At 40.5% G+C, this 116,114-nt stretch overlaps 2 protein-coding genes and 2 long non-coding RNA genes across 12 annotated transcripts in view; 1 reads left to right on the top strand and 3 right to left on the bottom strand.

The window, feature by feature from the left end:
- Positions 1 to 22,542: 22,542 nt before the first annotated feature.
- SP3 (Sp3 transcription factor) lies at positions 22,543 to 64,131 on the bottom strand. Of its 3 annotated transcripts, none has more exons than XM_065560791.1 (8): positions 63,633 to 64,131; positions 56,110 to 56,233; positions 54,503 to 54,627; positions 54,221 to 54,328; positions 41,802 to 43,164; positions 31,611 to 31,803; positions 25,131 to 25,327; positions 22,543 to 24,290 (listed from the first exon to the last, which is right to left on the bottom strand). In XM_065560791.1, the coding sequence occupies exons 3-8, from the start codon at positions 54,596 to 54,598 to the stop codon at positions 23,974 to 23,976; spliced, it is 2,274 nt and encodes a 757-aa protein (XP_065416863.1). In that variant the 5' UTR covers positions 54,599 to 54,627; positions 56,110 to 56,233; positions 63,633 to 64,131; the 3' UTR covers positions 22,543 to 23,973. The 3 variants fall into 3 exon arrangements, with proteins under 3 accessions (XP_065416863.1, XP_065416862.1, XP_065416864.1); XM_065560790.1 differs by having other exon boundaries at positions 54,924 to 56,233; XM_065560792.1 differs by lacking the exon at positions 63,633 to 64,131 and having other exon boundaries at positions 56,110 to 56,242.
- LOC135974132 (uncharacterized) lies at positions 58,873 to 61,973 on the top strand. The gene is made up of 2 exons (XR_010591313.1): positions 58,873 to 59,004; positions 61,658 to 61,973. It is a non-coding gene; the product is annotated as an uncharacterized LOC135974132 (long non-coding RNA).
- Positions 64,132 to 89,357: 25,226 nt separating the features above from the next.
- Positions 89,358 to 105,578, bottom strand: LOC135974133 (uncharacterized). 2 transcript variants are annotated; one of them, XR_010591315.1, is made up of 3 exons: positions 105,338 to 105,578; positions 93,753 to 93,847; positions 89,358 to 93,482 (listed from the first exon to the last, which is right to left on the bottom strand). It is a non-coding gene; the product is annotated as an uncharacterized LOC135974133 (long non-coding RNA). The 2 variants fall into 2 exon arrangements; XR_010591314.1 differs by having other exon boundaries at positions 89,358 to 93,187; positions 105,338 to 105,574.
- A 6,497-nt stretch (positions 105,579 to 112,075) lies between these two features.
- Positions 112,076 to 116,114, bottom strand: part of OLA1 (Obg like ATPase 1) — a 203,813-nt gene continuing 199,774 nt past the window's right edge. For all 6 annotated transcript variants that reach the window (XM_005300419.3, XM_065560793.1, XM_005300417.5 and 3 more), the window contains one exon: positions 112,076 to 112,225. In XM_005300419.3, coding sequence (XP_005300476.1) covers positions 112,124 to 112,225 — 102 coding nt within the window. In that variant the 3' untranslated portion in view covers positions 112,076 to 112,123. The remainder of the gene's footprint in view (positions 112,226 to 116,114) is intronic.

The raw sequence follows: 116,114 nt of genomic DNA on the forward strand, positions 1-116,114 counted from the left end.
TTAATAGGTAATTTAATGCCTTAACATAGGTTTTCAGTTTCAAATTTAATTTTAAATAGTTTTATTTTTTGAAAAATAAACCTATACTTAATTTAAATTTAAAAAAATAAAATGTAATAAAAACAATTTTTTAAAAAACTGGAATCAATTTTTATCCACCCTGGTTCCAGAGTACTGTCTCAGCAGTCCCTCAGTGCTAAAGAGAGAGAAACTCCATTCCACCCTTGCTCCCCACACTTGCTTGTCTTCCTGAGACTGTTTCCTCTTCCTCAGCAAAGCAAATCTTCTGCTTCACTTACTCTCTTTGGGACTGAGTGAGAACTAAAGCCTTCAAATGGGCCTAACGCCCCACAGTCCTTTTCCTCTTCAGAGCAAGGAGAAAGTAAAGCTTGTAAACAAAAGCAGTTTCAAAAGAACCACAGGGGCTGATCCAGAACTTCTAGTCAATGGAAAGACTCCTGTTCACTTCAGTAGGCTTTGGATTAGGCCCTCAGTTTTAAAGGAAAACAAAGTTATGCTGAAGTTAGTAGTGTTACCCCACCAGGAAGCACAGTTCTCCAGTCCCACCACTGAGTTACTTAGCCATTCCCAGACCCCTGCTGCTAGTTTGCACTGTCTCTCCAGGCTGGGTTTCCTCTAAAGCTAACACACTGCAGCTGTTTCAGGCTGACTGGTTAACCCTTGCCTCCCCATATAGAACTGAACCCTGGGGCTTTCTAAACCCAATTACTCTCCTGCCTGCACCATCCAGGATGCATACAGCCAAAATATCCCTATCATACAGCCACATGAGAAAAAGGTGAATCATTTAGATGGCTAAGTTATAAAGAACGAACAACAACTGGGCCTAATTTGGGATCCTGTTTCTCTAGCTTGCACATAGGAAGTCTGATGAGATGAACAAGATAAAAATAATGAGGGCTGATCTGAGTTTTAATAGTTTATAACCATCAGGTATTTTAATTCCAGTTGTAAAATAAAACTAGATCATAAACAGTTTAACATCTATTTTAAATTTATCTTTGAAGAAAGAGGTTAGCATTCATTATTCAAAATAAAGAAATCATTAGCCCCTTATTACTACTTTATATTAAAAATACCCACTTAGCATAATTCTAATATCTATTTATACTGAAATAGCAGCAGCAGCATTGTCATTGCAATCTTGAAACATGGTTTTTGCGTCATTAAGAGACTAAATCCAGGAAAAAGAACTACAGTTTCTTTATTTAAAAAAATCGTCTTTGGTTTCTTTAAAAAAAAGTTAGTATAATGAGAATTTTGCACCTATAGTCTTGTCATATGCTTGTTTTATTATGTGAATCTGCAATTTATACAAATTATCATACACACAAAGCATACTTACACATCAGTTTCATCAAGGTTTTCTGTATACGTGTGCAGGGAGAAGTAAGTTTTCCTTCTACAAGTCCTCTCAGAACAAAAACTTTGCTTATCAGCCATTCAACATGCTTCCTTACATCCTCCAACATTATTCTTACCCAACCATCGGAATTGTTTGGGTTGGAAAGAATGGTAACCAGGACCTGCCAACAAGTTTAAGTGAATCAAAGATGAGGTGCTGAAATTAGAATCTGAGGAGAAAAAAAATCATTTTCAGTATGGAAAAAAAATCAAATAAGTCAGTAATGACAGTATATAGAAAATGATAATGCATTTATTAAAACCTCTAATTTAGGTATTTACATAATTATGAATTTGTTGAAATCTTTATATTCTTTATGTTCTGATTGTTTTGTGATAGCATATATGCTCAATATCTCACAAATCTATTAGCTGCTGTATTTTACCACGGAGTGCTTTTTTTTTTTTTTTATTACTATCTTAAGTTCTTGTCAAAAGTAAAGAGTTAGTTTTCACTGTCAGTAAAATATTTGCTTAGTGATGACATCCATTTGCTCAGACGTAGTTAATTTTGGCAAGATACCCATTACAAGAGATTGCTGACTCAACATTCTTTATAACAACCTATTTTTATTTAACGAACGACAATTCCCAGGGATTTGAGAAACTCCACTATATGGATTGGAGCACCCAACCCTTTGCCAATGACTTCACTAAGAGGAGGGCCTAACACATTTGGATCCACCCCTGAATTCCTTGAACCACATTAAAGTCAATGGGAAAGGAATGGAAAAAGAAGGGATATTGGATACCTAAGGAACAGAACAGCAGGCCCAAGAGCAATCATTATCATTCCAATTTTGAGTGTTACACTGTTTGTGTAAAGTAATATCTATTTTTAAAAAAATCTGCTAAGAACTTATTCTGTTATTTACATATTACTTCTAAGAGCAGCCTCAATGATCTTGGAACATGGAAAAATATGATTAGCATATATTTGTAACAAAAGAATGTACTTCAATACAGATAGAAGACAAGTTGCCCAAAATATGCAGCAGTTGCTTTTGACTTCAGAAAGTTAGACATTTTGTAATTGTGAAACAAGCAGCAGTACAGGCTGGTGATAAAAACCTAAAATTGAAATATATAAAATCCTATACAATATACAAAAGTACTGCAAACGAGGACAAGCATATCGGATGGGGACTTGCTCCACTGAATGAAGATCATAAGCCTGGCTTTCCCCTAACTATGCAGAAACAAATCAATGGGGCCTGAGATATGATGTTGGTGTTTATTTTTAGGCAATTATAGCTTAGTTTTTATCAATGACAGTTTTATTTAAATGGTGTTTTAAAATTCGTTTTCTTGAGTTCTCCACATGCTGAGCCCATCTGAAGCCCTGCACTCTGGGGATCAGCGTCCAGCGAATGCAAGAAATCTTTAGGGCCTATCAACCCCATACCATGTACAATTTTCAAGACTAGTAGTTGCTTCAGTGAATATTTTAGCTGAATAGTCTGAACTTAAATGTTTGTGATGGGAGAGGATGGGTTTTAACCACAAACTAGAAACGCTTCAAGTTTATTTTTCTGCATGACTCTCCAGGCTTTAGGGATACTAATAGAATACGCTTTCTTTTCAGAATTCATTTGGGGGCTCTATTTGCTCATTGAAATTTCTATACCAGTAAAACATTTGCTCAATAGAACAAGGGTTGGAACCACCATGTTGCGCGATGGACACTTGACAAAATTACTGTAATTAGTGATGGACATTGGGGAGGTGGGGGTTATGTCATTCAGTCATTCACGTTTTTGAGAAATTACCACGGACCTCAACATTTTTACCACAGACACTTTGTCTGTATAATTTGGACATGTTGCTGACCTCTGCAATAGAACATATTGCCAGACTTTTGCTGCCCAGGCTGGATGCTCAGCTAATGAGGATGGTGAGCTGAAGGCACTGGGTCCCTCTTTTCCACCTACTCTTGTGCACCTTCTGGGAGGCTTGCACTCCCAGAACATGAGGCATGGTAGAGTGAGAATGTTACCATCAGTGCTAGTGTAATGCTGTCAGCAAACAGAATTGAACTAGGGACCGCTGGAGCTTAGTGCATGAGCCTCTACTACTGCCTCTAAATGCCAACTGGCTGTTAGCTAAGGCTGTAAAGCAGACGCATTTAACTCTCTCTAAGTGGTCTTGGTGCCACTAGATGGGACAGAACACCACACACCCAGAAGGTGTGTGGGTTACACTAGGCACCTCAGAGAGGGTGAGCAAGGGGAACTTCTGTACACAATAGCACTTGCGCTCCTCCCTGGAAGTGTGTGGTTTCAGATACATGCAAGGGGGATGCCTGAAAACCTAGAAAATTGTGTCTGAAGGACTTGGACGGTCCTGGTTCTGTTTTCCGCTGTAAGAGGCATAGGCTAGAGTTTGGTAAATTGATGACATTATAGCTGTTTAAGGAGGAAGGATTGTATAATTTCTTCTATTGCCATAGTTCCATTATTAGATCCATTGCCTCAGATCTTGCACAAATGACCTCAAACCTGGTGATCACACCAAATTTTTTATCTTCTGCTTAAGAAAGGAATCAGAAACCATTAATAAGACTGATATATAGGGTAACTTTTTTCAAAAGCATCAAAGTGACTTAGGAGCCTATGGTCTTGTCCAAAGTGGCCTAAGCTAAACTGAGAAAAGGCACGGGCAGTACAGAAGAAGAGTGTCCACCTGGGGAGTTAGTGGGGATAGCTATTGCACTTTACATTCACACCTTAGCTTATGCCACACTAACTTCCCAGTGTAGACAAGTCCTTTGTCCCAGTTTCAAAAGTGACTTAGGCACTTCTGAAAATTTTACCCTATATGCCAGTCATATTAATGGTTCCTGATCCTCCATCCCTTTTTTATGCAGGAGAAAAGGCATTTTGCAAGATCACTGGTTTTAAGGCCAATTGAGAAAAATCTGAGGCAGTACTGTTATGACTGGATCTATGGGAAGATCACTTGGTCTCTGACCAATCTTTAGGCTCCTAAGTGCCTGAAGTCCCTTTTGAAAATGGGACATAAGCTCCTAAATCACATAAGTGCTTTTTGATAATTTTACCCACCTTGTCAATTGATGTGAGCTATGTATTTCCACGTTGCTCCTAACTCTCTAAGTGAAATAAGAGGGAAGAGGAGAGCTAATGCAGAATCCTTGCCTACTCTATCTTCGGAAATAAACACATCTGCTCTCCCTATTGGTTTGTAATTTACATGCTGTAGTGTACATCTATCCAGCGGATTGTTTTGCTCCTAAGCCTACCTCCTATCATGCCTTCTCAGATAATCCCACTTGATACAGTCAAAAACTTCTCTGCACTTAAGGAGGACCACATGCTAGACTAGCCTCGTGACTGGAATAAATGGATCATGTCCAGGAATCTCAGTGTTGTCAGTCATCTGTCACCCCTACGGAAAGCCAGTCTGATCCCGGTTTACAATCTGCAGTAACAGATACCCTAGCCTACAAGCTAGGACCTTTTACTTACAGTACGTTAAGAAAAAATTGGGTCTGTGAGTGTCACGTTCCACTTCATCTTTGTCAAGTTTATAAATGTTTGATGCATTAGTTTCCCCAATATGGGAGCCATTTGCTATCTAATATACTAGAGAATAATGCACATTTTCAGGTAGGGTATCTATGGGTACTCACAGAAAACGCAGATTGAGCTAAATTCTTTTCCCACTGGCATCTTTTAGATGATTTCTGATTTCTTCTGATTCAAATGGCTAAAAATGGTGATTTGGGTAGCTGGAAGCTTGGGCATTTTTGCTTCATTATATGTACTTTGTCAACGAGAACAGGGCTTTTTTTGTTTGTTTTGATATACAGATGGACATAGAAGACTTCAAAAATACCTTACAAATATATTTTCTTCTAAATGTAACTATCACTCATTGTATCCCTAATAACCAAGATAGCCTGTTTCTCTTAGAATTCTAAATTTATATGCCAATGATCTGGGGGCTTTATTTCCCTCTCATATAAATTTTCATTAGGCCTGAGGGGGGGGCTCTATCTTTCCTGACGGACTGACGTTTAATTGGCCTTTAAGGGTAATATGCTGCTTGAGGGTTCTTTCAGAATCTGTTTCTCTGCTGTTTTGCCAAGTTTTTTTTTATTTCATCTAATAATTTGTGTCGATCAGCTTTCCCTTCCCTTTCACTGCCAAAGACAAAGCTGATAAGTTTGTCTTTCATTATATCTTTATAAGCATCTCACAAACAATGTCGTCTTTAGAATCTCCATTTTCCAGGTAGTGTAACCTCTTCTTTCACAGGCTAATACGATATCTTAACATATCATGTAGTAACAAGATTTTCTGAACTTCACCATAAGCCCAGACTGACAGTCATCATAACAGGTTCATGGGCTGACCAAACTATTTAATCTAGATAAGGGATGAAAGTTCTCTCCAGGAATTCCCTATCTCTTGTAATATTCCCGTTCAGTATGAATAACCACCTAAGCATCTCTCAGGGTTATCTTATGTAGGGTTCAGTAGAGGATTTGAACCACTTTCTCCATAATTTTTTTACTCTTGGTAAAAGCTTTTCTCTTTCATTGTCTCCCTACTGCCAATGGAGCAAGCAGCCCCATATTTATTATTATAATAATCACAAAATAAACCTTTTTCTTCCTTCAGTCTTTCAGGGAAGACTACAAATCTAAAATTATTTCCTTTAAGACAGTCACCATCATACAAGAGTCTTGTTGACATTATGCCAATTTGTGTTTTATTTCTGTCTTCATGATGTACTGTGTAATCACTGCACCATCCAATTGAGAGAAGCATTCCTCCCCTGATTCTACTCACTTCTTGATCTAGTATTTGTCATCAGAATATAAACATATGTCTGCAATCTCTGTAGATATGCTTTTAAAGTATTAGAAATAGCCTTATTAGCAGAAGTGCCAGACGGGTAGTTTTCTTTGCAGAGGGTGGGATTACGTGACTTAGTATTTTTTTTTGTCACATTTCCGACACTTAATTTTAATGACGGCTAAAAGTCAGATGTCTTTCAGCATGGATCACAATATTTGAAGAAATTAATATTTCACATAGTTGAATAATGTGGGACATGAGCTTCCCCTGGGCCAGATTCTGATCTGCCACTGATGTTGCCGCTGTAAATCAGAAGTATCAGTCAGCTCAGAAGGCTAAACTACCTTAATCTTGTGATGCTCCAGCATTCAAAATCCATTTTAAAAGAAATAAACTAGCCCGGATTACAATGAATAACTTTTTTTCTACAATATCTAATACATCATGAAGTGGTAGGGGCTGTGTTGAGGGGAGTCTATAATAAATCAGTGTATTACTGTACAACATTCCTGCAGACTTGAGGAATTAAAACTTGCACTGAAAGGCTTAATACAGTATATTTTGCATCTTCTATTTTTGGTGGGGCAAAAGATAAGAATGAGTACAGCACCTAGTACAACGGGGACCCGGTCTTAAGAAAACCTCACAACACACAAGCCTCACCCTCAGTGAAATAACACCCCATCCCTGTTTTTAAAACTGCAGAAATTGACAGAAATTGTAACTCTCCTGTAACCATGTGAAAATCCACACAAACAAAAGGAGAACTCATTAATTAATAGACTGTGCAGAGGAAACAGTTAAACTGTGCACATGTTCTCAAATGCATAATGTAAACAAACTAACAACAATAGAAATGTTTGTTCTCTCTGGCCTTTTTTAGTTATAGTTATCTCAAATGTATCTTATACTGATAGCTGGTTTAAAAAATTTCAGAGAGAGGTATCACTTTTTAAGCTGAAGGTGTCTCTAATACACTGAAACCTATGCACTTTTATAAAGAAAGGTATGAATGCACAGACAAGCTAACTCTGATTTTGTAATGTTTTACATTGCATAAGTTCCGTATGCAATTTGCAAGCTTTCATAACTAATTTCTAACCCTTTTCTTTTTTAACTCGGTCAAAATCCTCAAGAACTATTTCCATGCTAGTGCGCCAATCCTGCAATTTGCAGTCCACACTTTGCAGAATTGGAGGCGGAGTTTCAAAGTTCAGCTTTTTCAGAGTTGTGTGAAAACTAGTGTCTTTTTTGAAAGAAAAATTATTAATTGCACAAAATAAATATCATTTCCCCTTTTTATGCTTTCAGTAAAACAGTGCCCCATTACTATTGCCATGTAGTAAAGTTGTGCATCATGACTCTGAACTAAACCCATGAAAAGCTTGTTTTATAAAAATATCTTGATTTTTATGAGAAAATGTAGTATAAGAGAATGGGAACTTTTCCTAATTGTATGGGTGTGCGTGTATATATATATGCTTTATATATGCTTTCGTGTATGGATTGGCTAAATATTCCAGTTGTACATGTATTAAAGATACTTACATAGGAATGTCATCAAGGTTTTCTGTATATGCGGGGAAGAATAAGCATGGTTTTCCTGCTATCAATCCATGCAGCACATTTTTTTTTTTTTTTTTTTTTTTACTTTTTAGCTTTCAACATCCTTTCATACATCCCCCAACACTCGCCTCGGCCAACCATTGTAATTGCAATGTAATTGTGTGGGAAAGAATGATACCTACAAACAAGCCAGGGACACACTCTCTCTAGCAAACTAAACACTTTTCTTCATATTTTTCACAAAGAAATTCACATTTGACACAAAGAAAGCATCATGAGATTCAGCCCAAGGGAATATTTTTCAGAAAGCGATGAGTGAGTGAAAATAGGGATTACAAAAATGGACCCCATTTTGTGTTTAACTGTAGCATTATTTTGTTAAATTGGGAATAGGATACAACCTCATTGAAGCTGGTGGGTGTAATAGGTGCCCTTCTTTCCAGATAAATGTAAGAAGCAGTTAAGCGCCAGTTGGATAGCTGAAACAGTGGGAGCTACTGCCCAAAACACAGGCCACATGCAAGGTCAGTCAGGACTCAGGAGCTGAGCTGTGTAGGTGAAGGATTTCCACTGTGGGCTGAATGCAAACACAAAGGGGATGGTATTGTTTTGGCAGAGGTGCATTGGGTACATGTGCAGAAGCAGACAGAGGAGGCAGCAGAAAGCCAAAGACAGCGAGAGAAGCTCTTGTAGTATGATTTAGAGAAAAAGCTGACAGAGGGAGCTTTTTGGGTAGAGTGCACGCTGGAAAAAGAGACTTGGAATCTTGAGCGAAGAAACTCCCTCCTGTCTGAGTCCTACTTCGTGTAAGAACCCAGGATTTTGTACATTCTTTGTAAATAAATAGGATTGCATTAAAGAAATTCCTGACTTTATCATCCATCTCTTAACGCAAACAATCCACAAGACCCCAAATATTGGCTAACAGCTTGGGTCAAAAAGAGTAACGTGTGCCTAATAAATGCCAAAATGAGCACACAAACCCCTCCCTTATCTGACCTGTGAAATCCTGCCTCCCCTGAAGTCAATGAAAGAGGGTCAGGATTTCACCCTCCGATGCCTATTGCACAGCATTGGTATCTGCCCATCACCTGCATACAGGTTGCCCCAGCTCCAGTGACAATGATTAGCTGCTGTTGTTGGCCATTATCCAGGAAGAGCATTTAGTTTTCTTCAGCCGAAATAAAGCAATTCCATTTTTCCACCTTCAGTCTCAGGGCCTTCAAGGCTTGCTCCTGTCCTGTAAATAGTCTGTGCACTTGAGTTAGCGTTGGTGGTGGGAGCACTGGCTTTTGAAAGGTGTATCTGGGTAGTATTTGAACGGTGTTTGGGCCACTGTGCCCTGCGGAGCCCCCTATGCTGCACTGTTGTAGCTGGTGCCTGCGGCGAATGGGAGCGGAGAACATTCATACGATGCAGTACGACTCCACTCTCGTTGCTTTTCAGGGTCAGCCAAAGCAGCAGGCACTCTGACTTCCGTGCAATGCACAGTGGCTACACTAGCATTTGGAGAAGGGGTGGCTGCAAGCATTTTGCTGAAAGGTGAAAGAGACACAGGGAGGACTGCTGGCTGGCAAGACTTCGCTGCAGTAACTACAGCTCTGATGCTGGTGTTCAAGCTTCCCGAAAAAGGATTGAACACCTCCCTCACTGTGCCATCAGTGTCACCTGCTCCTAGGAACTGACAGCAGTAAATTGAGCTACCTGTGTCTGAGCAAACAATGGCAGTCGAGTAACGTGACACCTGTCTCTAGCTGCATCCAAAGAAAGGCAGTCGCCTTAGGTTGCACTGCATTTTCTTTCATTATTATTACTGCAAATGACACCTACGTTTGTGCAAGTCAGGGAGAGACCTTATGAACAGTAATGGTGTTCAGGGGTGTGATTTTTTTTTTTTTTACATTGACAAAGGCCTTGGTGTAGACAGTCATACCAGCAAAAAGTGCTTTTGTTGGCATAGCTTTCCCCCCCCCCCCCCCGGGAATTGCTATGAGCTATACCAGCAAAAGAACTCTCTTGCCAGCATAAACTGCAACTGTGTTAGGAGCGTTTGCTGGTATAGCAATACGAGTATAGCAAACCCTTTCTAGTGTAGACGAGGCCTGATCAGTAATTGTTGTCACAGCCCAAAGGAAAACCAGGGTGTGGAGTAAAGGCGTTGTCTTACCAGAGGACAATTATATCAATTATAGAGCAATATTAAGTACTAAAAATCACATTAAATTACATTTTCTGACACAAACTTTAGTGAGTGATAGTCTTGAAGCTTAGGAGAAAACCCAGGCAATACAGGAAGCAGTTACCATAAGGCTTGTACAACAAGGAATGTCTGGCTAATTAGCTCAGTGCTGTCATCTTAAATCCAACAAAGAACCCCACGAAACTCAAGCTGGGACAGACATTGTTCCCTTAACTCCTGCTGTTAAGAAATAAGAGGGAAAAGAGTAGAGAGTAGATAAGGATACACTGTTAGCTGGAAAGGCCATTCAATATCACAGGGTTGAGCACAGCATAAGAACTTAAATAGAATACAATAGACAGCTGTGAAAGAAATAATCTCTCCAAGAAATACTCATAGTTAGCTCTGATATAGCACTTTGTGTGTGTTAATAGATCTCAAAGCAATTTACAAAGAAAGTATCATTTCCACTTTACAGATGGGGAAACTGAGGCAGAGGCACAGAGATTTGTCTAAGGTCACACAAACAGGGTGGATAAAAATAGATTTAAAAAAATCAGTTTTATTTAAATCAGATTTTTTTTGATAAAATGCTTTTTGAGGAAAAAACCTATCTAAAGAGAGTTTAATTAAGATACATTATAGCTCAAAGATATCTCATCATGGAATAAGAATTAGAATTTATAATCCCATAGTATGAGACAATATATTCATGTAATGTTTAAGAAAAGTTTTGTAATTGAGTTCCAATAGTTCATGAATTAGGGACCTATTCTGATGAGGTTCCAGGGGCTTCTGTATAGATTATTTAGGTTAATCTTTCTAACTATGCAATGGGACTCAGTGCTCAGTCTAGAAGATACCATCAGAGATGCTTAATTTTGAAGGTCTCAAACTGTGGATGTGTCTCCCCAGAGATAACGTGCTTGTTAACAGCAAAAATATTTTTAAATAAATAAATAAATAAATATGTAGAGGTGAGAAATAGCAGACCTCAACCCTATTGTCCCTCTGCAAATTTGTGTACACAGAGTCAATTCCTTACCTCTCTCTAAAGTGCAAAGTTTCAAAAAGTTCAATGAATAGAAGATTGTTGGGGGCAGAATAGATCTGGACAAGGAGAAGCAGTCTGGAGATATATGTGAGAAGGGAGGGACAGGCAGTAGAAACAAAAGTGAAACTGTTTGAGCAGCATATTCCAGAAGTCTTGAGTCCTTCTGAGTGTAGCCTTCATTGATTTGATATCTACCATACCATTCTCACTAGAAGGGAAAACCTATAATGGCAGCAGGCCGTAAAAGAGACCCAGTTTGGGAATATTCCTCTACCTATGGGTAAGACAGGCATGTGTGCAAAATGCAAACAGTGCAATGCAGAAATGCAAGGCCTGGTTGCCCGAATGAAACAACGTCATGAGAAGTGTTTCTTCTCAGGAGGAAGCGGCATTGAAGATGATGAAAGGAACATGACTGAACATACAGGGTCTTCGGGTTGGCAAACTTTTTTATTTCATACTTCTTTCTTAAGGACTGCCTGTCTTCTTTCTGGACTATTCTTGAATTCTCATGTTTGAGCAAAAAATATAGTTGTTACTCTATGTTACTATCACTTTAGATGCAGGCGTGACAAAAAATAAATAGCTGAAATAGGCAGATCTTCCTTTCACAAATTCACCTTTAAAGTAGTTCTGAGTGTCAGTGAATGCAATGAGTAATACTAAATGAGCAGTTTGGTGGTAATAATTAAATAACTGCATTGCCTTATTTTGTTTAGGAGAATCCATCCTCAACATACAGGATTCTGAAGAATATCGAGCTTCAAGATCACCATCATTTTCTATAGTTTCACAGTTCTCTGCAAATGGTAGTGTTTCAGTCACATCATGTATGTCACATAGCTACAGTACATCACCTGTAGCAAAAAAAAAAAAAAAAAAAAAAAAAAAAACCTCCGTCATCCAGAAACAACCATAGATAAGTTTGTGATTAGAACCAACAGATTACAAAAAGAGGTAATTGATGAAAAAATTGCCCGGTTTGTTTATGCAACAAACTCTCCTTTCCATATGATTGAGATCCCACACTTCATTAACTGGTTCAGTCATTAAGACCAAGATACAGTCCACCCAACAGAGCAGATGTCACAGGCAAATTGCTGGATAAAGTGTATGAAAGAGAAATTGAGCAGTGTGCAAAAGGTCTACAGGATGACATTGTTAACCCGAGTCTTGATGGGTGGAGCAATGTCCACAATAATATGGTTGTATGTGCTTGCGTGACAACAGAAGATAATAGCTCATCTTAATGAATTAGCCTCTTACAGTTGGTATGGCTACTTCCACTTTTTCATGTTCTCTGTATGTATATATATCTTCTTACTATATGTTCCCTTCTATGCATCTGATGAAGTGGGCTGTAGCCCACGAAAGCTTATGCTCAAATAAATTTGTTAGTCTCTAAGGTGCCACAAGTACTCCTGTTCTTTTTTCATGTATTTACTGGCTCTCAAGGATGAGTAAATATATAATTGGGTATTTTGAAAGAATAAAATTGGCATTAATTTCCTGACTGAAAATCGGGCCATTTCAATCCCTCAGGTAAATAGTTAAGTAATCTTTTAAAAAGAAATGTAGCCGAGAACAGCCTACTAACTCCAGCACATTCCAGCACAGACTGAGAATTTCAGGTCTAAAATATAGAGGGGCAAGGCTGAACATCAGAATATAAAGCATCCAGCATAAGCAGACAAGTGAACTGTTTAAAAAATGGAGATACCACATTGTGGCCTGTGGGATAGAAGTGATACTGCTGGTTGGAGTGTATAGTACACAGAGAATGAACCATGTCCATGAGGCTGTTGTTAATTACATTCTTATTGAATAGAACTAGTCACTTAGGAAAGCAACTGAGTAGGGAAATAAGGAGCAATTTAACACCTTCCCGTCTCCAAAAAACAACCCAGTTCATTCTATACCATGTGTAACTGCTACTTCCTATGTGGGATATTAAGGCAACAACATGTAAATAGAATGAAAGATGGAGACAGTCATGGGAAACACTGTATAAATGAAAATTATTTTGAAGTATAATGCTTTAGAAAACCTCAGGAGAATGTTTTGGTAAAGATCAACCTTTTGGAAAGAGAGAGAATATCATGAAAGTTTATAAAATGCCTTCAATTTATATGGGACAGGAGGGGACAAAAGCAGAAATCAGGAGGTTGATGTGAAAGGATCTCCCTGTGGGTGACTACGTGACTTGTAAAAAGAAGAACAGGAGGACTTGTGGCACCTTAGAGACTAACAAATTTATTAGAGCATAAGCTTTCGTGGACTACAGCCCACTTCTTCGGATGCATATAGAATGGAACATATATTGAGGAGATATATATACACACATACAGAGAGCATAAACAGGTGGGAGTTGTCTTACCACCTCTGAGAGGCCAATTAATTAAGAGAAAAAAAAACTTTTGAAGTGATAATCAAGCTAGCCGAGTACAGACAGACAGTTAGATAACAAGTGTGAGAGATTCAATGTTTGTAATGGCTCAACCATTCCCAGTCCTTATTCAAACCGGAGTTGATTGTGTCTAGTTTGCATATCAATTCTAGCTCAGCAGTTTCTCGTTGGAGTCTGTTTTTGAAGTTTTTCTGTTGTAATATAGCCACCCGCAGGTCTGTCACTGAATGACCAGACAGGTTAAAGTGTTCTCCCACTGGTTTTTGAGTATTTTGATTCCTGATGTCAGATTTGTGTCCATTAATTCTTTTGCGTAGAGACTGTCCGGTTTGGCCAATGTACATGGCAGAGGGGCATTGCTGGCACATGATGGCATATATCACATTGGTAGATGTGCAGGTGAACGAGCCCCTGATGGTATGGCTGATGTGATTAGGTCCTATGATGATGTCACTGGAATAGATATGTGGACAGAGTTGACATCGGGGTTTGTTACAAGGATAGGTTCCTGGGTTAGTGGTTTTGTTCAGTGATGTGTGGTTGCTGGTGAGTATTTGCTTTAGGTTGGGGGGTGTCGTGCGGTCATTTAGATGCATTCCCCACAATTGGGGGTCCCTTTATAAATGTTGTCTGTGTCTTTCCACCAGTCTAAGGAGTTTTTGGTCCTGCTACGCAGTGACAGGGGTTTGTCTAGTCGGTCCCTGTTTGGTCTGTACGCTGAGCTGAACCAATCTGGAGGCATCGCATGTGAAGCCTGGCATGAGGTATTATCGCTGTGCCTGCTGCCATATGCCGCAAGAGTTGGAAGTAGCATCTGGTTGATATTTGCAGACTGCTTGAACAATCTTTATGAGTGTGGCCAGGGAAGACTAATCTGCGCTGAGGTAGGAGAGCTCTGGCTTGTAAAGAGTCGAGGTCAGTGCTTATGAATTCTGGGTGTTGCATCGGAATAAGGGTTGATTTCTGGGCATTGATCAGTAGGCCCAGTTCTATGAACAAGTGCATTGCAGCTTTGGTGACTTGGCAAGCCTCTTGGAGAGACTGGGCTCTGAAGATGCAATAGTCGAGATAAGGGTAAATCACGATCCCCTGGGAGCATAAGAGTGCAGTCACTACTGAGAGCACCTTGGAAAATACTCTCAGGGCTGATGATTGCCCAAAGGGGAGTACCCTGTCCTGGTAATGGTCTCGTCATGGAGTGAATCTGAGGAATTGTCTGAGTCGGTAGGATTGAGATATGAAAGTAGGCATTCTGAAGGTCAAGGGCCAAAAACCAGTCTTCTTGTTCCAATGCTGGAATGATCATTGCTAGAGTGACCATCTTGAATTTTTGAGCTTTGACGTCTAGTATGGGTCTCCAACCTCCCTTCCCCATGGGATAGCAGTGGTCAGCTGTAGCGGTTGTGGGGAGTGGTCTATTGACGCCTTGACCAACACATCAAAATTGGTACTTGGACATGGATGGCTGAAACAAGGAAGATTGCAGGCCAGAAGGTTTACACCTGTGTGGCTTGTAGTAATGCTGAGCCAGGTATTGGGAGGTGCATGGTTTGTGCTGGGGCTGTGGACTAAATTTTCTCTTTTGTCCTCGCATGTAGATTTAGAGTTGTTATGGCAACTCCCATTTTTTCATGGTGTGTGTGTGTGTGTGTGTGTGTGTGTGTGTGTGTGTGTATTATATATATTTTCCGACTGTATTTTCCACTGCATGCATCTGATGAAGTGGGTTTTAGCCCACGAAAGCTTATGCCCAAATAAATTTGTTAGTCTCAAAGATGCCACAAGTACTCCTCATTCTTTTTTCATGAATGGAGAGCAGCCCTGGAATCCTTCAGGGTGTGAAGAGAGGCATCAGTCTTCTCCGCAAAGAGCTTAGTGCCTTCAAAGGAAAGGTCTTCAATGGTCGACTGTACCTCCTTCTGGAAGCCTGACATATGGAGCCATGACGCACGTCGCATTACCACAGCCATGGAGATGGACCTGACTGCTGTGTCAGCTGAATCACTGGCAGACTGTAGTGTTGTCTTGGCAACTAACTGTCCCTCTTGGATGATGGCCTTAAATTGGTTGTGATGCTACTCAGGCAGCTGCTCAATAAAATAATTCAGTTTTTAATAGTTTACGTAGTTGTATTTCGCCATCAGGACTTGGTAATTGGTGATTCGAAACTGAAGAGTGGCTGAGGAGTATGCCTTCCTCCTGAAAAGGACCAAACACTTCCAGTCGCTATCATAGGAAGTGGACCTCATCTGGGTGTTGACAGCTGTGGGAATTTACCACATCCATCACAATGGAGTTGGGTGGAGGTTTGGAGAAGAGGCATTCAGTCTCCCTTGCTAGGTAGGTGCCACCAATGCTGGGGTCTGCCAAATGATTTTTGCAGGGGCCAGAATGGCCTTATTAATGTGTAGCAAGATTTTTGAGGATGCAGATGAATGGTGTAAGTCAAGGAGATGATGGTGGGTGTCTTTGACTTCTTCTAGTGGTATTTGGAGAGTGTCTGACACTTTCTACGTTAGGTCCTGGAAGAGGCGAAAGTAATCAGCCAGAGATGGTGGAGGAGGAGAATATGGTCCTTAGGTTCACCTCTTTCTGAGCACCGCCCTCCTGTTTCTCCACAATTTTTTCTGGAGGTTCCGAAGCTCTGGATGCCACAAAGAGGTGTGCCTCGAGGGGTCTTGGGAGGGTGGGGAGCACTAGATGCTCAAGAGATATGGTGGCAATATGCAGCCCAAGGATCGCAGTATGGCCACTGGGATGGTGTTGGCATAGAGCTCGTTGGTGGTGCCCATGGGTGGCTGTACCAAGGTGGTGGTGGTGGAGCCATCTGAGGGTATGCTTAGGGCCCCTGTTGATACTGGGCACCATAAGGAGCTAGGGAGGAGTAATGTGATGCCACTTCCTCCAGTTCACTATCTGAGCCCTCACTAGAGAATGGGGGAGCATGGGAGGGCAGCGGGGAAGACTCCCAGGCTGGGCAATGACTCAGTGCAGGTGTCCTCGTGCCGAGAAGAGGAACTCCGGTATGTTGGATACATGGAGGTCTTTCAAGTGCTGGAATTCAGACAGTACCAACCAACGTGGTGCCATTGGCGGTACCGGGAGGGATGGAGATCCTGCCCATACCAGTCGTTCTGGTGCCGGATGACGTGTTGATGGCAATACCGATAGAGAATTGCATACTGGCAATGCCTTTTTAGTGGAGTGCTTACTCCTGTCCTGGTCCCTCAGTGCCGTTGACTTGGTGCCCATGCCCATCAAGTCTGTAGGCTCGTCAATGGTATCTGCCTCTGTAGATTTCCGTGAGCCATAGGTACCGGGGTGGGATTGTCCCAGTGCCAATGATATCAAGGATCCGAGTATGCCAGAGATCGTTTGCAGTCATCTCAGGGCTCCCTGTGAGGACTTCCTGCTATTTTTTCCGATGATTTATTAGGAGTCAGCAGCTTGTTTCTTTGACGCACAGCCTTTAGATGTTGAGGGCTGCAGAGAAGACTCATGTCTGCCAGGTGACTCATAGCGCATGTCCAGAGAGAGTCGGAGAACGGCCTCAATTATGATCCGTCTGAGCTCTCTATCCTTACGAGACCTGGGCTTGAGGTGCTGGCAGAGATCACACATTTGTTGAATGTGGTCTTCCCTGAGGCAGCGTATGCACTGGCAGTGCTGGTCTACGACGGGGATCGCCTCTTGGTGAGAGAGGCACTTCTGAAGCCCAGTGAACCGGTCATACCCATTATGGAAAGGGTCCCCAGTGAAGAAAAAGCAGGAAAAATAAAGTCTTTTATTTAATTTATTTATTGAGAGAGAACGAAAATAAAAATAAAAAAAACTACGAATAGCTCCATTTCTAGCCAGGGGCACTTGAGAAGGAACTGATGTGGGGGGGGGGGGGAGGAGAGGGTTTAGCCCACCCACGCTGACTAGCCTCAGGTGCAGGCCTAACAGACACTGCTACCCAAGTTCTCTGATCAGCGGCGCAAGCACACCTACAGAGGAGCACCCATAGGGACACTACTCAAAGAATAATTAGCTAACACTGACTTCTAAATGCCCTGAGCGAAAGATTGATAACTTGCTCAGATGAGCTCTCTCTAGCTCCTTTCCCAGAGGAAAGTCTGAACCTTCATCCCCCCATCAGAGATCCTCCATATGAGTGTTACAGTGATTACTTCATTATCTTTGTGATCACATTTCCTCTCTGCTAGGCAAGCAGCTAACAGAAATGGCTAGAACCTGTTTTTCTCTGAGATAATCACAAGAAGCCTGTAATCTGACAGGCTTCCACGTATCATTAGTACATTCAGGAATGCCAAGGTCCAAGCACATGGACATATAGGTCTTGTATTTATTGTAAATAAGCACCCTGAGTGTTGAAGCTTAGTCACATAAGTCTCTTTCATCTCTTAAGTATAGACCTGCTCTCCAGCCCAGCCAGTTTTAAGGGCAGTCTCAGAGAACCTTACTAATTAGAAATTATTCTGAACTGCAGCCCAGATACGAAATCCAGGTCACCTTTATATCCCTGTGAGTGACAATGGAAGAATCTTGTGACTTCCATCCTCCACTGGGAACTCAGTTGAGGAAGCATAATATGATAATATACTATGGTAAGTACCAACACATTAGCAACAAAAGGAAGTCCTGGTAAGCAGGACCAAACAACTATCCATTTCACTCTTCAATAACATTTTCAGCAACTTGTGGTGACCTGAGATAAGAGGACCATAGATGGGCAGCCTCAGGCAGGCTTTCTATAGTGTCCAAACCAATTGCCCACCAGGGGCAAGTTGTGACTCAGGCTAACTAGGGCCTGCAACACTCAGCTTGATAAGGACTGTGCATCAGATCTCAAAGTGATGTTATTTATTCAATAAACAGTCCAACTGAAGAACAGATGCACTGCAAGTTTGTGCAGGTAGGATAGGCCTACTGCCACACTATTTAGGAGAATACTGTAGTGATGCCAGTTGAAGAGGCAAAACACAAAAATAATCTTGCCATTTCCCTCCATGGGAGGTGTCCAATATTTGGCAAGTATCCTAAGAGCCAGAAATTACTTTAAAGTACAGCGAGATACAGATGGATACTAGTAAGTAGAGGTGGCAATATGAATCTAAAGATGATTGATTCTGGGATGACAGAGAAAACAAAAAGAAGCTTGCATACCTGGACCATCACCACCCAGTCATGCTGTGGAGGAAGAAAAGCTGCTTTCGAGCAAAAGGAAGGTTTTGTGCACCTTTTCCTGTCCATAGAATCGTAAACTATTAGGGTTAGAAGAGACCTCACGAGTCATCTAGTCTAATCCCCTGCTCAAAGCAGGATCACACCAACTGAATCACCCCAGCCAAGGCTGTGTCAAGCTGGGCCTTAAAAACCTCTAAGGATGGAGATTCCACCACCTCCCTACGTAACCCATTCCAGTGCTTCACCACCCTCCTAGTGAAATAGTGTTTCCCAATATCCAACCTAGACTTCCCCCACTGCAACTTGAGACCATTGCTTCTTGTTCTGTCATTTGCCACCACAGAGAACAGCCTAGCTCCATCCTCCTTGGATCCCCCCTTCAGGTAGTTGAAGGCTGCTATCAAATCCCCCCTCATTCTTCTCTTCTGCAGACTAAATGACCCCAGTTCCCTCAGCCTCTCCTTGTAAGTCATGTGCCCCAGCTCCCTAATCATTTTCGTTGCCCTCCGCTGGACTCTCTCCAATTTGTCCACATCCCTTCTGTAGTTGGGAGACCAAAACTGGACGCAATGCTCCACGTGTGGCCTCACCAGTGTCGAATAGAGGGGAATAATCACTTCCTCGATCTGCTGGCAATGCTCCTACTAATACAGCCCAATATGCCAGAAGGCCTTCTGTTGCCTTCCCATCTCTCAACAGGCATAACATCATCATCATGCTTCCCTGTTCCTGCATCCTACACTGTTTCCAGCAACACATCTTGAGAGGCAAAGGGTTTTTAACGCCATTCTGTGGTAGTAGGCAAGTGGGCCCACGTTTGCAGAATATTGACATGTTGTGAATGCTAGTGTCCAGAAGAACTTATATATTACAGGACTTTATGCTCTCTCTGTGGCCAGGTGCCAAGACACCAAAAATACTCCAAGTCACTCAGACACTGGCTATGGTGATGAGGCGGACAGGGTTCAGAGCCATCTGTGTGCAGCCTCAAGGTGTTGATATATCAAAATATCAAAGTTTTCAGCTACAAGATGTGAAGTTTTCAGATACCAAAATTCTCCACAAGATACAAATGTCCCCAGGCTGAAATGGATTCTGTGATACTGATCCTCACAGTACCTTCTAAGAGAAGCCTAATATAATATCGAACGAATCTGGAGATCCAGTCTTCAGTGGACACAGGTCTGTCAACAGCCCTTTCTGCCAGGATCCCAAATAATTAGACCTGGTCAGAAAACAGGGATTCTTCTCACCAGAAAATTTTGACTCCTGGCTAAATGTTTTGGCCAACCCCCCAAATATTTTGATTCAAACTCATGCTGCAGTGCTTCTTGGGAGTTGTAGTTCTAGTGCCTTATGCTCCCATTCTTCTCTGTGGGCCTGCCTCTCTGACCAAACCACATTTCCTATGATGCACCAATTTCTCCACTCTTGGTGAGTAGAGGGGGTGCACCATAGGAGTCCCTGGCCATGGTGCGTCATGGGAATCTAGCCAGAGAGCACTGTCCATGGAGGAGAATGGGAGTGCTATTTTGAATCAAAATATTTTAATTGTTGGTCAACATATTTCAGTTTTTCAATTAAATATTGAAATTTTCACTGAAAATTTATTTAGATAAAAATTCTTGTTTAGCTGAAAACCCAATTTTCCACCAAAAAACAGTTTTGATGGAAAATTTTAATCCAGTTCTGCAAATAATGATACATGAACAGTCTCCCAATGGGTTTCTGCTGGGAGCTCAAGTCATATCCAGGCAATCTTTGGCTATGGTGATGACACCTCAAGCGGATCTGCAGAGGAAACAGAAGAAAACATAAAAAAATATGTGCTGAAAAAAGCCAGATTACCAGGCTCAGTGAACTAGAACACTGGTTAGAAATTGGAAAGGAAAACCCCAACTCCTTTAGCTGCTAAGCCAGATAGAACCAAAACTACACAAGTCAGCTTCTCTGGGAAATGCCTGTGCTGACTGCAGTCTCAAAAAAAGTACCTAGAATTTTCTTGGGATTTAATAGTGCATACTCCAAAAGGCAGAACCCCTCACACAGGGCTACGGATGTATCAGAGCCAAAAATCTTACAAGCTAGGGGAGATTCCTGCATGATTTGCAGTGGAGACACAGAGCCCAAGAATGAGAATCCTGCACAGATGGCGTCTTTAGAGAATATAAATTGCAGCCTCAGATAAAAGAGCTTGGCTGTGCATAACTCTTTACTGTACTGCTCATAGAAGTTTTCATTTTACATTACGTGAAATTCAGCAGGAATTAGTCACTGAACAGCCATTGAGATGTCTTCTGATTCACAATCCTCCTTCCATCTGCCAGAAACGTTCTACCGCCATCCTGAGCGCACAAATGAACTGATCCCTCTTCAGGTTTGGGCGATCAGGAAGCATTAACAATGGTAAAAGCAAAATTACAGTGCAAACTATGACATTAATATCAATATTGTTTGGCAGGAAAAGTCCCCCTTCCCCCCCCACTCATAAAAATGAGCTTTTGAAAATTCTGATATGCACTTTGACTGGCTGTCATACAAACATACTGAAGAACCTTCTACAAAGATTTACTATGACCTGCATCACCACTGATCATACTGCTTTGGGTTCAATTTACTTCTTTTTTAGGAGAACAGAAAGGACACATGAATAGTTCCTCAAAGATGTTTGTTCTAATTATAGACTAGAAAGTCACATTTTAATGTGCAGTTCTGCTCTGAAAAATGGTTATGTAAATATGGCACCTTCTTACTCAGCAGATCTGTTCCATGTATGCAATAAGTCATACCTGTTCAATAATTAAAATACATTTTTGTTACAAAGCCAATACAGCTATTGGAGAACTAGTTTCTGTTCTGACTCAAGCATCATCAACAGATTAATATTAATTACGCCCCAACTGCAGAATCTTTATTGCTGTTCAAGTGCAAGGTAGAAAGAATCCAGAATGACCTGTAGATTCCAGGTTGACTTTACAGGCCAGACAGAAAACATCTTTTTACTTGTAAACTAAAACAAATTTGATGTGCAAGTCACAGACTAAGTAACCCAAAACATCATTTTTAAGAACGCTTTTCAGTGTTGAGCTGCAATTCATTCATCTGAGAAAACAGGGGCTGGCTCCTGAACTCTCTTAAGGGCGACCCAATTAAACGCTTGGACTGTTCCTGTCACTCACAGCACTTCGACTTTTGCCCAACTTTACTCCACCAAAGCTGCCTTAAAAAGTCACAAATGACCTATTCCTGGCCAAATCCAAGGATTCTTCATGATCATCCTCTGATTTTTCTGCTACATTTGACATCACCATTCTTGTGCTGAACCCCATCCCCTCTGTTGGGTTCCTGGACTCTATACTCTATTACCTTCTCCACCGCCTTTTTCGGTATCTCTACCACCTAACATCTCCCACGCTCTGTAGGTCTCACTCTTCTATCCATCTCTTCTTCTACACTCTCCTCCGGATCAGCATCCCAAATCTATCTTGGCACCCCAACCTCTCCCCAGTCTAGTCATGCACTACTGATTGAGACATCTTCCTGCATGTCCTGCCACCAACTTTCACAACATAGTTAAAAAACTGCTCTTTCCTATGAGCCCTCCACCTCCTTGCTGCAGCTGAAAACACCATCCTCTCTGTTACTCAGAACTCATAAGCTCAGTATTCTTCTGCAACTCCTCTCCCTCTTCACCGAGGCCACTGTCACATCCTCTTTCCATTGTTGACCCTTTCCTTGCCCAACAGGAATTTAAAGGGTCAACTATATCAGAGCAAGGTCAGAAAAAAATACAACTATTTTCATTATGAAGTTTGTTGAAGAAAAACTGGAGCTATTAAACATGTGTTAGCATATCACACCTTGTTACGTAGCACAAAGGAATGCAGTAAACGCCAAGTCAAAAGAAAAAAAATAGTGTTTTATTAACTACCACACTGTTATAATACACTTTAAACGTACAATAAGGTAGCCTTTAAATTTGAGGTGGTTTTAAGGATAACGAACAGATTTCCAAATGTTTGTAAATAGGTGAACTGCTGTAATTATTGTTGTACATTTCTGGAAAATGGTATAGAACTTACAGACTGGCTAAGTAACTTTATTTTGTACATTTTTCTATAATTGAAAATATAAACAGTAATTAAAAATAAAAAGAAAATTCAGCATAATAAAAAACATATATGTTTATCAGTTAAACGTACTGGATACATACAATTTAAGGGAAGAAGCGAAAAAGGAAAGATGGTTGATATTTAAATGCAGATTGACTAACCAAAAGCTAAACAACAAATTAAAAAAAACCTTGTAAAACCCCTAGTTCACTATGACTAATATCCATATGGTTGGGAGTATTGTCACTATGGAAGTGATTTTCTGTTATATTTGCATATGTTATATTTTTACTGGTAAATTACATGATGGCTTTTAAGGCCCTGGCAGACAGATGTTTTTGGAAACAAGATTTGATAAAAATCACTGCTGAGACGCAATACACCTAATTTTTGGTCCTCCAGTGTTCAAGGAAAGGGATATATTTCACTATAACATTTGCCTTACCACCCAAATGCCTCAACCTATACATTTTTTTAAACATTTTAAACTTTTTTTTTTTAACATTGGTTATATTGCCCAACTTGGTTATTGAAAGAATATTAACAAGACATCATTTTGGCAAATTAAATCTTAAACATGGCTTTTCAACAGGATTTAAAAGGTGACTATCCCTAGAGTTCCATGTTAAAATGTAGTTTTCAAAATCTTACAAGAGTAATGCTTAAAATATTGTACATAGTTAACCTAATTAAAATAATTAGCTTCAAAATGACAAGCTGATGAGCTAAGTAAAGCCTACACTATGTAACATTTGCTTGGAAACTTGATTTGTCAGTTATGCATAATAAAAATTCCAGTCATCAAGAAAATTACAAAATTTCTTTTATCATAACATGATTTCTTTTCACCCATCAACTTCTTTTTATCTTACAATAGATAAATACCAACATGTTCTCATTTTTACACTAAACCACACAGGATTGATGCATTTGGTTAGACTACCATTCCCATCATTAAATTCATTTTTTAATATAACTTGGTAAAATTTCATCTCTTCTAGATTCCAAAAGTACCTACAAAACCCATGCAATTTTACCATTTTAATATACTATGGAATATCATACAAAGTAAGGCATTTCAGTGTCATGTATAACCAAGTTACTGTCAATCCAAAAATTTTTGCACATCAATAAAAAGATATCTAAGAACTTAGGAACAATATTTTTCTCACTACTGTATAAAAATAACCACAATTAATAGGTATCTTGTGTAATATTTATTCCATTGTCTCATTTCCAGAAACTGTGACAAGCTGTAAAGGTATTTCAGTGTTGGTAAGAATATCTTGATTGCTGGTGCCAGATGTATTAACAGTCCCTATTCCCGAAACAGAACCTTGTTGAATATTTGCAAGGATAAGTGTTGTTCCTCCTGCAGTAATCAAAGTATCATCAGGTGTTGCTTCTACTGATGCCAACACTGTACTGCTAGAGTGAATACCTTTTTTATTCTGATGTGTTTTAATGTGTTTGGCAAGGTGGTCACTCCTCATAAAGCGTTTTGAACATTCCGGACAGACAAACTTCTTCTCTCCTGTCACGCAAGATAACAAAGAGAAATTATTTTTATGAACAATAAACCATATATCCATAGATCACGTTGATGAGAAAGGTGCACTAGTGGGACACTGTCAACTTATTTTTTGTTAAAAGGACATGGTTTTCTCTCTTTCACACACAAACACACCCTTCTCCTCCACACACACTTTAAAAAGATTTTTTTTAAAGCATTTTTCTGTTCCTTTGGTGAGGTTACAAAGGGTTTTTTGACATCAACCAACATGCTTGGACCTATTTGCTGCCTCTTCAGTTTCAATGCTGCTGTAACCTCTTGCCAGGTATGGAGAACAGAGTGCAGATGAGTTCCCCCAGAGTGGGGCTTGAGACTGATGCACATGACTAGTAGGTACATTAATTATACAGAAAACTATCAAAAGCATAAAATAAGCTATTTTAAAAATAGATTTTTTTAAATTGCTTTCAGTTATCGTAATCCAGGGGTCACTTGTAACAATAGTATGTGCACAATTTTCAAATGGTACTGTGATTTTTACGTTCTCAGTGTCCCTTTAAGCTCTAGAGTTCTGAAGCCCCTACCACTTCATGATGTATTAGATATTGTAGAAAAAAAGTTATTTTTAATAGAAACAACAGATTTCAAAATTAAATATTTGGTATTTAATATGGGGAGGGGGACATCTCATTATTATTACAAAATAAACAGATCACAGACCAACTTTGCTCTCAGATACACTAGCACAACTTTCATGAAGTCAGTGGAAGAATAATCAGAGGAAAAATTTGGTCGATTTTAAGAAATTTTTATCATTCACATTCCTCCAATCAAATTTGCCAAAAATCAAACATTGATAACCTGTATGTGTTCTTCTGTGTCGCTGTAACTCATCACTGCGAGTGAACCTTTTACCACAGAACATCCAAGTACAAACAAATGGGCGCTCTCCAGAATGCCAGCGGAGATGAGCTCTCAAATGTGAAGTCTTCCCATAAACTTTCCCACACCCTGGGATGTGACAGATGTGTTGTTTCTTTTTTCCCAAATTAGAGCCTCTGTTTAAAAAAAACAAATACTAAAATTATTCAGCAAATCTAAGTTATTTCTCCTAAACAATAGATATTTTGTACCATTTGGAAAAATGTATCCAAATAGTTCTGTATGTTAATCTGAGTGGATTTTCAGAGTAACTACACATTTAATGAAAGCCCTGTGTACTCCACAGGAAGCTGGATCTAAATTCTGCAGCACAGTTCCTGGATTCTGCAGCACTTTAATGCAGTAGACTGAAAATTCAGCAGTAACTTCATTGAAATGACAAAGTGCAGGCTTTTAAAGAAATATGAAATTGAAAAATACAATCATTCATGTAGCCCAATATATAAATAGATAGCAGAAAGTCCATTTATAATCCCCATATTTTCAGGATTTTAATATTGCAAAGACTTGAGTATTCACAAAGAACAACTGCACTGTTGAAGTTGTGAAAGGGGAAGCTGGAGATTTTGGCAGCTGGGAAGGGGACAGATAGGGCTTTGGCACCTTAGGGAGGCACAGAATGCTATTTCAGATTGTAAAATAAAAAAATTAGCTGAATGTTTCTGCTATGTGTTTGGCAAGGTGGTCACTCCTCAAAGCGTTTTGAACATTCCGGACAGACAGACAAACTTCTTCTCTCCTGTCACACAAGTTTCTGCTAAAATGAGCAGAAGTGAAATGGTTAATGATTTTGACATTTAAATTGTCAGACTTAAAGTCAGATGAGATCAATGGATCAATCTATCTATACCTAAGTTATCATTTCAGGCTGTCCATGACTTTGGGGGGGGGGGGGAGGAACGGAATTGTTTTGCACTTTGTTAGAGTTTTCAAGATTTCCTCACAAAAAGGAAGGCAGAATTGCACCCCCTTTTCCCCTTCCCCGTTGTTTTAAATGAATGCTTCAATTCCAGAGAACAATTCTGTAAAAGTGGTTTGACACCACAAGAAATCCAATAGCTGTAAAACTACGAATACACAGGGCTCAGAATATAATGCATTGCAGCAATTCAATCAAAGAGAAAATGGCATAACAATATTCCTGAATCAATTCCATAGCCATATGGGCCTATTTGGTTCCCAGTCACATGTCTACTCCCATCCATCAAATCACTCTTGCTGGTGACACCTCTAACCCTTACAGCATCATACAAAGTTAGGTTCTCTGCCTTGTACTTTTTTTCTTCCTTGTCCCTCTTAGATCAACTTACTTGTTACTTTTATGCTTATGATACCAAGTTGTACATATCTTTTGACAGAATTAACTCTTCCATCTCCACCAGTCTTGACCAAGAACACTTCTTGCTTCATCTTCATTTTTCAATTAAATATCCAAAGTGAAATGTAGTTTTTCTGGCGAACAGGAACATCTCAAACATCTCTCTCTTCTACTTCAAATCTCAACTGAGTCCTTCCATTTGCCCCTAACTTTAGTTTCAACTTTGGCTGCTAGGATATGTCTACACAGCAAAAAAAGACCGGCAGCAGCAAGTCGAAGAGTGCAGGTCACCTGACTTGGGTTCACAATGAGGGGCTAAAAAGATCAGGGCAGACGTTCAGGTTCAGGCTGGAGTCCAGGCTCAGACTCCAGCACCTCCTGTGCAGGGTTTCAGAGCCTGGGTTCCAGTCTGAGCCGGAACATCTACACTACTATTTTTAGCCCTGCAGCGTGAAGTCCCATGAGCCCGTGTCAGTTAACCCAGGCTCTGAGACTTGCTGCCATGGGGTAATGGTGCGGTGTAGATATATCCTTAGCTCACCACCTTCTCCTGCATCTCTGCGGGTTAAGATTTTTTTTAAAGTGTCTAAAGTTAGGCTTCTAAACCTGTATTAAGTCACCCAAATAAACAGACCAATTTTCAATAGAGCCGAGTATTCAGCTGATTCCAAAGGGATTTAGAAACCTAACTTTAGAAAAAAAAAATTAATTGCCCAGATCCTGAAGATGGCTGGGAACCACAGTAGCTCATAGTGTAAGTAACTTATGCTGCCTGCAACAATTACATATTGACTCATCCATCAGCTGAGAGTAGCCTGACTTCAAGAAAGAGACCTACCTAATCTATTCCTTGTCACCTTTTAATATGACCATGCTCCCTCAATCCTCAACTCAATGGATCCTCCTTCATTTCAGGATCCAGTTCAAGACCGTCTTTGTTTTGAAAACCCCTTATTCTTTACTTGTTCCAGTCTGTCTCTCTTTTCTCCCCTAAGTGCTGGTTCGCTGAGTGTCTAGCGCTTGCCTTTTGTATGTATTCCTCCTCCTCCTCCCCCACACCCTACCCCGAGTATTGTCATGGCAGGTGGAAGTATTCTCTGAAAGCTCTTGCCATCTCTGATCATTATCCTTATTTCATATAATCAGAAGACATGTTCATCCCTTGCTTATGCCTTCCACACTACTTACTGATCTTACAATCCAATAGTTTGATATGTTTTGTATACTTTATCTTTACACCACTGTTCAGCAACATATGCCACATTCTATCTCCCTATCTTGTAATTAACACTAAAACATTTTGGGAGAGTGTCTGTGTAAGACATACAATTATATTCAAAAAGATTTCATTAGAAGAATGTTAAGGCTGCGTAGTCAAACACTCAGAAGCATATGAGGAAGAATGGTCCAGTGGTTAGAGCACTAACCTGGACTGTGGAAACATGGGTTCAATTCCTGCTGTGCCAAACATCTTGTGTGACCCATGGTAAGTCACATAGGCCCAGAGCCTCACAGGTATTTAGGCATATAAATCCTATTTGATTTCAATGAAATTGATTTGAAATGGGGATAAATAGTGCTTCATTAAATACAATAAAGATTGTGAGACAATTGGATACTATGTGATGGGGACCAGATAAGTACCTAACGTAGAAAATGCCAGCGTTAAGATTGCCTATACAACCTTAACAAATACGCACAAAAATCTGGATTATGATACAGACTGTAACTACAGAGTCACAGTCTACCTTTTCCACAGGATACCTGTCTTATTCAGTGTAGAGGATGGACAGCATTCACTGAATGGGAAGCTATTCAATACTTTTTCTACATATGTACCATTCAAGGTATGGTTCCACACCTTATTTAGTCCCTAACCATTTAAAACCTATATTAAATATAGAATTATTAAATTCCTAATGGGCTTTGCTCATCATGCACATTCATCACTGTATTATCTGAGCTCTTCAAACAAGTAAATTGATATTAAATGACCCCATTGTACAGATAGGGAGATTAAAGCCAAAACTGTCAAGCATTCACCGATTATGAATGCCTAGCTTGAGATACCAAAGACCTTATTTTTCAGAGTACTTTATAAGTTCAAAGCACAGCTCCAATTGATTTCAGTTGCAGTTGTGAGTTTGAGTGCTCCACACTTGTGAAAATTAGGCCTCAGATGTCTCAAATTGGGCAGAGACAATTAATGGCTACCTGTGAAAAGTTTGGTTTTAGTGGCTTGCCCAGCATCACAGAGGAACTTTGTGGCAGAGACAGGAACAGAATCCAATTCTAAGGCATTCAATTGCCTTAACCATGACACCATCTTTTCTTATTCACTAGGCGCCTTCCAACTTCTGCCACAAGTGGAGCAGGGGTCCCACAGACAATAACACCATTCACTACACAAACCCAATTAATTCCCTGAGCATAGGCCATCCTATGCTCTGAATAAGGCAAGGGTCCTGTGGAAAAAATAGTATGTGATCATGTATTGAACACTTTATGATAATGCATGCACATAAGGGGCCAAATTAAGGTTGCACAGACAACCTTAATTCTGGCATTTCTAACTTTTGAGCACTTGACTTTGCAACGCTAACATTCTTTTAAAAATGTATTTTCCTAAGTTTTTACAAAAGCAAACTCCATAATGTAGAACAGGGGTGGCCAACCTGAGTCTGAGAAGGAGCCAGAATTTACCAATGTACATTGCCAAAGAGCCCCCCACCCCAGCTCCACTCCCCGCTCCCAGAGCCTCCTGATCAGCTGTTTCGTGGGGGGAGGGGGAGGAGCGGGGGCAGGGCCTGGGGCAGAGCCAGGGGTTGAACAGTGAGCACCCCTTGGCACATTGGAAAGTTGGCGCCTGTAGCTCCAGCCCCGGAGTCGGTGCCTATACAAGGAGCCGCATATTAACTTCTGAAGAGCCGCATGTGGCTCTGGAGCCACAGATTGGCCACCCCGATGTAGAACTATGCTGGTCCCCTATGAGTCATCAGTGAGGTTGGGACTTTAGACCATCAGTACAGACCTTGACCACTGGAGCTAACTGAAGAATTGGTAGCAGTAGTAGGCTGTTTTAAATGGTCACGAGTCATTAGAGGTGGAACAGACATACATTTTGTCAGTAGATATGCAGTTATTTACTAGACAGCATACGACTACTGAAACTCAAAAATCCTGCGTGTAACTCCAGGCTCTGGAGGAGAGTGCACTCTATTGGTTAGACAGCTCAACTCTCAAACCAGTCCTCCTCACACCCCTGGTTCCTGTCCCAGTGTTCCTCTTACCTACCCTTTCCTCCCCCTTGTCTCAGTCTTCCCCTTTCCCTCCCCCCAAACCAGTACCACTCTGTTTATTCTCACCTCTCCCTGAGCTCCTGTCTCGGACTCTCCCACCTACCACCCTCTAAAGTCCAGCCAGGCTACTTTTTCCATGCTGACTGGGCTGGTGCAGATTGCAGAAGGAACACTAGAAGCACAGGAGAGATGGTATTCCTGCTCTCAGTTTTGATGCCTGGTGCCAGAGCAACCCACCACTGGGAGGAGCATTTGCAGGGAAAGTCCTTCTTAGCCCCTGCAGCACTCAGATGAAGCAAGCTCAGTCACACTGTGAGGATGGTGCATGCAATATCTAGCTGGCATACGGGAGCATGACCATTGCAGAAGAAACCTTCAGAGAATTTAGCTGCCAGCCTATAGCAAACCTTTACTGAGCATGTGCTAAATCTGATTTTTCAGAAGCTTATTTGTCCAAATCTGAGATTTTCACAGGGGGGGTGGAGGGGGAGAGACTCAAAAAGGCACATCACTGGCAACAAGGCAACCCCCTTGCCAAATTTCAAGTCCCAACTCCAAAGCGTGAAGGTGATAAAGTTTCTCAGTGAAACAGATATAAGTTTAAGGTGGGCAAATCAACATATATTTTAACTTAACTATGTTATCAGAAACTACTGAACCAGTTTTTCTGAAACATTAAAAATAAAAAAAATAAAAAAAAAAGAAGGTCAGCCTGAGGCAGACACCAGGGATAGAAAACTTCAGCCCAAATGGTTAGAGTCCAGCAAAGTTATAAGCAACTGAAAAGAGGGTTTTATAATACAAAGTGTTGAAGCTAATTTAACTATAAACACTGCTAACAGGTCTGCCCATAATTAAGTTCTACTGTATCATTTTGCCAGGAAATACTTTAGCTGTTTTAGGTACTTTCCTGGCAAGCACATCAACAAACCAACAGAGAAGACGTGGAAGCAACAGGGGCAGCCAGACTTAGCTAGCCTCTTACAATCCTTAGACAGTAACAGGTTTGTAGAACCTTAGGATGTCAATACGTCCTCAAAACAGAATAAAAAAAAGTTTATATTTGATTTTCAAATAAACTAGGTGCCCATTTAAAATGGTTACCTACATAAGATTGCCAAAATGGACACGAAAATTCTAGTACAAAGGCTATTTTCCAACATACAATAGTTTCAAATACAATAATGCTATCCTAGATATTCCCATTTCAGAAAGCCAACAATTTCTTCCCTCCTCCTCCAGTTTCTGACGCCCATAACAAAATCCTTTACTGAAAATATGTCAAAACACAATAGGTCTCTAAAGAGTAAAAATGTTACAAGTAGAAAAAAATCCAGGCTGTCTCAGGTTTTCATACCATTCCCTTCACTATAGGGGACAAAGCCTTTGTTTAATCAATCATGAAATACACAAACACAGGACTTAATCAAATCCTTGAAAATTGAGATATGGTAGAAAGTCAATCTTAGATCTGCATATATAGAAATTCAACACTTTCATATTATTTAGGGCCTTGTTCTGCCAACCTATACTCATGTTGAATAGTCCCATTCATTTCAGTAGGACAATTCAACAAGCATGGAGTAAAATTTGTCTCACTAGACTGCAGATTCTGACCCTTCCCCATAAACACAAAACAAGAGCTGGAGACGTTTTACTGCATAAGCTCAGTGCCCGAAGATCTCCAATAGCTACAGTCAAGAAGTTCATAATTGAGTTTCTTATTTTTTCTCATTATTTTCCACATAACAAGTATTATATGGACCCTAAATAGTAGCATACCTCCCACCACCTTCTTTACAGTTGGGACAGGTGCAAGCAACTCGTCGCAATCTTTTTCCTTCTTGATGTGCTTGGTCCCCTTCCTCATCTACCACCTGTACTCTCAAATGTGATAGATCATTGGTATTTAGTGTAGAATCGCCACTGAGCTGCCACTCTTCTGGATCAGGCTCCTCTTCTTTAATCCTAATATCTAAGGAAAAGAACAAAACATAGATCCGTAATAGCCCATTAAACAGAGAGAAGCAAACCATAATGATGAAATCTCTACTGCAAAGAGCACTGTGTGTCATTCTGAAGTCAACAGTTTTTAGTGCATACTGACATTGCTGCTGTGCCCTTGTAGCCTATTCCATATTTAAAAAGTGTATTTAACTTTACCTTTCAAAGAGCAAGCCAAAACTAGAATACGTCTAAAACAAAGTTTGAACTGTTCTTGGTAGAGACGGCCACCAAGACCATTTCTTTTGGTTGGGGCTCAGCGAGTGGAGTCCTTACAGGGGTTTGCACAGCCTTAAATCTGTTTTTAAACTGATATAGTTAAAGTTAAACTGGTACAACTTTCCATGCAGACAAAGCCTAAAGTTAAAAAATGTTAATACTACATTTATTCAGAAACTTAGTGAATGGTAAAAGGTAAATTAAAATGCTTGAAAAATAAATACAAAACTACTAAAGATGTTACATTATCTGAATGCATGTATTTGCAATTTTAAAACGACACATTTTAAAGGTAAACAAAGATTCAGTGTTTGTTTTATAAACCGTGAGAACCAAGTTCAGAGCTTCTGCAAGACAGACCACCACCCTGAACAAGTACATCAGAAAATGGAGTTTAAAGCAGTATTAGGAATGTGTTTGTAATTTCAATATGTGCAAGAAAGAAACTGCACAAACCTGAACCTGAGTAGCGGCAGGTGAGTGAGAAACGGGGGAAAACTTTTTCAGGATAACAATTTTCTGCATTTGAAGACCTTTTCAGTTAGGTTTTATTAAAAATAAATCTGTAAACACAGCAAAGTTCTTGTTTCTTTAAATTAACAGCTATCTTTAAGCAGTGTCTTGCACGTCTCCCCACAAAGGGCAGTTCGGAAAGCGCTAAAGACACAGGGGAAAAAATAAAATAGTTCCCATGAACCTGCAATAATTTACTGTATCATCTTGGGGTTTAAATTTACACAAGTATCTAAAACAAAACCCCTAGAAACTGAAGTCAAAACAAGTATTTCAGTATTGTTTGCATTTTTGTATTGTTTCTAAATTATAACCATTTCTTTAGATTTTTTTAAGAATGAGACCATCCTAAGTTCTGAGCACATACGCAAACATAATAAAAAGTATAATATACAAATAGGACTATGCAAAAAAACTCCACAGCTCAAAATAAAGGGTTTTTCAAAAGAAAACTCCCTACCACAAACTGATCATCATTCTCGTCCTCAAATGCGTGTGAGAAGAGCCAAGGGCAAGGGCTAAAATTTAGGAATATAACCTTCATTCAGTTTTTTGTTCAGTTAATTGTGCTTCAAGGACTAGGAAGAAAACCAAGGGGAAACCAGGCAGGAAAGAGTCAGACATATAGAAACTAATCAAAATGCCCTCACATACGTTTTAGTATGCCACAACACTGAATGTTGGTATTGCATTTCCATAGTTGCCTTTTGGTGCTCCAACGAATTACAGTTCTGAGGCCTGACTCGTGGACATGGCCCTTTTGTACTCTGTGACAAGCTGGACCTAAATTCTGTTGCGAGGTCCCTAGATTCTATGGCAAACTGGTGGAAATTCTGTGGCAGCTTCAAATACATTTTTTTAAATATACAGGTTTTTATTAAGCATGAAACGAGTAGTGCCAGCAATCATATCCACTGCATTTTTATGCTTCTATTCTATTTCACACTGTCCGCTTGCTTTCAGTTTCAACATGCCATATACACCTCTACCCCAATACAACGCTGTCCTTGGGAGCCAAAAAAAAAAAAAAACAAAAAAAAACAAAACTTACTGCGTTATAGGTGAAACCGCGTTATATCGAACTTGCTTTGATCCACCGGAGTGCGCAGCCCCGCTCCTCCGGAGCACTGCTTTACCGCGTTATATCCGAATTCATGTTATATCGGGGTAAAGGAGTATATCTTATTAAAATGAAATGAGCAGTTCACAAACTCAAAAGCTAATTGTTTCTGGTTTCTAAAAGTGCACTGGAAGGGACCTCGAGAGTTCATCTAGTCCAGTAATGGGGTGAAAATGAGCAGATGTAAATGCCATGTTTGAAAACTGTCCTTAAGCATGGTTTGCTATTGCAGCTACCATGACTGGGTAATCTAATATGGAGAGGATTTTTCTAAAGTTTCAGATCTCTCAGTCTGGTACCACTGGGCCATTTGCTTCTCAGATCACATGACAAAAGCGTCAGTCAAACTGGACCAGAATTAAAGCAAAAGGCTCTGGCCCTTCTCTCTTAAATTCCCATTCCTGTTCTGCCTCAACTGGATTTAAAGTAGTATACTCCTGCATTATTTTTTTTAAAATGAGAAATTGAGAGTTTCATTCAACTAATTTTTGGTTTATCTACCTTTCCTGCCTGCAGGACTGTCAACTGATACTATTGCAAAGATATCTGTGGTTTTCAAAGTCTGGTGAACCTGTCCAGCGGTACAGAAAAATATATTAATGAAATTCTGCTCACTTACTAATTTCTTGGCAATTCTGCCTAAAAGTAGTTTGTCTCAGAACCCAGGCTTTTATAAAAGCATGAGTACAAGCTAGCTCCTCAAACCAGCCTCCTCACTGTTAAGATGAGCAAATCAGCAATCTACTTTCCAGAATGCAGCTACATTAGACCGTTTAATACAACCATCAAGATCAGGACTTTTAGCACAGCTGAAAGGTTAACAATGATAATCGGTCTGTAGAAGTCTATGAAGAGTTGTTAAAGAGTTTGATTAGAATTCAAATGTTTATCTTCTAGTCCACTAGTAAGACAGTTGCTACTTCCGATCCTGTCAATATCTGGGACACTGTGGCAGGGGCGTGCTCCATTCCTGCCTCTTTCCAGACAAACTATGCAGAGACTTTCTTCAGGTAAAACATCCAGTGATTTATTTTAAAAGTTTGTTCCTACCACTTTTACAGATTGTGCAACACCTTTAACGGTATCCTGGGGCTCTAAGGCTCCCGAGCCCAGCAAGGGAAAGACTTGGCTCTACTGGCCCACAGTTCTTTCACTTTCTCTCTCCTCCCTTCATTTTCTTCCTATGGCTTCATGCCTTCTGAGTTAATGAAGTGATAGGCTGGAGAGAGTCAAAGGCTATCAAAATTGGCACAGTTCCCATATGTAAGTGTGCCTGTGGCATTTACCTGAAATTACTGTGACCAGAGTGGTGGATCTGCTGCTTTTCCCCAGTACTGTCACAGACACGATCTTAAACCCCAGAAGGTACTGAGAGAAAGAATCTGTCTACTTCATGGTTTCTGCTTGAGTACTTCTATTTATGCAGAATTATTATTAAACTACTTAAGAATTAATCTGGTCACTTTAGTCCTTACTTCAGGTGATCTCCCCATTACTGTAGGGAAGGGGGGGATGCCCCCACACCGTTGATGCAATCCATCCATCCACAAATACTTTCAGGAAGCATCACTGGATCTGATGAGCTGTATAATTGCAAATATTAACACAAATGCAGTCTCTTCCCCTGGACACCAAAATCATCCAGTCTACCTACTCAGTTAAGCTTTACATGTCTCCCATCAGAGAGGTAGAATTATGGTTCTAACAGACACCATATAGATTCTGCAATGGCCCTCTGGTATACCTAAGTCAACTTCCTCATGAATATCACAGTTAAGTCATAGAGAGGTCTTAAGAGTGCAGACATTCAACTTGCATTTCCCATTAACTCATTCTATATAGCTGGGTCCCTTTGAAAGTCTGAGAACTTTTTTAATAAGCGAGACAAAAGGCACCACCTTGTCCTCTTATAGGATGTCAGGTCTCTGTGATTCAGTCTCTCTCTTTTTCTGCAATGCAGCAATGTCCTCCACATCTCTATGTGCAATACAGCTCCTCTCAACGTCATAGCTTTCCTTACTTATACTTCTGGATGGGAAGAAACTCTGCTGAATCATATTAGGCAAGAGTCAGATTTCTTGGGTGAGATTTTTGTTTGTGCTAATCTAAACTAACTTTCTCCTCCAAGTCTCCCAATAGCAGTAGTCTTCTGTGTCTCAGACTAAACTCTTCAGAACAGGAACTCTTTATGATTTTCCTGCCAAGACCTCTGTTCAAGGTTATGTATTTCTCCTACAACATTAAATCCTAAACCGATGGAAGGAATTTTAGGGTATATCACTCCTGCAATACTTCGGGGCCTGATCCAATGCCCACTGAACTCAATGGAAAGTCTACCACTCTAACTGGCTTTAAATCAAGCCTTAATTTATTAAAATCATCAGTTGTTGCATGGAGAATAGAAACCCAAAATGCTAAACTCAGGTCTTGGTAGGCAGTCTTTCATTTCACAATTAAAGTAATGAGTATTAAAGTACTGTATCAATCATCAAGATCAGCAAAAATGCAGTTAAAACCATTCTTGCAAAGTGTGCCACGGAATACCTGTTTTAAAGGACCACATGTATTGCTTCAGTCAGTCAGTCATTTAAAAATAGTCTTAATAGAGCTTAAGTCAGTATCACAATACATATTATGTGGCAAAGAATACTTACCATATAGTAATTATGGTTCTTCGAGATAGGTTATCCATGCAGATTCCACTCTTGGTGCGCATGTGAGATCAGATTTTTTTTTTTAATAGCGGTGTCCACTGAGCCCTATCTATGCCATGTATGCACACTCATGCCCCAAAACTGAAGGCATAAAAAGTGGGATGGCCACAACTCTCACTCAGTTTGTTCCCCATAAAAATTCCATACGAGAAGGGCTCTGATCAGCAGAGATGGAGGACAGGTCATAGAATCTGTATGGACAACACACCTCAAAGAACCAGTAAGCCACTCTCTCATCCTCAAGTGATTGTCTTGGTGACCATCAAACAGTGCTATCTGTGCTAGGATGTGAGTGAATGGAGGCCTGCTTGAAAAGTAGTATACAACTGTCCTACAAAACGAACATCCAACCTGGAGGCTTACACCAAGGAATAAGTGAGTGGTAAAGGTGAGGATCAAGCTTCACATCGCTGTTTTAAGTATCTCTGATGTGGGGAAGTTACCCAAGACAACCAGAGGCCCCTGGAACAAGCTCTAACTTGTCAAGGTGGCTCTTAGTAATAGAAGCAGCAAAGCTGAAAGTAAAACTTATTAGGCAGCAAGCAGGAGCATAAACAGAAAGGCCTAAGCATGTTTGGCGTTTCTGATCTGAGGCCCATACACAAATTTTTTCTAAATAACATGGGAGCAGAAAACTGCTGATGTGAAATGAGTCAAGTTCAAAAATTCATACGGACAGTTCCTTTATAAACAATGGTTCACAGTATTTCACCAGAAATACTAAAGTTTTCTGAGAATTAACCTGAGGGCTACAAATGTGTGTATTCTGTTCTTTGGTCATTACCAAGATGTTAAAATGTTTGGTTTTTTGAAAACCACATTTCATATGTTAGCCCTCAACCTCTTATTTGTTTCAGCCAGTTTACGCAAGAAAGATGCCAGAAAAGTTTTATATTAATGTGGTGTAGTTCTCTTGGAGGTGAAAGATACCTGGCAAGATATTAAAGTTTGTCACTTGGGCAAGTATTTATCCAGAAAACTATTTGGCCCTTTTAAGGCCAAATTTAAAATTACTACATTATGCTACATTTATGTCAGTGTGATAAGGACCTAAGGCTCTGGCATGGATAGGATTAAATCTCCTTCATGAACAGACCACCTCTCCTGCTCTCTAATAACCAGCATGAGTTGATTATCAGGTATGAATGATGATGAGCTTCACTGGCAGCAGGTACCTAATTCTCTGAGCAGCTGTTTATATAGCTCTACAGGAAGACACTGTTGGGAGAAAAAAAAGGACTGGGACTGAGAGAACTCCTTCCTCAAGAGATCTTAAATTAAACAAGCTTTACATTATATAATTTACTTTGGAATTATAGCTGGAATTATATTTGGATATAGTCAGCAAAATGTTTATAGACCTTCACTTCTGGGTTTTTTTTTTTTAAATATAAGCTGAACCTGACAGATGTGCAATATCAACCCAGATGTGCACATTCCCTTGGCTAGAGCCACTACTATTCCAACTGCTTTATCAGTTTTCTACACATTACTTTTGGGAACCAAAAGTACTGTACCATCATAAAACTAAATCCAGCTTCTAATGAAGAAACCCTGATCAGAACTAATCAAGTTATATTTGTTATGGGGAGTAACCACCCTTAAGTGGGATTCAATAATTAACAAACTAATTTGAGAAGCCTTTAAAATTAGATTCTATGCAGCTTATCAATTATCTAGAGAAATGTCTTCAGAGGAGCTAACGTACATTGTCTTTTTTTTTTTTTTAAGTTTAAGTTTTAAGTGTCTCCAAAAGCAATGCAACAACTAAAGTCTACGTTTGGATAAGGAGAAATTATATTATGTAACTGAAACTGAATATTTTTGGGGGACAGCTAAGCAGTAATGTAGCCTTCAAATACGAGTCATGTGCACCTAGCCTCTTGTTTTTACAGCAGGCATGCAATATGTCATTGATAAGTGCAGGGTCGGCACAACCCATTAGGCGACCTAGGCGGTTGCCTAGGGCGCTATAATTTGGGGGGCAGCGACCGCAGTGGTATTTTGGCGGTGGGACCTTCCGCCGACTCTGCGGGGGGGTGGCATTTTGGGGCGGGACCTTCCGCCACCTAGGGCGGTAGAAAAGCTGGCGGCGCTCCTGGATAAGTGCAGGTAAAAGGAGAAAGCTGCTAGAGATCTTTCCTTATGGTTAACTTCTAGTAAGAGTATCAGGATCTGAACCCAGAACCTAGGTGAGCAAACTACCTTTTTGACAGTATTTGACATTTTGGAAATTTGCTGTACTTTGTTCTGCACTCATCAGATCTAGATAGCTTCAGACCTGACTGTCTACTAATTGCTTTTCCCCACTCCGGACAATAACAAGCATAGAAGGGGGTAACATGAGCTCTTGTAAACATCCCAAAACAGAATGTTAACTAATTTAAGATGAAGACTTTCCTTCAGAATTGATTCAGTATAATGGAAGGTTCTGCATATATGCAAGGTATTGTACACACAGTTTGAACTAAAAGCAGTAACAACCCATTTTTCAAGTAAAGTGACAAATGGTCCCTTTCTCACTAGACTTAACTTATTTTGCAGTACCTGACTGTTTTTCCTTTTGATTCACCACTTTGTTTACTCATGAGGCATTTTTGTCTCATGCTGACTAAATCTCTCAGCAGTAAAGATGTCCTCTTCAGATTACCTTGAAACCAAGGTAGAGAAGAGCACCTCTTAACAGTAAATCAAGGTTGAAGGACCAAGTTCTAATTGACCTACATACTTCACAACTGCGTGACAGCTCACATGATTTTATTCAAACTTCACACACACCAATCAGTTCCGGCCTGAGACAAAGCATAAGCAGTTTTTATTTTTCCTAGGGCTATCAACCCCAAAGGGAAAACTTTAAAGAGTATAAGCGGAATACAACCTAATTATGCCTTCTGTGAAAGGAGGAGCTTTAGTGCTTCAGTTTGTCTAGTAAAATAAAGAAATGCAAAGAAAACATTTCCCCTCACCTCACCTTAAAATTTTGCAATCCTCCTCATATGTGGTGAAGAGGGATCCTTCCTACTGCCCAAAATAAAATAACCTGTCACATGTATCTTATTGATTTACCCTCTCTTGTTCTATTATTCGCTCCTCATCTCTTCCCCTTTCATTAAAAAAAAAAAAACTAAGCTTTTTTTCTCCCTTTTTTAGGCCTGATAAGCATAATTTCTTCTCCAATCCTAGTGATTATTCCCCATATCTATTTTTTATGCATATCCTCTAAAATAGAGGAAATCTATGATATTGCAAAAGCTACAAAGAGTTATAAATAAAAAGGGAGGAATGGAACACTATATTACAGCAGTAGAAGGCTGTGGTGAATGGAGACGGAGTTTAGCCATTTTAATACACAATATCAGATCTGTGCGGTAAATCTGAAATATTGGAGGTGAATATTCAATCTGATTCTACTGGTTTGAAGAAACTCTATGTTGAAAGTTTCTGTGGAGACATGCACCAAATAAAATGGATTTAAATTTTTTTATTTGTGATTTTGGGGGAAAGGAGTGGTGTGATATGTGCAGGAGGGACAGATTAAGTTCCCAAAAAGTGTAGGGAAGGGACTTGGGAAAAAAACTACTAGCCCATTTACCATTATCAGAAAGACAGCGAAAACCTCAACTATTATCTCCACTCAGTCTCAATTATAATCAAATTTTGCTGATCCACCGGTTTACATACAATTTCCTTCTCCAGTAATCCATTATTTAACTTTGTCCACATTGCCCCCTTTACTTATCTCCCTTCCCTGGCCATAGCAGAAATTCTGTCAGGGAAGGCTTGATGGGTTATCCCTGTACCCATTCAGACGGCATTCAAACTTTGTGATGCAAGCCATTCCCCTCCTGAAATGGCCCAGAAAGCAAGGGGCTAAACTAACTGATACTGGCACTATAACATGACAGTCTTCATTTTTCACTCCTTGTGTGCATACTTTTCTCTTTTGGTTTCTGTATGCTTTCCCTTCTCATCTCTTCTCTCTCACCCAGGATCATGTTTCTAGTACTATTCCAGAAGCATCAGCAGAGACTACATGATCCTGTACCAAATGTAAAACTTTACAGAAATAAAGCAGTTCTGATCCCTGTTAGAAATTTATATTTCTATGTAATATAAGATCATGGATGGAGGCTATATTTTACTCGGCTATTGTTGGTCTAGACAATTTTCCTTAATAATTTAATGGTGCAACAGCACATGAATCTGAGGCCATCTTCACAAGGACAAGAATTAGAAGAAAGCATTATGGTTTATTTTAGAATGAAATTTTGGATTCTGAATGGAAAGCAAAATTGCTGGATACACAATAGTAATAACCATTCAAGCCCAAAACTACCAAGTCTTTGACACTTGGGCCCTGATTCAGCATAGAACTTAAGCACACATTTATCTTTAAGCCCATGAGAAGTCCAACTGATTTAATTGGACGTACTCATGCACTTAAAGTTAACATGTGTGCTTAAGTACCATGCTGAATCAGAGCCTTAATTAACATGATTATCTTAAATCACATAGGCTAAGAGTAAATGGTCTTCAAGTTTGGATTTTTAATTCATTGTTGGAAAGACATTTTTCTGAAATAATTACAATTCTTATCTTACCTATGGAGATAAATGTCAAACATTCTAACTTTTGATATCTACAAGGATCATCTTACAAGCCGTTAGCAGTTTATAACTTACAAGCGGTAAGTTATAATAAACTTATAAGCGGTATGTATAATAAACATTGTGCAAACAAACTGTACTAGAAAGTAAAGTCACTCATTCTTAAACATAGCTACCATTTAGATGTTTGTGCATTTGTTTCACTTCTACTTATACAAGTTCTGTAACCATAGTTTTGTTCAAATTAAATTGGTAGGAAACAAGATTAACAAAATGGTAGATCAATAATGGCAGAGGCTCTCAACCTCTGATACATGACACATTGGGGTCCATGAACATTTTCAGAGAAGTAGGAGTGGTATCCTCAGAAGCATTTGGATTTTTCCTATAAAACTTGATAGACTATATGATGAGGGTCCCTGCTAGGAGGGAGATAAGGTAACGGCACTGCTGCCCTGTAAATCTGATGGTCAGATTCACAGCAATTTAGAAGAGAGGTCCTCTGCTTCAGAAAACTTAGAAGCATAGAGACACCATTTTAGAAGGTGCTAATGTTGACTACTTTAAATTTGAATAGTTGAAAATTCACAGTAACTTACATTTTAGAGAGTATATTTACTGCAATAGTTTCTTGCGAATCAGTTGTTCAAAGTACTAGTATAGCTTGATCAGCTAACTGTATTTTGTATGCATCCTCAACAAAACAATGTAGTTATGATTATCACTGTTCAACAAACTACATACAGAAAAAAAAAAAAAAGCCATTTTTCACAAAGAGTTAGAGTAAGATAAATACCTGCAGGACTGTCAGCATTTTCTCCTGGGTGCAGCTGAATACCAGCAGAATCTATAGAGTTTACTGTAACTGTCTGCAGATTTGGCAATTGAGCAGTACTCAGACTAACTGGAGTTGAAGTCAAGGCCCCACCTGCTGCAACTTGACCAAGAGTAAGAGTCTGCACAGGTGTTAGAGTTATTTGTTGACCAGGTGCATTCTGAATCTGCAAGTTTTGCAAGTTTTGGACACCTTGCACCTGAAATGTCTGCCAAGTGATCTGCCCAGAAGGGGTCACTGTTTGTGCCTGAATTAAAAAAGTTCCAGGATTGAGCTGCAGCTGAAGATTTTGTAGAGCCTGTTGCGATATACCTTGACTTGCTTGCACACCATGGATTGTCTGTTGCGCAATACCTTGTACAATTTGGGCTTGACTGGTTGGTTGCTGAGACTCCTGAAGTTGTATGTGTTGTACAATAGGCTGTGCTGTGGAGACCTGAATATTCTGAGCCTGTGTGTCATCAGAGACTGATGTCTGGATGTAATTTCCCTGAAGGTCAGAACTATGTACTTGCCCACTATTTGTGGTCAAGCTGTTTGCATTTTGTTCCAATATACTTGTACTGTCTATGGTAACAGGCAGTTGTGATGAAGATGATGTTGGCACAAATAAGTCATTATCAGTGGTAGTTTCTGTAATTTCAGGAGAAACTTGTTCACCAGTCCTTTCAGAAGTGTCTGAACTATCCATGGCCTGTCCAGTATTTATCAAATGTCCATCTGCATTAATGCCTGCAGTCATGGTTTGAGAACCACTGTTGAGTCCCAGAGAATCTAGATCAACACTATTGATGGGTACAAAAGTAATATTTCCTGGTAGTCCAAGAGGGACATTAGCAACTACTTGTGCTTGGCCAGGAAAGGAAGAACCACCAATTGCAACTCCCTGAACCTGAACTTGACCAGTCTGTGATAAGAGATTCTGAATATTTGCTGAAGGTGTTCCAGAGGCAATTATGGTTTGATTAGAGCCAGGAATGATCTGAATTTGACCAGTTTCTTGATTTATACCACCATTATCAGAAGAGGTTGCAAAGCCAAGCTGAACCTGCTGACCATCGGCCGTCTGGATCTGGGGTATTACTTGATATTGTACGTTAGACACTGTACCATTTGATGAATCTGATCCTGGTGCTACAGAAAATATTTGTTGATTTTGCAAACTCTGAATGGGAAGGACATACTGTCCACTTGAAGTTACTGTGGCAGCACCTGGAATCTGTACTATATTACCAGCTTCATCCTTTATAGTGGTAGGAGCTGCAGACAAAACCTCCCATCTATTTGGAGTTCCTGCTAATTGTACAGAAGACAAATCCCCTGTCTGAGCAAAAACAAAAAAAGGAAAAACATTTGAAATACGATATACAGATCATATATGCTAAAACAAGCATGCATTACATTCAATACTATATTGTACCAGAGGCTGGTATGCTACTGACATACATGCAACATAACCCACATGAACAGCAGTAGCTGATTCAGAACTTCAAGATATACACCGTTGTAAGTCAGCGAGTGCCTAAATATATCACAAAGTCAAGTCCTACAAATGAAAAGACTACATAAATTACTTTATCATTAGAAACAAAATAATAGAGCTTTTTCAAAATGCAATATTAAGAATTCAGGTTAACATTCATAATGCTTACGTGTGTGTATTCATTTGAATTCCTGATAGTTAAAACATCTTATCAGTTTAAAAATCATACACTCAAATTCCTCCTTACCTGTGCTATTACCACTACTGTAGATTAACGTAATTACTTAAATGCTAGTTTACTTTTCATTATTTATGCTGTTGATGTTTTCCAGCTTGCTCATCTAGAATAATGAAACTATTCTAATCTCCTTTAGTCAGTTTCACTTTCTGATTCCCATACCAGCAGCAACAACACTGTTTGGATGCAAGCACTGCAGGGCAATGCTCATCTTTTCACGTAATTTTTTTTTTTTAATAGAAAACAGGGCTGTCAAATGATTAAAAAAATTAATTGCACTGTTAAACAATAATAGAACACCACTTATTTAAATATTTTTGATGTTTTCTACATTTTCAAATACATTGTATTGTGTTGTAATTGAAATCAAAGTATACAGTGCTCACCTTATATTTTTTATTACAAATATTTGCACTTTAAAAATATAAACAAAAGAAATAGTATTTTTCAATTCACCTCATACAAGTACTATAATGCAATCTCTATCATGAAAGTTCAAGTTACAAATGTAGAATTTTTTTTTTCCGAAACTGCACTCAAAAATAAAACAACGTAAAACGTCAGAGCCTACTTCTTGTTCAGCCAATCGCCAAGACAAATTAAATTTAAATAAATTTACCGGCAATAATGCTGCCTACTTCTTATTTACGTGAAAGTGAGAACAGGTGTTTGCATGGCACTGTTATAGCTAGCATTGCAAGGAATTTACGTGCCAGATATGCTAAACATTTGTATGCCACTTCATGTTTCGACCATGTTTCCAGAGGACATGCGTCCATGCTGATGATGGATTCTGTTCGATAACATCCAAAGCAGTGCGGACTGACATGTTCATTTTCATCATCTCAGTCAGATGCCACCAACAGAAGGTTGATTTTCTTTTTTGGTGGTTCAAGTTCTACAGTTTCTGAATTGGAGTGTTGCTCTTTTAAAACTTCTGACCGCATGTTCTACATTTCATCCCTCTCAGATTTTGTAAAGCACTTCAGATTCTTAAACCTTGGGTTGAGAGCTGTAGCTATTTAGACATCTCATATGGTACCTTCTTCGGGTTTTGTCAAATCTGCAATGAAAGTGTTCTTAAATCGAACAAGATATGCTGGGTCATCACCCAAGACTACCATAATATGAAATATATGGCAGAATGAGGGTAAAACCATGGAGCAGGAGACATACAATTCTCCCCAAGGAGTTCAGTCACAAATTTAATCAACACATTTTTTTTTAAAATGAGTATCATTAGCATGGAAGCATGTCCTCTGGAACGGTGGCTGAAGCATGAAGGGGCGTACGAATGTTTAGCATATCTGACATGTAAATACCTTGCAATGCCAGCTACAAAAGTGCCACGTGAACGCCTGTTCTCACTTTCAGGTGACACTGTTAATAAGAAGAGGGCAGCATTATCTCCTGTAAATAACAAAAATACTTGTTTGTCTTAGCAATTGGCTGAACAAGAAATAGTACTGAGTGGACTTGTAGGCTCTAAAGTTTTACATTGTTTTATTTTTGAGTGCAGTTATGTAACAAAAAAATTTCTATATTTGTATGTTGCACTTTCACAATAAAGAGACCGTACTACAGTACTTGTATGAGGTGAATTGAAAAATGCTATTTCTTTTATTTTTACAGTGCAAAGATTTGTAATAAAAATAATATAAAGTGAGCACTGTACATTTTGTATTGCGTTGTAATGGCGATCAACATATTTGAAAATGTAGAAAAACATCCAAAATATTTATTATAAATTTAATTTGGTATTCTATTAACAGTGCGATTAAAACTACGATTAATCGAGATTTTTTTAATCGAGTTAATTTGTTTTGAGTTAATCGCTATTAATTGACAGCCCTAGTAGAAATAGTTTTATTCGATTTTGTAAGCCTCCTACCCAATAATGAAACCTACATTTTTCACCTAAACTGACTTGCAATGTCCATTTTAGAGAATATTTTACATAAAAATCGAACTTGTACTTTTGTCCTTAGTAGAAATACTAGGAACTACTTGGAAGTTTCCACGAAAAAGCACATCTACTATTCCCAGAAGCAAACCCTCCTTATGATTTTAAGGCTTTAGGGAGCAGGGAGGAAAAAAAAGGCAGATCCAATAATCAGACTCCCCCACCCACCTTTAACCTTTTACAGTTTTTCCTGCATTAGATACAATCCTTTCTGACAAAAGGACAAGTTTTAACCTCCTCCGGTCTTTCAACATCACAACCTAAGAGACTAGAAGAATTTCTGCCAAGCAATGCAATGCACCACCCTCCCCTAACAGTCATACCACACGCAGCTCTTCTCCACTATCTAGTTAGCCCCATAATTTTGTATTATCGTTTTAAGAGAATCCTTGGTTGCTGAAATGCTGTGAAAAATATATAGATGATTATTCTAAAAACAGACGACTATCGAGATGTAGAGACACTATCTATTCCAGCCAAAGGTGCAGTAAACAATATAAGAAAAACTGAAAAAAATTGTGGGTAAATCTCTGTGGCAAGAGAAGCATAGTCGTCTCCTGTTCTGCATTAATTAAAAAATAATCATTCTATTATTCACTTTTATTATCTGTTGGAAAAGCAAGGCAAACAACAAACAACAAAAGACTGAGGCTGCAGCAAACCCTAACTCAACAGCATAAATAAGTCAACAAGAAAGTTGCATACGGAACAGCACTACAGTAGAACCTCAGAGTTTCAAACAGCTCGGGAACGGAAGATGTTCAGAACTTCTAACTCTGAACAAAACGATATGGTTGTTCTATCAAAAGCTTACAACTGAACGCTGACTTAATACAGCTTTGAAACCTTACTATGCTGAAGAAAAATGCTACTTTTAACCATCTTAATTTAAGTGAAACAAACAGAAATAGTTTCTTTACCCTGTCAAATCTTTTTTTTTTTAAACTTTCCCCTTATTTTTAGCAATTTATGTTTAACACAGTATTGTACTGTATTTGCTTTTGTTGTTGTCTCTGCTACTGCCTGATTGCATACTTCCGGTTCCAAATGAGGTATGTGGTTGATCAGTCAGTTCATAATTCTGGTGTTCATAACTCTGAGGTTCTACTATACTTGCCAAGGCTACAAACAGGGATTAGCTTAGTAACCAATAGTGTACCTATACACAAAAACCTCTCCTCCAGCACTAATTCAAACCAGACCCACCTCCTATGCAATACAGGAGTGCCATGCCCCAAACACCTATCTTTTCCCCTCACCATGTCCAGTGGCTTTTGTCCTTCTCCTTATGCTGGGAGCACACACCCGCCTTGTACAAGAAGCTCCTCAAATTTCTGCAGTCCCCTGGAATCCTTTCCCACGTCCCTCTCCAAGTGTTTTGGCTCTCAACACCCCCGCCCCCCACTAATAAGGTCTACTGGTCGCAATGAGGCTCTCCAGGCAGGGGGCTTTGAAGCAACCCTGCCATATATGGTGTGTGGTTGGCTAGCAGATGCTTCCTGGAAACATCTGCTAGCCAAGTGTGTTGCTCCTGCAGCTGGCTCTATCACCGACTACAATGTGAACCATGAGCAGGGAGGGGCAGAAAAAGGAGCTTCTGGCTACTATCCCAATTTGCTAATATCAGAACAGCAGACTGAGCTTCCATGGTGGAGATGGATGTTTGACAGCTTTCCCCAGCCTTGACTGGCCTTCTGCTATTCCTATCACAATAAACTTTACTGTTTTGCCCTTTTCTTACAAACCACAGAGTTGGTACAGCAGTTCTTGGAACTGTACCTTGCCATCTCTTCTAGCAGTAACAGCTCCTATTGTGCTCCCAAGCTGGGCAGGGGCTAAGTTATGTTAATAATTATAAATCCTACCACTGACCTAAAAGAAGCAATGTTTAATTTAGACTAAGACTACTATTGAGCTCAAAGGTTCAAACCTAAATAACACACTGTTTGCCTTCAAGCTCTTAACAACATCTGAGCCATATTGAACAGGGTTCAGAGAGTGGTGGTCCTTTCTCTATCAACGGCTACTCAGCCAGCAGAATGCTTTGGGGGTTGCCCTTTCAGAAGGGAAGGTGCAGAATGCCAGCACCCAAAGATTCCATGTCAGTTGAGAGAGAGAGGGACAAGGGTCTGAGGAAAGGGCAGTGTCTGTGGCAGAACCCACTTCGCCCGAGAAGGGAATAGGACATGAGGGAAGTTAACAGGAAGCTGGCAAAAGTCTTTAAGTTGAGCACCAGGAAGTGAAATGGAGCACAGAAATGAGAGGGAGCAAAAGCAGCAGCCAGGGACAATATGACAGAGGAGGAAGCACTAAACGGTAAACCCACCTGAAAAGGTCAGTGTCCTTTGGGGGTTATCAATGTTTCATGTGCTGCAGGAGGGAGACATGTTATGACTCCTGCTTGCTCAGTCTTTTGATTACTTATTTTATCTACTGGGAATTGCAACAAGCTTGTTACAGAAAGGTGCTCTCCACCAAGGTGAGGTTCTCATTACTGAAGTCCCTTCTAAGAATGATGGTCAGGATAACTAATTTTGTATTTTTGTTTTTTTTAAAAGAGAGGCTGCAGCAACCCTAAGTCAAATGGTGTGTGTGTGTGGGGGGGGGGGGGGTGCACAAGTTTAGAGGAGGACCCTCTATCCCCAAGAGGTAACCTAGCACAATTGTGGGGAAGGGTTGATGGAATAACACCCTCCCTCCCATATGAAAGCTACAACAGGGGTGCACACATGCATGCACTTCAAGAAAGGCAGTGCGGCTAGGTAGCAAGCATGGCCCTGAGCACTCTGCTGGTAGCTCTGTCCAGAAGCAGTCCCACTACACCAGGGGTTCTCAAACTGTGGTTTGGGACCCCAAAGTGGGTCACAATACCATTTTAATGGGATCACTAAGGCTGGTGTTGGTCCTGGGCCCCAGCAAGACTGAAGCCCAAACCCCACCACCCAGGGCTAAGGTTACATGTCCCCCACCCAGGGCAGAAGCCCTTGGGCTTCAGTTTTGCCCTCCCCCCTCATCTGGGGTGGTAGGGCTCCATCTTTGTTCCCCCCCTGGGGTCACGTAGTAATTTTTGTTGTCAGAAGGCGGTCACAAAGCAATGAAGTTTGAGAACTACTGCACTACACTATCAGTGGCCCTTTGACGGGGTGGGAGGTTTAGCACAGTGGGGCCACTAGCAGATCTCAGCGAAGCGGTGGCAGCAGAAGCAGAGCACTCAGGGCCAGTAACCAACACTGTTTTCCCTCCTAATTCCAAGGTTGCTTCAGTTTCCAGTGGAGGAGGGAAAACGGGCATCATATGCTGATTCTAGACTCGCCCAACTGTCTTGGGCAGTTCTGTGTGGTGGAGAGGTTGCCGTGTTTCACCCTTATCCCCTTAACTGCTCTGAGATCCTTGGTGGTAATCTCCTCTCCCTATCCTATATATCTCCCATCCACTCCCTTACGTGGGCTGCCCAGAGGAGCATTCCTCATTAAAGCTATGGAGTCTCTCCTTGGATGGGGGATCCTTTCTCTGCTCCAGCCCCCCCCCCCCCCCCCCCGCCAGTCTTGGGGGGTAGCTTCTTCACACAGCCACTTTTGCCCCCACTGGCCCTGCTCCCCACAGTGTTGTAACTGCCTGGGCAGAAAAATGAGGGAGAGGAAATGAATCAAAATACCCTAAATGTTTAAAAACCATATATAAATGACCAAGAAAGGTCACTTAACTCATCCTAATGCTCATTTTTCCCTATAAAGTGCACTGAAACAAGTGAGCAGTGTATCAAGTTTAAGATTTTAAAAGGAAAAATTCCATCTTGAATTGTTTGAATTTTTTTTTTTTTTAAGAAGGAAATTCCAATTTTATACACTATGTTTAAGAATATGTAATTCAAGTGGACAATTTCCTTTAAAGGTCACCTGTAGAGATAAAAAAGGCAGATTTGTGCCCTTTTTTGTTTCTTTGAGATATAGGGCAGGCTAGGAGGCTTATTAATTTTTATTTTTTAAAAATAAGACACTGAAGTCCATTTAAGCTAAAGCTTGGTCTCCACCTAAAACTTACCTAGCTATGTTACTCAGGGCTGTGAAAAATTTCATCTCCTGTGTGACATAGTTACGTCAACCTAACCCCTACGGTAGACGGGGTAAGGTTGATAGAAGAATCCTTTTGAATTAATCTTTTGTTAAAAAGATTCAATAGCGTTAACTCTTCATTTCAGGTAAGAAGAACTCACATACACAACTCGTACCTCCCGACTAGTGCTTCAATACTGTGAGTGTTTTATGCTCTTGATGTTTATATATTTAATAAAAAACAAAACAGAAAATCTTTTAAAACCCCAACAATCTTTCAAACCTTCTTTAAACATCTTAAAAATCAAAAGAAGCAACAAGACTTAGTCTTTGACAGGTCATCTTTAAAAGAAAGGGAATGAAAGTTACACTTGTGAAGCTCCAGGACTGCTATACTTAGTTCTGATCAAGTACCAAGAAAACACTACCAGAACAAGAAACCAATGAGCATTTTAAGATCTGATTTCTTGTACACCATCTGGGAGAGAAGTGATTTATAGAATTGTAAAAGAGCAACTTTCACCTTTCCAATGGTATAAAGCATATATTTCTTGTTAGGTTGCAAAATACAGAACCTTAAAATCTTCTCATTTCAATTACTATCTTGATTTTCTCTACCACCAGTCCTCTTCCCCAAATTCATTCTAACATGATTTTAAACAAGTCATTTCAATTAGAATTTAACGCATCTAGGTTTTCAGATGTCATGAAGCATTGATGGCTAGTTCTGTGGATCAACCTATACCATAGTAACCTTAAACTAGTAAGTCTACTGTTTTTCAGGAAGACAATGTCACCCTACTTTGTCAAAGGAACGTAAAACCGAGGCCTTGTCTACACTACAGAAGTTATACCAACTTTTCACCCTTTAATACATGGAAAAGCATTGCTGGGAACCATCAGTGTAACTTACCTTGAAAGTTTGTAGAAGGAAGAACTAGTATAGCTTGAATCAGTGCAGAAGATGCAATTCACAACCACAAATGGGGCAGTCAATTCTCACAGCTCCCACCATTTGACCATTGTCAGAACCGACAAATTTCTCAGTCAGCCAGCATTCTTATTTCCACCAGCTGAGTACCCACTCCTATCCTGAGTGCCTCCTATCATATTGCCTTACTTCCCCATATTACCCACGCCTTTCTAAAAATCCTCCTCCAGACATGCCCAGGAGGCATTTGTTGGGCAGGGGGCCAACAGCACATTTTACAGGAGGTAGCAGCTGGAAGGATTTTAAGTTGGCAAACCTGTTTGTCATTTGAGGTATACAAAAGTGACAGCCTCTCCACTGGAAATCAGTGTAAGGCAGCTCTAATGCAGACACAGGGACAAACCTTATGACAATCATAGTGGGTAGCGCGGACACACTCATTTCATGGGGGAAAGCATACCACTAATTGATTTTCCTAGTGTAGACAAGGCCAAAGAGAGAAAATCTCTATGCCTCAGATTCCCCATCTGTAAAATGGGAATGTTAATGCTCCTCTACCTTACTGGCGTGAGGAGAGTTAATTTAAGACGCATTGATATGTTTGATGAGTAACAGAAATGCCTAAAAATAACCAGGAATTGAAAAGTTTACCCAACAGCAGCTAGCTCAAGAACTCAACATACTAGCCCATGCCGCTAGACCCCACTAAAAGGCATGTTTCCCTGCAATTTGACAGACTACATTCAATATAGTTCATACTGTTTGACCACTGTCAACTTTCTACTGATACTTTTTTGAAGTGTACCTTAGGATTGAATGAACATACAAACAACTGACCAATATTTGCCAAGTTTAGACTCTTTATCAACTAATATTGGTCCAACTATAGAGATTCAATGTACTGGCCAAATGCCATTTGCCCAGTCCTCTATACTTTCCTGGCTTCCTTTCTCGCCACTACTATCTAACGCAATGATTCTCAACCAGGGGCCTGTGGAGGGCTGCAAGTTAAGTTTCAGTGGGTCCGCCAAGCAGTAGACTCACTAGGGCTCAGGGCAGAAAGCTGAAGCCTCACTGCATGGGACTGCAGCCCAGTACCTCGAGCCCACCACCCAGTGCTGAAGCCAAAGCCCGAGCAACTTAGGTTCTCAATGCTTCCTGTGGCATGGGGCCCTGGGCAACTGCCCTCCTTGCTACCCCCTAACGCCAGCGCTGGCTTTTATATGCAGAAAAACAGTTGTGCCACTGCTAGGCCGTCGAGTTTTTATAGCATGTTGGGGAGGCTCAGAAAGAAAAAGGTTGAGACTCCTGATCTAACACAGTCAACCTGTGGGACTCTTTGCCGGGGATGTTGTGAAGGCCAAAATTGTAACAGGGTTCAAAACAGAAGTAAGTACATTCATGAAGGATAGGTCCATCAAGGCTACTAGCCAGGATGGGCAGGGATGTGTCCCTAGCTTCTGTTTGCCGGAAGCTGGAAGTGGATGACAGGGATGGATCTATTCAGGACTTTCTATGTCAGAAACCAAACAACATAAACCCAATCCAGAAACCAACAGGTAGATCACAAAGCGCTAGTGTGATATGCACATGGTGAAATACTTCACTTAACAAGTGAGCTGCCTTATTCTACATTTGATTCAGCTTTTGAATGGATTTATGGTGTAGCCCCCTACAGAACCCATTGCAGAAGTCCAATCTAGAGGTGAAGGCAGCATAAATGCCAGTAGCAAAACTTATGTAACAATCACAACCTCCTGGCCAGATGCACATTAAGAAAAAGCAGTAACTATTGCCTCTGCTACTATTCAGTCATCCAAAAGGAAGTAGAAATCTAACTCCGCTCCTTTCCCCATCTCTCCTAAATTGAAAACTTTGGTACCAAATGATGGGACGGTCTGTCTGCAAACTTGGAAAATACTGCAAATGTGCACATTTTTGTTTCAGATCAAGGCTTTAGTCTCTCCTAAATTGGTGGATCTTGCCCAGGAAAGCTATCTACTAGAAAAACAAAAATTAAAAAATGCACACAAAAAGGAAAATAGCTAAAGGCTTAAAAATGAATATTGATAATTAAAGGTTATTGGTACTAGCTACACTGTCAAAGTACACCTAAGGTCCCAATGAGGAATCAGGTTTGTTTGTGCTAAGCACTGTACAAATACCACCCCACCTCCCAAAATGTCCCCTCTCCAAAGAGGTAAAGTAGTGACAGACTTGTTAAAGTATTCACATGGAGAAGAGCTGTATTAGCACCATCATATTTCCAATATGTATCTTTATGGCAGTTCTGTTGCAAAGCACTGTGTACTTTTGAAACTACCAATCAGATTTTTAAGGATACTTAGCAACCTAAAAACCTTTAAAAACCAAGTCCTGTATAATAGACCATGCTGCAAACTAATTTGTAGTTAAGAGTCTATTAAGATGGAGACAAGCACGCAGCAGTGAACAGGCCAAAGGACTAGGAGAACTGTGATCTATTCCTAGTTCAGCCACTGACCTACTTGTGGACCTGTAGGAGACCTACTTGTGTGACCTTGGGGACCTGCTGTGACTCAGTTTCTCCTTGTGTAAAATGGAAATAATGTTTACTGGCTTTTGAAATGTATACATGAAAACACCAAACTTTGGTACTATTAACATTAACCCTTTAATGTTTAGATACATTAATGCTATCAAGATTTTATTAAATTATTGGAACCAAGTCTTTTAAAAGCCTAGCAAACCCATTTACTCATCTAGTGTGTATTATTCCCTAATGACTAGAAAGATGTACTTTAACACACTAATATTTATGTTACATCAATGCCGGTCCTGAGTAACTCTCCTTTCCTATGGTAATATATGTCATATGTCAATTTAGAATGTACAACTTCTGAAGCAGATATTTCTTACTATACATAAAAAAATCAGAAAACTTAATAATCAAAAGACACTCAATTCACTAATTTGATTTGACCAATTTAAAAAAAAACTAAAAAAAAAAAAAAAAAAAAACTATAAAAAGTCTCCACTAGCATTTTGCTATTTAGATGGTTAAACAGTAGAAGGTGTTACAGGGATGCCTTTCTAGTCTACAACTTGTTCCAGCTCATTATTAGGGGTTCCAAGGTCATCAAGACTCTTTTCAGAACAAGCAGCACCAGAGAGATAAGGGTAGAAACTTGGTCTATAATTCAGAGTGCAAAATAACTGCACCTAGGAGACGTGTTCCTATAGGCAGCTAGTTTCCAGTGCTTTGATCATTTCTACACAGCCATTTTAGTCTGAAACTGCATCCTCCCTTTCAGCCAGCCTTCATTTTGTGGTATTGTTCGCTGAGGGGTTCCAGGCTGACAGCTCGAGAAGGAGTTGGCTGTGATCAGGTGTAGGGGAGATTCCTCTCTGTTTTGTGGGGAGGAGAGGGCGGGATTGTGCTGGTCTCAGGGGTGGGGGGTTGGATTTCCCGCCTCCCCCCGTTTAAAGTAGGAGAACGCGCCGCTTTCAGAGGCGAGGCGGGGTAGTTACCCGCCCGCCTCCCCCAGGGAGTCCAGCTCCTCCGGGAGAGGCAAGGGAGCCTGGGGACCCCTCGCTTGGCAGGTCGGCCCTGCCATCGTCCCTCCCCCGGGCGGGCAGTGCCGTGTGTCCCGTCCCTCCCCCCAGGCGGGCGGGCTGGCTGCGCGGTCTCTCCCCCCGGCAGGCCGTGCGAGCGCGGCGGGGCGGGCACTTACCGCTCCGGCAGAGTGAGCGGCGGCGGCGGCCTCATCCTCCTCCGGCGACGGCGGGCCGATCTTGCTGCAGGTGGCCGCCAACAGAGCGAGCGGTGACGGCTGAGTGTCCTACCCACAGTGGGCGGGTTCAGAGAGAGAAAGTGGGTGGCGGTTAGTGCGGGGCAGCGGCTCGGGCTCCCGTCCTCAGACTCGCACACAGGAAGCGGCGGCACCGGCTCCCGCGCTCGCTCCCAACGTGTCACCCGGGGGGAAGGGAGGGGGCCCGGCCGGGCCTGCGCTTACCTGGGGGGCGGCCGCCCCGGCGGAGGCCGAGGCAGCGCCGTTGCCGTGCTGGAGATAGTCGCTGTGGCTGCTGCTGTCCACGTCTAAGGCAGCCATTTCCTCTTGTTTCACGGGCTTCTCGGGAGCTGCGGGCGAGCGGGGAGGGGGAGGGGAGAGTCACTGACGGGAGAGATCACCCCCTCCCTTCCCCCCTAACCCCAGCGCTCCCCCCGCCCTCCCGCACGGAGCCCTCCTCCTCCTCCTCCTCCTCCCCGCGCTGCTGCCCCTGCCCCTCTTCTCCCTCCTCCCCCTGCTCCTCCTGCTGCTCTCAGTGTCGCTCTCGCCTCGCTCACACGCAGACGCGCCAGGGCCGGAGGGGAGCGCAGGGCCGGACCAGGAGCGGCAGGGAGCCCCGCTGGCGGCTCGCTCTGTGCGTACGTACCGGTCATGGTGTGAGTGCGAGCGGCTGGCTGGGCGGGAGGCAGGCTGGCTGGCTCGCACACAGGCCCCGCCGGCTGGGGCTAGGCGGCTGCCGCCGGGGACATGCTTATTGTGCTCACGGGCTGAAGCGGCGGCGGCGGCCCGAGCCCACTCCGGGTTTTTTTTCCTATTTTGATTGACGGTGCGGGAAAGCCGAAAGGTGGGGCTTGCAGCGGGAGAGGGGGCCCGGCCGACACCACCACCGCCCGCCCGCCTGCCAGTCCGGAACTCCCGCCTACCCGCTCTCGCAGGCTCCCATTGGCTGCGCTGCGCCAGCACCGCCACTCTCACTGGCCGCCCCGCCTGTCGCTCTTCTGTTAAGGGAGGGGGGGCATGCCGAGGTGGCTTCCTGTTTGCCTGGGTTTGTGTGAGAAACAATGAGCGGGCTCCTCGGAGAGCTCTCGGCGGCTGGGCCCTCAGCCTGCTCGGGCCCCCGGGAGCGCTCGGCGCCCAAAGCCGCTCAGGGGAATTTTTCTGGGATAGCCTGCGGGCAGCGATCCCCACGACTGCCCCGTGCTCCCTCGGGGCGGGGGCTTCTGACGGCCTCACACCCTGGGAGCCCGCGCTCCGGGCAGGCAGCTCCAGCTGCTGCTGCCTGCACTAAGGCTGCGCGCTCGGTGCGGGGCAGTTGGCAGGGCCTGGTTACAGCCGGCTGCCTTCCCCGGGGGCCTGGGGCGTGAGTGTTTCATGGGAGAGGTTTCCGCTCCCGCAGCAGGGTTTGAAATCTCCCTCGTTCGCGTTGTCACTCACAGCTTGTGACAGCCGCTCCCATGAGGCGGCGGCAGGCAGCGCCTTACAAAAAAACCCCACACAGTAGTTAGTGCAGTTGAAATGCAGCAGGGGCTTTGTTACCACGGGAGCGGATTCATTTAGTAAGGTACAGATTCCTAACGTGGCAGTAGCACACGCTTTAAAATGGCTGGGCCCAAGCAGACAAGCCCTGTGGGTACAGTTCCTCTTTGTAGCATTCAAACTCCATGATGGTGGGAAACTCACGTGTGTTATAAATGCTTCACTTGCTCATGCTTCCCTTAAAAACGTAAAGATATGCTCCCAAATGATTACTGATTCTATAAAGCAACTGAATTTCATGTTTTAACTCAAAGCCAAGATAGATTTCACAGCAGAGTTAGTCACACTAGGCATACCTTAAATCCGTAGTTTGCTACTGCAAATTGTGACTCTTCTGACAAATCCACCTCTGGTTGACACGTCAGATCTAAGTCCAAAAAGGTCCATCTTCGATACTTGAGGCTTGCTGAGCTGTTGCTTCTGTTAAATACAACTCATTAACAACAATGTCTTCTGAATAAGATTTAATATCTGTATGGAAAGTTATGTTACACATGATAAAATGTTTAATGTTCTCTTTGAAGCCACTAAATTAAGCAAGTGCATATAGAAGCACTGGGTTATGTTCTGCTTTTTCAAGCTGAATCCTTTGTCAACAGTGCTTACCTAAGAGAAACTCCTGAGACTGTTTATGTATCATTCCTGATATGTCAACTGCAATGCAACATAACAGGTTTTTTGTTGTTGTTGTTGTTGTTTTTTAAAGAAACCATAGATTATAAACTCAAGGAATGGGTTTTACTCTGTAAAGCACTATATAAGGATATGCTGGCATATGTATTATTAATAATGCTTAGCTCTTGATTACATGTCAGGAGTAATAGGCATTTGATATGGAAGGTGGACACCTCAATGCATCATCTCCCTACCACACCTAAATTCATCCTAGAAGGAACTCACCAGACTAGAAGGCTGACAAAACGGTGGTATACACCAGGAGGCCCAAAACTGTTCTCTGGTTCTAGGCTTTGACATAATGTAAACCACAGAGAATTACCTTGAAGATACACTGTAGTGACCTAGAATCTGTGCATTTAGTTTCTAAAGGTCCTGGGTCATACAGAGAGAATTCCTGAAAAAAGGAGGCTAATAGCAAGTCCAGAAACCTGGTCAGAATCTTGAGACGTGGAGTATATTTACGCTGCAGTAAAACACCCATGGCTGGCCAGTGTCAACTGGCTCGGGCTGCAGGGCTAGAAAATTGCAGTGTAGTAGTTTGGGCTCCAGCAGTGTAGACATATCCTATGTCTTTTTTTTAAAATGGGCCCAACATCATTTTCTTGCAGATCTTAGCCATCTTTCCTATTGGGAGGCTTAGCCTCTACAGTAGTTTCTACTCCGAACACAGGAAACTTATTGAGAGAAACTTAAATCAGAGAAAATATCCTGATCTTTCCCCCTCTCCACCTTCCCTGTCAATGTACATTTCCAGAAATATGTCCAGTCTTAACTGTCCTCACTTAGTTATCGTGCTGAAAATTCCTTCTGTAGTTTTATCCTAAGTGTTTTACCAATAAGCGGTTAAACTCCCAAATAATTTTTCACAATTCATTTTTCTTAAGTGCAGAATTTTTTTTTTCCATTTTGGAATTTCTATTTTCGTTTTGCTTTTTCTGTTGGGATTTCATCCTTGAATCTGTTGCCAGGAAGCTAAACAATATATCCAATATATAGTTAGCTGGTTAATATGATTTGGAGTATATAATTTTTATAGTTTATGAACACAACATTCTTGGAAATGAGAGTTGAAATTGGGAGGAAAATTCACACTAATGCTGACATATGAGACTTGGAGTTGAGCAGTTTGTATGTCTGTACTTACAGACAGTGTTCAGATACAGTTTGTCAGCACTTGTTGCTCACACCCTCTGTCAAACTATAAATATTTTTTGTAGTGTAGACAATGTACACTCTTCTAGCCTAGAACAGGACCTGAATTTCTAATTTAAGACAGAAGCCAAGGGAGGAAAAGTGCCATACCTATTTAGGTATTTTATATATCAGTGGTTCTCAACCAGAGGTACACGTACCCCTGGGGGTACTCAGAGGTCTTCCAGGCGGTACATCAACTCATCTAGATATTTGCCTAGTTTTATAACAGGCTATGTAAAAAGCATTAGCAAAGTCAGTACAAATTAAAATTTCATACAGTGACTCTTTTTTACTGCTCTATATGCTATACACTGAAATGCAAGTACAATATTTATATTCCAAATGATTTATAATTATATGGTAAAAAAGTAAACAATTTTTCAAAAATAGTGTGCTGGGACACTTTTGTATTTTTATGTCTGATTTTGTAAGCAAGTAGTTTTTAAGTGAGATGAAACTTGGGGGTATGCAAGACAAATCAGACTCCTGAAAGGGGTACAGTAGTCTGGAAAGGTTGAGAACCACTGCTATATATCATAAGGCAGCAAAAAAAGAGAACAAGTCCAACTTTTCTCCCTTTACAGGTCACCTCTAATTTACATAATCCAGTTATGATTTGTTACATAGTACTTGAATAATTTCTGCTGTTTAGAATATTCTTGTTTTGTTTTACCTGTCCTTAGCTTACACACCTCTACCCCGATATAACGCGACCCAATATAACACGAATTCGGATATAACGTGGTAAAGCAGTACTCCGGGGGGGCGGGGCTGCGCACTCCGGTGGATCAAAGCAAGTTCGATATAACACGGTTTCACCTATAACGCGGTAAGATTTTTTGGCTCCCGAGGACAGCGTTATATCGAGGTAGAGGTGTACTTACTGTAGTTGTTGATATTGAATTGTTACCTACATTCTGCATATGTTGCTAGTTTACTCAAGTCATTTAATTCTTCCTTTATATTGACTGTTCCTACCTCCAGTTTTGTATTATCAGTTTATTGTATACTCTTTCATTCATGATCCCAATGCTGATGTCTTTTTCTGATATCTAAGGTTCTGGCCCTGCAATCAAATCCATGCTGGTGAACCTCTGAAGTTAGGGTCCACCCACATACTGTAGATCCAATTGCAGGAACAGGGGGCCAAACTTAGTATTTGGTTAACACATTGTAAATTAGTATCAAAATATTTGTTTAAATCCTAAATAAATTATGACCATATCTTCTGCTGATCGACTGTGTCACTTGGTCAAGGAATTCTTTTGCACTTGAAGATAGGAATGATCACCTTCTGAATCCACATCAGCTTTCTTTAGGTAACCAAGTTATTCCTCATAGTCTATTTCCAATTAACATTTCTAGTATCTTCCCTAACCCAGAAGTCTAACTTCCTTTGAGGCAGGGATTACAGCAAGTGAGTGACGCAGTATACATTATTTACTATGTTTATCTAATAGAGTAAGGATTGGAGTCCATTAGATAAAAACTGGCTTCATAACACTGGTCAGAAAGTGGCTACAGACTGTAATTTAATATGCATATCATAGTTCCCAGAGACTCCAATCCTGATTGAGCGCTCATTGTGCAAGATGCTGTACAAATGAAAGATCAGCACAGAGGTGGCTAGGGGCTTGCCACAGGAAACAGTATTAGGTCCATTTTTTTGACAAACAAAAAAAAGTCTGCAAACTAAATCCTGGTCAGCTGTTATTAGTGTTATTAATGGCAGACTCTTTGCTGCCATTTTGCTGATGGGACTATTGATTCCAGGCAAGTTACTTGTCCAACTCATTATGAAAATTATATATTTGTTCAAGCAGTTTTTCTATTTAACTGCTTGATTTAGTACTCGTCAAACTTATTTGTAAGCTACTTTTTATTTTACCTAACTTAAACCTACTTTTCTAGACTTTCTTTCCCCACTACCACAGTGCTTATTTTCCTGCTTCTTTTACAAGAGACTTGTTTTCCCTTTGTTCTGTCAAATTATTTTGTTTTCTCACTGTATAAGTCTTCACATCCTCTCATGACTTCGGCCCAAATGCCAAATTATCATCAACTATCCAAACTCTAATTGGAATAATCCCTTATTAATCATGTTCAGTCCCAGGGTGGAGCTCCCTCAGCTTCTCTTCTGACCATTTAAGAAGTGGAAGTAGCTTTTTCCATTAGAGCAAGTAAAACTACTGGGGCACTGCAGAGGTATACAAAACAAATCAGGTGAAAAGGAGGACTGGTGATATTAAAAGATAAATATAAGTGTTAAAAAGAGGGTAAATTGAAAAATGAAAGGAAAATTGCAAAGAAATGTGTGAAATGTCTTTAAAAAAAGGCCTGAATGGGTAAAAAAATCTATTGATAATAAACTACTATTATTAAAATTTTAAGTATTTTCTATAATGGTCAGATCGGGAGGAGACAGATTTCAAGGCAAAAAAAAAAAAAAACCCAAGGAAATCAGGATCACAGAAGAACAAGTTCTCTAGCTAATTCTAATATCTTAAACAAATTTACATAGCCAGAGATATGCAACAATATATAGAGTGACTTTCCCCCAACGAGTCGAGCCTGATTCATTGAAGACATAGGGAGTGCAAATTGCACCCCCTGGACTGAAGGGGCTGCTGTGGTCCAATAGGGGGATTCACGGTCAGAGAAGGGTAGGTAATGTTTCCACCTCCAGCTTCCTGAGGGCAGCTATGAATTGTAATCTGGACTGCACAGGAATCAAGCCAGCAGTGGTTACCCAGCAGATGCAGTGAGTCACCATGTACTCCAGACAACTTGGCCATAACCAGTGCCTCTATTTTCGGGCTGTTTGTGGCCAAATGCAGGCACCCAACAATAGGCTGGGTAGACTTTCTGCTAATGGGTTACACCAACACTGGAAAAAGTAGATGTAATTCAGGGCTGAATGAAGTCCTGTATCTATATAATCTCATTCCATTAACCTCTGAAATACATGCATTTCTAGGGTGAATGTAGCAACTCTTTTGCAGTGAGAGTTCAGGACAGGAAGTGAAGAATATACATTGTTGAACTAAAGAGGAAGTTGAGAAAGATCAAATGTAATTATATAAGATGGAATATGGGCAGAACACTAAAACACAACTTTTGCAGAAGTGTCACTTCAAAGCAATGTCTTGGCCACTTGTAATTTAAGCTTCAAATTTACGGCTCCTATAAGAAGCCATACAACTCTTCTGTCATCTTTAATACTTAGAAAATGTCTTTTCCTTCTACTTGCATGCAACTCCTTTCTAAAGATATTCAGTTGCAACTTCTGTTGCTATCTTTGGTGGTCCATAATTAAGTTACAGAACCTTTGTTTAAAAAAAATACTTGCTCAATTCATAGTTTTGGGACATTCATGTTACGTTATACCTCAGTGAAGGTGTGTGCATATTATGCAGTATCCTAGAATAGAACTAGGTAAGATGAGAAAGAGAAAAAAATTTGAAGGTGGCATGTGTTCTTTGTCACTAGGGAAGCTGACATCCAGGGTCTCTTACTTTTGAAGGCTGGGAGTTAAGATGAAGTTGAAGAATCAGTAGAGACTCAATTAAACAAGTCATCTTAAATCATACAGCTTTGACTAAAGGGTGAAAAGGCAGAAATAAGTTTTGTGCCTGAAGAAGTTACTCAGAGAGGAAGGTCCAGATACCACACAGAGACTGTGTTTTTAAAATCCTCTCACTTTCCCTCCTGTATTTCAGTCCTTTGTTTAATATTGTAATAAAATTTGGAGGACCATGCGTTCTTTTGTGTTTAAGTGCCAAGCACATTGTCAGCACAACTAAAAACAAAACAGTAACATAGGTCAGAGGCAAACTTATTAAACTTGTTAGAGCCCAACTCCATCCTGATTTTCAGCCCTCTCTTCTACCAGCAATTTTCTTTTGGTTGTAGTAAACGAGAAAGAGCCTTTAGCTGTTATTTTCTAAATATTCTCCCCTTTCCTTCTACTAGATGGGGGTTTATTTGCATAACAAAGTTGCAGGAGGACCAGTTTTCAAAGAGAGATGTTGGTGGGGCCAAAAACAGGCTGACTGACCTCCTGAAGCCAGCAAGTATTAGGTCATGCAGCTGGCTCAAACAACAGTTTAGCGACCTGATCCAAAGCCCATTGAAAATGGGTAGGAATCCTTCAATCGACTTCGATAACCTTGAGATCTGGTTCTAGCTGAGGAAGTCACAAAAAGGATCCCTCTGCTGGTAAGAGTCAACAGGGAGGGCTGTTGGGCAGGAACACAGCATTGGTGCCCAGAAGACAACCACGTGTCCAGTGAAAAGTTGCTGTTTGAGCAGGAAGTTTGCAACCAGTGAGCAGTACTTTGGGTCAGGGACTATCTTTTTGGATAATTCGGATAATAATCATAATATTGAAAGGTCAGAAAAGCACCACCTCAGTATTCAGACTGCCATCGGTTTCTAGGTACTTGGACGCTCCCCGTCCTAGTGTGAGTGTCTGAGTGTCAGAAGGCAGCCAAGGGAAGTGGCCTGGTAAATAAAGCTCATGAAGGAGCTCTGTCTGCAAGGAAAATCCCAGTTAAGGTAATGGAACTTGAAAGGCTCTTTTGCTTTAAAGGACACTTGCTTTTTAGAAGGGTAGATTGCTGTTCTGAATAGATAAGGCAGTTGTGAAAGTACTAACCTCTATCTCTTGCTAGCCAACAAGGGCCATGACTATTAGCAAGTAGGTCAAGGAGAACGCTAGCATTTGGAGCAAGCCACTGGCAAGGTTGACCCATGTCTCAAGTGGGTAGCCCTACAGCTGATTAAGAACACCATTTTTTCCATTTGATCTATTCAGACTCAACCAGGGGCTGGCCAAGAGGCAGGAAAAATCAAAGTCCACTGGGCCCCAGGAAATTAGCAAACCAGAATGAGAAGATGGGTTTGCACCAGTTCCCGGGATACTATCTGCATTTGGCTGGAGGTCAATGTGAGGTAACCCATTTGCACATAACATGAAAGTCGTCAGGAGAATAGCTATCCAAGACATGTATCCAGACACTAGTGCACACAGTACTACATTGTTTTCACAAACGAGATTTTGACCCTTAGCCAGCATAAGTGACAGATCTCCAAAGAATAGGACCATCAGAGACTCTGTGATTCAGACTCTATATATTGTAAATAAAGGGACTGACTATCATTTGGGACATTAGTGAACTGCCAGGGGCTGAAACATTCCTTAGTATTTTAAAACAGTTGAGCCAGGACAAGTTTTGTTCCCTTTTACTTAGTAGTTTCTTTTTTACCAAGGAGAAGTAACTATTCAAAGTTTAGTTTGCTATTTACATTTTAATTTTTTATTCATCCTGTTGCCTGGCTTTTGATTCTGTATGAATACATGTAAATAAAGAGCACATTAGTTATTTTCCTCTAAAATTTGAGCAGCTTTATTATTTAATTAGTAGACAGAATAAGTTATCAAAGTAACATCAGATAATACAAAGCAGCATTTTGTTTTCTACAAAGAGAAAGCGGTCTTATACTCCTTTCACTTTCTGGACAAAGCAAGAACATTTTTATTGGTGGCAGGGAGAAAAAAACCTGTACTTTAATATCCTGACTTCTGTGATCTCACCTGTCAACCATTCATTTCACCTTGTAATCTCCACTTTACTAAACTAACAAATCTAATTTTTCTCACTTCCTAGAAGTTAACCTCTGGGCTCCTTATTATCCACATTGCTTTCTCTTTACTTTTTCAATTTGTACCCTCCAACGTTATCACAATGGACTGTATTCTTAATAGGACCTGATCCTACAAACTACCAGGCCCAACATATACTGCTGCAAATGAATATACACCAGGTAAAGTGTTTGCTGGAAAAGGTCCATAATTGTGGCTCCCATTGTCAACAGTGTTCATCAGACGATCCTTCTACCCTCCACATAAGAACAGCATTGGAATAAAGAAATAGTGGAGACTTACCTGCTGGAAAAATTCATCTCTTGTTATTTTACATAGAGTCTGGCAAACCTCGTTTCCTCTCCATTTCTGCACCTTCTAATAAGAAGAGTTTTTTTATGTTAAATGATATTGATTCCATGGAAAGAATTTAAACCTTCTCAATCATGAAAGCAGACGAGCCCTTCCTCTGCTAGAAAATACCAGTGAAATGGTCCCACATGATAAAAGAAAACACATTAAAAGGAGAATTCAACCAGTAGGTGCCAGGAAGGGGTGGAATCTGAAAGTGAAACAAGCCTAACATTTCTGCAGGGAGAAGATTAAACAGTAAGTTTCTAGGAGTTTTAAATACTTTGCAATGGAACTTAGTACGCAATAGGCACTGTAAGAAAAAAAATTAGGTCTTTTTTTGTTATACACATGTATATTGTAACACTGGAATACAATCAAATGAGGGCCAGCCACTCACATTTTAAAAGTCCAGCTTTCCAAATCAACAAATGGTGCTGGAAGAGACTGGGTCGTGGAGACAAAGGTAAAAACTGAGGTTACCAATCAACTGGAGACTTTTCTCTGGTCATATGAATAAACTAGTTAACTTTCAAACTGACGTCTCTTGTAGAATCATTGGATTACCTCATTTCTCCTCCCAAACACTGATAATACTGAAAGTTGTGCGTGATGCCCTAGGTGTGACCTTAGTAGACATTTTTACAGCTGCTTCTGATACGTGTTTTTTCCCTGCCATTTATAAATTCCATTGTTCTATGAATTTTCCTATTTGTACGGAACAGTGAACTGAGGGTTTTATTTTCTATCCAGTATCAACTACAGTTCCTTTTCTTGAACAGTTCCTTGGAGCTTGTGACCCTTTAGGCCCCGATCTTGCAAATTGATCTGTACAGGTGCAGAGATCCACCCATGTGGAGCAGCTTGCAGGTTTAGGGCCTTAATGTATAAACCTTTTGCTATTTTCACTACTACTTTCTTCATAACTTTTTTTATATATTCATATATATATATTCATATATATTCATATATATATATATTCATATATATATATATATATATATATATATATATATATATATATATATATAAAAATAAAGGGACCAGGAAAGGGAATAGGGTTTGTGCCCTTTTTTGCTTCTTTATGATTTATAAAGTAGGCTGAAGGGGTTGGGTTGGAGGAGAAGTTAAGGATTTAAAAAAAAAAAACCCAATGGAAGAAACATTATTAATTCATATGTCTACCCTATTTTCCCTGCAAAATAGTGACAACCAGGTTTACAATCACCATAAATACCAAGAAATACCTGATAGAGGTTGGCAAATTCAGTTGACTGTGTAAAATACTGGGGTCCATCAAAGTTAACTAGGTGGTAATAAAAACAGCTCTCTTACTTAGAAACATCTAGCAGGAAAATACAACATCCTTCTACTCCCTCACTTAAGGACTGAAAATATCACATCTGAGAGACTTAAAAACAACAACAAAACTTCACACTGATCTTGGTAAAGTAAAACACTAACTGAATTAAAAAACCCTAGCCAACCTCAGGCCTTCTGTGTGCATTGTTTATTAAAATAATACAATAAAAACCACCTCTCCCCTACCACTATTGACTAGGTGACTACTTCTCAGACCATGCGCCAGTTTACTCCCAGTCATTTTAAACTGGTCCTATTCCAGCATTATTTGCCAGCCTTCCCAGTATAATATCACTCTCAAGTGTCTGTACTTTCTGCATGTCCTCCTCTATTCCTAAAAATTAATAGGAGTTAGAACGATTCTGTATTATTTTCTAAAAATATTTTTCAATGTATTGCTTCTCTTTCTTGAGGCCAGATTAATCTAGATTATTGACATACTACTTTGTTTTCACCCTCCAAACACCCTCCAAAATGACAACATTCTTCCTAGGACTATGTCGTCAGTTAATTGCAAATTAAGGGTGAAATCCTGGTCTAATTGACTTCAATGGCAGAACTCCCAGAGACTTCAATGGGGACAGGATTTCATCTCAGAACCCAGATCCCACAAACACTTTTGCACATGCTGAACTCTACTCATGCAAGTATCCCATCAAAGTCAATGGGACTACTTGAGTGTTTAAAGTTAAGCATTGGCATGAATGTTTGCAGGATCAGGACACATTTTCAATACATCCTTTATTCCATAATTCTAAAGTCTGATTTTCGATAGCATAAATTGCACTTAGGAAGATTGGGAATCCTGCACATAAACTGCCTTGTACAAAATTTGACCGTTAACATTGGGTATGTTTCCCTAGAATGGTTTAATCTATCTATGGGCATAGTTGGGGAGGTGCAGGGTGGGTGTTTCTCCCCCATACTGCCCTCCCCCAATGTGCCCCATTAGCCTGAATGGAACTACCCCTCCAAATATTGAAGTCAAACTACACCTGTGAATCTATCCTTTCCTCCTTCACATCCCGCCCCCAAAAAAGAAGTTACTGCTCTTTATTTTTTGTGCACATGCTACAAGGTTTTTGTTTGTCAGATTTCTAGTGTATACCTGTCTAATTCAGAATATGGCAGGTTTGTTTGTTTTTTAAAGAGAGGAGAACATCTATCCTTGAAATCAGCAACTTTTTCAAAGTAGCCTTATCCTACAATATGCTAAGAATGGGTGAAGCTTGGCCGGACTTTTGAGATCCTGTTAAATAATTCCTGGTTCCTCACACCTGATGAACTGAAACCTGAGATGGCAGGAATGACAAAAGTTCTATCAAAATCAGCCACAGTTGCAGGAAATTTAGAGGTCTGGGATGGTCTCACCATATCCTAACTGATGATTCCTAGCCAGTGGTCTAAAGGGGGTGGGGGAATTCCAAGATCCCCATTTCCCAGGGAATCTGGGCAATTCTTTCTTGCTCTCCAGTCTTGAATTAGTTTAATATTGTTTATGTTAGCAAGATTCACTGTAGTTAAACATCTAATCCCATTTGTAATCTGGCATACTATTCTTGTCCAACGGCTCTATCATCCTCTGCAAGAGAGATTCCTACACAGCAATGTACAACTGCCTGCTTTTAGTTTCCTATGATTTTTTCCATGCAGAGTTTGGTTTGCCCATATAGAAGATGTAGCAGAAGAGGAACAGCTCAGACTCTCTGGGATGAACTCAGCCCTTAGAATGCAGCAATTGTTACAGCAGGGTGGAGTGGGTAATCCAGCTTCCCCACCCCGGGGCTCCAGCAGGAAGTCCATAAGGTCATCATAAACTCAGTGATCTCCCCCTCAACCCCCAGCCGTAGGAACGGACAGAGAAGCAGCTCAGACTCCCAGAACTGCTACAGCAAGGTATGGGCAGGGATACAACACCCAGAACATCACCATGCTGGACCTCTACTGTAGGGTGCAATTTGGAGACTTCTCTGGCCCCTCCCATGCTTCCAAGCTCTAGGATTTAGAGGATGTCCCATTCTTCAGGGGGCAGCATGTGTCCCTTGGCACCAGTGCTCTCCTAGGCTATCAGAAGTGACAACTCCCAGATAGATGTGGTAGTCATGCACTTTTGGAACCTGGGAGTGAGGCAGTCTCCTGTCTTAGATGGCAGCTCCAAAGGTACCAGTGCTATCACTGGATGGAAATTCTTTGAGGAGATGGGCATTTGGAGTGGGAATGTGGGACTTTAAGGATGGGAGTGTTTGAGTAACTTCAGTTGTTGTATGTTGTCACTGTGTATTTGAGTTGCTCTCTGGGAACTGACAGGTGTGTTTATTTTAGTGCATTTTCTGAAAGCTGTCAAGGGTTCCCAAGATGGCTGCTCTTTTATAACAGCTTGTATAAACCTTAATAAAAGACACTAGCCTGCTTCTTTATCACCAGGTTCCAACACAGGCCAGAACTAACAGGTGCTTTTCAACTCCAGTTAGGAGTGTGTCCCCTCTATGATGTTCTCTGTTCTACCCGGGATTCCAGAGGAGAAATTGTGAAAAATGCACAATCAAGACTGCATACTGTAAAACTTAGAATTCTAAGTACACAGTCCCCCAACACGTACTTTAATGCTTGCTTTTTGCTATATCCATTTCTTTCCTCTTCTTGAGTCAGGGCATGTTTGATGGGGTGACTGATTTTGTTTAGTTAATTAGGCTTGCTTTGCCATCAAGTGCTTACAGGACGGAGGAACTGTCTTAACTATTGCACTTCAATATTCACAGTCTCTTCTGGATGGCTCTGCCTTCCCCCACCCCCACCCCTTTGCTATCCACAGTAACTTATCTTTAATCTACAACTATCTTCTACCCTGTACACTTCAGACCCTCCTTTGCTTGGCATGCTCACCTCTCTAAAAATATCATCCATGAACTTTTTATTCTTCGTAACATTGTGTAGCAAGGAAAGTTGGCTCTCAAGATCAGCAATCTTGCTCCTAGCTGCTCAGGAAATAAATGCACATATACTCCCTTGGATACTAGCCCCATATCTACCACTCCTCAGTCCTTCATACCCTGCACAAAAGAAAGAAATAATGAAAGAATTTGGCAGCCAAATCACACTATTTCTCCCTACTTCTGAAAAGATTAATTATAAGAAAAAGAGCAGTGTTCATTTTTGACAGTGCAACAGAAGTTAGGTACTGTGTGGCATTATTACCCCTCTTGCTGTTATACACGTATGATGTTAGTCGGAGATGCTCTTATGAATTTTTGATTGTTTTTCTTTAGTCTTTTGTTGCTGAGAGAATAATAATTATCTGGCACAAATAGGAATCTCCATGTCTCCAAGCAATGAAATTAAGTTACGATCTTCTAAACCAGTTACATTTTGTAATTTTATGGAAAAATAAATATCCATCCTTTTCCGCATATTGCAGCTATCTTTCCCTGATTTTTAAAAAAGGTCTAAAATAATTTAGAAGAGTAGGTCTCTTTTTCCACTCTGTCATTCAGCAGTTAAGGGTGTAAGAAATTATAGTCTGTGCTCATGTTGAATAGTAGATATGTAATTTAACAAATGAACTTTCATTTTAGCACATTTTAGGTTAAATACTACCATAAAACCATAGATATTTAGCAGTATTACATTTTTTTAGTGACACTAAGGTTAGTCACTGGAGCCATTATATTCTCAGATAAATGATAATCACTCTAGTATTATTACTAGAAAGACAAACATGCATAATAAAATTAGTCAATTAAATCTGCAAGTTAATTTTATGCAGGAGGGGACAATGCATTTTCTGAAGTGCTGCTTTCTTCCAAGGAACTAAGGCCCCAGGTCAGTGGGACCTCGGCATGGACTTAAAAGTTAAACACATGCTTAAGTGCTCTCCTGAATTGGGGTCTAAATCCTTATGATTCTCTAGTCTGCTATAATGTCAATAGTGAACCAGGCAATGCTAGATCACTTCATACAAGTCAAGAGATTAATCACTTATTTGCAAGAAATGAAAAAGCACCACTCAGAAGTGGCTTTCAAGAAGTCATATATAAAACCATTTCTTGGTTGTTCCACAAAACCTTGTCAGCTGCCTCTTTTGTTGATTTTGGGGAAAGTAACTTACCATTAAAAAGAATTAATGGTACTAGCTGACTTCTGAAAAAAACAACTCAGCCAGATATTGCTCTGGTCTAATAGAAATCAATACGAATTAAAAATGTTAATCGAGTATTTCCCACAGGCAGGCTGATGGAGCGGTCTGTAGCACTTCGTTTAGCACCAGCCAATCACACATCAAAAAATTGGAAGCCAGGATGATAATGAGCTAAGTCCTATACATTTCTTCCATTTTCTCATTGAATCAACCATCATTTGTCCAAATTCAGTTTGGTCATCAGTATAAATACTCAATCAAGAAACACAGAAGACATTTCAATAGACACCCAACACTGAGTCTAGGCCAGTGTTTCCTAGGGAAAGATGATGAAACTTGTAGAGTATCTCACATTTCCTGTTGTAATTTTATATAAAATTGTTTCACATGTATTGTATGGAGATACAAATCTGAGCACTTCCAACTGCTGAAAACACAGGCATCTTCACTGTTGCAACTAACCCTGCCTGAAGACAATTATTTTCATGTTTACAGCTTGCAGGATGAAGTATTGTCATCTCTCATGACATATTACTATTGAACAAGACCAACACTTCAGATCTCCAGAAGTGTTTATTATCAAAGCAATGATCTAAGATTTCAAACTACCATAGTTTCTGAGCACCTCACACCCATAATGGATTTTATCCTCAAAACACTCATGTGAGAGAGGGAGAGTATTATCCCCATTTCACAGATGGGGAACTGAGGCACAGGTGAAGATGAAGGGGCTAGTCCCAGGTCACACAGGAAGATTTGTGGCAATTGAACCCAGGTCTCCCAAGTCCCAGTCCAGCACTCACTAGATCATCCTTCCTGACCCACATAGAAACACCTTAGTTAACACAAGTTAATAGAGGAGTTGTACTTCCATTGTTATTTGGTTATGTTTAATAAAATACATTTCAAAATAAACTTAATACTCTGTTTCACCTTTCAATGAAAGTTTCTGCTACATCCCCGGTTCGAGGGCCTACACCAAATAAAGAAATAAAAAATGGCAAGGCATGGAATTAACTCCCTGCAAATTCATTCAGAACAAACGTGCAAATACTAAAAATACACATTAGTAAACTAGTTGTATCATCAATGATGGGTTTTACCTAAAGGTCTTTCACCCAGATATTTTCTTTTTGTGGGTAAATTCTTGTTTTTAATACAGCCTAAATATGGGGCCTATTTCAATCTGCCTCTGTCCCTTTACTGTTTTAGGGAAACATTTTCCCTTCTTGTTAGAGATTTTTTTAAATTAACACACTTTCACCATTTGAAATGTAATGCAACTGTGAGGGCAATATAAAATGCATTTTGCATTCTCTGCAAAGGAAAAATGAAGAGGGCCAGGTCAATGATGGGATTCCCTATGTTAGCATTGACAGAACTCGAACAGATTTAAGAGCAATTTCATGTATTTGCATTCTGGATTACTCAGAAAAAAAGAGCTATAACGAAAAGTTGATTGAGAAGCCCACGCCCACCAATAGTCAGAGTGGTTTTGAGATACTGGGGACTGAACATCAGTGGTTGAGGGCTGATGAAATTTGCAAAATCCACCATAAACCCCTCCACAATCCCAATTTTTTTCATTTTTAGCCTAATATCATTATCCACTGTATTTATAGAGTGCTTATTTTAGTGGCTAGATGCTGCGATACTCTAGAACATGGCGTATTAAATAGTAGTCTTTTGGGGCTATTTTGATCATTAATGGTGGTGCCCTGGAGACATTCTTTTTCCTCTTTTTGGGGGGGCGGGGGTGGGGTTGCAGAGTACTTTAAAAAACTTGTTTAAACCCTGCCTTCGCAGTATTAGTAACGATTTCCTTGTGGGATAGTGCTTTGCTCTCAATCATCTCCTTACAGTTTTCAGTTCTAGCCACCCGCCCATCTAAGTTGTTAATTCTCTGACATTTTCCTGCATCTTTCTTCAAGAGAAGAAAGAGGACATTGAAGCATATCGTGCAGAGTCTCAAGCAGTTCCCGAATTGATCCATCATGGCTTAGGCTGGCAAGAGGGCAACACGCCTCAGAGACAGAACACGACAGAATTTGTTGAGGAATCTTTGAGCCAACAGCATGCTGCTTGAAAAGTCTTTTTCTTTCAGACACATTCTTGCCTTCATTACCAAATATAGAACCTATTCTTTCAACAGATACTACTTTCCCCACACGAAGTATCAAACGGTGGGAAAAAGTAATGCTGAAAAAATACCGAAGAGAAACAGTCAAATATGGTACACGAGTAGATCATAAGCTCCACTAGAGCTGGATACCGCAACCACATGAACAACAGTAACTTTACTTATCCGAGTAGTCCCACCGACTTCAGTGGCATTCCTCACATGAATAAAATTACTCACATATTACATGGTTACAGGATTGGGCCCTTAGCATAAAGGCTCTTCCTGGCAAGGACTCTTTGTGCATTCGGTGTAGCAGCACCAAGCACAGCAGACATTTAAAGATGTACAAGCATTTACATATAAAATTAGTGAAAGTACATTAGATGGAATTATTTGTAACAACATAAAGTAACAACATAATTAGTAAGAAAGATTTTAAAATCCCCATCATCTACGGTGCATTTGATCCTCCTATAAACTCATGCAAATGCCAATAGCTGTCACGGAACCTCCTTGTTTCTATGCTGTAGGGCAGTGGCTCTCAACCTTTCCAGACTACTGTACCCCTTTCAGGAGTCTGATTTGTCTTGTGTACCCCCAAGTTTCACCTCACTTAAAAAGCACTTGCTTACAAAATCAGATATAAAAATACAAAAAGTATCACAGCACACTATTACTGAAAAATTGCCTTTTCATTTTTACCACATAATTATAAAATAAATCTATTGGAATATAAATATTGTACTTACATTTCAGTGCATAGTATATAGAACAGTATAAACAAGTCATTGTATGAAATTTTAGTCTGTACTGACTTTACTAGTGCTTTTTATGTAGCCTGTTGTAAAGCTACGCAAATATCTAGATGAGTGGATGTACCCCCCTGGAATACTTTTGTGCACCTCCAGGGATACACGTACCCTTGGTTGAGAACCACTGCTGTAGGGAATCACAGTCTCTTCTCCCACGTGAGCACCAAACACTCTGCACTGTCACAAAGCAGCCTCTCTTTCTATTTCCTTTCTGTGTTGTTTGTCTCTAGCTCCTGTTACAGCACCAAGCCACTTTAGGAGTGTTAGTAGGTTATCGGTACATGCCTTGGACAACTTCACACACACCCCCAAAAAAGTGCACAAATAGCCTGGTGCTGTACATTGTGGCATAGCCTAGTGCTTTCAGAGGAAGGCATATTAGCTTTTAAATTTAAGATGAAACTATTGTATACAAACAATTTTGGGAGTGTTCATGCAATGTATCCTTCCACCGTGAAAAATATTTCCTAGGAAAAGGATCAGAAGAGTAGGGAAAAAGTGAAATTCTCACTCACTCTTATAAGATTTCCTGAATTGTTAAGATCCCTTTTCCCACCTTCTGTGCCCTGGAAACTAGGCTGCCTTTTTAGCAGCACTTTGTGCCCCAAAAGCCATGTCAATATCATTTTTTATTATAAAAAAAAAATCAACAGTTCCCAGTTTAGTCCTTACTCTAGGCACTCAGTTTAGAGTGCTGGAGGCCCACGGACTGCCACTGAAAGGGAGCAGAGCTTAAAATTGTCATTTTCTCTTTTGGCCCTTCCCTGTCAGTCTCACTGCTTCTCTTCACATCTTTCCCACGGACTCCCTTTAAAATAGGAACAAACTGTAAACACTCTCTCCCCTCCCCTCCCCAGCCATTTGACGTAATGGCCATACGAATTCATGTCCATTTCATCGATGATGTCCCAGCTGTGCACCATTAGGAATCGGGAGCACAGCTATGACACCATCAAAAAGGCTCAATAAAGTAGTGGCTTTAGGCAACTGGCACCCACAACCACATTCAGCTGTGTTCTCCGCCCTCCCGACATAGGATTTTTCTCCTCATATATTCTCTACTCTCCCCTTCTGTTCTGTGCAGTTTCCCTTTCTCCCAGCTCTTCCTCCTATTCTCGTGCAGTCTCCACCTGTTATTTTTCTTTTCATGTGTTTCTTTGTGCAGGCCAGAGAGCAGCAAAGCGAAACTTCTTAGAATTTTGCTGTTGGTGCTCAGGCCTGACAGTGCTTCAAAATCCACAATTCCAGTCAGTTTCACCTTGCTGCTTCCAGTACATGATGCATTCATGTTAAGACTCCATTCCATAAGAAACAAAGATCTTTGAAAAAAAATACACTGGTGGCCATGATGTACGAAATGCATGCTTGCATACACCCATGCACAGTAAAGTCCATATTTTATCCTTATTCACTTGAATATTAAAAAACAGTTACTAAGAGATTCAATCAGCCCATTTCAAAATTTCTCAGATATATACAGAATAATATTCACCATTATGGTTTTCACCGTACAAAAACAGGAGCAATTTATGATGAGTCATTCCAGCTGAAAGTAAACCACAAAACAAGAATGTACAAGAGCAAAGTCTACGTAAGTGAGCACTGGGGCACAGAGATCCATTGCCAAAGGGTCCCCTGGTCTTTGCAAACAACTTTCACCTCACCCCTGACAAACTCACTACACAGGCTATTTGTCCATAAAGAGTAACATATCTACAGAAAGCTCATAACTTATCAAGATACAGAGTCATTGTGAGATATATGTATGGGTAATTTTTAAGGAATTACATGTTTATATTGAAAATATGCTTTAAAGCAGCAATACTCAGACCTCAGTGGTTCAGGAGCCAAATTAGTGATCAACTAATCTCTAAAAGAGACATAGTAGTGTGAATTCATTTCCTTTACTTTTTATATACATTATTCTCACAGCAAAATGACTGACCAAGTATTATTTTATCAATTACAATTGGTTAACAACATAGTAAAAGCATCCTGATTGGTTAATAATTAAATCACACACTATTTTAATATCATGTGCTGCAGAGAGCCCCAGGGGACACATTAAAGAGCCACTTCTGGCTCACAAACTTCAGTCTGAGTATACTGCTTTAAGGACTTGGTCCCCAGGAGGTAATACGTCTCCTTGATGACCCGTTTAAGCAAGAGGGAGTTGTCAACCCTCCCTAGTCAGCCAGTGAGGTAATGCAAGGTTCTATTGTCTACCCTTGCCACATCCCAGAACAGTCAATGGAAAACCATGAGACACAATTGCAAACTATTGAAACAACATGGAGGTGAAAAGGAACATTACAGCAGGCAGGAGATCACCCTGGTTAGGAATAAGGACAGTTTCAGTATAACAGCATAGGGAAAGGCACTCTAGATCCATTCACTGAGGAAACCCCTTGAGGAGCAGGGGGCTTTCAAGTACTTTTGGATCCTGGTTCTTATGAAACCAACCAGCTCTGCAACAGATTGAACTTTGGGAGGAAAACCTGCTATATTAGAGTGGAAAGATAACTATTGGTAAGTGTAGACCCAGGTTTGCATTTTATGATTTTGTTTTGAGTTGTAACCATTTGGTTCCATCGCTTTCTCTCACTTCTAGTTAAATCTTTATTCTTTCTTAAATAAACTTACTTTTGTTTTATCAAAGTGCTCACAAGTGCAGTGAGCTTTACAGGAGCAGTGGCTTACAAGAAAACTGGTAACCTGGAGTACGCTGCACCTTTGGGTGCAGAGGATCTGCAATTTCTGTGAGAAGCCAATATCATGGACTAGATATCACAGAGGAACAAGTCAAGGGAATATTATTAATATACAGGGGGAAGTTAGGGCTGGCATAGCCCAGAGGAGAGTGCTTGAGTGCTGAAGGGCTGGCAGCGACAGAGAGCTGACACCCAGCTATCACAAGCAAGACTCCCTCTCACCAGAGGCAGAGGTAACAAAGGGACTCCCAGTCCACAGATGCCCCAAGAACCATCACAGTGTGCGTCTCCAATGTAACATATGAATGCTGTATGAACCATGCCTAACAAAATGGCCACTGTTCCTAGAGGCAGGCTACTTAGAAATAGAAAGGTAAAGATAAAGAAAAGGAGTCATAACAATCACATAGTAATATGTATGTAGACCAATACCTGCTGGTGTTTTAGGCCATGTGTGTTTTTTCAAGCTAACACTTAAAATCTGCAGGGAGAGGTGGTTATGCTGCCCAGCTGAATAGGGGAAAAAGTGAAGGAGAGGAAGACAAGCAAACCATCTCACAGGGCCGGCTTTAGGCACTGCGGGGCCCGATTCGAAAGAGCTGCCGTCGAAGAGAGCAGCGGGACTTTGGCGGCAGCTCAATTGGCTGCCGGTGCCTTCGGCGGCAGAGGGTCCTTAAGGATGTTGCGGGGCCCTCTTAGGGGCACGGGGCCCAATTCGGGGGAATCGCCCTAAAGCTGGCCCTGCCATCACGCTCTTTACAGCTTGAGCACTGAAGGTCTGGCCATACTTGTATGAGAAACAGCACTTGAAGCATTACTATGCTAACGTTTTTCAGACACAGATCCAAGATGCATTCACACACCAAGCTATCTTCTCTGTAACAGCATTTTGCACACATTCATTCTATTATTCCTCTGCTGACACTCTGGTCACATAACTTGAAGGCTGATTAATTAAAAAGAAAAACACTGATACTACAACCCTAGAAGTAAAGATGCCGGATCTAGTTAAGGTGACTATCACACCCCTGCATGAACCAAAAATCCAACAGATCTTCATTTTACATCTTTGATCCACTAATATTACACATAGAACACAGCATGCCTCTCACAAAGCTTCGCTATGAACCATTTCTTCCCCTAGTTCTCGGATTAAGATGCCTAGAGGAACAACATACCTTTGTTACAACCAGAGAACAATAGTAGGTCAAAATATCACAGAGATAAAAAAGGAGAATCAAAAATATTTTGACTCATGAAGGTCAAAATAAAAAAAAACATTTAAAATGGCTTGATTTTAGGCATTAACAGTTATAAAGCTGTTCTATTTTACTCAATTGTAAATCACTCCAAAAATAAAAGCAAACATCTCTCTAAGTAGCTATTAGAAAGAGTACGTAGCTTGCACTGACAACAATTAAAATCACAAGATCTTTAGAATCTTCCCTTTTACGCAGCTAGCAAGCCAAAATCTCTTCTACCCATTGAAGAATAGTCTTTACCCCAACCTCCACCCCTTCAAGCACATTTACAAACAATCACAAAAATGCATTTGAATACTGTGCAGGTTTATCTGCTTCTGTAACATATAGTAGTTTAGCAGCAAACGTACCTATTTTAAACACTATGGGTCAATCCTAGGCCCCACTCACGTGGCACAAGGGGGATGGAAAGCTGGCAGATCTTCCCAGCTAGGAATTCTCTCTGCATAGAGCAGTGGTTAATTTTTCCATGCCATGACCCTGTACAACAAAACAGTTTCAAGACCTCTATCTAGCCATAAAGAAAAGGAGGGTGGTGGTCAAAGATACTCCCCTCCCCTGGACCTATTTGCAACCCCCTAGGTTGAGAACTCACGGCAGGAGAATCCACATCATCCCCAGCACAGAGATAGTGTTAGGAGCAGGAGGGAGAGTGGCCAGCTCTCACTCTGCCCTTCCAGGCACACTGGCCCCTTGGGCTCAGAGCTAGCCAGATGAGCTCTGAGGCCCCTCCCCTTCAGATGCACCCAGCACATACCAGGCACAGCTGAGGACTAAGGGCTAGTCTTCGTTGTTTTTTGTTCCCTTCCTTCACTCCATGTTGTTCCATGGTTTTATGCTTGGCTGGCTCTTTTCTTCAGTCTCTTATGTAAAAATATAAGTTATTCAAATCCTTCCTCTCACAAGCACCTTCATTTCCTCCTTCCACTCAGCTAAAGTTCCCTCTTCTCTCTCTTCCTTCTCAAATCCCCCCCCCCCCCCCCCCACACACACACACTTATTTCCCCAGTCTGCCCACTCCCTTACTAGCCTCTCTTTGCTACCCCAGGGGAGGTGAAAGGAACCTATTTCCCCCCTTACATGATTAGAAATGGGTGAATCATCTTTATCTCTCAGGTCTCTTCCTCCGGGGGAGGCTGACTGGGGTGGGAGCCTGTTTCAGCTCAGTGGGGACTATGCTGATCTGTATGGAGAATTGTGCTGCTTCTGCTGTAACATACCCCTGGGTCTGCAAATGTCTAGTGCTTCCCCTCCTTCACGGTCATTGTGACCTCTTAATTCTGTCTCCAATCCCATTACGGAGAAGTGTTCATCAGAATCCTTCTAGTCTTGATCTGTCTCTCACAGCTACTGCAGCCACTCATCAGCTTCATTCCTACTTCCTCTAAACAGGTGTTCATTGGGATGGGTGGAGCTGTCAAACTATAGTTCCAGCTAATTATCAGGGAGCCTGGAAGAAACCACTGAAGAACTGCAGTATCTGGCCCAGATGAGATCTGCCAACCAGCTCTCTGTACAGGGGAAAGATCAAGCCTACTCCCCCACACTCAATAATGTGGCTCCTGCCCACCTACCCCTACCCCGGTGTAAGCTAAGCCCAGACCACATGCCTGGCTTAGCCTACCGTAGGTGGGGGCTGTCTGGGCAGAAGCTACACTATGCCCGGCTGGAACATACTTAGAGTCCAGTTCCACAGATTGTATGTTCAATGGACAAAGACTGTATCTTCCTCTATACTTGGAAAGTACTTAGCGCAGTTTGGGGCACAGCCAGAAGAGAAGTAATTAATAATCCCAGCTGGTCTCACTCTGAACACAAACTGGGTTTCCCTGGCCAGAGAACGTAGGGATTTTTTTCCTCCCTGGGAAACAGGCTAACCAAACTGCTATGCATTCCCCTATCTCTACTAGTCTAGAGCATGTTTCTACAATGCTGTTAGAACAGGGTAAATAAAGAACCCCCGCACACCTGCCAGGGGCACACAGCAATACCCATCTTAAACTGTGTGGTTGCTAGCATAGTTACAACCATAATGTTGTGAGAGCAAAAACAGGGGGTGCACTTAGCCTGTCCTTGGTGGTGTGCCCTGCTGGCACGTCTCTGCTCCATCAGAACACTTAGGCTTTCATTAATGAACACGTTTCTAGCCCCTACAGTTATGATGAAAAGATTCTGAATTTGAACTAATGCACTACCGTCTTCCAGAGTCTACACCAATTCCAACAAAACCGTCTCTTAGGGTAGGGATCTGCCCAGACCCCCTGCTACATACTCAAGCAGCTAGCCCAAGCCACCACCCATGCTACCCACCTACCCTGCTATTTTTAACACACGAGCTCCAGCAGAGCTAATGTGGTCTGTCTATGCAAGCTGGGAATCATACCTCCCAGCTCAAATGTGGACATATCCTTAGGGTGTCAAATGCCCCCCTCTTCACTCAATGGCGTATTACTGCTATACTAGATTACTAACTCAAGTCTACAAGAGAAAGTATCTTGTGTTTAACTAAACTGAGATAACAGTTCCATAAATAAAAGAGTTATATTTAATTGGACCTGTGTGGGATGACTGATCACAGAGATTTATCAGACAACCATCTCAGTAGGTCACAAAGCTGCCAGAACAATATTTGATTTTTTTTCATGTCTTCCTATTTATCAAATTCTTTTCCGAAGTTCTTTCATTGTTTTCCCATTCTGTGTTTTTTCCTCCTCCCCAGCTCTGGCTGGTATTTACAGAAGTTTTACTTCTCCTTTGTCTAACTTTCTTTATTCTGTATTTTGTTGCTGTCACTCCTAACAGCCTTTCCACTGAAAAACCTTTTCTTTCATTTTGATATATTATATTAGTGAGATAGGCAGGAAAGGACAGAATGCTTGTGTGGGCCTGTAGGGAAGATGTCCCCGCAGACGGACACAGGACAAAGGAGAAGGAAGCTGCAGGACAGAACACAGAGAGACAAAGGGAAATGGGGGAGGGGCTTGATTTTCAATTGATTTAGGGGGGTTGATTTTGTTAACATTAATATTTCTGATCATTGCTTTTTTATATGAAGGTCTGGGAGAATGAGTGGAATATTGTACAGCACAAAGCAGGACAAGATCAAGGTATACCAGGGCAGATTCTGGAGTGAGGTTTATCCATATAGAACACATATTGGTGGGGTTGCGGGGAGGTGAATGTGCACACTTAAACCTCACCTTTGCACTCCCTCACATTCCTGGTGCTGCCTCTCTGCTGGGTTTGGCCCCCCACGTGGAGCTAGACACCCTGAACACTGTTCTATCTTTGCTACAAAACAGAGTCAACGGGTCAAAACCACAGCCAAGGATTGTGTGGCCTCATGCCCTCTTTCCTATAGTCACATGTCCCCTCACTCCCCAATATACAGACAGCAGTGAGGGAGAGTGGCATAAAGGCCTCTAGACCACGAGAATATCACCCTTACATTGGCTTGATCCTCTTGGGATCTTGGGATGGGCCTGTTGAAATGGAAAGTAGTTGCACCATGTAAGAAAATCTGACCCTGAAATGACACCTTTCCCTGAACTAAGTCACACCCCTCCTCCTCTCTTACTCAAGTGGCATGGGGAAACCATTCACTTTAAGCTCTTCAGGGCACAGACTGTCACTTAAACCCAGTCAGTAGAGCACCCAGCACAACAGGGTCCTAATCTAACTGAACCCTATGGGTGCTGCTATCAGAAAAAATGTAGTTCTTCCCCTAGACAAGAATAAATTATCCTTAAAAATGACCCCAGTTATTAATTTATCAAGTGGCTATCTCTTGTGCACAAGTCCCAGGAGTCTGAGAAAGGTAAGCACCTAGCACACTTTCCACTGTTGTAGTGTGCTGCTATTTACAACAATGCAAAGAAAATGTGAAATGCAGATAGTGATACAGTCAGAGATGACTGTGAAATACGTTTTATGTACAGGCTGCCTGCTTAGGGTCAATAGACGAAATGGTTATATAGGCTTTCCTAGTAAGTTTTCGGTTTGGTTTTGTAGGATCACAGTTGGAGGGCACCCTCCTTTCTCCCTACTAAAATGGAGTTCTGCTTTAAAAATAATTGGAAAGCACTGCTTTTAGTTATGTCTTTACAAATAAATACACATAGAGACAAAGTGGAGATAGGCCCAAATTAGAAGATTCAAATACCGGCATCCCCACATATTTCCTTTAACCCAAGAGGACCTGCAACTGGACATTCTCTGACCTCCTTCCATCACACATACCTACAGTTGCCTTCTTGTGGAAAAAGACTAGTGGTGGTGGTCTGCTCTGCCCTTTAGTGGGACATCAGCCAGGCCTTTGGTCCCCAGTAGTGGTGGGGAAGACCCCTTCCTACACACACATACTGTATCTAGGAGCAATACACAGAATCATTCTATTGTCACCACCAGTTTTTTTTTAAATTACTGGTTAAGCGAGAACTTACAAAATGCATCCACTCCCTCAGATAATATGACTCAAAATGGCTTCTACTAATCCTGACCACAGAGGGTAAACTCAGCCCATCAGGAAACCAAAACCAATACAATGTGACCTGAGACCAGAGATAACCCAGCAACCCAGCTTAAAATTAGAAAAATTAATGCGAATGGTGTCCATTTTTGCAGCCAAAAAAATGTTAATGCAAAAAATGTTGTTGAAAGATGTAATAAAACTGCTCCAATTTTGTGGTCACAAAAATAAATAAAGCTAATTTCAATTTAAAAAATATTTTGCTCTGAATATTTTGCTCAGCTTTAGCTTACAGATGGGAAAAGCTACTTCAGAAGTGTGAGAAAATTCCCTGATTTCCCTGTACAAATATATCACTAGAGTGGAGTACATAACATTTGCATTAGTTGACTCAAGTTCTTTTAAAGATTCTTAATATGAAAATGATTTTAATACTAATCAAATGGAAGAGTGAAATGTGAGCTCTTTGCATATAGTAGATATAATAAATTCCCTGCTAGTTTATTGCTACAATTGCATGTTCCTTTTTTCAGAATATTTTCTTTACTTTGTTGCTGTTTAGAAAACGAAGACCCTGATTCAAGAAAACACGTAATACATGCTTAACTTTAAGCATGTGCATAAACTTAAGTCCCTTTGACTTCAGTGGAACTTAAGCCCCTACTTACAAAATTAAGCACTTGCTTAAAATTAAGCAGGGTGTTGTGCAGAGTAGGAATATTTTCATAAATGGAGGTATAAGGTTTGGCTCTTACACCAAATTAAATCATTGTTAAAATTCCCATTGCTTAAAGCTCCAGTCCTGCAAAGATGTATGTATCGGTTTAACTTTGCATACTGGGAGTCCATGGGTTGGAATAGTGCAGGAGAAGGTTTTAAGTAAAACCCTAATCCTGCAACTTTATTTGCTCAGGCAGATTGCTCTGCAGACAGGATCAGAGCTTAATTGAGAACTAGGTTCCCAGTCTTGCAGTAAATCTACACACCATATGCAGAGCCCCAATAAGATGATAGGGTCATATGGATTTGAGTTTACACCTGCCTTAATCCAGATGTAGGACAAGGGCCTACCTAACTGTACAGGGAAAACAAAAGAGCTGTCAAATGTTCATAGACAAACTGAAGAGACAGAGAAATGGGTTTCTTTTCTCTAATCTCTTTTAGTCATAGTAATCTTAGGTGTGCCTTTTAACAATGAGTGATTTTTGTCAACAATGTCCCTATAATATAGAGAGATTCCACCCATAATCAGAGATTTGCCATCCATAAATATATGGCTAGACAGACAAATTTAAAAAAACCTTAATTTTCTGAAGCATGGGATGTCAAAATCCTAACCTACGAGTCCCTTCTGTGCAACAAAGCTCTCCTTGTTAAAATTCTGCACAGGCATGTTTCCTCTCAGGTACCATTCTTTCTATGTACACTACAATAACAACTGTTCCTTTACTCAGACTGAACACAATAACCAGATCTTTGTAGAGGATAATTAACAGCCAGCAGTGAGTCTTAGCATTTATTCAATGGACTAGGAATGAGTTATGAAAATTCTCTTTACTGGAGAAATAATAGGATCTCATACTGTTCACATGTGTTTTGCTTCTCATGTGATATTGTATTTATAGTTTTCATCATTTAAAATGAGAAATATGCACATAAATATGATTGTACATTCATATTGATATAATGATTGCTGTATATATTGGTCTCCTTTTCTGTCACTAACAAAATCTCCAATTCATTTGCATCTGTTTCAGATGCATAGTGTCCACTCTGAGCAGGCATATTGCTGTACTGGTCAAAACTAATGGGACTGAGCCTCAACAGCTGTTTCAGGATATTTGATGTTTGGTCTTTGATTCTGCAATTGGATCCACGAGGCTTTCACAGATCTAACTGCGGGATTAGAACCCTAGAGTCTTCAGAACCACAATAAATGTGGAAATTATTTTGAAATTATATGGTCACCATTAAAAAAAATCCCAATGGTTTTCACACAGTGGCCTATGCATTAGTGATGTTATTTCCTATTCTAAGTATAGAGGAAGTGAGGCCCAGTGGTTAGCATGGTAGCCTGAGATCCAGGAGACCTGAGTTCAATTCCATACTTGGCTATAACCATCCTGTGGGACCATGGGCAAGACACTTAGTCTTTCAACGTCTCACTTCTCTACCTGTCAAATCAGCATAATAGCACTTTCCCACCCTACCTGTGAGGTTGACTATAGTAAAGACTGTGGGGTGCACAGATACTGTGGTAATGGGGGCCATAAAAGAACCTTACATATATAGGAGAATGCTGTAGTATCTCAGTGTACATCTACACACCAATAAAAAATGCCCTGCAACAGTGAGTCTCAGAGCCTGGGTCAACTCACTTGGGCTTGCAGGGCTAAAAATAGCAATGTAGGTGCTCGGGCTGGAACCCAGGCTCCAAGGCCCTTGCCAAGCCTGAGCCCAAACATCCACACGTCTATTTGCCGCCCCACAAGCCCAAATCAGTTGACCTAGGTTCTGAGATTTGTTGCCACAGGGTTGGGAGGGGGGGGAGACTTTTTGCTAGTAGATGTACACTTAGAGATCACCCTGTAATAATTGCTCCCAATTGCTGATTTTGTTGAACGTTGGCCACTATGGGTGGTGGCATTACATACACTATGATTCTATTTATGACAGGCTACCTGCCTATCTGTGAGCCTCCATTTCCCAACATTGCTTCCTTCCTCATTCACCCGTTCCTGTAGAGCTTTAAACTTCTTCTCCCTTCACCTCTTGCCTGGGGCCCATTTCTCTGCTCAGGACCTATCCACCCTGTCTAGACACAGCTGCAGATTTCTCTAGCTCTCTTTCTGTGCCGTAGCAATGACAGCACAGGATGTCTAGATGTGAATATAAATAAAACGGCATTTTCTGAAATAGATTTCATTCCTAAGCATTGAAAGATGTACTTGTGCTTTTGGTTTCATTATAGAAAATCCTATTGCCCTTTCTACTGTTTACTAGCTCCATATGTGCAAAATTCACAGTCACATGTTGGGACCATTTTACAGGGGATCCTATTGGGAAAACGTATCTTTTTGCTATGAAGCTGATAAGCAAGTTAGAGAGCAATTTGACATGAAAATAAACACTACTCTCTTCCTGTTGAAACACTGATGACCATTAATAAAAATGTGAGGGAGGGGAAAGCTTTCTGGATAAGTAAGAAAATACTAAGAAGAAATAAAACTTCTTCTCAATATATCACCTCCTTCCTCCAACATCTTACCCATGTACTAAGTCAGTATAGAAAGTCATAGGATCCAGCTTGAGGACGTGCATGCTGTCATTGCACAACATAAAATCAACAGACCCTTCTTCCTGATTTTCAAATAAACCTTGGTATTCTGGTGAGACAGGCTATTGGAATACATGCATCTTGCAGATTGCCACAGAAAATGTATGTAGACGTAATGGTTTTCATGATAAAAATGCCTGTGTAGAAACCTCATGAAGAGTTTGCATAAGACATTGAAACTGCACAAATTACCAGAGTCAAAGCCAAGCCAAAAAGGAGGGAGACACTGTTCCACTCAGTGCATTAGTAGAATCATCTCAACTGTGTGAGTAATTGCTACACAGAAAGAGACTTTCACAGACTGTGCTTATAAAAGCTTAAAGAATCCATTTGTGAAGAGAGAAGTGAGTGAGCCTACTGACTATGAGCCCTCCCAACAAGGGATCAGGATAGTGCAAGCAACTCATGCTGTGACAGAGACCAATCCCACCTAGAACCAAGCTCCTATAGCAAGCAGGAAGACACTTTAAGACCATGTGAGATTACTTGAAGCATCACAGGAACCTGCCACTGGTAGAAAATGAGATAAATAACAGAATCAGAAATGTTTGATCCATGCAAATGCCTAGTCAGTGCTGGAATGCTGAAACAATATTGCTATTTTTGGGACAGTGCAATCAATGGGGCAAGGCATTCACCTGAGTAATTAGGATGTATTGTGATGTGATTGATTACATCGAAGTTACATTTCTAAGTGGCTAGTGCTGCCTCTGCTGGTATTTAATGTTATGTTATTTGCTAAAGCACAGAAAAAGAGCTTTAGAACACACAAACAGGAAAGTCTTTGAATTGGTCTTGGAGCTGTGAAAAGCAACCTGGTTATTACTGACATGCAAATGAGCACACCATGCAAACCACCTTGTTCAGGATTCCTGTCTCCAGGAGAACCATGAACAGGAGGCTTTTCTACTAGTGCAGGTTTTACCCAGGCCAGGATGCATCCAAGGGTATGTTGTTAACCCCAGCAAACATGTAATGCTACTACTCAAGACACTGAGCTTCATGGCAGTTCTATAGTTGTTTCTATATTATTAGTTTGTATTTAGCTTGCAGCGCAACTAAGAAGTATCAGTGGAGCAAGTCATTCCCAGTGAAAGATCTCTTTCAAAAGCCGTGAGCTTAACAGAGGATGAGGAATAAAAACATGCCATTAATAACAGAGTGGCATTCAAGCTGCTTGGAAGTTGTCCTGCAGTACAGGCAGGCAAAGTTCACTGCAGCAGAGAGTCCAATAGTCTGCTGCAGCACAGAAACACTTAAAGGTGACCTACAAAGGAAGTAAAGTTGAGCTTGTGGCCATTTTTGCCTCTTTATGATATTTAAGAGAGGCCTGACTTTTGTCTTTTTAAAATAGTAGCAGTAGGTGGGAGGGTTCTGCTTGTGTTTTACATTTGAAATTTGTGTCCTGTCTAGGCTAGAAGGATTATTATTACTATTATTTATTTATTTGTATTAGAATCTAGCCTCTCTTTGTGTAGCATCCAGGAGCCCCAATCATGGACCAAGGCCCCATTTGTTTAGGTGCTGTATAACCAAAGACTTGCAATGCTGGACAACTAGTGAAATAATGATATGGTAAGAGCCCAGGAAGGGAAAGTTGAGCAGTTGAGAAGGGAAGGTATGTTCAGTCTGACTGTGTAAAACTCTGTTTCTTGTTAACATCTATTTAAATTCAACTGCCATTTTGGAGAAAAAGACATCTTTGTTATAGATTCAACACCACTGCTCCCTCAACTAAGCCTGTTGACCTGAATTTATGTGCTAGTTTATTATGGCTCGCCAATGATTTGACCAGAAGATATTTAGGTTCAGGGTTAAAGAACAGAGAGAGTTCAACGTCGTGAGAGGACTCTCGGGTTGTGTGTCAAGGACACTTATACTGAGAACAATACAAAATTGTTAAGATCCTTATTAAAATGAATGAAAGAATAATCAAAGATATAAAACAGAGTCACAAAGAAGTAATACAATTCTATGGCCCCTGGTGGTAACATTGCTATTCTAAAAGGCTACTTAAACTAGCATACTCACACCCTTCCCTGAAGACCTGGTAGTTGGAGACAGAGGACCAGCCTCATCTCTGCCATGCCCAATGAATTCAATGGTCCAAGCTTTCCAAGTTGGTAGAGATCAGGTTCGAGTGTTGAGTAGCTAAGCTATATTGCAAAGCTGAGCCAATGGCTTGATAGAAGATAGGAAAGAGCGACCACTCTGCATGGTTATTTGCCCTCTTATAGGGTCCTGGTACTGCCTTAATCAAGGCCCAATCTACCATGCCCAAATCTTATTTCCTCACCCAGATAAATCTCTGGGTAGACTTACTTTATAGGTTAACATATTATAACATATAGTCATATGTATTAATATCAATTATCTCATCCCCAAAACCGTTATCGTTGGCTTAATTTGTGACTTCCATGTTCTGCGGAGTACCAGACCTATGGTAAACATATTCAGTTCTTTGTTCGGTTCTCCATTCAGCTCCCCAAAGTCAAAAGGGGTAACCAGTAGGCCATTTATCTATGTCAAAGGTTACAAACACTCATACTAACTTACTCTAGCTAATCATACAGGATACAGGCCTGTAGGTTCCTTGCATTACAGCCAACTATTATAAATAACTATTATGAATAACATATACTGGAATTCAGCATAAACAAAACCCAAGAAAATAATATAATCAAACCAATGAAGAAAACACATTATGTAATATAGCAAGCTAACAAACTGGCCTTATGTGCTACAGCTTCAGAGCTAACAATATTCATCCTCAGACCCTACAAAATTCTTTAGGAAAAGCAGGGAACGCCAAAGCTGATACTCCTGATATTTCTAAGATTTAAAAAAAACAAGCAGGGGAAAAAAAATCTGTTTTAAATATTCTTCCTTGTTCTCTTTATCCATCATAAAAATAAAAAAGGCATAAGCCCAATTTTTTAAAAAATCCTTTGCAAGTCCCCTTAAAACAGCCAGGTGATCAGATAGAAGAGTTCCGTTCCAGTCCTCTTCGTGCCTGTTCAAGTAGTTGTCTACACATTGCCAGATATGCAATATGAGTATTTAGCAAATTAATTCTACGGTGTGACATAAATATGTTTGTATCCTTTCTGAACCAGTAATTGTTCATGGGGACATGGCAGATAATGCACCTGAGATTAAAATAACACAACGGTTATTTTAATTATTGCTGTCCTTCATTTCTTTCTGGATAGGTGCAGGAAGCATGCTAGGTGAGGGAGGATTGTCTGTAGCTCAGTCAAACTCAACAGACACCGATGGCATTGCACAGAATGGTTTTGTGACTATTAAAAAGAAAAAAACAGTTCCTGACCCCGATTAATTCTAACTCATTTTGTCAATGTTCTAGTCTTGGTTTAAAATAAGTATTACAAAATGGTCAAGCATTCTTGGCGTGATTGGTCAGAAAGCTCACATGGCTTGGTAATTAACATTACTTACCAGGCTTTTTATACACAGTAGCTTCATTGCAGCTACAAATGAAAACATGGATTAATATACAAAACACGTCAAAATAAGTCAATGGCTTAATAACCACTATTAAGGATTTTCCAAATCCATTTAATAACTCTAAATTATACTGAAATTGTATTGTCTCAGCCAATCAGCACACAGGGATGTTATACAATTACTGACCCATAACAATACACTTATTTCTCAGTTTTGCAAATCTCTGCATGCCGATTGGCTCATGGTTTTGTTTTTGTATTGGTATACAGTTACAGTCTCAATAACTACATTGTATGTAAATCTCTGTATGCTGGCTAAGGGCCATTAGCCAACCCTAACATAGGGATTTGCATATGTACTGTACAAAATTCATTACTTTCAATAACATGTGTGCTTAAGTAAGTCTCTCCACCCATATGCATATAATAGACACCATTTTACTCCATCCTTTGAATACAATGCCCTGGATCATCCCCTCGAGATCTGTATAGGGAAGAGGCTTTCCTCAGACCCACCTCCTGGGAACTATCTCCTATCTCTTCAAGAGCCCTCAGAGACCTCCCTGCTGATCTAGCATCACTGCTAGTGCGGAGAGAACAGGGTCGGAGGAAATACATATCATCCAGCACCACAGATACCTCTTGGAGAAGATAATACAGCCCCAGGCCGTCTTCTTTTAATTACGTAGCTTTCCCCCATCCCCTGAACCACCCTTGCAACAGGGAACACTGGAGACCAGACCTAGTGCAGAGGCCTTGGCCTCCTGTGGAGCCTTCAGATTTGGGAACAGGCCCCGCAGCTTTTTCCATGGTAGGGGGTAACCAACTACCACCTCATATAGGGGACAATGAGGGATGTCCCCCCGGGGAGGCCGAGGCTTGCCGAGCTTTCCTCCCTCAGAACTACCTCCTATGGGTGGGGTGGGGATGATCTGGGCCAATTAAACTAATAACTAGAATTACTCTTGGGGAGTGTCTACAAGAGGCCTAAACTTATATGTCACACCATAACCAACACCAGCAGTAGCTCCAGCCTAGCCAAGAGGCTGAAGGGAGTGCTAGCATAGCCAAGGCATGGGTGATGTTAGAGTTTTATTATGTAGTGCAAAGTTAGATGACACAAATGGGTAAAATGCCAGCACCCACTAGAGCCTATACTAGTGCTTTCACCATTGTATACTAGTGCTCTCACCATTGCTCCCTTCAGTGGTATCGATACTGACAAAATGTAGAGAGAAAAGGTCTAAATGTAGAGATCGAAAGGAAAGAACTCACAATATTTAAATATATTTACTCTTAGCTATAATTTGCATTAATTTATTAGCACATTAATTATACTTTAACAATTAAAAATCAGACAGACTAGGGAACTTTACAGCTTACTAGTGAGCACAGAGAAGTTAGAGATGGAAAAGATGTACTACCACATCCACGCTATCTTCCTGCAGATGTAGAATGGTTTGCTTCTATATGTTTTGTGCAGTAGGATTCTAAAAGTTCCAAGCCGTGAGGCTTTCTCCTCTTGCCTAGGGAGAGGTATTCTGCAGCCTAACACATTTAATGGATCAGGAAGATTTTGTGATATTCAGCCAATTTTTTTCTCCTTTCTAATCTCATCTTGCTACCCTGTTGATGCATCCATATCACATACTAAAGGAATCATCTCTCTCCTTCCTATTTACACCCTTCAAATAGCTGTAGGCTCATTGCCCATTTTTTAAGGTATTTAGGTGTTGTGCTGCTCAGCATTGCAAGGCCTAAGTTACTTAGGGTATGTTTACACTTTGAGGGAGAGGTGTAAATTCCAGCTCTAGAAGACATAAAAATAGAGTGTAGCTGGGGTGGTGGGAGGGGTTAGCAGCCCTGAGTACCCATCCAAGATGCTAGGCTACATTTCTATTTTTAGCATGCTGGCACAGTCAGAGCTAGCATGGGTAAGTCTCCTAAAACTAGCCATTACCTCTCTAGCTCAAAGTGTAGCGGCACCCTTAAACAGCTAAGTCCCAGGGGACTTAGGTGCCTAAGTACCTCAGTCACTTTTGAAAAATGTGACTTAGCTGGGTAAATCACTTAGGCCTTGCAACGCTGAGTGAAGCAACACACAGGTACCTTTACAAATCTGGGTCATGCTTGCTTAGCCAAGCTATGCATATTTACCTGTGTTAATCTTTCATTGTAAATAACTCATTCCTGCTCCTAATCATTTTGCTTGATCTTCTCTGTATATTCCTTCAGTTTGTCAATACTGTATCTCACTGGTAATTTAGTACATTGAACTGAGGGGAACGTTCCAGGTACAGTTGCACCAAAGCCTCCTGTTTCATGATGTTATGTATTAAAGCCCAAGCACACTTACAAATTTATGTCTAATTTGTTGTCCACTATCACCTCTAGGTCTTCTCCATCACTGCTGCTTCCCAGGTCTCAATCTCTTATTAACTATCTGCATTCTGGATTATTTTTGCCAGGCATTGCTTGTATTTTTCCAAGTTATATCTCATTGATATTGTCTGCTCATCTTTCTAACATGTTTCAGTCCATTTGCATTATTTCTCTACTTTCACTAGTGTTCATAACTTATCTCAGTTTAGTATTATCTGTGAGTTTGTTAATGTGCTCCGTCTCACAGATTAATAATGACAGTGTTAAATAAAACTCATCTGAAATCTGACCCCTCAGGTAATCCACCATATACCTCCCTTCAACACCATCCATTGTGATTTATTATTACACATGGTTATAACCATTTTTTCACTCCACCTGACAGGGAAGGGGTATAAAGTTTTCTTGTACTGGTGTAAAGAATTAATAATAGTCCATAAATTGATTTTGGCTTTTATTTGTAAAATTAAAATTGGCCTGTGACAAACCTTTAAAGTGCAAACATAATTTCCTGTTTGTCTCTGACAACTCATGACATTTGATATTTTCATCGCTGAAATTTCTCAACGTTGTCAGCAGCGTACACTGGAGCCTAATTGCAATGGCAATAACTGGTCATTTATTCAATTTATTTTTCAGAAAATAGGCAGCTGAGATCTAACTGTACATTGTTATAGTTTTTAATAAGCACGTCATACTAGCCATTTAAAAAGTTTCCAAAAAGCATGCAGTTATTATAAGCTCATGTTCGCTGCCCAGGCTAATATTTAATTGAGTTTTAGCTATTAACATTTGTCAACAGTTCAGCACAGGAGATCCCAATACTATACCATAATGTTGCCTAAAGTGATGCCTTTTTTCTGTATTCTATTCCAATTGCTAGAACTGATTAAAAGACACTTTTTAATTCCCTAGTGTCTGAGAACATGATTTTTCTGTTTTTGTGTCTGCAAAGCAGCAAACATAGTTAAGTTTTTGTGTATCCCTGTAGGCTGAGAGTTAGTGAAGGCAACTCTGAAATGTACTTCAGTAGAGTGGAAAGGCCATAAGCTCCACCTCATGTCAAAAGTCAGCGCAGAGAAAGGGGGCACTAGCTCCAATTGCCTATTCCTACAGATGCCCCATAGTCAAACATGATGCTACCATTCCAGCTGCTCTGTTACCCAGCTATTGATTTAAAAATAAACAAACATTTTAAAAGCTGTATCTAAGGCTAGTCTGCTTGGAGTTGGTCTAAACAATATGGTGGTAGAAATGAGTGCTAGCACTGGTGGATGTGAAACCGTGCTTAGACCAACAGAATGATAACCACCGAAAATCATCCTCCATGTTGAAAGTTCCTGGTGGAGCTGCACAGATGTGAATTAGAGCTCCTGTTTTTGCCAGTGCTGACCGGGCTCTGGGCACAGAGTAGGTATCAGGCTATATTAAGTAAGGCTGGCAGATATGGAAATGTTCCTGCCAGCCCAGAAGTCTGGGTCTTCTATTGCTTATTATTACGGTCACAGCACTCAGAACTGTGGTAGCCACTTTGTTTGTCAATAGGCAACAGTTCACCACAGACTTGCAGGAGCATGAAGTTACAGGAGGGAACTAATTTTGTTCTCACTTAAAGCTGGGGAATCTGAGCTCCTACCTTTTTCAAAGAAGGTTAAATCAGCACAACTAAAGAAGGTACAATCTCTAGTGACTTTGCCGCCAAAGAGGATGAGACACATTGTTATATACTTCAGTATTTATTTGGCATTGCTTGGGGCACTGTCTTAAAATGGTGAAAGTGAATATATCTTTCTTTATTCTTGTGTTTGAATGGAGCTGAAATTGGGTTGGTGGTTTTATATTTAACAAAACAACTTCATCTCCTCCAGTGTCTGCTGTTTTGAAAGATCTGTGCTGATTTACATATGAGCTAAATTCTGGGAATATTGCAGCTGAGTCAGTAGAGGGAGCACAAAGCTACAGAGTGGTTGGTTTGGGGTATGTTTGTTTATTTTTATATAATGAATGCAAAAAGACTTCCCCTCATCACATAACAATTTTAAGTAGGGGGTCAATTCTTGGTCTTAAAAACCATTGACCAGTCCCCTTAAAAGCTTTCAATTTAAAACAAAACACAGAACTGGCACCTTGCCATGGGACTCTGCAGCTTTTAACTGACCCCACATGTAAGTCAACCTGGAGAGAGCTGTAAATACTTTCATCCAGCCCTTCAGCCCCCTAGAGGCATGTTTTTCCTGTGAACTGTGGAGCCAAAGTTCTGCTAAAGAAAGCTTTAAATCTGAAGCATTAAATACCCTACATTTGAGAATGTAGTTTGAGAATAAATGTGTTTATTCACAGGGACATTATGCATTTGGTTTACTGTTCATTAACTATGGGCAAAATGGGCTTTGTGTTCCATGCCTGAGAATACAAACTTCTGAAGTAGTTTTTAGTTTAAAAGGATTGATAGGCATGAGCTGCTTGGATCTTGGCTTCCCCACAATTTGTGGGGTGTTTGGAGCAGAGTCTTGGGCTTCTCTCTCCCCCAGCTCTGGGAAAAGTGCTGTTTAGTATTTCAGAGGCTTGGGAGAGGCACATATTCAGCACATTTCACATTCAGAAAGCTATTTTAAACAAATATTTGCTCTTGGGTGGATGCGGTTTAATAGGAATTGTATTGATACTTTACATAAAGTTCTTTAAATTTAAAAAATATTGATGTAGATACTGGGGGGCGGGGGAACGTGTGATTTTTAAAATAAATATCAGACATTTGTTATCAGTAAAGATAGTTCAGATAGGTCCAGTAGAAAAAAGCATAGATCTTAATTAACTCTCTACAACATATTGGGAATAAATCCCTTCTGTGCCACAAAGATCTCCTTGTTAACATTGTGTAACCAGAATACGGTACTAGGCTGCCTTCTAATGCTGTGGAGTGCAGCCGTTCTTGGACGCACTTGGGTTTGCCTGGTGCTTTGCGACCAGCTTCCCACTTACGCTAAGCTGTGTTTCAGATGAAATCTGGACTACATAGTACCAAGTTCTACTTCCTCTACTAACCACTTCATTATGTGCATTTCTTTTCCCCACAAAATCCTAAAGGAAAAAACCATGCATAAAAGCATTTGCATTTAAAATATGCTGTTAAACACTTCACAAATGGAAGACAGATTAGAGCCCTTTTCAATTCTTACTGCATAGCAAGAAAATAAAAAATAGTCAATGTATTAATTAGACAATGATACAGGATGCTGTCTCTTCTTCCTGTCATGTAAAATACCAAAACATACTTGTTATATCAAAGGTGGCTTCAGGAACAGTGAAAACCTGCCCAGTACTGCTCCCCCTCCATGTATTCCAAAGGGGCTGATTACTTTGATTTATTGACTATTAATGTATGAGTGTTGAAGTATTTTGCAGTGCAGCAAATTCAAGTCCCAGAGAAAATACAATATAGATTCAATCTGGAATAAAAAGAAAAAAACCAAACAAAGGACATATTTAGTTAAAACAAACTTTGATGTTTTTGATTCAGGAAATAACATGGTTCCTTAAGCTTCAATTCTGCAAAATGTTAAGTGAAAGACTGTTTCCAGCAGAGTGCCCTGATGAAATCTTGAGATTTTGCTAAATTTAAAGATTTCAGTGTTCAATTAATTCTCTGATTAAGAATTCTAGATCGGTGGGTATTTGAGGGTAAACAGCAGGAATCTTTGTCCTCCTTGTGAATGCTTCTGCTTAGTACTGAAGTTTTAAAAACTAGAAGGAGACGGAGAAGAAAAGACATATGTTATATGTCATGAACTAGAACCAGCCCTCCAGATTTGTCAGCTTTGAATTCACTAAACAGAAGTTTCCCTTAAAGATAATTTAACATGATTACAGGCCGCCATTTACAATTGAAGTTCTCTCACCCCTCCCTCAAAAGTAACTTGTATGAAGAAAAAAAAAAAAAAAAAAAGGCTTTTCTTCCTTTTTGTCCATTATTATGTATAAAGAAAGCCCAAAAGATTTTAAATACATTGTTACCTGCTTTACTTGCTTGTCTTTTTTTTTTCTTGGTATATTTTGGCATGTTAAGTCTTCTCTCTCCTGTTTTGCTACAGGACTTCTTGGATGAGTGCCTAATGGAAGTGACAAGGGAAACGGAATGAATCCTTAACAAAAAGAGCTTTTGACCTAAGTGTATTGGTGACACAGGTGTTCGCAAACGCAAAGACAACATTTTTTTTGAACAGTCTGAATAAAAATCACAATTAATGAGGTTCACTTTCTTGGCATCTATGATTTCTACCAATTCTCCTGTTAGCCACAGAGTCTGACAGAGTAGACAAGGCTTACATTTCTATTGTTTAAAATATGCAGAATGTAAACAAAAAACACCCCTCCCCCCAAACACACACTCCTTTCTTTATACATCACAGAGAAGCAAAAAAAAAAAAAGATAGATAGAGCATACATTTAGTTTTTCTTCCAACACTTGTGAGGATAATTAGTACTTACGTAGCACTTCTAATCTGTAGATTTTAAAGCGCTTTACAAAAGATGGGTAAAGGTAATCTGAGTTAATATCTTTGATGGATAAAACAGAAAACTTTTCCCTACACCAGTGAAGATCTGACTGTTTTGCCTCCCCAAATTGGATATCTACAAAACCTAGAACAAATGGGTTATCTAAAAATGTACAAAATACCACACTGGAGTAAAGTGGACTGTACTGAGGAGAATTCCAATATACTGCAGATAGTAAAAATTGTCTAACCCCCTGAAGTTTGCTACGCTTGTCTAAAGTACAGTATACTTGATAAGTAAAACCTCCTGCCCCAGAAATCCAAGGGAGGGTGAAAGAACTCACTTGAAGATTTGTCTCTTTGAAAAAGACCTGAGGAAAGAAAAAAGGTCTGTTCCAGGGCTTGTAGAATAAGTGTATTTAGATACTCCTCCTTAAGAAAGGACCCAGATACAAGCAAGGTTTGTGCCATAGTTTAAATCCAGGTTTCCAGAAAAACTTGCTTACAGAAAGATCAGAAGATCTGAGAATCATTACTGTAGAGGATTTTGAGAAATTATCTCCTAATACACAGTTGAAGATAGAACTAGTTGTGGTCTCTCTTTGGCTTGAACCTCTAAAGAAATTTAATGCTGACAAATCAAAAAGGGATATATCCAGAATTCGTAACCCTTGTAAAAATGGGAAATCTGTATCATCTTAATCAAAGGATATGCCACCCTGAGCTGGATCTGTGTCTTGTCCCTTGGCCTCATGTGACTTCTGCATGGTAAAGGTTAAGGGTTTGTTAAAGAATATCGGTTTTGATTAAGTGTCACATATGGTGTAAAACATCCTCTTTATCATTGGAAGTGAAGGTTGGGGGCCAGACAGTGCCTTTTACTGAGCTTAATATAAATTAGGTGTCTTAGGTAATGGGTGGTTTTCAGACAGGATTGATCTTTCTAGGGTCCAGTGAATGTAGGTATGCTTGGTAAGATGTCACAAAAGCAAGTTTCCTGGCACCTATACTAATAGGCTGGTTACCCCTTTTGGAGTAGGACTTGAAAAATATAACACAGGAATCCCCCCCTTTCTAACGTTTTCATTTTCTTGATGTAATGGGCAAAGGTCTACATATCCTTTACTCCTTTGGTATTTCAGTAGTTGTATTTGCAGTATCACTCAGTGAATCTTAAGCCACTCATCTTTTTAGTCACTCACAGCTCCCTAAACTTGCATGAACTTAAAGATGAAACCATTATGAAGTAGTCTAGGTTACTTACTATTTTTATCAACATACAGCCTTTAAAAAAGTCTCAAGTACCCCACCACCACAACCAAACGATTTCTATTCCCCATTAAGTCCTCTATAGAAACTGAGATTGCACAAAGACCTAGAGGGTAGTGTAGGGATGCTAAACCATAACTTTCCCTGCCTCAGAAATAAGAGCAAACATGCATTTACAAAGCCATCAAATGTATCTATTTTCCTCTTTCTGAAGCAGAATTCCCCCCCAGCTCTGTGCATAGCATGACCAAAAGCGCAAACCAGTGTGTGTGGGCAAGAGCCTCCAATTCAGAGACATGAACCATAGACCCCTGGAAAAGAGCGCGTGTACGGAAGAGACCATTGCTGACAGACCTTTTCAGGAGGGTGTCCCTGAATTTATCAAGATGTGGAAACGAAAAAGACACATGATGAGCTCAAGAGTTCTAAGCTTGGCCTATGAACAATATCCAGAAACCTAAACATGTCTTGCTGGCAATATCCAAAATTGATTATGAATTTAATGACACTGTTTTAGTTTTTCACTACATTACAAGTAAGATCTGTGAGGATGCCACAGACAGTGAGTGCTGATATATATAATGTTGAGAAACTACTAGGTAACCAAGATACATAAATCTCCCCTGATTTCTCACCATGAAAAACTCTGCAGTTCCTTATTTGACAGTGATAATCATATTCTAACTTGACCCAGACTTCATTTACAAGTCAGTGCTTATAATGATGTATTCTCATTTAGGCAAAGATGTAGGCACATGCTTAACTTTAAGCACATGAGTAGTTTCATTAGATTCCCTGGGATTAATCAGATGATTAGAAGGTAAGTATATAGCAAGTTTTTGCAGGATCAAGGCCTGAGTTAGTTTTGTTAGACCTGAAGAGTTAATGCCCCTGTGTTGGCATGACAGACTTATGCCACCCTATCATTGTATTTCAGTCTCCTTGGTGCTCATCTTTGCAGACTTGCTCATTATTATAATGATGCAACTTTGTCGAATTATAGTTCTATTTCTTTGTCTCATGGGAGATATTTCAAAACAAACTTGCTTGCTAATATTTTTTTCTTACTAATGATGAATGGATATGGACACTTACACCTCATGACTCGGAATAGATGCCACTGTTTATGTTCACAGAGTGCGAGAAAATGCCACTGTTTATGTTAATGGTGCGAGAAAATGCTTTGCTATTAGTATGGCATCTCTATTATATTAGCATGTTGCAACACATGGAAATGAAGGACATTTTCCAAATCTGGGTGCTTAAAGTTAGGCACCTAAAAAGCAATTTGATTTTCAGCATTGCTCAACAGTTGTAGCTCTCATTGACTTCCATGAAAGCCATGGTTACTTAGTGCCTCTGAAAAATCAGACCACTTCTTGAGGTGCCTGAATTTAGATGTGTAACTCTAGGTATCCAGTTTTGAGGATACTGGCTGTAATGGCTCCCCTGCCCCAGAGGGATGCTGTGAGGATGAATTCATAATATCTGTAAAGTGAGTTCTCAGAGTAAGAGGAGCTATAGAAGAATTAGGTACCTATTTTAAATAAAAGATCTGATCTGGATGATAGCTAAAATGTAAGTATAAATGCTTTTAAAATGTAGCTAGCCTCACAATTAATATGGGACAGTTTTACAAAGAGATCATTCTACTTTTTAAAAATAGACCCAACAATTTTGGGGCAAGTGTTTCAAGCTTAAATTGCATAATACACATCAAACCTTTTCAAGTGGTTTTCTAGCTCAACAAACAATCATTTGCTTAATAAGAATGCCTTACACAGTACACTGAAGCATCATTCATGCGGGAGGCGCTTAAAGCACTTTACAGAACTACAGTAAGCATCCCCAAGGAGGGTCATTTTCCTATAGGAAATATACATGATCCTGCAGTAACATAGTCTGGGACCTGGAGTAACCGTGAGGCAGTATCAGTTAGATTGTTCAGGGGATTTATTGCCTTATTACAGACAGGTGCCAGTCAGGTCCTACAGGATACCTTCAGCTCTGCTAGATACAGACTGATACAGTAAGTAGCAGTGCCATATACAGTTACCTTGGTGACTCATTGCCCCAGAAGTCAGACACCCCTTGTCAAGATACCCGTACGCTGCCTCCTAACAGCTGCAGATAAGATTATAGAACTTACTCCTAATCATTTACCATGTTCCCCTTCTAGGAACAAACTGTTTGTGTATACAATACTCTACCCAAATTTTGTTATCTAAACAAACATACCCACCCACTTATATTCACTCTGCTTCTGTAGCGAATTCCCATTTTAGCTGTTAACAGCTAGAGACCTGATTTTTCATGTGAAGTGCTTATTTCATATCCCACCCTCAGTGGTGTAGGATCATGGAGGAAATTAACAAAGAATCACCAGGGTTGCTGGCTGTTTTGTTAGATGCCCAGATTCGCTGGCCTGGATAAAACCCTAACTGACTGCAGACTAAGTTTCTGGTTAAACAGCCTTTTGCTAGACATAATTTTCTCACAATCTGGTAATGGTGAACACAAGCCTGAGGAGTGAATTTTATATATATTTATTTCTTAGGGACCTACTTCTGGGACAACTAAGCATGGATCAGAAAACTATTGCAACAATTCTTTAACAATCTGGTCTTCTCTTTCATCTTCCCATTTCTTGTGGACATTTTTGATGGCCGGTGTGACGCTCAGTAGTGAAGATAGGAGAAGCCCATGATAGCATATCATCAGTCACAAATACCTCTCATGGCATGAAGAAATAGATTTAAAGATAGCTATACTTCTAAGGGACAAAACAGAGACACTGAGAATCAAGGGTATTTCATGGAGATGGAACAGAATTGAAGAGTTGCTGCTTCTTGCCACACAAGAACATTGGGGTCCTGTATATATGTACTGAGGCTGTTCAAAGAACGTTTATGCTTGAGTTTAGGAGAACACTTAAAATTCGAATGGTAGGTACATTGCACAGTTCCAAATTTTGCAGCAAGTGGTGTGACGGGTTGGACCCCCTGGGACGTCACCTGGGGTGCAGGGACACCACTGAGTCAGACTATTCTGCCAGCCTGGGTTCCCTTTACCTTGTCTTGTGGGTTAGGCTCCCCAGCCAAGCACACAGGCAGGGCCACACCCAGCTGCACAGAGAGACAGAGATCCGCTCTGGGAAGGCTCAGCTTAAGGGGCTTGCCACAGCATCCAGATATCCACCTTCCTTTGGAGTACAAACCCAACATTATACGAAATTCACCTCTTCCCTCAATGTGGAGGAGGGTGTATACAACTTCTTGCCCCCCGTTAGAAATCACATAAATACATTTATTAACTATCAGGTGTATTTTAAGTAGTTAAGGAGGTAGCAGACAAAACAAGAAAATAAAACAGAACAAGCAAACTAAGCTTAATACACTAAAGAAACAGGTTACATGCAAGTTCTCACCCTAAATATGGTTCTAATAATCTTCTTCACAGGCCAGACGCCCTTCCAGCCTAGGTTCAGTTCTTTCCCCCAATTCAGTCTTAGCTGTTTCCAGCAGTCATCTTGGGTGGGATACCAGGGGAGAACTGACTCCCAGGATTGCCTCACTCCCCACCCTTAAATAGGATTTGCATAAGGCGGGAGTCCTTTGTTTCCTAGTTTGACCCCACCCCCCTTCCCTTCCAGTGGAAAGTTACAAGAAGTCCCAGGTTATGTTTTATTATCGGGTGACAAGACCACAGGAAGACTAAGCTCGTTTCCAGTCCATTTGGCTCTTGCTAATGGGCCATCAGCACTGTCGGGCTTTTCCATTGTTGTATCTGAAGTGTTAGCCGGGGGCGTCACCCACAGTAACAGTTGAAATATAGATACATAGTCAATATTCCTAATTTCAGATACAGAAATGATACAGGCATACAAATTGAATAATCACATTCAGTAAATCATAACCTTTCCAAAGATCTCACATGAGCCATCTTGCATAAAGTATATCTCAGTTATGTCATATTCATATCATAAGCATATTTTCATAAAGAATATGGAATGGCACATCACAAGTGGCATCAGGAGTATTTTATTCAGGAAGAAAATGTTAGACCAGAACATTCCCCAGGCTGAAAATCTGCATCTCCTGCTACTCTTTGATCATGACAGTTAGGCCATCAAGAAGGGAGACCCAAATGAAGTTATGGGCAGCCAGCCCTGAGAGATTTCCCGTGTGGACTTTATAAATGCAAAAATTAACCCTTAAGCAGTGGCCTTTCTAGGATTTCTTTGATTTTTGCCATAAAGATGAAAGGGAGATTTTTAGCAAACATAGAAGAGCAGATCAAGAACAGGCCTGCCAAATATTCAGGGACAATTTTTGTAAGGGAAAGTGGAAGTCCTGGTCCCACTCTAGCTACCTATAAGAACCCTGACTAGTTAGCCTGCATCTGGTTTGGCCTTATTAACGTCTAATTCCCATATATTAATTTTTCTTCATTAGATGGGAGAACAAAGTATACTTAACATGCTGTTTTTTATCAAGGTCCAATTGAAAAGAAAGAGCTATTACCCTTCCCCATGTGTACCAGTCACAATCAGCCTGTTCTCTTTAAACACAAGCTCTTTATTAGCAATGGGATTTTTTGTTTTGTTTTAATATCTCCATTCTCTGCAGAACGTATAATGTTTTATGCCACTCTTGTGGTGTGCTGTGGTTCGCCTGAGGGGTATTGTGGCAACACATGACAGATGAGCTTGACAGACTGCATTAGAACCAGGTGACTGAACATTAGCTCGACTATATGTGCAGGCATAAGTAAATCTCATTCTTAATCTAAATTGTTTTTGATAAGAACAAAAGCCATGTGCAAATGAATATTTCCATCTTATTTCAAATTCTAGGTTTCAACGACAGTATTCAAGCTATTCCCCAGTGTAATTTACTTGTAATAATATGTCATTTTTGCCATTTTACAGTTTTCTCTTAAAGTAGTACAGAAAATGTTTTAAAAAGCACAAATATCAGCAGCACCAATCTCCATTCAGCCCAAGCATCAGTGCTTTCCTTTCAGACAGGCACATCATTGAAAACAATGACAACCCCAATGTGATAAATGCTCCAGTCGTTAAAGCATTTTGATTCGGGAATAAAAGAGCATACTTGTAGCTTTTTTGTTTTAGACAATAAATATAAATTAACTATTTTCCCTCTATTCCCAAAGTGGCAACTGCTGGAGAAGCCATGGCTGACCACAGCTTGTCAAACGCCTACCTCAAATCAATAAGCCATTTTTAGACTTGAACCTGTCCAGTACAGAGACTTTGCCTGAAACACAGCCTGCATGAGTCTACGTTTAACAACAGAATTATCTTTTCCTTGTAACAGCTTTGAACACCAGCTAAAACTTTGTACACCAGACTGCACCTTTACAGCACTGCTAGTATTGGCAAGAAAAACCTGGATAGAGGCCTTCAATAGCAAGGAGGTAGGGGAGAGGCGATAGGCATCAGGGTACAACAGTTGTAATTAGATAAAGGTGGTTTAAAAACAGAATTTTACCCCCAGTGATTATATCTGAGAGGCAGATACATCAGGCTGGAATTAATGTGTTAAGTATTTCGGCTCATACGGTTCAGAGAAGAAGGATAGTTATGTGCTTAAAGGTCTGGCCTGGAACTTAAGAGATCAGAGCCCATATCCCAGCTGTATCACCTGCTCGCAGGCTGAGCTTAGGCAAATAACCGAATTGATGTTTGTGAGATGCTCAGTACTATGGTGATAGAAGCCATACAAGTAGCTGAGACCCTGGGTGCTCCCGTGTCCACACTCTAGACTCTGCTGCAGTGACAGGAAGGTTAGTGAGGAAACTACTTTGAACAAAGACTCTAGCTTGTTGAATTAGGTCTTAGCCATTCAAAAGCATATTTTTACTTTTGTTTGTAACCATTTCTAGCTTTATTCCTTCTATTTGGTATCACTTAACCCATGTCATTTTGTCAATAAACTTGTTTTCTTTTGAGTACAAGCCAACACAGTGCTGTGTTTGAAGGGACGAGGATATTTACAGCTTATTAACTGGGGTAATGTACTGACTCTTTAAAAGAGCAGTGAACTTAATATCTTCTGTGAATACACAGTCATAGGGGCTGTGCATTGCAGAGAAACATCTCTGAGGAGCTCAGGGGCTAGAGATCACTTATTGTAACCTGCTAGGCAAAGTTTGGGCAGGGAGAGCCTTGAGGAGTTTGCAGGTGAGGAAGACAGGCTGATGTGGCAGGGACCTGACAGTCCAATCACCAGCAAAGCTCACTCTTGCTGAGGCAGAGTTATAGTGGCTCACAGCTTTGGGTGTCTGCAGCAGGATGTTACATTAGCTAAACAAGCAGACTGACGTGTGAGTGACAGGCAGAAGCAATGAAGACAGTAGTGGGGAGATCTGTGGGGATCTCTCTGGCAGTCTCATACAGGGAAATGAGGCTGTGGGAATAGGGTTACCAACTCCAGGGGGACATGTGGGATGATCCTGAACTGATAAAACTAGGCAGCTGGCAGCATGTATTGAGCACTGTGACAGATTTCCCAGGACAACAAGCTCAAAAAAGGGATGATCCTGGGAAAATCTGGGCAGGTGGCAACCCTAAAATGGGAATGAGAAGGAACTTTCCATTTTTTAAAACCACCTCTCTAGCCACAGAAATGCCTGTTCCTACTACTCTAGGATTCTGTCTATACATGGAGCTGGAAGGGTGATTCCCAGCTAGAGGAGACAGGCGTGTGCTATTGGCAGGCTAGTGCACTACAGATAAGCGTGTAGCTGCAGCAGGAAGGGCTAGCCCACCCACACTGTATGTCTGTCCAAGACCCTAGGCACAGACTTAGGGGCATCTAACTCCTTCAGCTGGTTGTACTGGTAAGGTTTCATTCTATTTTTAGTGCACTAGCTCGACACAAGACAGTGAAAGTATCGCCCCCAGCTCCACAAGTAGACATACCCTATGGGGGAAAGCCATGTTTGCTGGGGCATAGGTATCAATCCAGTAAAGACTGAGGCCTTGTGCACATTCCACCAAGGCTTCCCCTCTCTCTTACTATCCAGGAAGCATCTACAGAATGAATAGAATGGACTTTGTTATTCAGATGATGTAGGAGACCTTTTCTTTCTTCTTCGAGAGATGTCCCTGTGGGTGCTCCACTCTAGGTGGTGGTGCGTCCCTGCGCCTTCACTCGGAGATTTTTCATATCAGTAATCGTACTGGCCACACATGTGCAGAGGCTGCCCCCCACAGTGAGTCTAGGATAATAGTGCGTATGCATGGCCAATCTCCTCAGTTCCTTCTCTACCGTCCGCGGCCTGAGACGGAGCTCAGCAGACTCGTTAGGAAATCCCTCACTTTGTTACAATTACCTGTTCTAGTAGTTAGTTTGTTGTGAGTTCTTGTTAGTGTAGCTCATTAGTTCTTTTATCTGTTTAAAAAAAAAAAAATTCTCTTAGCCGCAGCCGCTTCTACCATGCCTGGCTCCACAGGCTTTAAGCGCTGCTCTATGTGTAAGGACACTATTCCGCTCTCTGATGGCCACTCTCATTGTATAAAATGCCTGGGGGGAAACGCACATTCCCCAAAAATGTGCCCACTGTACCAAACTCAGTTCCAGGGCACGAAAGGACAGGGAGCTTAAACTGAAACTGCTCCTCCTGCAGAAGTCTATCGGGTCAGTTTCAGACCCAGGAGCCGACTCCAGCTCTACTGCCCACCACAGCCCCCCTGCTTCAAAAAAACTGAAGAAAGCTACAAAAAAGGGGCAGCCCTCTCCAGCAAAGAAGTTGGTGAGGCACAAAAGTGCCTCAGGCAGGTCAACAGTTTCCCTGCCTGTGTTTCCTCGCCTCAGCACTTTTGAGGAGCCGGGCTCCTCCGGCACCACACGAAAGCCGCCTCAGGCTGCGGCGGCGGCGCGAAGCTCCGGTGCCGAGGCTTCAGGCTTTCAGTTGCCTGCCTCGTTTATGGCACCGAGACGGACGCGGTGCTGACATTTCCAGTTACTCACCCTGTGCAGTAACCTCCTCTTCTGTAGTCACTGCAGAGCTCTTGGTTAGCACTTCAACTGTGGTGGAGGGGGCAGAAATACCACTGGACAAAGGTGGGAAGAAAGTTGATTTTTGGACACCAGGAACAGGTGAGGCCTTTGGCAGTGGGGAAGGCATACGTCTTTTCTTTCCTTCCCATGTGCAGGCAGGAGTGGAGGTGAATTGTTTTTGGAGGGATAAAGAGCGGGGACTTTTTTTCTCCTCGTTCTCTGCAGTACTGATTGTCTTAACTAGGGATGGGCTAAAGATACAAAGACCCTGAACTTGAGAGGAAATTTGGAGCTGTACCTGATCTTGTGTCTTAGGCACTTCTCTGAGGTAAATCAATCTGTAATTTAAACATCTTATTAGTACGTCATCCAATTTGTGATTAAAGCTGACCAAAACTGCCATCTCCTCTTGGGCATTTGGGAAAGGTATTCAGGCTATATCCAATTCTTTAGACATATTTTTCTAACTCCTTTGGCTGCAGCTCCCTTGCTCAGAGTGACAGCACTCGTTTCAGCCATCTGAATGTCACAGCATGCTTCACTACCAAGTGTCCCTCAAAATTTGAAAGCATCCTTTTACCCAGCATATGACACAGTGGACAGTTCACTTTTAATTTTCACAGTCAAGTTATCCTTCCTACACTGAAAGAATTTCCACCTTCTTTCCAGCCACACAAACATCTAGAAACATGGGAGAGGGTGGGAAGGAATATTATTCTAGGCCTAACAGGCAGAAACAGCAATCATTGGAATGATTCTAGAATGCACTAGGTTCTCTCTCTCAGTCTGCAGCTTAACACTGGGTGACCACTGTCTGATAATAAATGTGATTTCCATCACTTGTCCAACAATGGTAATTTCATCTCTTAACATGATCATCTCTGACTCAGTGTTACAGAGTAATGCTTAAACAGGCATTTTGGTCATAATAAATGGCTGGCAGAGCATTAGGAAATACATGGAGACCAAAACAGTGGCTTAGGATGCTCCCTCTTCTTGTAATGGGGGAGAAAAGAACTTCTTGCATAAACAGAGGGTTGTATTAGTGCTCTTTGGCCCTAGAACATCCCTGTTTAGAGAGGCTTCCCAGGGCTTATGAGAAAAATCATACATGAAGATTTAATTGTCCTGAGGAGAGACTGTGCTACGTGTTGAGCCCCCTTTGCTTCCAGCAGCATTTGGGAGAGTCAGGACTCCACTTTGCTGCTCTTCTACATGAGTTTAAATCCAGTTTCAAAAACTGTACTTCAATTAAACTATTCCTGCGAAAACAAATAAGACTTTTATTGTTATTAAAGTTAGACTCCTGTAACCCGTTATTGCACTTTCCCCTTAATTTTCCAGGCATATGTACTTATGATTGCAGTTCTAAGAGCTGAAATTGTATAATTATTGAAGAGAAAATTATTTTTGCTTGAGAGTATAAGGACAGCTATGAGTCCATGAATGACTCACCCTCAGGCACTCAGGTTTAATTTATGAGCTATTTATCTCCTTGTACACACCCCAGCAGAAACAATTATACTTAGTAATTTGTTGATCTTATCAAGGCCGTTTGATGTTACTATTATTACCGCCAATAATACTGTGCTTTCAAACTTAAATAGAATTTATAACCAAAGCCTAATAGTTTGCACATAATTATTATGTTAGGGAAATTTAACTCCTATAGTTAGTAGTTTTCTCCTGCAATTTTTAAAGGAGAGCAAATGCAGTTGCCTTTACTGCCTGTTTTGGGTGATGTGTCCCTTCAGCAACAGAACATAGAAAACATCAAAGCAGATGTTAAACACATAAGCTCTCTTACCTTGTTGGTTTCACATGTTGCAAGAGAGAGCTTTTCCTTTTAGTGGAAAGCAAGAATCTGGCAAGTCCATGAAGGAATAACAGGAAGGTAAGGAATTGGATCCAGTATAGAAGGTAAATTTGGGCTGAAACAGTACCTGTGATTGCCTCTTCACTAGCCCATTAGTGCAGTGGATTCTCCCAGTGCTCTGATGCACTCTTATTACACTACAGCTGTAATCATGCTACCACATGATTGTCTAGCAGGTGAGGGGCAGCCATGCTCTAACGCTTTCCAAGTACCCTTTTAGGTGCTCATCAGCTGTTTCATCAACCCAACACTTCTAGGGGGCCTCTTTAAATGGATGAAGTCTCTCAGTATGAATCAAAACCAAACTGATTTATAATAAATTAATAACATTAATTATTAAACATTTGTGATAAATTAAACCCTGGCTGTTTGAGGGGTCTCTCCACTCACTGTTCTCAGGAACCAGTGTCACTCTGATCTCTGTTTGGAAGGCAACACCAAAGTCCCTGCTAGAGGCTCTCATTTCTCTTGGCTCCCTGGTCTGAAGGAGTCTGACCCAGTCTCCCTTCTCAGCTGTCACAGACCCTCTCCCCTTCTCTGCACGTTGTCCCCTAAATGGCCTCACCAAAACCATGTAAGTTAGCTAGTCCCCAGGTTTCAGCCACCTGGGAACTTTCCGTTCATAGAATCATAGAATATCAGGGTTGAAAGGGACCTCAGGAGGTCAACTTGCCAGTTACCTAAGGGTTTAGAGGTTAAGTGATTTAACGCACCAGATCGAAGCCTGGGTTCAAATTAGACTTGGATCACAACTCAAAATTTTTTGGTGGTCTCAGTTGGATGGAGAAATGTTCCAAAAATCACATGAGAATCTGCAATAATTGTCAATCTCTGCTCAGAGCTGGGACAGTGGAGCTGTTGCAAGTCAGGAATGAGCAGCGCCTAGTAGCTATCCATGCTACACCTGGTCCCAGTTAGTGCTAACAGGCCCACTCTTTTAGGAACACTTCCTCAAAATTTAGTCAATAGAGCATTGAGATTCTTGCATCAGTTCTACTCACAGAAACAACCCTCACTATACTGCATACCCCTGATTGCACATATTCAGTTATACACAGCCTGGGCTCTTTAAAATTCCTTTTGTTGTGCAGATGTCCTGCCTTGCAGGTGGAATTCCACTGAATAACAGAGTTCCTGTAGTAAAGGCACTCCCTTTCTACAGGATAGGTGGAATTTTAAAGGGCCAGCAAGGACTATATGTGCTTCTATTCATCCATCCTAAATCTTTAGACTCAATTCCATTCTCATACAGAGAAAGATCTATTTTGTGGCTAATTTGCTACTTCACATGCACTTGCAATAACAGTAGCTGATTTTGCTATGTGGTTTATAAAGTGCTTGTGCACTGAGCACAGAATCAAATGTTTTACATATTGAAAATAAAAGACTATGGGAGTCTGTCAATGTAGGGAGCTATTCTGATCTCTGATGTACAGACATATTGACTCAGCTCTTTTATGAATGCAGGTGTGCATGTGTAACCAATTTTACAAGCTACAATGTGCTGCAATATGTACCTACTCTCAAAGATCAGAAATCTATCCTACCTGTAGATAGAAGCCAAGTAACAACTGCTTCTAAGAGAACCTAGAAACAAAGAATTTACATTAAAACTTTAAAAGCTAAAATAACATTGCGATTTCAATCCCTTACAATACAGTGATGAATGCCACCTTGATTCCCCCCGCCCCCCCAAAGCATCCAGTGGTTTTCCTAGCTTAATTGAAGTGAAATGATTGAATTAGCATAATCAAACATATGTAATTAGTATTTTCCAAAGAGTCAAAATGAAAATGGACAATTTAGTTTAAAAAAAATTACTAATGTTCTAAAAGATGATCTCACTTAATCCAGTGTCTATGAGGAGGGAGGGGCACCCAGGAGGTCATCACAGGAGGGGAGAAGAGAGAAGATGCTTGTTTTTAAATTTTACAAATTGTACTTAGCTATATTCTTATGCTTCTGTTTTACAACAGGATTTTATAGCCCAAACGTACATGTGGGTTGAGTAATGCTCACTATTTAACCACATCTGATAAAGAGGGCAATATATCACCATGGCTGACTTCTACTTACATAAAATTCTGAAGACAACATTTTTTAAAAGTAGAAAGCGATCAGGCCTAAGAACATAACAAAACACTACATTAGAAAAGCACTGCGACAATCTGAAGCTACAAAGAGTTCTTTGTCAGCGTGGTGGTGTAGAAGCACATGCTACCACACAGCCCACCCATCTGAATTCCAAACTAGAAGCTCTTGCTGCCTGAGCCAGCAGAGCTGGAGAGTACTTTACAGGAGGCTCTCAGCAGGTGAGGCTTTTGCCCATAGCAGAAACAGTTGGGCAATCATGACCAGAATTAATATAGTTCTGAAAAGAGCTCAGTTAAGCCATCCCAGCCCCAGTATAGTCATTGTGACAAGATTTCTGTGTCGCATGACAGGAGAGGTATGTAAGGAACGAAAAGAAGGCTTTTGCCCAGCTACTTTTAACCCAGACTCCCTGATATATAAGTTCATTGATTAACTAGATTCTACTGTCTGGGAAGAGCTCAGACTGTGTACGTGTGGTGAGAGGAGGGAGGTGGATGGGAAATTGTAGCAGACAGGGCCCCAGTCAAGCTGTATAGAATTGAGGAAATGTAATGCTGGAACAGCGAGGGACCATAAAACAGACACACAGTGAAAGAGCAAATAAAGGTGAAATTGAGCAATTATAAGAAAATGAAATGTTTAATAAAATGTGCAAATAAACACAGCAAAGAAAAATATTATGCAATTTATGGGTGTTTTCAGGGTGACTTTTGAGGAAAGGTGAATTGGGTGGTTGCCTGAGGCAGCAGAATTCAGGGAGACTGAATACTGAATTTATATTCTACAACTACAAAAATGCTGAAACCCGGCATTCCAAATAAAATATTCTGGGGCCATAAGGATGCTGATCAGCTAAACATACACCGCTGACGGTAATCTGCACTCTAGCTGCTGGTTTCCAAAGCGAACATTTAGACTTTTCAAGAGGAGCTCAGATGCACCTGAATTTAACTTTTTTTTATGATCACTACATTTATTAGTTTCAGATTTTCCACAACTGTGTGTGTCATTTGAACTAACATTCTCTGGAAACAACCACTTTACATTTTGCTATACACTCTGGACCAGATCCTGGGCCTCATCTCCGTCCCCTTTGTGCTGCTCTTGGGGACCTGAAAGCTAATCTGAAAGGGCCGGTGGAGATTCCTCAACATTAGGGGATCCCTCAGGTGGCATAAACCCAGCTTAGCTGATTCTTTACCACATGCTCCCCCTCACTCTTAGGCATAGACAGGCTGGGAGGAAGGGGGTGTGGCCACAGAACTGCAATTTGGTGATCCCTGGCTGGTGAAACATTCCCTGTGGGACTGATTTGAGCCAGTCAGACCCAAGATCAAGGGAGCAGAAAGGTGGCTTAAGTCCTGTTCCCCTGACAATCCAGGTCCTGTACCAAGGTCAGCCAGATACTGGGATCTGGCCTTCTATACTTTAATGAATCCATTGAGTCAGTAGACCGAAGCCTTAAGTTTTAGTGATGTATTTTATGCTTTATCAAGCTTTGAAATATCACATTTTTGGAGTGCCTCAGAAACAAAGTGTCATGCTGGAAACTACTGATTGCTCAGAGATGGTGCTGTCCATAAACGGCAATACCAGGCCTCTTTCTGCTCTGCCTACATTGTTGCAAAACTCCAGACTCCCTCCCCTATTTTTCGGTTACTAGGGGCAGGTAACCATTTTCTTGTTCTATCAGTGCTTGTGTTGTGCTTTAGCCATCAAAGGGTGTCATGTTTACAGTAACTCAGGTGTTGAAGTAAAGGGGAAAAGGGAGCACAGCTTCCCCTCTTCTGCTAACTGTAAAGGGAGAGCTTCCTTCCTTTCTCTGGGTTGGGGGAACAGTGCCCCCACAACAGTTCACTTGGCTGGTGTAGCAAGAGCTTTCCCTCCACTTCATTCTATTCTAACCACTGTAGTGACCAGTTTGTGGGGGCTCTTGCACTACTGATAGGGCAAAGCTGTATGGACTTCAAAGCATTTGTACAGGTGTGTGGGGGCATGGTCATATATGGGTCTTGAAGCAATTGTGCAGGTTAGTATGCACAGGTGGTTGGTTGGTTTTAAGTGAAGTTTCCTACCACCTAGATTGTGTGGGACTGAGTCAAATTTGTGCATAAAATTGTAAGTGTTCACAGGCATTACAAGAACAGTTAGATTTTAGGGGTTTACATTTTAGAACTCTGCAGACTCTCAGTCCTGCTGGAGAAAATGAGGACTGTCTGTGCCCAAATATTTATTGTGGTAGCTGCCAGGCAGCACTGGAGACTGGAGAGTACTGATCACAGGCAAAATTGCCAGATTATGCTTTTTTAAACAACACTTTTAAAAGAGCAATTAAAATTATTAGGTTAATCTGACGAATTATTCAGAGAGAGATGACTATCTTTTCAGTCCAGTTAATAAGACCAGTTCAGACCAGTTTCTGTGATGAAATTTAAAATTTGGGGAGGTACTGGAAATGCTATAATATGTACAGCTACCAAATTACTGTCAAGTTATGAAGAAATTAAAATGCAATTAAGAAATCCAGTCAGATGAAGAAGTCTCCAAATTCTGCAGTTCTGGTTTCTAGCATAATTTCTTCATTTATATGAAGTGATTAAAGGACATAAGAACATTATTCACCTTTGGACTCCACTGCTCCCATAGAAACTTTACAGACAAGACCGGACCCTAATTTATTCTGCAGGCCTCAGGCTGGATTTCAGTTTGTACTATGGCAGGAAAGAGTTCATGAGTGGGCTACAAACTGGGGACTGATGTCTCTATACCAAAGTAAGACAGTGGCTCTCCTGGGACACTGGCTAGACCTCTCATCTCCTCACATCTTCTCAACTTTTTATTGTGGCTAAATCCCAGCATGACCCCTTACCCTCCGATGTCATTACCTTGTCTGACTTCCAAGAGAATCAGATTGGTTTAGTTTCTTTCCGCTTCACAGATTGTACTTCCAGTGCAGAATTGTGGTCCTAATTTCTTTCAATTATATGGAAATCATCAAAATTATGGTAGTGAGAACAGTGCACTTAGGATGCCAATATAATTTCTGGGATTAATAAAAGTCCTAGGCTCCTGCAGCCTGCTTCAAAATAACCATTCTCACCTCTCTCCCTCAATGACAAAAATAAAGCTTTTTAAAAACAAAAGGTCAGCTGCATTCCTGTCCCCCCAGTGCCAATTGCAGTTTAGGGAGTGATGCCAATTGTTTTACAATAAGCCACCTTGTGTCACTGACTTTGATCTTTCTCCTACTCCTCCTGAGAACCTAATGTGGCTCAGGCAGCATTACAGGAGGAACCCAGTACTGTAGCATTACCAGTTCTCCCAATATCTTAAACAGGGAGGCTTGCCTGGATCAGTTGCTTTTCAAAGTTTTTAATAAAATAAATTGGTCGCAGGAAGGCTGGAGCTTTGCCATATCTATGAACCTTGGGAATTATCATTCTCTTCCCTAACACTGCCCATTGGAGCCCCTGCTGTGTCTAAAACCGAACTGAGTTAGGGTGCATTTTAGAAAACAAACAAGGTATCTTAAATTAATTGAATGCATTGTCAGAGCAATTCTAAGTGTTGAAGTGAGTTAATATTTTTGGTTGTATCCCCATTTTAACTCATTCGTCCACAATATCCAGAGAACTCTGCTCTTGTTCATGGTTAAAGGGGTAAGCAAGTAGTTGCTGCCCATGTCAGTGGAACTGTCTGACTGACAGAACAGCGTGACCTCTTTCTTCAAGACTATTACATACTCCTCCATTGCCCTAAAACCTTGAACAGAGGACATCTTACATCGGGCACCACTAGACCAGCCTCTGCAATTTAACAATTTCAAAGCAGGAATTAAATACTCTTTTCAGAATGATTTTAACAAAAAAGCTTCAGCCTCAAAGATAATATGATTTTCCTACATATATTTTGCTCTCTCTGGTCAAAATCACTTATGCTATATCTTTTTATTATCCTTACTATCATCTTTCAATGAATGTCCATCTACAAATTCATTAACTTTGAGACAAATCATTGGCATCCTAATCTTCTGAGTCCCATGAAAGACTCACTTTTAAGATACAATTGCAGCTGCCCCACGCTGCCGGTTACTGTATCATACACATGTCTTTAAATTCTGTAATCAGCATCCACCAGGTGCCGTATCGCATTCAGCACACCACAGTCAGTCAATACAGACATCCCCAAACACACCAAGGCTGGTTTTGTCAAATGTTTTATTGAGTGTAGACATCTGGAGTACTGTAAAACATGCATTATCTGTAGATTCAAAAAGGAGCAAGCCACATTGTCCTCACTGTCAAACGTGTCAGGCTTGGCATACATGATGGAGATTAATGAAGTATCATGAGAGTAATATGGTTCCTGAAAAGCTTCTACAATTTGGAGTAGGGTCTTAATCATTTGAAATGCAAAGCTGTTCACATTTAGTGAACTTGTATGTTCACTGGGGGTGCCATATTTTAATTCAAAACAAATGAGTAATTTCATTGGGAAGGGGGGTGATTTTTCCCCTAGGTATATACTGTATGCTTTCTGTTTTTAGATATTCTGTCTAAATAAAAATTCATATGCTTTTTGAAGTAGCACAGTTTATTGTGAACAATGAGCAACATTTAATATTCATTTCTTCTTGGATTGCTGAGGTGTATTAAATTTAAAGAAGATAATATCGCCATCCTCAACTATGTAATTTCTGCCTTGTCGTCTGTATTTCCCAGCACTCTGTAAATGGAAAAGACAGGAGAAAAACAGGTTATTACTTTAAAATTAAGTTTTTACTAAAAAAAACCCAGATTTAAAAATATTATTTTTATTTAAAATAAAACAGTACCATTATCTCAAATTCAGAGTTTGATTCTTGTAATGACTTCCTGATTTGGGCAGAACTGGATTTTACATACATAGATAACCATAATTTCCTCTCCATTAAACGGATAGCACATAAATATGATTAGACCGGTATCGTGAAGCTTTATTACATGATGTTAATGGTACATTTCTGATGTGTCTGTAAACACCAGCGACTCATTACAACAAAATGGATAAAACACCATTTTCTTTTAGTTCTTAGGCTTTTTATTCCCACCTCCAAAATGTCCTCAAGTGTAAATACTAATGATAGCAATCTAAGACTTTACTGCTAGAAAGACAATCAAAAATGATTTGTATCCTAACTACACAGCTCTCATACTGGTCTTGTTGACCACTTCCAGGTGGTCTGCTGAGCTGCCGCTATCAATGAAGAAGCACGCACAGTCAAAACAAAGATCATCCCACCATGTCAGAAAGTTATAATTGGGCATGCAATACTCTTCAAGCAGAGCTTCCTTCTAAGCTTCTGCACAGGACGAGAAGGGCTGAGAAACACAAAATAAAGTCTCAGTCTTTTTGTTAGGTATTTGTTTGGAGTAAATTTAACTAATCACATTTATCGGTGACACAAAAGTTAGGACAGCAAGTCCACAAAAGGACAGAAGTGACCTGCAAGATGGGCTGCTGAGTTTAGAACAGGGCTGAACAAGCAGGCTGGAGGCAATTACAGGATATTTGGAACTTAAATGTGAAGTCCTACACTTTGGGAGAAAAAACAGAGCAGATACAAAATAGGTGTTGATGCTACTACACATTGGTACCTCCCTGCACTGAAGTGTGTGATAATTTTCTTTTCTCTTTGATGCTGACCTAAGTTGGTTTGTTTTTATTAAGGCAAGTACCGTAAGGGCTACAGGGATGGTGTGGGATCAACACTGTAAGGAGGGCTACATGAACATTTACTTTTAAGAAGTGATCTACAACATGGAAAAGTTGAGACCCACTCCTGTAGCTCAATACTCTTCCTGTTTTGAAGAGTTCTCCTGCAAGGGAAACTGCTTCCATGCATGACTTTGCTGTGCCAATTTTCTCAATGACCTACCATAGTGGTGGCATGCTAAGATACTACTGTAGAAAAGCTGTTAACTAATTACCTTAATTACAGCAGAACAGGTCAGATTAATGGTATATAATTACTTTAGGTACTTTTCTGCCACAAAACCCTCCTTTGCAAAACACCACATTTCCCATGTTGGTGTGTAGGAATCTAGAAGCTCAATGATCTTGTAGCTGTCATTCCCAATTTAAATGGGAGGACCAGTGACTTGCATCTGAGAGATTTACCGGAGGTGAAAGAGCCTATACAACAAAGACTTAATGCTACAGTAATTGACCCTATCCCATATGACATGTCTATTAATACCGAAATAAGACCTTAAAAATGTTGACTTCTTTTTCTGGAAATTTTCTTAGAATATTCAAGGTTTGCTCTCAAGTAATATTAGTAGTTCTTCCCTTTGAAGATACTAATAATGCTCTAAGTCAAGAGTAATTAGACTAATTGGTAGCATAAACACTAATAAAACAGTCTGCTGCAAAGAATCATCAGGAAGCGTAAGCTGCATGCACATGTATGTAGACTTTTTACAGATAAATACACATACTTTTCAACTGGAGAAAGGAGAGATGCATTATTCACAAATATTTACAGAATAACCTAGTTTACACAAAGCAGCACCAGTTCAGGTTTTCTAGGACACCGCTACATTCTGCCATAAAGTGGTCTAGTCTTCTTTCATTAAATACATTTTGACAGACTAATATACACTTATGTATTTCTGTTACCAGTTTACAATTAACAGTGACAGTGTTCCTTTAAATTCTCTAGAGACCATTTAATCCATTTCCATTGCTATCAGAAACACTGGTTGAAAAAATCAATACCCATTTGTGAATCTTGAGTATGTATTAAACAAGACACGTCTAACCAGTTCATTTGCACTTGAAAGCAGCCATCTGTAGAAGCCAGCTTTGCCTAAGCAGATATGATTGCTAATAATGTGATATCCCTGTAGACTACAAAGCCCACACAGAGCTATTCAGTATATAGTTCACAGCATTGGCATTAAATTAGTTATGCTGTACTGGTGTTACACACACACAAAATCAAACTTAAAAATCGATCAACTTGATAACATACAAAACAAGCAACTCCAAATACCAATGTTATTTTAACTGAATCCAAAAGCTCCCAAATTTAATTTTTAAATTTAAGAGCAATATAAGTTAATTAATATGGTCTACAGCTTGAGACAGCGTTTTTCAATTTATATTTAAGAAGCCTATGTAATATCATAAATTTTTCTAAAAGCAAGGATTTCCTTTTACGAGGCTTTTAAAAAGTTTGTATAAGCAAATGTAAATATTTGTGCTCTATAGACATATTAAAATTTGTTCATAACAAAATCTATTTAATTATGATTTACAGTTGGAGCACAGAAAAAGTTGTAATTTCTGGATTCTTACATTGGGAGAAAACATCTAAATCAAAACTTACCAGAAAAATACTTACTGAAGATCACAATATCTACTAAGGTGACGTAGCTCTTATGCAGGACACTCATATGTGTATTTCAGCAATTACTGTTGGTATAATTTGAGTCCCAGCTACGTAAACAAGTTTTCTGACTAAGGAATATTTGATTTATTTACACTGTGGTTTAGCTGTACAACTATCAACTCTACTTCCCTTTTCACAAGATAGTTCACATGCTACAATGAACTAATTATACTGGGATTTCCCCTCCCCCCCCACTTCCTGCGGTTCAAACAGACCTATAAAAGCCCTGCTGCTCAGTATCATCTTCCTTAGTGATACTACTGAGAATAAAAGGAATCTGAAATCAGTTTTGCATAGCTTTCAAACTATCAAATTGCAAAAAACGAGGCAGAGCCTTTTAAATTTTTTAACTCATTATAGTAGGAGCCTTCAAATACTGTGGTGGGTTAAACCTAACTAACCTTTTTAAAATGCAACACTCACCAAGTCTATGTGAAATAAAGAGAAATTCTTCTTCCTTATAATAAAAACAAAAACTGCTAAGACTGAAATAGCATTACAAAGAAATACAGCTCTTCTTACTACATTTATTTGCCATGTATAATTTTACTCCATGTTTAATAACTGCAAATCAGATTTAATTTATCAGAAGTAATAAGGGCACAACTTTGGGCACCCAATCAGTCTCTGCCCTCTAGTGTTGAGAACGCAGATAAAATGCCTCATTTTCATGAATGTGTACAGCACAAGAAAAAAAATTACAAAGTGTCAGTACAAGAAAAAAGTTTTCCATTTAATTAGCTTATAACCTATTCTGTAAATAATAGCCAGGAAACTATTTATTGTACAGTATTGTCTACATACAATTACTGTGGTCACTATAAAATCTTCATGTTACTGCATCACAGTATTTACTTTATGCATGGTATCTGCAGTTCGTCCTATACTTACGAGGAAGCCTGCACATTTTGTCATAAAATTAACTGCTGAATACGGCAAATGTTAAAATTTTAATCGTGCCTACTATAGTCTATGATAGGATACTACTAACAACAAAATTATTATATTTCAGTCATAAAATATTTCCTTAAACATTTGCATTAGAAATTTGATACATAGTTGTAATGTAATGCCTTCACTGCTGACTTCACAACAAACTTACTTCTTATTAATAGAAATAGATAGAGGGGGTGAAGGGGGCAGGAATGGGGAGGTTAAAGTAATCTGAAAGCTAGCCAT

The sequence above is a fragment of the Chrysemys picta genome, chromosome 11 (assembly GCF_011386835.1).
Source record: "Chrysemys picta bellii isolate R12L10 chromosome 11, ASM1138683v2, whole genome shotgun sequence".
Lineage (NCBI taxonomy): Eukaryota > Metazoa > Chordata > Testudines > Emydidae > Chrysemys > Chrysemys picta.

Bases quoted from the DNA above. Each gene is read 5' to 3' on its own strand.
- SP3 (XM_065560790.1), bottom strand. The intron at 54,329-54,502 runs GTAAGCGCAGGC...CACTGTGGGTAG, and splicing joins CCGGGGCGGCCGCCCCCCAG to GACACTCAGCCGTCACCGCT. The intron at 43,165-54,220 runs GTAAGTGCCCGC...GTTTTTGCTCAG, and splicing joins CCGCTCACTCTGCCGGAGCG to ACAGGGGATTTGTCTTCTGT.